Source organism: Podarcis melisellensis (genome assembly GCF_964234715.1).
Source record: "Podarcis melisellensis genome assembly, chromosome: 2".
In the NCBI taxonomy this organism is placed as follows: domain Eukaryota; kingdom Metazoa; phylum Chordata; class Lepidosauria; order Squamata; family Lacertidae; genus Podarcis; species Podarcis melisellensis.
In genome coordinates this window covers 41,909,319-42,051,956 of record NC_138529.1, presented here as the reverse complement: position 1 = coordinate 42,051,956, position 142,638 = coordinate 41,909,319, and the positions used below count along the sequence as shown (strand labels likewise).

At 45.1% G+C, this 142,638-nt stretch overlaps 4 protein-coding genes and 1 long non-coding RNA gene across 12 annotated transcripts in view; 2 read left to right on the top strand and 3 right to left on the bottom strand.

Moving 5' to 3' along the window:
• Positions 1 to 37,052, top strand: part of ADGRE5 (adhesion G protein-coupled receptor E5) — a 47,368-nt gene extending 10,316 nt beyond the window's left edge. The window contains exons 2-19 of one of the 2 annotated variants that reach the window (XM_081900868.1): positions 9,509 to 9,565; positions 11,915 to 11,971; positions 13,101 to 13,220; positions 14,098 to 14,232; positions 15,867 to 16,010; positions 19,023 to 19,069; positions 21,626 to 21,718; positions 24,567 to 24,735; positions 25,182 to 25,295; positions 27,765 to 27,994; positions 28,334 to 28,507; positions 30,107 to 30,298; positions 31,118 to 31,338; positions 32,343 to 32,409; positions 32,997 to 33,088; positions 33,407 to 33,575; positions 33,881 to 33,988; positions 34,735 to 37,052. In XM_081900868.1, the coding sequence (XP_081756994.1) occupies positions 9,509 to 9,565; positions 11,915 to 11,971; positions 13,101 to 13,220; positions 14,098 to 14,232; positions 15,867 to 16,010; positions 19,023 to 19,069; positions 21,626 to 21,718; positions 24,567 to 24,735; positions 25,182 to 25,295; positions 27,765 to 27,994; positions 28,334 to 28,507; positions 30,107 to 30,298; positions 31,118 to 31,338; positions 32,343 to 32,409; positions 32,997 to 33,088; positions 33,407 to 33,575; positions 33,881 to 33,988; positions 34,735 to 34,767 (2,222 nt within the window). In that variant the 3' untranslated portion in view covers positions 34,768 to 37,052. The remainder of the gene's footprint in view (positions 1 to 9,508; positions 9,566 to 11,914; positions 11,972 to 13,100; positions 13,221 to 14,097; positions 14,233 to 15,866; positions 16,011 to 19,022; positions 19,070 to 21,625; positions 21,719 to 24,566; positions 24,736 to 25,181; positions 25,296 to 27,764; positions 27,995 to 28,333; positions 28,508 to 30,106; positions 30,299 to 31,117; positions 31,339 to 32,342; positions 32,410 to 32,996; positions 33,089 to 33,406; positions 33,576 to 33,880; positions 33,989 to 34,734) is intronic. The other variant, XM_081900869.1, reaches the window with a different exon arrangement.
• A 542-nt stretch (positions 37,053 to 37,594) lies between these two features.
• On the bottom strand, positions 37,595 to 50,189 carry DDX39A (DExD-box helicase 39A). The gene is made up of 11 exons (XM_081900870.1): positions 50,036 to 50,189; positions 46,364 to 46,574; positions 45,596 to 45,723; positions 45,091 to 45,183; positions 42,192 to 42,375; positions 41,665 to 41,783; positions 40,074 to 40,205; positions 39,874 to 39,983; positions 39,525 to 39,669; positions 39,027 to 39,174; positions 37,595 to 37,885 (listed from the first exon to the last, which is right to left on the bottom strand). The coding sequence occupies exons 2-11, from the start codon at positions 46,569 to 46,571 to the stop codon at positions 37,869 to 37,871; spliced, it is 1,284 nt and encodes a 427-aa protein (XP_081756996.1). The 5' UTR covers positions 46,572 to 46,574; positions 50,036 to 50,189; the 3' UTR covers positions 37,595 to 37,868.
• A 7,051-nt stretch (positions 50,190 to 57,240) lies between these two features.
• Positions 57,241 to 69,640, bottom strand: LOC309364123 (UPF0575 protein C19orf67 homolog). Of its 5 annotated transcripts, XR_014165743.1 has the most exons (8): positions 67,848 to 68,083; positions 64,837 to 65,138; positions 63,671 to 63,815; positions 61,401 to 61,501; positions 60,211 to 60,396; positions 59,851 to 59,973; positions 57,466 to 57,979; positions 57,241 to 57,411 (listed from the first exon to the last, which is right to left on the bottom strand). XR_014165743.1 is itself a non-coding variant. In XM_081900875.1 (7 exons), the coding sequence occupies exons 2-7, from the start codon at positions 65,112 to 65,114 to the stop codon at positions 57,805 to 57,807; spliced, it is 1,008 nt and encodes a 335-aa protein (XP_081757001.1). In that variant the 5' UTR covers positions 65,115 to 65,138; positions 68,098 to 69,640; the 3' UTR covers positions 57,241 to 57,804. The 5 variants fall into 5 exon arrangements, 4 of the variants coding, with proteins under 4 accessions (XP_081757001.1, XP_081757002.1, XP_081756999.1 ...); XM_081900875.1 differs by lacking the exon at positions 67,848 to 68,083 and adding an exon at positions 68,098 to 69,640 and having other exon boundaries at positions 57,241 to 57,979; XM_081900876.1 differs by having other exon boundaries at positions 57,241 to 57,979; positions 63,671 to 63,812; positions 67,848 to 68,087.
• LOC309364127 lies at positions 66,599 to 80,503 on the top strand. Its single transcript, XR_014165746.1, has 2 exons — positions 66,599 to 66,993; positions 80,289 to 80,503. It is a non-coding gene; the product is annotated as an uncharacterized lncRNA (long non-coding RNA).
• PKN1 (protein kinase N1) lies at positions 73,580 to 133,812 on the bottom strand. Of its 3 annotated transcripts, none has more exons than XM_081900867.1 (22): positions 133,235 to 133,812; positions 100,510 to 100,810; positions 96,459 to 96,604; positions 95,039 to 95,168; positions 94,177 to 94,322; positions 93,326 to 93,539; positions 92,830 to 93,030; positions 92,187 to 92,296; positions 91,535 to 91,678; positions 89,032 to 89,107; positions 86,674 to 86,836; positions 85,892 to 85,988; positions 85,662 to 85,747; positions 85,022 to 85,100; positions 84,668 to 84,759; positions 83,800 to 83,976; positions 83,448 to 83,510; positions 83,057 to 83,133; positions 81,841 to 81,983; positions 81,175 to 81,282; positions 80,750 to 80,830; positions 73,580 to 79,051 (listed from the first exon to the last, which is right to left on the bottom strand). In XM_081900867.1, the coding sequence occupies exons 1-22, from the start codon at positions 133,253 to 133,255 to the stop codon at positions 78,848 to 78,850; spliced, it is 2,859 nt and encodes a 952-aa protein (XP_081756993.1). In that variant the 5' UTR covers positions 133,256 to 133,812; the 3' UTR covers positions 73,580 to 78,847. The 3 variants fall into 3 exon arrangements, with proteins under 3 accessions (XP_081756993.1, XP_081756992.1, XP_081756991.1); XM_081900866.1 differs by lacking the exon at positions 133,235 to 133,812 and adding an exon at positions 105,088 to 105,306 and having other exon boundaries at positions 85,022 to 85,097; XM_081900865.1 differs by lacking the exon at positions 133,235 to 133,812 and adding an exon at positions 105,088 to 105,303.
• Positions 133,813 to 142,638: the final 8,826 nt, after the last annotated feature.

The window sequence follows — 142,638 nt, the reverse complement described above, 5'->3', positions numbered from 1 at the left end:
TGCTTTACATGCCCCACCTATGGATTTTCACTCCTGACTTGCTCACTGTACAGTGGTACCTCGGGTTACATACGCTTCAGGTAACATACGTTTCAGGTTACAGACTCCGCTAACCCAGAAATAGTGCTTCAGGTTAAGAACTTTGCTTCAGGATAAGAACAGAAATCGTGCGGCGGCAGCAGGAGGCCCCATTAGCTAAAGTGGTGCTTCAGGTTAAGAACAGTTTCAGGTTAAGAATGGAGCTCCAGAACGAATTAAGTACTTAAACCGAGGTACCACTGTATTTGCCCTGACAATAGGAAGGAGAGCTTGGTTGCCTAGCAATGAAAACTATACTGATTCTTCTTCTACAGCCTTATGGGGAAAAAATACTCTGATCACATCTGTACATTCCCTCAAAGAATCCTGGGAACTGTTGTTTGTTAGGGGTGCTGGGAATTGTAGGCTCTGTGAGGGGTCTCCTGGCAACTTTTAGCACCCTTAACTCGCTTGCTGAATTGTACTAGTGTTTCAAAAGCGACCTCTTCTCAAAGTAAAACTGGAAGCTGCATTGCAGCAGCAGCCGCCGTTCTGTTATCATCTGGTACCAGAACCTCAGTTGATGCAGGTCTACACACTAATCCCAGGGTCTTATTGGCAGGGCCTTCCTCTCAGACGTGGGCGGAAGAATGTGTGCGGAAGCTCCTTGCAGAGTTCCCAGGGCCCTCCACATCATGTCACAACTTCTGCTGCAGCTGTGATATTTTCTTTTTCTTTGTTGACATTACTTGCATCATGCAGTTTTGAGAACTTCCGAGAAGATAAGATCACTTACTACCCAGAACCCTTGTGACTCTCTTTGTGACAAACTAGTTGTTTTCACACAAAGCACTGAGTCTTTTCTGCAGTTTAGGATCCCCTCCCCTACATGTGATTATAGATAACTGGTACTACAGAGCATCATCTTGCACATATTGAGTACATTTAAAGCACATTGCCCCCCCCCCCAAATGTGGGAACTGCAGTTTGTTAGGGGTGCTGGGAATGGGAGCTCTTTGAGGGGTGAGCTACATTTCCCAGGATTCTTCTGAGGATGCTCTTTTAATGTACAGTATGGCGTGCACAAGGACACAGGTGGCACTGTGGGTTAAAGCCTCAGCGCCTAGGACTTGCCGATCGAAAGGTCGGCGGTTCGAATCCCTGCTGCGGGGTGCGCTCCCGCTGCTCGGTCCCAGCGCCTGCCAACCTAGCAGTTCGAAAGCACCTCCGGGTGCAAGTAGATAAATAGGGACCGCTTACCAGCGGGAAGGTAAACGGCGTTTCCGTGTGCAGCTCTGGCTCGCCAGAGCAGCGATGTCACGCTGGCCATGTGACCCGGAAGTGTCTCCAGACAACGCTGGCCCCTGGCCTCTTAAGTGAGATGGGCGCACAACCCCAGAGTCTGTCAAGACTGGCCCGTACGGGCAGGGGTACCTTTACCTTTACCTATGGCGTGCACAAAGTCCAGGTCAATGGACATTTTGAAAAATGCATCACTAATTCAGGCCAGGCAAAGTCTTTTGACATTTCCAATGTCTCTTTCATATGTCTGCTTCCTTGGACCATTCCAGCTGCCTGCCAAATTTGTCCTGCATCTAGTGTTAACCAGCTCTTTAGCACCTGCTACTTTTAATTTCCCACAGGTCTGTTTAGGACTACTCTTACTGAGCCTGTTCCCACTTCATTGGTTAGATAGCAGTGCAGGAAGCTGGCCAGTCGTGACTTCCCACTTTTGCAGAGCTTAGCAAAGCGGATATAAGACCAGTGTACGACCTTTGATGCTCCCAGCCCTAGTAGAGAGAGCTCTGTGCTTGTGCAGTGCACAAGATTTGCTGGTCAGCTAGCTGCTTTGTGGCCTCGAGGGGTGTTGCTTTCCTTGTGATGTGCTTCTCTTCCCCCTTTCCTTAGATTTATTATGGCAGTTCAAACCTATCTATATACCTGTTGCTGAAATGTGGAGGAAGCAAAAGACCTCCTTAAGAGCTTCAGGATGTTACAATTGGGCCCCAAGGCGCTGGACTGGGCTGCGTGAGGCTTGTCAGTATATTTTCACTCCCCCTCCTGCCAGTTTGCAGTGGGATAGAGGGAGGGGGAATTGTTGAGGAAAGCACAGCAAGTCTCCCTGAAAGTTCAGAAATGAAACCCAGCTGAACAAAACTAGCCTTGGGGGACTTCCAAGGAGGGACAGAGACATGCAAGTCATTTTTAACCTCTTGTGGGGACAGACTTGGTCTTCGTTGATGGGGGAAAAGGACATGGTGTTGCTATTTCCAGAGCAGATCTGCTTCCAGGCACTCTGTGGCGCTGGGGGTTCAAGTTGCCTTCCCCTCTGACTACTCTGGTGGAATCTCCAAAGAAGGCCGGCCTAGTCCATTTTCCCAGCTGTCCCCTTGATCAAGTCCCACTGACTTCTTCCTCTTCCACACCCTAAAATCTTGACATATTTACAATTACAATAAATTTGTAGGTAGTGCTCCTCAGCTCTCTCTGTGTGGCCTTGCCTCCCTGTTTCCCTAAGGCGGCTAGCCGCATTTCCCTTTCTGCAGAACTAGGAGGCGGAACCTTCTCTTTCCTGTCACCTCTGGGTTGCTTCAGAATTTCCCCATAAGAGCTGGAAGGGAAAGCCTTACTTCTTCAAGAGGTTGGGTATCTGGGTGGGGCTCTGTGTTTGTGTGCATCTCACACTTTCACATGAGGCCTAAAAGTGTGTGTGGGGGGGGAAGCATGAGTGACTCAGGCTTTCTCTGCCACCATTTCTGTAGTAGTGAGGTTTATCTTTCAAACTTACTGCCTCAATAAAGCTTACGGACTTTTGAAATGCGCATTCCTTTTCTTAGGCCCTAAGAGAGATTTTTGTTGTTGTTCCTTGGAGACCATTCCTGGCGCTGGGTGCTGGTCTAGGCACAAAGCATGCAGATGGCACCTCAGTGGAGGGGATCGTTTCCCCCTCAGCAAGGCCTTCAGATCCTAAAGAGATACCGGTAGCTGGAATGGGGGGGGGGCAGTTGTGTTGTGCTACCGAGGAAGCCAAAATGCCTGTATGCTTGAAGTGGGAGCTTTCCTGGGCCCTTGATTCCTTATCTTTATTTTTATTTTTGTGCACTGCTCAATTTTACCTATGGAATATAGTATGGATGGGGGACCTGTGCCTCTCCAGATGTTACTGAACTACAGCTCTCTTCATTCCTGTCTGTTGGTTGCGCTGGCTGGGGTTGATGGGTGTTGGAGTACAACATGTCCTGTCCCACCCCCACCCCCATGTATCATTTTACTTTCTTCTCCTTTTTTTAGCTTAAAAAAACTCTGTTTTGAATGTTGTTGTTGCATTCTTACATGAAATAATAGTGATTCTGACAGATTGCATTTCATACATCGTATGAAACTTTTGTCCTAGAGTTCAGTTTAATTCAGGTAGCCCAGCATATTATCTTACTTTTGGCATTCTTAATTTGTTAACCATTTTCAAGAACAATGATTGTGTTGCTTTGTTTAGAAAGTAATACATGCTAGATATTTGCATGAGCAGGGTAGAAAGGCAGGAGTGGTTTTCCATATTCCCAGGGTTGTTTGTGAGAGGCATAGAAATTTGATGTTGGAGAGGTGAGTTGCTAAGAAAGGTTACGATCATGGAAAATACAGCTGTGAGAGGTGATCTGTGTCCATAGGTGGCTGGTTCTACAACAGGGGCCAACACCAAACAGGAAGGAGTCCCTACAAGTTTTCTTACCTTGGCAAAAGCTTACTTCTAGGACAGACAAGTTTTGCCTCCATCTTCAAATTGCTTTCTCTGCATGCACATATGTGTAATGAGCTTGTTTGCTGCCATCTCTTCCTCATTCCTGTGGAATATCTCTTATTCTCTTGAATAAATGTATTGCATTTTTACCTTACATTGATATGCACTAGTGCAGTGTAATGAAAGAGATGCTCTCTTGTTGGTATGTTGACTCCGTCACAGCCTTAATGAATGCTAAGTACTTCAAATAGGTCCCCATGGTCCAAGATCTACTTGCTGCTTGACTGGGAAGACTGAGATGGAGGCAAGGGGTTGTGACCCAGAAGGGCTCTGCAAAGCACAATTCTCTTACCAGTGTCTCAGGAAACAGAGTGTCTGGGCAGCATTTAGGTCCTGAGGATGTGCCACGCTTGCCAAATATAAGGTTGAGAAGGAAATAGGGTTAGCGCAGGGGCGGAGGAAGGGGTGTGTGGTAGGTGTGGGCCACCCCGGGTGTCACCACTGAGGGGGGAATGACAAAATGCCAGGCGGCACTCGCCGTGCCAAACAGTCCACCCGCTGCCTCCCCCCAGCAGTAGGGCGGCTGAGTGGGAGGAGTCAGGCAGACTCCGGAGGCCCGGTGGTGCACCCCGCCCCAGGTGCCCGAGCAGCTTCCTCCGCCGCTAGGTTAGTGTGCTAGTTTTGTTGATTTCTTGCCTCTGGTTCGTTTTCTTTTTGCAGGAAGCACTCCAAGGAATAGAGCAGCCATTTTGGTGAAAGCCTTGTTTGCTGCTCTTTTGGCTTTTTGTTCCGTGTGCAAGTTTGTTTACAGCTGTTGAAAGAATCAGCATCTCATTATTACTGTTAAGCCTGTTCCAGGCTCTGTCTGTCCTGCGGATAGCAGTTTCCTAGGGCCAATGCACTCAACTGTGATGGAGAGGCAAATTCAAAACCTGCCACTCCAGTCATGCAATTCATTGCCAGCCATTGTCACCTGTCAGCATGGTCTGATAAAATGCTATTTCTTATGTGTCGATGGGGATGCTCAACATGGAGGGCTTTAGAGGGACCAAAGCACCTTATTACATGTGGCACTTTTCACAATAAATGTTTTTCATGAGGTTGTTTCCACCATCACTCAGCATATTGCAAAAAGCTGCAATATGGACCAAACATTTGTGCATAAAGGGGGACAGACACATCTTTCCCTCTAGATCTTTCCTCCGTCTTTCTTGATTATATAAGAGCTCAGGTGTGATCCTAACCTTTCCTTAACAAGGCAAGAAGTAGCTAGGAGGGGGTGGTTTTGATAGGAAAACCAGCCTGCAGGGAAAGTGGTGAGTACAGTCGTACCTTGGAAGTCAAACGGAATCCGTTCTGGAAGTCCATTCAACTTCCAAAATGTTTGGAAACCAAATCGCAGCTTCAGAAGCCGCAGAAGCCCCGTCAGATGTTTGGATTCCAAAAGAACATTCACAAACTGGAACAGTCACTTCCGGGTTTATGGCATTGGGGAGCCAAAACAGCCGAGTTCCAGGGCATTTGGGATCCGAGGTACGACTGTATCCTAATGCACATGCACTTATGATCAAGGTTGCAGCTTCTTCCAACTGCTTGATTGTTGTAAACAGACAAACAGAAATAAAAATCATCCTTTTGGGGACAGTTATGCTGCTGAGCATCAACAATGCTTTGACCTTAATGAAATTGATCCTGCTCTGTATAGTAGATCTTGCAGTATGAAGATTGTGGAACCTGTGTGTGATTATTAATCACATCTAGAAACTGAGAGGATTTCCGTCAATTGACCTTGAAGACAGCCAAGGACAATCCTTCTGGGCAGGCAAGGAACATGAATATTGTGATACCTATTTGTTAGCTCAGGTCTGACTCAAAGCCCTGGCCTTCTCCCTCCCTTTATTGAGCATAGTAAGCCTGATCCTTGGCAGAATAAGCACAATTGCCAGTGTTAGCCAGCAAACCTCTGAGGTCAGTCCCGATGGCAGAGTTGAAGAGGATTATTTGAGACAGAAAAGGGTCCCTCTCTACCTTCATTTTTTCTGTTGCTTATGGAAAAATAACTGTAAAATGAAAAAATGAAGCTAAACCTCTCCGCATAGAGACGTTTACAAAAGAATTCTTTCTACAACACATAATGGGAGGTGTTTATAATTTTATTTCTTCTCTCCAGCAAGTAATAAGAGGGAGAAAGATATGGCTGTTTTGCAGTCTGCATACAACTGTGTGATAGCAATCAAGGGAAGTGAACTGGAGATTTCTGTTCAGTCAAAAGATATACCCTGACCAATAATTTTTGACATGTTATCTGAAACCTAGGAGAGATAAGTTTGTAAAGGAAACAAGAGGGGCAAGAGATTAGAGGAGTAAACAAGAGGGGCAAGGGGGGCAAAAGTTAGAACAGGAACAGAGCAAGATATGAACTAGAAGAAAGAGCAAGATAAAAAGAAGATAAGGCTATTCTATTGGTCTCATTTCAAAATACGTTACAGAAACTTGATGATAGAATGAAGGAATGTGCAAGTAATGTGATGGATAAGACATTTGAGACATAATGTGGGCATGATGGAGTGAAAGATAAGCATGTGCTTAATCTCTTCAGTTGAAGTTGCTTGGACTTACAGCATATTGTAATTACTGTACAAGAAGTAGAAAAATAATGAATATAAATCAGAATTGATAAAAATGAGAGCAGAGGAGATCTATAATGAAGGCTGAAAAAAATAAGATCAGAATCAGATGAGTGCCTGAAAGATTTGACTGACTCTCCAGTAACATTTATTTCATTTTTAATTTGGAAGACCCAAATGTGAGATGCATAAAATACATGCTTGGAATAAATTCTGCTACTCCGAAGGAAGTGCCACTGAGTTCAGTGGGACTTACTAAGCAAATGTAGGCTTGCGGCCTAAATATACTGTATTTTTCTGTCTATAAGATACCCCCATGTATAAGACACCCCCTATTTGGGGGGGACCCTGATTTAAGAAAATGGGGGAAGATCTATCTGTTTATAAGACTTCCCCAAATTTTGGACATTATTTTTTAGGGGGGGAAATCTAGTCTTATACATGGAAAAATACATACTTAGCGACAATATAGTAAAATTATAAAGTACTAAAGCTAGTTTTCCTCTAGTACTTCAGGCAAGAAGTAATATCAGTTAATCTACCCAGATGATTCCTGGTTTTAATCCCACCATTTTAATTCTGTCTGAAGAATTTAACTTCCTAGTAAATTAGCTGAAAGAAATGACCGCACGCTATCATTGGGGAATAGGGACACAGGAAGCTGCCTTGTCCCATGGCAAACCATTAGTCCACCTACCACAGGCTGTCCAGAGCTTCAAAAAAGTGCCCATTTAGAATCAATTTTCAGCAGTCGTCTTCAGCTGCTGAATACAATTGTTAGAGGAAGGAAGAAAAGAAGCAAATGTGAACCTGGGATGGAGATCCTGTGGACCTCCAAATGTTGATGGACTACAATTCCCATCACCCCCAACCATTGACCACGCCTGATGAGAGTTGGAGTCCAACAACATCTAGAACGCTACGGCTTCCTCACCCTGTTGTAAAAGAAGATGATCATGGTCTCTTAGCTGTAAGTACAAGCTTGATTTTCTGTTTCAGCCATTCATCGGAAAGAGCTCAGAGAAAAGATGGCAGGCATCAAACGCTCTGGGTGGTATTCAGCTAAGTATTGTTCAGAGTAGACCTATTGGAATGAATGGACCTAGCCATGGGCATTAATTTCAGTGGATCTGCTCTGGGGAAAAACACCCGTAGTTGACTTCCACCTTCTGTTAATAATAGAGCTGCGTATTGGGTTGCAGAGGATGGGAAGGGTCTGTGCCTGCCAGTATTGTATGCTGTTGAGTCTTTCCATGCATCAAATGCCTGTCTTTCATCATCAACTAAGCTTCTAATATTGCTGAAGGATTTTGCCACTCTCTTTTGCAGCCCCAGGCTTGGCTAAGCAAGCTTCTGTAATTGTATATGCTTAAGTTATTTATTGACACATTTTCGGGACTTGTGTTTGAACCGGGGCTGAGTGCCAGAACTTGTGAAGTAACAGTAGAGAAGAAAGTAGCTAGGAGCTCTTGCAGGCAGCATTTCACATACCGCTGTGTAACCACAGCCTGCTCTGGTCTACCCTGTATGTTGACTTCTAGGTGACAAAGTGTAACTTACAGGCGGGTTGAAGACTAGAAACCACTTCTTGGAAATTAACCACTTGCTTGTGTTGGTTATTACCCTCCACAAACAATTGGCCCTCAATTTGCACATTGGTTCTAAGCAGAAGGAAAAAACGTTGTTGGATACGCACGAAACGAGAATCAGTTGTGCTTGCAGATGCCGTGTTGATTGAATTGCAATACAATGAATAAAAATACAACACATGCGAGGCAATAAAACAACATCTTAGCACAATGTTTGTAAATGTTAGGAAGTTTTTAAAAGGCGAAACAAGAAATGCAGCAGACATCTACCAAAATAAAATAAAATCACAACCATCTGTTTCTCTTTATTAATATAAATGAATATGCCTCATGCCCTTAAATTTCCATGCTTCTTTAACTATCTGTAGGGGAGAAACTGCCTCCTTGCCATAGAGGAAAGGACTAATTGGGTTTGTTTGTTTACATGGGGGCATGTTGCACTCCAACATCCATTAGCTCCAGCCAGCACAGCCAATGGACAGGAATGAAGGGAGCTGTAGTTCAGTAACATCTGGAGAGGCAGTATAGAATTTTTTAAATATAAATTTATGACTCGACAGTCAGTGAAATGGTCACAACACGATTTAATTAAATAAAAAATACTGGGGCCTCTTGCCACTGAACTCCTTTCCTTGAATCTATTGTCAATTCAGCCTTTTATTCTGGAGGGCCTTTGACTGGAGGGCTGTTCTGTCTCAGCTGCCAAGATGGGAGTCGCTGTAATCTGTTAGCAGTTGTGTAAGCCATCACTTGAATCTGGCTCTCCTCACGGAGCTGCCCTCCTTTGAGAAACCACTGCTTCCAAGAGAGCTGTGCAGTAAGGGGAAAGAAGGGCTGGAATAACCATGACTGGAAATTATCTTACTATTCATTCAGAGTCAGCCACAGAACCAGATCCAAGGATTGCATCCTGATGTAATAATATGAAGAGCTGAATTCCTAAAGAGGTCACCTGGTGAAATACAAATGTGTGCTTTCCCTTATGTTATCCCCCTATATCTGAGTGATGGACAGTCCTGGCTGATATTACAGATCCTGGCTTCCTTCCTTCCTTCCTTCCTTCCTTCCTTCCTTCCTTCCTTCCTTCCTTCCTTCCATAAATGTTCTGGATTTAGACAGGGTTTTTAACTGCTGTAGAGACCTTCAGAGGCACCCTGCCTCCAACTGTGAAGGTAGAACATAGCCATAGCCCTTGTGTCTAGTAGCCACTGATTGCCTTGCCACCCATTGAGGTGTTTGTGAGATCCACAAAGCTTTTACTTCCTGGTGGGACCGAATGACCTGTCCCATGAGTTCTGAGAAGGCTGGGACTTGCAGGTGAGTAGACCCAGTGTGGTGTAAGAGGGTTAGACTAGGACTGGGGAGATACAGGTTCCAATTCTCTCTTAGTCATGGACCTGCCTCACCTATCTCCTAAAGTAGTTATGTGGATAAAGAAAGGTGGGAAAGAGAACCATGTGTGTTGCCTTGAGCTCTCCAGAGGAATAGCAAGGTATATATTAATGGTAAGTCTGACACTGGGGCTCTCTGTCTTTCAGGGCTCTTCATAATCCTGATTCAGTCTAGATGTGCTGCCCAGCAAGAAGCACCAGAAGGTGAGTTCTCTCTGGATTAAAAAGCCTTCAGAGAAGCAATAGAGGGCCAGTTTAAAACCACCGCTTTGCCATGTTGTTTGTTTGCGGAGCAGTGCAGTGTGTGCTGAAGACACCAAAAGAGAGAGCTGCCGTATGGCTGGGTGCAGCAAGCAATCCACAAAGCGGTGATAGCCAAGACAGGGAGAACATCCTATGGGTCAGCTCATAGGGTTATGCATAGCACTGTGGCTGCATTTTGAAGAAATGTCTTTCCATCCATCCATCCATCCATCCTGTGGGTCGGTGGTTTCCATGTCCCAGAGATAAGCAAGTTATTCGTTCTGGATGGAATCACTTCCCCTTGAAGGAGCAAGTGCACATCTTGGGGGCACCCCTGGACACATCTCTTGTCACTAGAGGCCCATGTGTCCTCTGTGGCTAGGAGTACTTTTTACCAGCACCACCTGGTTTACCAAGCCACGGCTGTTCCTGGACAGGGATAGCCTGGCCATTGCAGTGCATGCACTGATAACCTTTAGGCTGGATTACTGCAGTGCACTCTGTGTGGGGCAGCCCTTGGGCCTGGTTTGAAAATTATTGCTGATGCAGAATGAGATGGCCAGACTGGGGGCACATGACTGACACATGCCATGGCTGCACATTTACTATGGAGCCAGGTTCAAGGTTCTTGTATTTCCAAAGCCCTGAACAACTTAGGTCCAAGGTACTTTACAGACTGCCTAAACCCTATAGCCCAGCTTGATCATGGAGATAATCTGCAGGAGCATTGTTGACAAGGCTCATCTGACAGCAACAAGAAACTGAACCTTTACTGTCATCTGCCCAATCATGTGGAATGTTCTGCAGGCACCTTCTGGTTTTTAAAATTATTATTATTATTATTATTGAATTATTAACCAAAAGAAGTGCAATCATAACAAAGAATAAAAAATGTAAACCATAAAGCATCACAACCTGGAAGGCCCAAACTACGAAGGTACAACCCACCTCCAAAGGGAAATAAAAAGGCACCTTCTGTTTTAATCTTTAATTGTCTGCTGGAAAAGTTTTTGCTATCAAGTTTTTGCAGGCAATTAAAAAATATATTCATGATAGTTAGTTGATCTCCAGTTTTAAATATTTTTTATTTATATTTCTAAGTTGGTTGTAAACCAGCTTGATAGTTTTAAAAATATAAATAGCAGTATACAAATATTTTATGACTATATAAATGTAAGGCAGCTTTCCGTGTTCCTATATCCTTTATATTATAGATAAACTTCCTTACAAGTGAAATAGCAAATGCTTAGGTACTAGTCTAATATATTTAAATATTCAATATTGTTGCACAAATTTGCTTAATGCAGTGTTGGCCAATGATTTCTCACCTAGGACCACTGTAGAAATCTTTGCTAATGTGCAAACATGAAGGCTAGAAATTTGCCTTTTAAAAACATGTTTGTATTTTACTAACTTTTACTTAGAGTAGACCCATTGAAATTAATTGACCTAAGTTAGTCATGGCTATTCATTTCAGTGGGTTTGCTCTGAATAATGGTTGGTTGAATGTAACTCATAAATTTATTAGGGGCTCTCATCCCTAAATGACTTTAGATCTGTCTCAACTCAGAATGAGAATTCCCTGGCCTTCCAAGCAGCCTTTTTTGCCTCAGGTTTTCCTGAAGCTACAGGCTCATCCTCCAGATATGTTAGGGATTACTGTATTTTTCTGTCTATAGGACACCCCATGTATAAGGAACCCCTCCCCCGCACCATTTTTGGGGACTCAATTTTAAGAAATGAGGGGAGATGGCCCAGAGTTGTTGAGCTTCCCCCACCCCCCACGCAGCTGTGGGCAGGAAACACTCACTGGATCGTTTCCCACTCACTGTGGCATCAGAGGAAGCCGCACTCCTGCCAGCAGTGTGCCACATCTCCCCCCTGCCCATGCCACTATCCGTATATTGGACGACCCCAGTTTTTTTACATGATTGTTGAGTCAAAAAACCTAATCTAATACACGGAAAAATACAGTATTGTTTCCTGGAAACAAAGATACTTAAGAATAACTAAATTGCAAACTCTGGCACACATGAAAGCTTGGGCTCTCAAAAAAAAATGAAAGAAATAAGAGTTCTGGAGTTGCTGCTCCTACCATAATGTATTCTGATTGCAGAATATTTAATTCCCCACTCTGCATGGATGGACAAGTTGTTTTGGAAGTATGTAGTAAGTAGGGAAAGGGGAGGTCGGATTTGGGGGAGGTGGGCTTAAGTGTTGTTTCTCTGGAAGGAAGTGAGAAGAATGGGAACTGACTGCATGGCATAGGCAGAGACTCACCAGTTGCTGTTCTCTTCTCTGTCCTAACAGACTGCTCACAGAAGGAAAAGGTTGGTGGCACCTGTAGCCCCTATGAAGACGAGGACGGTAAGTGTTATGGTAATTAGACTTGCCTCCCCGATCACAGTACAGTAGTACCTCTGGATGCGAACGGAATCCGTTCCGGAGCCCCGTTTGCATCCTGAGTAGAATGCAGCCCACGTCTGCGCGTGTGCAGGTCGCGATTCACTGCGTCTGCGTGTGACATCATTTTGAGCATCTGCGCATGTGTGCATTCCGTTACTTCCGGTTCGCCGCGGAGCGTAACCTGAAAACGCTCAACCTGAAACATATTTAACCCAAGGTATGACTGTAGTGATTTTAAAGTAAAATACATTAAAAAAAAACCCCAACCCCAACAACTTTGCTTTTTCTTTTCTGGCAGTTGCCCACAATGAAGAAACAAAAGCAATTACAGCAACCAGTTGGCCACCTTAAATGATCTGGTCTTAAATATTTATAGAATGTATATGTCATATATTTAATCTTCCCACGCTCAGAACACCTTCTTGGAGCAGCATCCAAAGCCAACAGGCTCCCCTACAGGGGGCTGCAGCTTTTGGCTTGAATAGCAGAGCTAGCCCCAAATTATAGACCCCTGTTTTAACAGGAAATGTTGAATATGATGTCCCATGCACACATACCAGAAACCTCCTGCCCCAGTGTTAAGAGAAACGTTGCCAACCCTTTATCCTACTAAGGGTGCTCGCTTCCAAGCTCTCAGCATGACTTGATTATTTGTGTGAGGATGTGAGAGGCTACAAAGGAGACACCTCTGCAATGGATGCTTTAGTTTAGTTTCCTGCATTGCAGAGAGTTGGATTAGCTGGCCCTCAGGTTCCCCTCCAACTCTACAATTCTAGGATAAAATATTGTGTTCAGCACTCTTGGGTTGGAGGAATCCCGTGACCCAGCTATGACACAGAATCAGATTCCTCAAACCCGGGTCAGAGAACTTTTGACCCTCCAGATGCTGTTGGATCCCAACTCATCCCATCCCGAGTCAGGGGGCCAACCATCAGGAATGATGGGAGGTGTAATCCAACAACATCCGGGGGGAGGGGCAACACAGGATCCATACCCTTCAAAGGAGTTCCCAGGCTTCAGCCATTTGATGCATGCAGGAAACGGTTAACAGCCAGATTGCAAAGTGTATCCTTGTTTGTTGCATTCGTAGATGTGGATCTATGCCTTGAGAAGAAATTAGATTGTGGATTCCATGCCAACTGCAAGAACAACTCCTGTATATGTGTAGATGGATTCGAGAAGGTCCCCGAGAAGGATAATGCCTGCGAGGGTAAGGGCTTTCTTGCTTGAGATGCAGCATGTTCGCTCCAGGCACGACACAGGCTTGACGTATAGAGCTGAGAGCTACAGCAAGGGCACAAGTCTGGCTGTACATGGGGCTGTGCACAAGTTTTACAACTAGCACCAAACCTAAGTGTACCATCTGGGAATAAAAGAAGGAGGGCTTCTTTCAAGCAAACGCAGCACTCCTCTCCTGGGAGTGGGGAGTCTGCACCCCTTAGCCTAAATGGGGAGCCGGTAACTGCTGAAATTTGCTTGTTGGGGAGATGTCACAATTTAGTCTTCTTAATTTACTTCTGGCAGCTGAGTCTGTAACAAGAGTGGGGAACCTCTGTGGGGGACGGCACAAAAAGCAGCAATAGCTGTTCCATAGTGAGGCAAGGAAGATGGCCAGGTTGTTTCGCAGCATCCGTATCACAACATCCTCTGGCTGTGCCTCCAGTTCATTACCTTCTCGCTTGTAGCTTCTGTGGCTGAAACTAACCTAAAAACTTGACTTGTTACTCTCTCACCCTCTAAGCTGGAGGTTCCTCGAGTTGTTCCAGATGGCAATTGCCGTTGAAATCTGGTGTACTCAGCAGACATCTATTAACGCTAACCATTTTTTTTACTTGAATGGGAAGCCTTCTTGTCCCTGCTAACAGCCTGGCATGCCAGCTACAATGCTCTTGCAACCCAACACTTGAGAATTGCTGCTCTAAGTGAATGCTAACAGCATGCTTCTTTGAATGGCTTCATCAAGGCGGATTTTCTAGAATGGCTTGCCTTTCTGCAGCCATAAGCAGTTTCCTGCTTATCATGATGTGATGGCTCAGGTTGGGGGCCAATTTGCCGTGTTTCACCTAGAAGCAGATTTCTCATTGCAGACATTGATGAGTGCCAGAAAAACACTTCCATCTGTGGACCTTATGGAAGTTGCATCAACACCAAAGGGGATTACCTTTGTAAATGCAAGCCGGGATTTGCGAAGAGCATACAAGATGACAAAAAGATATGTAGAGGTACAGCTCAGAGAGAATGCAACGTTTCTTTCTTACCCGGCCAAAGGAATGCATGGGCAATGGCACTTCTTCATTTACCGCAGAGTTGCAATTAGCTAGGGATGTTAAATATGTTGGGGCCAGAGGATGATCTGAGCACATCTGATGCTAAAGCAAAACAGACCTCAGCATGACCAGTGCTTGGAATAGAGATTGCTTGGAGGGCTGTCTAAGGCAATCTGAGCTCCTGGGATGAAGTTTGGTGTACAATTCACTGATAAAACATGTGAAGTTGAGCTTCTGTAATGGGCATGTTTGGATGTGGAGGATCAATGGGGCCAAATGACTGTTTGTAACATACCTGTGCACAAACGTACCATATGTAAGATTTCTGTGTTCTTATATCGGTTATGTGATGCCAGAACAATCATCTGCCTTCACTGTCATATGCACTGTTACACATTTTACAGGGATTAAAGCTTTTGTGCATGTAAACTGGATTTCTGCATGGCATAATTCACATGCAGTTGCCTCTTGTCAAGTCAACACAGTTTGTAGAGTCTTCCTGGGGCCATATTTCCCAGATGGATTGCCATGTCCTCCCTTTCTGTGAGCCTTTTGGAAGGAAACCTGGGAATAGATGGCTTTAATCTAGGACATTCCCCCCCCCTTCCTATCTTCTCCAGTATCCTCATTCCCATCTGTTCATGAGGTGCTGTAGGGATGGGAAACTTGCTTCTTTTGCCAACTGGGCCAAAACTCAAAGGAGAAGCTGCCATCAGGGTTGACTCCCGTGTACTCAAGAGACTTCCATTGTGTATGTGGAAGTTTGTGCCCACAGGGACTTTCCAATCCTATCAACAGGAGAGGATTTGGCATATTCAAATGGGAAGTCCTTGTGTGAAGCATCTTCCAGGCTCAAATAATAATGCGGACCCTTCCTTTGTCAGTATCATTCTCACCCACGTGACACTGGAAGACCGTCCCACAATAGTTTTGCAGTTCAGCATCAAGATGGAGAACTAGCACCCAAAGGAACAGTTCAAGGCATATACTTTAGCCTGGGTGCAATTCATGTGGCTGCACTACACTGCAGATTTTTTGGCACCCAAGTTGAAAACCTATCTTTTCCAGAAAGCCTTTGTAGATGCCTATTTAACTGCCCCGAGTCTTAACTCTATCTGTCAATGTTATTTTATTGTTTATTTGTTCTGGATCTGCTGTTGCTGTATTTTTATTTTAAGTCTGTGATTGTGCCCTGGTCTGACAGCATGCTCTGATGAAGGTCAGGTGAGAAATCTAAATAAATACACTGTTTTACAGAATCATCATAAAAATGTTATATGGGGTGATAGTCAACTAAGTTTAACTCAGAGTAGACCTATTGAAATTAATGGGCCTGACTTAGTTGTGTTCGTTAATAAAACTTAGTTGAATTTCAGCCACGGAATAATGCGGAATGCATTGCAGCAGAACTGAATTCACACAGTTGCAATTCTATCTAGTTGCCTTGTCCCCAAAGACACCCCCGGTTGGCTCAACAGATTGCTGAATGCTAGGAGACAACTTGGTTGTTTCTTACTTCTTCCTCTCGTTTCTCTTTTCTGATTTCTTATTCTCACGTTGTTGTTTCTCTCTCCCCCCCCCCTTTTCAGATATTGATGAATGTAAACAAAATATTTGTCATGAAAGTGCCCAATGTGAAAACGTCGAGGGGAGCTTTCTGTGTACATGCCCATCAGGATATTTCCAGTATATGGATGTTGGACCTTTGGGTAAAAACATCACAAAATGCAAAGGTAAATTCTGGTGGAAGAGGCTAGGAAATGGGGGAGAGGGCAGGGGGCTGTGTTCTAGAGGGGGGGAGGCTGGCATTGTCAAAGGCCACGATGTGTAATAACATAGACCTAGAGTCTAGATAATGCAGGATGGGGAGATGCATACATTTGCCTTCTGTTCTTACTTTAATGTAGCACTATTCCCAGTTAAATCCGCATGGGAAGAATTGCAGAAAAGGTCCATTGATTACTTCAATACACTGAAAACACTTACCTTGCCTTCCTTGCCTCAGTCACTGGCTCCCTGCATGCAAAGACAATTTGATTCCAGATGTGTTAACAGTGATCATTTTCTGCTCAGACAACATCTAACTAGGCTACCCAGGTGCATTATTTCCTTACAGCTTCCATCAACGGCTCATCTCCACAGGGGTGTCTAGTTTCCACTCCCCTGGAACTCTGCTTTGACAGATTCCCCTTCCAGCCTGAGTGATTGACTGACAACAATTAACCACCCTCTGCTCTCCACTTCTTCAGGCTCCTTCAGACCAGGCAGGGATGAGGAGCTTTGTTTCAGCAGCACTCCCGGGGCTTGTGGCTCCAGAATGGCCAATCCTTGCTGTGTAGGGCCTGTATGGCCAGGACAGCCAGGTGTATCCCAGGGGAAAGATGCCTTTTGCCAGCACTTTTCCCACATCCCCAGGTGTGTGCAGCAGCACTAAGCTGGGAACTCAGCAAACCACAATGAGAGGCCACACGCCGCCCTTGAAGAGGGGAGCCTGGTGGGAAGGATGCAGAGTGGGAGGGGTAGAATGGGGAGCCAATCTGGATGGGGAGCAGCGGAGGGGGAGGGGAGGCCTCTGCAAGTGGTTAGGCTGTCTGTCCTGTTCCCTGGCAGCCCAGTGAGTGAGGAGGAGGCCAGAAAGAAGAAGAGAAGGAAGGGGGTAGCAGAAACAGAGGGAAAGGGGTATGCCGGCATGTGGGCCCCAGCTAAAAGAAGGATCCCCATCTTTCCCTTAGTGTGCTGTTGCAGTTCCCAGCCCATCCTTAAAATGTTGGGGCTAACTGCTCCATAGCTATGGCCAGCATTTGAAAGCATGGAAACAAAGTTCCATGGCTGTGAGTTCTTGTAGTCTGAATTCGTCCACATGTGCTGGAACCTGTAGGTCATTTCTAAATGACGGACAGCATTCACCAGTGGATTTATTTTATCCTTTTCTTGCTCAAGGGTGGAGGATTCAGGAGAGAACAAGGGAAGTACTTCTTCACACGGCATCGTGGCTTTTGCTCCTGCAAGAGGCAGTTGTGGGTGGCTTAAAAGAGCATTAATAATAATAATAATACATTTTTATTTATACCCCGCCCTTCCCGGTTCAAAAACTGGGCTCAGGGCTGCTGACAACAAATTTAAAACACTTAATTGTAAAAGCAGCATAAAATACAGTATAAAAACATGAATAACAATAAAATTCAAAGTTCAGAAATCAATTTAGGGGAAATCCATCTAATAAGCATTAGATAATCACCACGGCTAGCTGGCTGAATTAGTCCTACTTGGCCCAGTGAGGAGGCCAGGGAAGAATTAGCTGTGGGGTCTCAGAGCTGGTAATCTTCATAAAAGGGGAGGGGGAGGGAAGAGAAGGGAAATAAAAGATCAGGCTGAATTCAAATTAAAGGCCAGGTGGAATAGCTCTGTCTTACAGTCCCGACGGAAGGAGGTTAAATCCTGAAGGGCCCTTGTCTCATGGGCCAGAGCATTCCACCAGGTCGGAGCCATCACTGAAAAGGCCCTGGCCCTGGTGGAGGATAGTCTGACTTCCTTAGCGCCCAGGACCTCTAAACTATGGTTATTCATGGACCTTAAGGTCCTCTGCGTGGCATTAGACAAATTCATGGAGGGGAGAGGGCTATGGGAGGCTCCTAGTTATGGCGGCTACATTCTCCCTCCACTGTTGGAGGCAGTATGTCTCTGAATGCCAGTGGCTGGGAATTGCAGGTAGGCAGAGCGCTGCTCAGCTGCTGCTTTGGGGCTTCCCATAGGCATCGTGTGAGAACAGGGTGTTGGACTAGATGGGCCATTGAGCAGGCTCTCTGTAGGTTCTTAATGTTCTCCCAATATGTTGTTTTACTCTTTACTGAGAAACAAAACCAACCTGGCTGGGGAAAGACCCAGAGCTGGGGAGGGGAGGGGAACAGAGGTGGGTGGGAAGGAGAGTCTTTCATTTTGAAAAACAGAAGTTGCTTTCAATCACAGTGAATTATTTTCCCAATGTTCTATAGTCACAGTGACTTGGGGGATAGCACCTCCTCCATGTCCCCATTTTTGCCCACAAAAAGGAGGGGAGAAAATGTCTCTTTTCCCACCCCCCAAAAGTAAAGTCTGCCGTTGCAGAAGAACCACCACATATATATTTCCGAGATTTGACAGGCTTCATCCCCACAGAAGGAGCAACTAAGCCTGCAATTTGCATCCAATTCTGGCAGAAAATAACAAAGTTAGGGACTTTTATTCTTTAATAAAAAAGCAACCTTTAAATGTTCCCTAAACAAAAAAGCTTTGGATGGATCTACCTGAAATTTGGCAGGCTTAACCCACTGTGTAGGGGTTCATTTTCCTGCAAATTTCATCTATGTGAAAAGGGAAAGAAATTATAGTTATTTTTATATTCCCCACTATAGTCAATGGGGACAAAGCAGAGCTTTGGATTTAACAGATCAGTTTCGGACCTAAAAATTGAATTAAATTGGAATGACACAGAGCAGATTTGAAGTAGACCAATCTGCTTCCAAGCACTACAGAAACAAGCTGAATCTTGTGGTCGCTGCATGGCCCTAATACATATCCGTTGTTTGGTGCAGACATATTTAGCTACTGCTACTCAAACAGGAGCTGCTGGAGCCATTATGGGTTACTCAGTAGAAGGAACAATGTATTGTGCCCCTGGCTCTCAAAAACAGCAAGCAGAATGTGAAAGGCTTTTTGGAAAGGGATGGAGAGCAATACGTTCTGATAATTTGTCCTTCTTTCCCCAGAATTCAGCTGCCCGGAACCTTCAAGTGATAACTGTTCAGATGAACAGGTGAGTCCCTAACATTGGACCTTGGAAATCAAGACCAAATTAATTACATGCATAGGCTTTCTATTGACTTGGGTAATTGGCTGCTGTGTCAAGAACTGCATATATCTGGTTATTTGAAAAAAGAACCAAATCCATCAAAATTCTCTAAGGAAAGCTGCATTACATTGCTTGTATACCGTATTTTTCGCTCTATTGGACGCACCGGACCACAGAACGCACCTAGTTTTTAGAGGGGGAAATCAAGGGGGGAAATATTATTCGCCCCCCCCCCAGCCCCAAAGAGCAACGGACAGGCTGTGCGCTTCCTCTTTAGCCTTGAGCAGCATCTTTAGCCTTGCACAACGGGATGGATCGTGTCCACCAGGGCTGGACTAGATGACTCCTGGGGTTCCCTTCCAACCCTGCAATTCTGTTACCTCGGAAGTTGTTGGGGGTCTCCACCACTGGAGGCTTTTAAGCAGCGGTTGGGGGACCATCTGTTCTTTAGCTGTGATTCCTACATTGTGAGGGGGCTGGGCTAGATGACCCTCGGGTGGACCTCCCAACTCTATACAGTCCTACACTTCTGCGGCAGGAGTTCCACAGGCACTTCACACAATGCCCACTCCCAATTTTCATTGGAGAGACATGTGGCTTCACTGTCTAGGTAGGTACCCCCCTACCTGCCACTCTTCCCCCACCCCACTTAAGCAGAGGGAATTCCTGCCCAGAGAAGCTCCCAGGTGAGGCAAGGGTTAAGATCTACCTCTGGTAAATGGCTTTGTATCCTCCCTCTTTCCCTTTTCTCTTCTTCTATGCTTGTTCCTTCTCTTGTGTTTTGTTTAATCTGTTTTTATTGTATACTAAAATAAAAGCTGCAAAGTTTCCTTTTTTATAATATTTACCCCCCCCCCGTTAATCTAGATAAAAACACTGATCCAGAGGAAAATAAGGGGGTGGAGAAAGGACGAAAAAAGAAAAAGAGGTAGAGATAGAGAGATTTTTTAAAAGTTGGCTTCTTTAGCCTTGTGCAGCTGGAGAGGCTGTTGGAGAGGTGCGCACGGCTAAAGAAGAAGCCCGGGCAGCGAGCGGGATGGATCACGCTCACTGCCCGGGCTTCCTCTTTAGCCTTGCACAGCCTCCCACGACTGGAGAGATTGCGCAAGGCTTTTCTAGAGGAGGAAGAAGGGACTGACTGGCCGCGTCAGTCCCTTCTCCCTCCTGGGGAAAAGCCCGCAAGAGCCGCGCGAAGCTTGTGTGTGGCTCTTGGGGGCTTTTCCCGCTTGCCTCCCCCCTGCATTCGCTCCATAGCACAGAGTTTTCCCTTAGTTTTTAAGACGGAAAAACTGCATCCTATGGTGCGAAAAATACGGTAAATGATACAAATTGTGAAGATTTGGATATAGTGTTTAATTGGCATACTTTACATTAGCTATGGGAAGAGGCAAAAAGTTGTTCATGGCACCCTGTAACCATTGGAAACTTGGTTGCTGTCATAGACTGATGGTGGAAATTCCCTCGAGGTACTTCCCACATACACTTAATCATGTTTGCACTGCCATCTTAAGGACTAGAAACTTTACAAAAAAAAAAAAACTTAGCTGAGATTCTCAGGATGCTACTTTTCTATAGACAGTCCTGTCCTGTTTGTCCATTGAGACAGGGCAGAGGGGGATATTCATGACTTTTAAAAGAAGAGCTTGTGGAATTTAGACCCCAGGAATTTCCTACAAAGATAATTAGGTAAAGGGACCCCTGACCATTAGGTCCAGTCATGACCGACTCTGGGGTTGCGACGCTCATCTTGCTTTATTGGCCGAGGGAGCCGGCGTACAGCTTCCGGGTCATGTGGCCAGTATGACTAAGCCGCTTCTGGCGAACCAGAGCAGCGCACAGAAATGCCGTTTACCTTCCCACCAGAGTGGTACCTGTTTATCTACTTGCACTTTGAAGTGCTTTCGAACTGCTAGGTTGGCAGGAGCAGGGACCGAGCAACGGGAGCTCACCCCGTGGCGGGGATTTGAACCGCCAACCTTCTGAATTAAAACATCTGTGATTTGCTTCCCTGAAAGCATCCTCATAGAGCCCCAGCTTACTGAAAGTGGGAACGTTTAAACTACTTTATAGGGAAATTTGAGCATTGCTGCTAAATGTCAGAACAAAATACTGGCTGTCACTTTGTGCCCACTTGTCCTAAATAGGTGCGCATGTAGCTGTGTGCTGGATTACAGCCGTTTGTCTTGAATCTCGCTCTCTGCATTTCCTAGGGCCTCTTTCCTCTTGCATTTGTGACGCAGCTGCTCAGTCCACAGCATTAGCCCTTTGCAGCTTCCCTCCCATTGCAAAGAGCTGTTGTGGGGGCCGTCTGTTAAGTGTGGGACTGAGGCCGGGGCAAAGGACTTAAAGTACGTCTCATGCCATGATCCTGGTCTGGATCAGAGTCTCCTGGCGCCAGCTGTTTGTTATTTTAAAAATCAAGTGTACCAGCACTAAAGAGATGTGAATGCTGCTTCCTTGCTTGGCCCGTAGGCTTAAACAGGCGCAGCAATGTAAAGTTTTGTGGGGATTGTTTTCCAGGCACTCCTCTGTGACTTCAGAGCAAAAAGGAAGCATCTCTGCAATTCATTGCTGGAAATGCAAGGGGCAACAGACGCAAAGAAGCAGCTGCAGGTATGTTTGAAGCTGGTTTCGCCTTTGCCTTCTTTAACACTTGCCTTTGCTCCAAAGGTCAGAGCTGCAGGGCTTAGCAGAATGTGCTGCTCTAAAAATAAGTGGAAACAGAGGCCAACAAGTAGTGCTTTCTAGCCAACCATCACTTCCCTGTAAGAAAAATGGTGCTTCGTACATTTTCCATGAGGAGAGGATATGTTTTCCCACTGAAGCAGTAATTGCAACAAATGGGGAGTCTCTGCAGGGTGTACCCATATTGCACAAGTCTGCACAGTGCAGGAATACGTGCAAATGTTGCACATGAAGCTGCCTTTAAGACCATTTTAGTAAGTGATTCTCAAATACACACACGCACACACATATGTATCTATATATATATGTGCGCATTTCCTGCCCCTGTAGAGCAAGCGAATGAGGGAAAGCATATTTGGTTTTTTTAAATGACCTGGTTCTACTTTCCATTTCACACTAACAATATTTGCAAGTGAAACATCCCAGACCAAAAGGTTGTCTAAACAAAATGGTTGTGGTCTAGTTCTGGGTGCAGGACAGGGGTGCAGGACCTGTGAGCCCTGCAGACATTGCTTTTGTCATCAGCTGCCACATCACAGACCACTGGCCATGTTGACTGGGACTGACGGGCATTGGGGTCCAACAACATCTGGAGGGCCAGAGACACTGGTGCTGGGAATGTTTAGCAATGGGTCAGACAGAATAATACCAAAATACAGCACTATCAGTGATTAAAGATTCTTCTTAAATTTTAAGGGCAAAATTTCATTCAGTTTTCGCACATGCACAGCTGTGCTTTTCTCCTCACACACGCTGGTTGTGACCTTCTCTTCACTGGCTGTTCTGCCTTAATGCCCTCTCCTCTCCAGCAGCAGTTTTTCCATTTATTTTACTTTATTTACTGCTGAACTATACACAGCCTTTTAGGACATGAGTGGTGTACAAAATTTTGGGCAGTCTCCAATGTTAGTCCTACTCAGAGCATACCAATTGAAATGATTGGATATGACTGACTGAGGTCCAGTCATTTCAAAGGATCTTCTCTTGAGTATAATTTAGCTGGAAACAACCCTTCACAAGTCGTCGTCGTCATCATCCAGTTAAAGCCATATTGTTCTGACTTAACCCTAAATAATAGCAGCTAAACACCAGCAGCAATTAACAAAAGCAGCAGCCTTTAAAGAAGTATACTGAAACAAAAACATTTTAAGTTTACATTCCCTACCACCGCACTGTGTACATGTTTATGGAGCCCTCCATCCTCCCCGTACTCATGCAAATGTTTGCACAATATTGGCAAGACCAGTTCGGTTTACAGGGCTGAATTAGATCAATCCCAGCTGCGTCAATTTTTGTTTATTTATGAACATTAAAAAAATGGTAGAGAGGGTTGGACAAACTTCAACTGGTAGTCAGTAGACAAAACTTCTATTCGCACAGCAAAATTTGGTGCATTTCCATTGGTAGCTAAGAGGATAACAATAAGCCGCCATTGGAACAATTAACTACCAGAAAGCTATTGCTGTTCACAACATGAGCCAAAATAAACATTGCTACTTTAGTCAATTGTATTTCTTCTGAAATGCAAAACATCAAGTGAGATAACACTCAGACCATATGCTGGAGGTGTAAATGACTATCAGACTTTGAAAAGCTGGTACAGTGGTACCTCGGGTTACATACGCTTCAGGCTACATACACTTCAGGTTACAGACTCCGCTAACCTAGAAATATTACCTTGGGTTAAGAACTTTGCTTCAGGATGAGAACAGAAATCGTGCTCCGGTGGCGCGGCAACAGCAGGAGGCCCCATTAGCTAAAGTGGTGCTTAAAGTGGTTAAGAACAGTTTCAGGTTAAGTACGGACCTCTGGAACGAATTAAGTACTTAACCCGAGGTACCACTGTATTAGTGGATCAAGTTCATTAATTTTGTTGAATTAATTAAACAAAATAATTCAAATTTAATTTTGAATAAATGTGCAAATAATTGTTCCTGTATTGAACTTTATTGTGTTATTATCTTTTTTTAGTGGGTTGTGTAAACCAGTGTTTCCCAAACTTGGGTCTCCAGGTATTTTTGGACTACAGTTCCCATCATCCCTGACCACTGCTCTTGCTAGCTAGGGATGATGGGAGTTGTAGTACAAAAAACAGCTGGAGACCCAAGTTTGGGAAACACTGGTGTAAACCGCTATTCTGAATAGTTTTTTTTGTAGGGTAGTGGGTACTGAGGATGTGTTTATGGAGCCAGGGAGGCAGTGGCCCAAAGAAGAGTGGGAAGCAATGACATAAATGATACAAAATTCTATCAAGAGCGTAAAGGAGGATGCAATGTATAAGGGTAGGAATGCACACACTTTCTGTACACACACACACACACACACACACACACACACACCCCTACCCCTCCTTTGCCAAGTGGTTCAGTGGCTTCAGACAGAACTCTGCTCAAGGATCCTGTAACTTGCAAATCCAAAATCTGTTGCAATCTGCTGTAATGACTTGGCAGCCAAAAGTGCCTATAACCCAGTGGTGTCATCCCCCCCCCCATCACTGAAAATTTCAATTTGAAATCTTGCTACATATGGAAGGATGGTTAGAACACTGTCTTACCTCCTATTAGTATTTAGTATTCACAGAACTACCTTCCCTTTTCCCACGTGCTGAACAAGCAACACACGGTCGAAATCTACCCTCTCAGTGCTTGCATGCACTTGCAGCTGATTAATCAGACTAGGGTTGACCATCTCTGCTCTGTGTGTTTTGAGTGTCTGGACCATAATGGTGGCAGCTTTTTCCCTTGAGAGCTGATGACATCCTATCTTCATTCTCAAGAGTCTGCTGGCACTGCTGGATGACCTCGTGGCTCTGATGCCAAGTGGGAACAAGGAGCAGGGGCACCGTTTCGTCACTGAGATGTTGGAAACTGTGGAGGTCCTGCTCAGAGTTCTAGCATTCGCTTTACCCAAAAACACTGTGAGCACCGGGAGCAGCAATGGAACAGGTTGGTGTGCAGAGCGTTTGCATGTGACCTGAGAGTTCCCTCGGTGGCAGAGGTTGGGATTTTCCTGTTCCCCCACTCATTGCAGGTGTACCTACCCTACCTCCCGGGGTAGCCTTCCAGATGATGTTGGGACTCCAACTCCCATCAGCCCCAGCATGCATGACCCAGTGACCAGGAATCATGGCTCTTGGAGTCCCTAAGGCATCTGAAGGGCACCATGTTGGCTCCCTTGGCTGTGCACCCTGTGACCCTTTCAGGGTGGCACTGGAATCATCAGGAACATTCTTCCCTCTTTTCCCAGTTCTTCTTTGTGGCATGCAAGATCTTTCCCATGGTGGGAGAGACTACAAGTGGAGCAGCTTTTGAGGAAAGTGACACATGTTCCTGGGGTGTTGCCTTTTCTGCTGGCTGTCAAACTCGGCCTGGGTTTTTTTCATTCACTCCAGAGTTGACCATGGACATCAGGACAGCTGGGAACCCAAGCCAGAGTCCAGCATGGCTGCTGCAGGATTCTGTCCAAATGGAGCTAAACTGGGAAGCAGCAAGCAAAGAAGGTGAAGGTAAGGGGACCCCATGTACACCACAAAGGGGCTGGAGTACAGATGCAGCTGTGCCCGCAGCAAGAGGCTTTCAGCTGACAGGAAAAGCTGGGAAGAGGCAATGTAGAAGAGCCAGCGTCCCTGAGGATGCAGCTTCAACGGCCAGGCTTTGTATTTTGTGGTTGCGTAGGGCAATAGAGATGGGGAATCCACATTTCAATGCACAGCTAATTTATGTGTGTGCACCATCTGCAGGTGATGTCCACATGCAAACAAGCCTGTGTATGTCTGTGGAGCTCCATAGCTAGATCAGGACAATGCCATTTCATTTTATTGTTACTGTTTTGAATGGTACTGTTTTGTATATTGAATTTCATCTTGTAAACTAACTTGAGGGCTGCCAGGTCATATGTTTGATATCTCCTCCTTATCTACTTGGGGTGATGGAATGCAGCACTTAGAAATCCCTATGCCAGAGAGTCAACCTGAGGCGACTGTATCTTGTTTTACAAAGAATGCAAAGTTTCCCCAGTGCCAGGGATGGGGAGCCTGTAACTCTCTCGAGGTTGTTTCCGCCCCCCACCAGCGCTAGTTAACATGATGGGTACCTTGTAGTCCAACAGCAATTGGAGAACCACAGGTTCTCCACAAATAGCTCTATTGCTGTCAAGGTGTGGGATGCAGGTGGTGAAAGCTTGAGAGCAGCTCCCTCAATAGCAGTCTAGGTATGTGTTGGGAGAAGCAGAAGTGCTTGGAGCATTTCAACATGAGACAAAAAAGAAAAAGACAACTGAGTGGAAAGGTCTGTTTAAAAACTTTAAGAAAAACAGGGTTACTAATAGGATTGGCAGAATATTTAGGGTGGGCAAAAGGGAGCATTCTTCACATAGCATGTACATAATTCAGGAACTTCCTACGTAATGGGTCCACCATTGATAGCAAAATGCAGCTTCCGCGTTCAGAAGCTCTGAATGCGTACCACGTCACAGACAAGAGTAGACTCTTAGCGCCCCAGAGGCATGGGCTTCTGAGGAGCCATCTTTTTGCAGCAGTGGCCAGGCAGGTGCTCTGAGGATCCCATAAACAGAGGAAGAAGGAATTAATCCTCTTCTCTTGCTCATACACACCATCTACAATTCCAAATGCTGGACTAGATGCACCTTCAGCCTGCATAGGAAACTGTTTTACACTGTTCAGGGCCATTGGTCCTTCCAGCTCAGCACTGTCTGCACCCAAAGTGGGGAATCAGGGCTTCTCTGTCTAGCCTTTGAAACTTTCCTACACTGGTCCTGTTTTGTACCCTGATTGTTTTTGCCTGGCCGGAATGTGTCCTTGAACTCTTGATAATGCCTCTTCCTTGGCTGGCTGGAGGGGGTGTGTGTATAGAAACTAGCTTACTATACAAAGGTGAAATTTGCATTCATTGCTCCACACACTTTTGCCTCTGGCCTCACCAGCTAGTCACACCAGTGAGTACTTAATTCTCCCTTAGGTTATCTAGGCAGAAATGCAGCCCTCAGGCTGTAAATGTTGAATGGTTTCTTTAAATGTAAAAGTTCATCATTGTTCCACCCGATGTGTATGTCTTTAAGGGGCCAGAGCAAGATAAGGAGACCCAGCTTTACAGCTGTGAAACATAGCAGGTGCTGCTGAGTTGTACTAAGGTGTGTCAGCAATTGGGTGTAGTATATAAGGAGCAGCACCTAGCTCTCCCATTACCCTGGGGGATGGGTTGGGTCTGGTTTGTTGATGTATTTAGTGTAAATGGAGTTTTTGTTTTTCTTATTAAAACCTTGTTTAAGTTATTTTGGAGTCCCTTTTTAATGCATGGTCTCCCCAGCAAGCTCTCTGCAGCGCTACCATACTGCAAATAGCCAACAGTAAAAGGCTCTCCATCCCTGGTTGACAACTAACTGGCAGTAGCTTTCCAGAGTTTTGTACCTGGAGATGCCAAGGATAGAATCTGAGACCTCCTGCATGCATAATAGGTTCTCTGCAACTGAGTTACAGCAAGCCTTCCTTAGCCACAGCTTGATCCAAGGCGGTTCGTACATTTTTAAAGGGAAGCAGAGGGAGCTTTCCCTGTGTTGATATTTCTTAGGCCTAGTCCACACATGCAGCACAATAGGGTGAAAGAACAGACCATACCACAAGATTGTAGGTGGGGATGTCTCCCCACCTCCCATAATGTTTTCCCCTGTAAAATATTCCCTGTAAAAAAAACATTGTTTAAGCATATGGAGCAAGTGGGAGGCTGCACCCAAACCCTATTCCTGCTGTTCTAGTTGCAGTGTTTTTTCCTCTATCTTCATAGAGAGCAACTCAAAATTCTGATATCCTTCTAGCTGCTAAATAAAACAGTAGAGTCTTTTCTCCCCTTTCAGGATTCTTGTTACCTCATTCTGCTGCGCATAAAGACCGGCCTTTAGTTTTCATCATACCAGCACCTGTTTAGTTCTTCAGTTCCGACTAACACTTTTCTCTTTTCAGCTTTGGGTCTGGCCGGCCTGCTCTCCTACCACAAGCTGGGGCCCATCCTGGCTGATGCTCACGTTGAAGGAAAAGAATGGGAGCGAGTGGGGAAGTCCCCACAATTTGCACAGGTGCCAGGCAAGCCCAACTATGAGGTCCTGTCCACGGTGGCCTCTGCTTTTGTGGGCCACAATGAAACCACAGCCTTGAGGGCCCCTGTCTTTTTCAACTTCAGTCACCGGACAGCAGTGAGTACATAATTCTCCATTTCCCCTTTGCCCTCCCTAGCACCAGCCATCGCCAATACTCTGTGCGGGCCATTTCCTTGTTCCAACCTCGCCCTTTTACACAAGGAAGCAGACGTGCCAGAAAAGAAGGGCCTCTTCTCAGTCCTCTTCTGTCCAGCTCCCATGAGCAGATGTTGACATCTCATTGATCCATATTATCAGCATTAAGTTCAGACTGTTTATGCTCCCTCCCATTCTGTGTACATGTACATATCTGTAGTATCAAGTTACCAAGAATACTACTCCACTGCTCCTAACCTCCAGGTACCTCAAGATGCTTCCCTCCCACTTTCTTCTCAGGAATCAAAGCCTGACCAGCAGGTGATTTGTGCCTTCTGGAAGCCTGTCAATGGCAGTGGACACTGGTCTCAAGAAGGCTGCACACGCCTGGACACCAGCACTGACACCAGCACACACTGCCGGTGCGACCACCTCACCAGCTTTGCTGTCCTCATGGCCTTCTATGATGTGGAGGTGAGTCCAAAAGCCCTTTCATTTTCCTGGCCACTGACACATCATTTTCCCATGTACTGCAGTCAGGAGGAGACATTAGAGTGGGTTGTATCCAACACTGCATGAGTGGACTTCACTTTCTCCCCCTGTATGCACTCAAAATATTTCCCAGAGTCCCCCAAACCTCTGGAGCAGCGTTTCGAGGATTACAGTGGGGAGAAGAGGAAGGGGAAGTCCTGTTGCCTAAGCAGAAGCCTGTTTCGCTCCTGCAATGGCAGTGTTGGATGCAAGCAGTGATTCAGAGACTTCATATACGCTTGAGAGAGGTGGAGTGACAGAGACATTACAAGAAGTGCCAAAGTGAACATGATTGATTCACTATTTGTGTTCCCAGAGGAAAAAATCTAAAGGGAAAACTTGCACACCTTCTCCTGTACTGGACTGCGTGCATCCCACACATACCGAGTGACCACAGCCGTATCACAGGGGAGATGTAGATCTTTCATTTTTGTATGTTACACCACAAATGTGTGGGAAGCAGAGAGTTGTCCTTGCTGTTTGAGGGCTGCATCTGAAGTCGCCCTGAAGGAGCTGACTTTGCAGGGATATGAGAGTTTCTTCTCTTGATGTCACACCAGCAGCACACATAATGAATGTGCATCAGATGGCTTTTTAGCAGACACAGAGTCAGCTGCTTGGCTCACACAAGCACCTGCTGGGGTCCGTGGGGTGAAGCGCTGGCTGGAGGCATGGCCTGCTCTCTTTCTTAGTGTTGTGCACATGTTCAAACCTGCACACAAGGCAGAAACCAACAACGAGAAATGGGGGGGGGGGAGGGTAGTGGCATTTTTTTAACGGTGGGAAGCAGAGGACACTTGCCTCAGCAAGCAACAGCTTTTGGAGCAATTGCCTCGCTGCTGCCCTTCCATTTCCCAGCCCAGAGATGGGACCCCTCTGGCCCTCCAGATGTTGCCGAACTCCCTCAGGCAGCACGACTAGTCATCAAGGGGGGGATATTTGAGGCACCACAGGCTCCCTACCTGTGCTCTAGGCTACTTACGTGGGGCCTAATCCTCCACTGTGAAGGCCGGGGAGTTCAAGATCAGCATGGCAACAGCAGGAGGAAGCAGAGATGCTAGCTGGGTACAGAGAGTAAGGACTGGGGGATGACCCAGAGGAGACACTCGTGCTCCTGGCTTTGGCTCAGCTCACTTGGCTGAGCATGAAGCTAAGGAGGGAGTGTATGCAGTGACTAGAGGGGAAAGAGAGAGGCTGCAGGTACTCTGGAGCCCAAGGACTCACAACTGCTTGAGGCTAGATCAGAACCAAGACTAGGAGTTATGGTCCCTGGTGTTTTGTGGAGATGATGTAGGAGCCAAAGCAGGCTGTCCAAAGAGCAAGGAGAGTAGATAACAGGACTTCTGACCCTTCTTCCCATGAAAGTTTCCAGTGGCTTCAAAACATTGCCTCCTAGATACTAGGAACTGAGAGTGCACTTCAGCTTGTTATTAGCAGTGTCTTTGGTGGGGAGGTCCTTTCTGGGTAATCAGCTGGTTATGCCAAATTTCCCCTAAGACTTGGCTTGTATTGCACGGGCTCAATCTTTTGTCATTGTGGCAGGACTGGGGCCTGGATATCATCACCAAGATTGGGCTGGTTGTGTCTCTGATCTGCCTGTTCCTGTCCATCCTCACCTTCTTGTTCTGCCGTGCCATCCGAGGTATCCGCACCACCATCCACCTCCACCTTTGCCTGGCCCTCTTCGTTGGCTACGTCATATTCCTCATGGGTGCTGGGAACACTGGCAACCAGGTAACTGGCCAGGATGGCCTGCTAGCATGCACACAGGGAGCTATTTGACCAGAGCTATTCCAAGGGAAACAATGGGGGTGGGGGTGAATGGGTAGCCCAGGGCCCTCTGATAGCACCTCTGTTGACAGGGGGAGCTCCTGGCTTCTTACTCAGGCTAGTGAGCATCCCTTGACTACAGCCCTTGCTGACAGCATTACAAAGACCCTGTGCTTGGGAGCAGGAAGCTAAGGAGACTAAGGAACTGATGGCCACAGCAGGCTGCAGGATATGGCAATGATGCGGTGGGAACAGGAAGCACCTTGCAATTCCTGTTTTGTCATATTTCCATTTTTGCATCTCCCTCTGTGTGTGGGGGTCTCCCGATGTGGGACAGCTTTATGGGATATGGACACCATGTTGAAGGAGAAGCAAAGAATGTTTTTGCAGTAGGTGAAGACGTGGGACAAAAGTGCAAGGCACTTGGCTCAACCTGTTCCCCTTGCATCGTCATCATGTCCAAAGCTGATGATAGAAACGAGCTGCATTGTGAAACCTCTATCAAAACGGCAGGGGCATTTGCCAGAAAGGCAGTTTGTGTCACAATGTCAAACTGCAGCTGCCATATCACTTAAGAGGCAAGGGAAGGATTGCTTGATACCGTGGTGTGGCAGCAGATCTCCAGTACAGACCATTTCAGTTTGCAAAGTACCAATTCAAGTTCTTCCCCAAACAAGTAGGCAGCTGGATTTTCCTCCCTTTGGATTTGGGGACCTTATGTATTCTCCCCCCAACAAGTAGCCCCTTTCACAACCTCCCCCTGGCTCTGTCTCCCCTCCCCAGACAACTTGTGCTGTAGTGGCTGGGCTGCTGCATTTCTTCTTCCTCTCGGTCTTCTGCTGGATGCTGCTGGAAGGCATGGAGCTCTACCTGATGGTCGTCAAGGTCTTCAATACTCACAGCCTGAGGCACTGGCACATCTTCCTTGTAGGATATGGAATCCCAGCCATCGTGGTGGGCATCTCAGCTGCTGTCAATAGCGAGGGCTATGGCAACCTAAGAAAGTAAGTCCTGGGGTTTTGGTGTGCACCCATGTGAACTAGAGAGTAATTGTCCAGTAGAACTCAGGATACCAGATCCAGTGGGGACAGCTGGGTAGCATGTTAGTAGTGTGTAATAAAAATGTTTGATTTTATACTGAGGTAAGAGGGCTCAGCATGGACAAGCAAAGCACAGCTGCTGTTCTGGAGCACCAAGCCTCTGTATGTGCATCTGAAATATCAGGTTCTCAGCTTTGGAGTACTCCTTGATCCAGCTTGAGGCACAGATTGCATGGAAGGCATTTCTAGCAGCATATACTACTTTGCCAACAGCAACCCCTGCAGGGCAGGGAGTGTTTTTGCACTAGGTATTCCAGAGCCTGGTACAATTTCATTTAAAGTACTCAATGGGGCCGCCCTTGAAAATGGTCGGGAAAAGATAAGTAGCTCAAAATGTAGCAGCCAACATTTTGATTAGGGACAAGGTATGAGATCACACCTTGCCAGATTTGAGAAATGTATGTACTTGCTTATTGGTTTACTTCCAAGCTCAACTCAAGATGCTGGTTTTGACATTTAAAGCCCTTCATAGTTTGGGACCTGTAAACCTTAAGGACAACCTTCTCCCACATCAAACTGTGTTAAAAATTCCATGAAGGACGTTCTCAGTGTACACTAGCAATAGGTGGCAACAAAGCAGAGGAGCTTCTCATCTGTAGCACTCCAGAAATACGGGGCAGCAACCATATTTCGATCATTTCATGCATTTTAATTGCTTGTATTTTTAAAAGTACTGGGAAGTTATATTTCCTACAGCTGTGTTTTAAAATACATTGTAAATTGCCACGGGATAGATAATTGTGAAGGGTAGTATACAAATAACTGAAATAAATAAATGATTAGATTAGCAGTGAGATCACATGTGAAGGAAAGTGCTTTTCTAAGGGGACAGGGGAAACAGATTCATAATACGCAGAAGGTAAGACAGTTCGATCCCAAACGATTCACCCTCTGCCTTTCCCCCACAGCTGCTGGCTTAAAATGGATAAAGGGTTCCTTTGGAGCTTCCTGGCCCCTGTTGCCCTCATTATCATGGTAAGCTTAATGCATCCCAGGAATAGCCATTTATTCTTCTTTCCTTGATGACAATCTTTACCCTTTCCTTGCATGTATTAGCACACTTCTATCCAATCCAATCCAACCCTTACAAAGGCATCAGTGAGTGGTGGTTGGTTTTTTTATTCTGCTTTGGATGCAATTCTCAGCTGTCTGCAGTTCATTTTCCCCACACAGACAACCAGAACTGCCTTGATTCTCAGCTCCATCCACTTACCAAAGGCATGGCTTACAGAGATTGGGGGTGGGGAGAGAGAGATGATTTTATGTATACCAGGGAACATTTTTTTCTGGCCAAGCTGTGTTTCATGACAGATAGTACTCACCAAAGTAGCTAAACCCCATTTCAATCATCCAGACAGCCCAACTATTCGATCCATGAGTTTTGGCTTACACAGATTTGTAGGGGGAAATTGTGTACATTGTGTGTGGGAAAACTGATCCCCCTCCCTTCTGCATGTACTTTTGGAAGGTAGAAAAAACTTGTGTGTGCAGCAGATGCAGCCCAAAGACCAGCTCTTATCTCTGCGTCTTGCTAACTTCCATCTCCCATCTTTTCCGCACAGCTGAATGCCATTGTCTTTGTGGTTACTGTCTGGAAGCTCTCTCAGAAGTTTGCCGATATCAATCCGGATATGAGTAAACTAAAAAAGCAGAGGTAAGCAGCCACAGAGTCCCCCTGGAGTCTAAGACGTCAGGCAGTAACTAGCAACTAGCAAATGACAGTAACAGCCCTTCCATGTAGCAGTAAGATTATGCTTAACAGTTTACTGAGCTGATTGGTGGAAAGGGATGTGATATATTTTTCAAAACTACACTAATTCTACCTTGGCTGTGAACAAGTGAAACACACGCTGTTATTCTAGGACTGTCTCAAGTTCCAGGCCCTCTCTAGCTCCTCTGCAGAGGCTAATCCTGACTGTGTCCTCCACAAGTCAGCTCATAAATTGTGTTCCCTTTCTTCTCATCCCTGCAGGGTACTCACAATCACAGCCATTGCCCAGCTCTGTATTCTGGGTACCACCTGGGTCTTTGGCCTGTTTCAATTCAGCAATCAAACCCTCGTCATGTCTTATATCTTCACTATCCTCAACAGCCTGCAAGGACTTTTTATCTTCCTCCTGCATTGTCTGCTCAAGAAACAGGTACCTGCACTAGGAGAAAGGCAAATGGGTGGGAAACAATCTCCAGTACTGCAGTGCTATACACAGTTACCCAAGAGTAAGCCCCATTAAACACAGTAGGACTTACTTATGGAAAAATGCACATAGGACTGGCACTGCAAGTTTGACAAAGGGTGGTTTGGGCAGGTTGGGGCTGGGACATGAAACCCAAAAGGCAAATTGCTTATGTTTGTCTGGCTGTAGAAGGGGTACCGTACAAACATTGAACACCATGAAGACAATTAACAACAGGAGCCTGTCAGCTGCAATTTTACTTTTGTGTCTAGGTGCGTGATGATTACTACCGCTGGTTCTGCAAGGACAAACATGGTAAGCCCCACAGCAGTGACAAGTATTCCAACTTCAGCTCCACAGTGGGTTCCAACACGTTACAGGTAAGCGAACACAGCAGGTGCTGTGGCATAACCCCCCCCTCTCCACAGATCATCACTCTTCCCGTCAAGCTTGCAGTTGCCCTGCAACAACAACATGGCTCTCAGCCTGGCGCTTGCAATTCTTCTAAAAACTACCCCCCATTTTCTCCACTGTTCTTCATTAATACTGCAGCTTTCCTGAAACAGCAATAGCTTTCTTTTGGACTTTACAGCTAAGCTCCACTTAGGGGGAGACAACCAATTCCCTTATAATCATAGAAGTGAAGAGTTGGAAGGACTCTATTCCAACTCCCTGCAATGCAGAAATCATAAATGACAGCTTAAAAACCTCCCAGGAAGGAGAGTCCACCACCTTTCATGGGAGTCTGTTCCACTGCAAGGAAGGATTTATGAGCAAACAAGCAGAAACAGTTGGTTGCATGTTATAAAGCAGCGCTTTCCAAACTGTATGTTGCAACACACTAGTGTGTTGGTTGCAGTATCTAGGTGTGTCATGCAAACGCTCCCCATGCTTCTCCCGGGGCTGCAAAGGGGTTTGTTTAACTTTGTTTTTCTAGTAAAACTGAATTGCTGTGTAAAAATGATGCGTGTGTAAAAAGTGTGTCACCAACATGAAAAGTTTGGCAAGCTCTGTTATAAACGATTAATGAAACAGAAGATGGGAAGATACATGGGCTATGCACACGATGCTGACAGTGATAAAGTGCTATTAAGACTCCTACCATTGCATCCTTTCTCTCTTACAGGCACCCAGTACTTTGAAAGAATCTGGAATTTAGCAACCAAACTTTGCAGAAGCAAGTTTCAAGAGTGCAGTTTGGAACATGAGAAATACATTTTGTTGTTCCAGTAATCTTTCTTCTGGAAGAGTCACCCACTTAAGATGCAGCAAGGACAATTGAACTGCCAGAAGGCTATATAGGGACCCACTGAGCAAACTCAATAACTGGACCAATGCTATTAAGCTGATGTTGGCACAGCCTTTTCTGATTGGACTCCTCCTTCCTCTACACCAAGACTCACCTCTCTCAAGAAGAGATGGAGCAAGTTAAAACGGTACTTTGCACACGTGACACTTTTAAAGAGGTCCTTGCAACAGACATTGGCTAACTCTAGTTCTAGAAAGTACACAGGCTGTGCACCTTGCTGTTCAGTCATCATTCACCAGCTGTAGGTGTTCATCACAAATCGGGTGAACTTTCACATTTGGTCCAAAAAACTCATTGAAACATTACGGTGGGGCAAATAATCCTTTCCTTCCACTCCTTGTTCTCTATGGAATGATCCAGACAGCCCTGATCACTGTGGTATTTTCCAGGACTCTTGTTGCTGGTTAGTTTGATAGCAGTCCTTCCTATCAGTAGCTCATCTTTTTCCACATACTCTAAGTAGCTGCCTCAAATAATGACTGCAACTCAAACTGGTCCAACAACCATAGATAAAAGAAGAGCCTCAACGAGGAGGGACAAGGCTGGTACTCGCTTCTCTTGCCATCACTTAACCTACGAAGACTTAAGAAGAGCCTGCTGGAACAGGCCAGGGGCCCATCTAGCCCAGCCAGATGCCTGTAATAAGCACTGAGTATTCAGAGGCAAGTTAGACCCATTTGTGCAAGGAATAGCAAAAACTGAAGCCTAGTATCACTGAGATGATACAGGTCAGCACATACTTCTTCAGGCGGCAGGTGACAGCTCACATGGCTGAAGATTCCCCCATAAAGAGAGCACCAACATAACATGAACGAGGAGGATGTGAGGGCAATGCCTAAAATCTGCCCCCTCCAAAGGCATCTAATTTTCTACATCCAATAATTTATTTATTTATAATAATAATAATAGAAATGTTCACGCAGTCTCCAGCTATAGCTTAGACACATTTTCTACAGGATTCAGATGCAGAGTCAATCTAGGCAAGGAGCAATAGTCAAAGTTGTGTTTGGGTTGCCCATAGTCTACTGTTCCCAGAATTCAACAGAAGTAAGTATCCACATCTATTGGTTACAAAAATGCAATAATGCTTCTTCATCAGTTGATGATTCAGGCACATGAGCTCATTGCTTTCGTCGTCACCACTTTCAGGGAAGCACATGTGCTCTTAACTCAACACCTCACTTTTGTGTTTGGTACACTGGAATCCATACTAGAGTTGGAAAACATCAAATGACTCTTCAGGTTGCCATCATCAACAACAGAAAACTGAAGCATGTACAAGTAGAATCATGACAGGAACCCCACTGCTATAAAGGTCCTCATATGCTATTTCCTTCTAGTTCCATATTCCTCAGCTTAACAAGGAGATGCACATTTCCATGCTTTGTTTCCCCCCCCCCCCCTGCACTGCTATCCCCCAGGATATCTGCGCAACGGCAGCAAAAAACAAGGGCACAGCAATAATCTCAATCAGAAAACCCACCAGTCAAGTAGCAGAGAGGCTCTTGTACAAAGACTAAATGATAGCAGCACATATAAAGCAGCAGGAAGGAGAGAAAGCAGACAGTTTTCTGGAAGCCGTTACTGAAGTTAATGGAGACCCATATTGGCAGTTCACATCAAACACTGGAGCTTTACAGAGCTTCCTGTTTAGACTAATTTATTTAGGACTGTTTCCAATTTTGCCAGATTCCTACTGTTCTTGCCAAAGAGATTGGCTATGTATACTGCAATTCCAGATGCTCTCTACTCCTAACGTGTGTGGATAGGCAACACACATTAGCGTTAACAAATCTTTATTTTATTTAGTTTAAAATCCTAGTTGAGAAAGAAAAGGTGTTGCACAGCAAGCTTTGCATGCACCTGAACACCAGGTTTTGCAGTATTCAAATCAGTGCAATGGATTCAAAATGTAGCGACGTTTCTAATGCTGTGTAACTGTTTCAGAACTTACTCTACTATGAAATATATTCACTCTAAGGATGTCCTTAGGTAAACTTACATGCAGTTTATCCAAGCATCTTTGCACAAATAAGCTTATGCTCCTCTAACTACCCACCCCATTATTTGAAGCAATTGTCTCTCAACCACTATTTTTTCCTAACATGTACATTTAATTAAAATATATTTTGGAATTCTGAGTTATACCATCTTTCTAAGCAAGTAACTTTTGGGGCGGGGGGGGGGGAGGGAGAAGAGTAATATGCAATGCGAAGGAAATGGGTAACTACTTTAACACACCAGTTCAAACATCCTACACTTCATAGGAAAGCAAGAGGAAATAAAAAGCCAGGACAGCTGACACTATCTGATTATATAAAAGAACAAATATCTCATACAAGGGTATGTAGAGCAAGGACATACATATCAATAGTGCCTGTCTTGTTTTCTCCAAAAGGAAGATCTGTTTTACCTTTCTGTTCTGTGAAACTGTTTGCAATGGAGACATGTCAAACAAGCACACTGCTCAAAGCCAGGACAAAGGTGAAAAGTGGTAGGTCTTGGTAAAAGGAAGATGTAGGACATAGGAGGCAGGCAGCAGAAGAGTATCTATGGCAAGTTTAAGAAAATGCAAAATCCTGATACACATAAAGTGGGAGACATAGCAAGGATGGAAGGCACCAAGAATGTAAATACCCACAACCTGGCTCACTTTGCCTCAAGAACAGCCAGAAAATGACATTTGAAAAATTCATTTATTACGAAACTTAGCCACAGGGGTTTACTATTCAAAAAATATAAAAGTCTAATTAAAAAAAAGCCCCCAGGCTACAGCAGAGGCAAAATACCACCTGGGCAATTTGAAGGACATTCATTTAACATCAAACACCTCTGTACGTTTAACAGTGTGTTTAAAAAAAAAATAACATTCATCTCACTTCACCAGAAGATAGAGGTATTGTGTTCCATCAGGTTCCATTCTGGACCAGGTGGGAAGGCTCCACAAACAGCTACCGACTCTGCTCAACTGCAGGAGACAAAACAGTCAGTCAATACTCCTTCCTAGCAAAGCCAAGGCAAAAAACTTAGAAGCTATCCCTGCTGTGGAGAGACATTTTGCTATACCCAGTTCTACAAAGGTGGAGTGGGTAACTCCACCACAACCAAACATGTCCCTCCCCAGTCCCCTGCATTTCAATGGGGCTTGAAAAAGCCTGCTGGCTCCCAAAGGCAGCTTTTTTCAATCCATAAACTTGCAAGGAACAATGAGAGGATCTTGTGGGGCAAATGGGGATGTCCCACAACTGCATCCGGCCCACATGCTCCTCAATCCTGTACTAGGGTTAAAGTTATTCAGGTAGCCTAATGGTAATTCAGAGTTGTCATCCCAAACACTTCCGCAGGCACTGCTCCCAGCATAGTGCCCTGCTTCCAAGAACCACTGCTGCAACATGTACCATGTACTTCACATTCCACCTCCTCACCCCAGCAGCCTCTCATTGGCACCGTAACAGTTACCTGTGTCCCAACAGCTGCAACACATCTGCCAGAGCAGGGTTTTTTCCCTATCATGTGCCACCGACTCATGGGGCGAGGAGGAAAGATAGAGAATCAATTGGGGGGCAACTGAACCACAACTTCAAAGGTCTTGCCCCCACCTCTCTGTTCCCTTTCAAACATTTGGGGGAGGAAAGACACAGAAATCTAGTGCTTATTAGAAGCCTCCCACTTTGAAGGTAACAACTGATCAGATGAAACTAAGCAGCAAGCCAGAGTCAGTCTAGAAGTGTCCCCAAATCCATGCCCTACAACACAAACAGGGCACAAAAATGGGAGCAACTTCCACAAGTGCAATAGAACGTCTCTCTTCCCCACACTCCTGATAGCCTGATATGCTCTGGACTTTCCCACAACCCTCTGGAGCCAATTTGTGGGTGGTGGGGGCAGAGAAGTGAAATTCCATTGCACTTTAAGACCCAGCAACATATACTATCTGTACAGACGAGGATCCACTCAATGGACCACTTTGTCTTCCTTCAGGTTCCCAGAAATAGTGTACAATGGCTACTCTGATCCCCCCCCCCCACACACCCACACACTTGGGCAGGGTTGACAAAGAACATGCCATCAGGAAGAAAAGCCTGTCCAAGTTAATTTCTAGTACATACTATATGTGGAGATGTCTATCTCTTCAGGGAGCTCAGCAACGTTGACCTCAAAACGATCCTGCACTTCATTGAGGATTTTGGCATCACCTTCATCTGACACAAAAGTAATAGCCAAGCCTTTTGTGCCAAAGCGCCCAGCTCGGGCCACCTGCAAAAAGAGAGGTTTATTTCAAGGACACACAGGAAAAACATCCTTGTAATCTCTGAATTCATCACCCCAGAGGTACTATCTCTGCCCTGCACCCTGTGACAAGCTCAGAATGCAGGCTGGTGCTCTTTTCCTCCACCCTGGAAACTATGTAGCCTGATTGCAGAAACATTTGCAACTAAACTACCAAAGTTAAATTATCAGAAGGGATTTGACTAGGAACTAGCCAGGACCTGCAACGGTTAGCAGCTCCCTTCCAGAAGTATGAATGGCAAGGTATTAGAACAAATACCTTCCAGAGAAACAAGTCTGACTGTGCAGTTCATTCCCCAACCTATAACCAGACTCACTCTGTGCAGGTAGGTATCTGAGTCCTCAGGCATGTCATAGTTGAAGACTATGTTGACCCGCTCTATGTCCATCCCACGGCCAAACAGATTAGTGGCTACCAGAATCCGACGTTGGAAGTCCTTGAACTGCTGGTACCTAGACAGTCTGCAAAGAACAAGAGAGACGTGGCTGACCTCCCCTGAGCCCATTATCTGTAGTGCATTAACTTTCTAGATCCCCTCTTCCCCTTAACACACACAACTGATGTCAACAAGCCACATTCCATGATAAAAAAGTGAACTCAGAATTCATGTTCTGCACTATATTTGCTGCTGCCCTCTCCTGACATAGCCATCTCGCTGTACTCACCTCTCCTCCTGAGACATGCCTCTGTGAATAGCAATGGCTGGGAAGTTCTGCTCAACCAAGAGCTGAGCTAATGCCATGCAGCGCTGCACCGACTTCACAAATATCACAACCTGCAAGGGGTGGGAAGAGGGAAGGGGCTTTAACATGGAAGCTCCAGGGACTCCCAGGAGCCCTGCTTGTCAACCCTCGCTAACACAGACCTGGTTGAACTCCAGCACATCCAAAAGGTCAAAGAGCTTGCGGTTTTTCTCAGTGTCCTTCAACTTCACGTAGTATTGCTGCAGGCCATGCAGAGTCAGCTTGGTCTCATCATCCACAAAGACCTCCATGGGCTGCGAACGGAGAAGAAAGCCAATGTGACCTTTTACCGGCAAAGACAGCAAAATCCTCCAAACATATCTAGACAAGTTTTTAAACACCACTTTTCATGTTTAATTGATAGATGTAGAAAATATCAAATTCCCACAGCGATAGGCATTACTTTGATCACTACAGGGAATGTTGGATGCTGAGAGCAGAAATAGAACTATTTCATCTGCAGAACTGCAGATGAATTCTCTACATGCTCAAAAGCTCCCTCTTCTGCCAAGCACTGAAGGGAGAATTCCCACTACTGTTAATTATCTACAAAATTGGTTTAAGTGCCTGGAAGGAGAGAAAGCTGACTTGGTAGGCATTTATCATGCATTTCATCAAGGTCCCAAGGTAAACATTCTCTAATCTACTGGGGAAACAATGAAGACAAAGAAACATTCAAAACTAGTAGGTCAACTAGATGAGATGCCCCAATGCAGTTCTCCTTTACAACCAAAAGCATGTAATGATAGCTCTCAGCAGCTGTTGGCATCTGCACAGCTTCAGACGGAATTTAACAGTGGTAATGAGAGACTGATGGTCACTTTCCACCCTGAGCTATATACCTGAATGTGCCTAGCTTTCTGTCTTCTCTGGCTGCCATGCCATGGGGGGGATCAAAGGGTGCATGGAGTGACATTCGCTTCTGCAATGAGACTATCCCCTCCCTCCTCTTTCCATATGCATCCTAAGTCTGTTCCATGGATTTTCCTAACCATCTAGAGCAAGACAATTCAGCTCTAAGGGAACTTCATTTTTTAAACTTTATATGCCAGAAAGTATCAGCCTCATTAAGCAGTGTCTGCATTTACAATGCTATTGATATGTATTCTACCAGGACTTACAAAAAGGGAGGAAAATGCCACTGTGGTCCTATTGAGAGATGAAACAGAAAACAATGTGTGTTTGGGTTTTCTAACAGCCACGCTAAGAAAGCATAGGGAACACAACAAAGTTGAATAGGGCTATGATTACTAACTTTCCTCCACCTACCGTCATCTAAGAATATGATATAATGAGCTGCAAACAAGCCAATGCCTCCATGGGCATAGCTGCCCCCCAAAAGCAAAACAAATTAATACAAATTTTAGGTTCGACCCCCACCCCCCAAAATCCTGGCTATACCCATGACTGCCTCATACTACCAAGCCTTCCTTCAACATAAGGGGTCCCTTTTGAAACAATGCAGTAGTGCAAAACTGCCTCAAAGGGGCCTCTTTAGCCTAATGTGGAAGGCCCTTTCCTGGATCTCCTACACTACTGCAACCATCTAGGACAGTTTCTTAAACTTGGGTCTCCAGCTGGTCTTAGACTACAACTCCCATCACTGGTCCTGGTAGCTAGGGGTAATAGGGTTTGTAGCCCAACAGCAGCTGGAAACCAAAGTTTGGGAAGCTAATCTAAGGGGAGGATGAAATCAAAGGTTTTAGGGCTTACATCCTGCATGAACTTTCTGCAGACAGGCCGGATCTCCTTGCTCAGAGTGGCACTAAACATCATGCATTGCTTCTCATGGGGTGTCAGTCGAAAAATCTCCTGCACATCACGACGCATATCTGAAAGAACAGTAGGAAGAATCAGGTTGCTGTAATTCACCAAATACTGGCTTCTGAAAAGGACATACCAGTCCGAGTTCCACCACCTTCCCCCACTCTTGGTATCCAACATGTCTCTGCTCTACCACATAATCTGAACAGGAACAGAACTTCAGGCTGTAGAAACCGTCCCTCGCTTCCCCATGTTCTTGAAAGAGATGGCTGACTTCCTGACATGCCTCAGGACAGATTTTTTAAGCAACAGTGCCCTTCCTCTAGCTGGCTGCTCCTCAGTTCCTTGACTTGGAACTCAAGCACCAGACTTTCTCCCAAGGACGGCAACTCCCATACCCAAATGGATGAATAATCCCAGACCATGAAAACGCAATACATTGTGTCTTTATTATGCCAGCCCCTCTTGTCCCTTACCCAACTGCTCCAACATCTTGTCACACTCATCCAAAACAAAATGCTTGACATTGCGCAAGTTGAGGGTCTTGTTGCGCACCAGTGCTAAAATGCGGCCCGGGGTCCCCACCACAATATGTGGGCAGTTTTTCTTCAGCACCTCTTCATCCTTTTTGATGGAAAGCCCCCCAAAAAAGACTGACACCTGCAGTACAAACAGAAACTACTGTCAGCCACATAGAAAAACCCAACCACCTAACCTTCAGAACTTCAATAACTCCCCACCAATTTACTTACGTCAGGGACAGTCAACATGGTACACTCTAAATGCTGCTGGCCTACAACTCCCATTATCCCTGACCACTAGGCCATGCTGGCTGGGGCTGATAATCATAGAATCATAGAATCACAGAGTTGGAAGAGACCACAAGGGCCATCGAGTCCAACCCCCTGCCAAGCAGGAAACACCATCAGAGAACTCCTGACATATGGTTGTCAAGCCTCATGTTTAAAGACCTCCAAAGAAGGAGACTCCACCACACTCCTTGGCAGCAAATTCCACTGTCGAACAGCTCTTACTGTCAGGAAGTTCTTCCTAATGTTTAGGTGGAATCTTCTTTCTTGTAGTTTGGATCCACTGCTCCCCGTCTGCTTCTCTGGAGCAGCAGAAAACAACCTTTCTCCCTCCTCTATGTGACATCCTTTTATATATATGAACATGGCTATCATATCACCCCTTAATCTCCTCTTCTCCAGGCTAAACATGCCCAGCTCCCTTAGCCGTTCCTCATAAGGCATCGTTTCCAGGCCTTTGACCATTTTGGTTGCCCTCCTCTGGACACGTTCCAGTTTGTCAGTGTCCTTCTTGAACTGTGGTGCCCAGAACTGGACACTGTACTCCAGGTGAGTACTGTGAGTTGGTCACAGCAACATGAGTTGGTCCACCAACATCTGGAGGGAACACCTAACTTGTGCAATAAAGTACTTGGAAGGAAGAGTACAATTAACTATGAGTGCGGCATATCTATGCTGCTTCTCACCTCTAATCATAGAATCACAGCTGGAAAGGACCATGAGGATTGTCTAGTGCAAGCCACTGCAATGCAGGAATCTTTCACCCAATGTGGAGTTTGAACCCGTGACCCTGAGATTAAGAGTCTCATGCGCTACCAACTCTCCACCATAATATAACACATCAGATCAACTATTGTTCCAAACCCAAGAAACAAGGCTTTCGGTCCCCATGAAGCAATCAGGTGGTGCAGGGAAGCAGAGGCAGGCTCTTTCAGAATATAGGGACATAGTAAACTACCTTATACCAAGTCAGACTATTGGCCTACCTAGTTCAGTATTGCCTACACTGCTGGCAACAGCTCTGAGGGTCTTGATGGTCTTAACTAGAAAAGCCAGGAAATGAGCCCAGTGCCTTTCGTATGAAAAGTGTGTGCTCTACCAATGAGCTAAAAGTGCTTCCCAAACTGGGTCTTAAACTGACAACATTAGCAAAAGCCCGGGTTCCAACAAAGCTTCCCACCCATGAGCTTTCGTTCTATCTGAAGGTAGGTTCGAGTTTTAGATGCAGAAACTGTCAGTTTCCATTTCTTAGTACAGAAAGTATTGATCTGATGTGTAGAGATCGTTCCTGCTCTACTTAATTCAAGAGGGTTCTGGAAAGTTTTCTTTCTATGTGAAAGAAACAGGCAGAAGGTTCTTGTTTGGGTTATTCCTTCAGAGAAGCTGAGTACAGCTGGTTTAAACTGGTTCTGTTATCTTTTGCTGACTATATTAGGGAGGCAAGGAGGAGCCTGGGTTCTCTCTTACTTTCTCTTTCTGTCCCTGTTCTGATGTGGTTTGGTGTTCTGTATGCTGTGGTGTTAAGGTTTAGACTTATTATAAGTTATTCTACGTTTTATTGTAAGTGCTGCAACTGGATTTTTTATGGACTGTGCCAATCCTGATTGTATTGGATTTGTGACCATTATGCTCATTTGCCTTCAGTAGCAGTAAAAGCTCTGCTGGATGAAGTACAATTGCCTCTGATCTATTTTTCCCCCCTTCACACACAATGTGTCAGAAACATCTAAAACCATTCCCACAATCAGGTCACTTCCTCTCTCTCAACCCTCTCTACAGGCTCTTTCCTAAATAAGTGCACATACTACAGTGGTGCCTCGCAAAACGAAATTAATTCGTTCCGCAAGTTTTTTCTTCTTGCGAGTTTTTCGTCTTGCGAAGCACGGTTTCCCATAGGAACGCATTAAAAATCAATTAATGCGTTCCTATGGAGACCGCTTGCCAGGCTGGCGGTGCGGAGAAGGGCTTTTCTCCCCACCGCAAGCCTTCAGCACAGGTACGGGAACAGAGGGGAAGGCGCGCAGCGCTTCTCCTTTTCCCGGGGCTTGTGGTGGGAGGAGGGTTTTTCCTCCCCACCGCCAACATTCAGAACAGCATTCTGAATGTTGGCGGTGGGAAGGAAAAACCCTCCTCCCACCGCAAGTCTTCAGGACAGCCATCCGAAGGCTGGTGCGGGGAGAAGGTCTCTCTGCCCCACTGCCAGCCTTCGGAGGAGCCTTCCGAAGCCTGGCGGGGAGAGGAGGTCTCTCCGCCCCACCGCCAGCCTTCGGAGGAGGTCCAAGGACAGTGGGGAAGACGCGCTGCGCTTGCCCGCTGTCCCGGAGATTTCCCTATGGGCTTTCGTCTTGCGAAGGAAGTCCATAGGGAAATTCGTTTTGCGACGTGCCTCCAAAATGGAAAACCCTTTTGTCTAGCGGGTTTTCCGTCTTGTGAGGCGTTCGTCTTGCAGGGCACCACTGTATTTCCATAAGCAAAGATAGTCTTCCACCTTTTCCTGTCATACAGAAATAGCCTATATTCTGTATTGTATATATTTCAGACCTAACTGCAAAAGATTTTCCCTTACCTTGACAGTGGACATATACTTTGAGAAGCGCTCATATTCTTTGCTGATCTGGAAGGCCAGCTCCCGGGTGTGACACATCACCAGCACAGACACCTGCCAGAAAGAAACAGACAAATTTGTACAATAGCCCCCCACTGCTACTTGAAACACCACATAACACTATACAATGGTTTAGTGCTACGTCCTTGAGATGCAGTGAGGATGAGGATGAGCAGAGCCGTGGGCTTGCACGATCCTCCCTTCTTCACAACCACAATGAGGACTTGTTGGAAATTAGTTTCATTGTCAAAGACCATTTTTTTCTTAAAAATTAAGAAAAAAACCACTGCCTCATCCTGGCTTCACAGGAAAGTTGTGTGAAACCAAGGCTTTTCTCCGGCTCACAGCAGTTCATGCAGATGATAATAAAACATCATTTAGTGTTACATGTAAATACAACCTATAGCTCCAAAACAGAGTTACGCTGGACCATAAGCACAGTACACTACTATTCCCCATTACATACCTGCCCATCCAGTGGCTCAATCTGCTGCAGTGTAGCCAATACAAAGACAGCAGTCTTGCCCATGCCTGACTTGGCTTGGCATAGGACATCCATGCCCAGGATTGCCTGTGGAATGCACTCATGCTGCACTGAGAGAGCAAGAATAAGTAATAGTTTAGACAAGCCCCAGGAAAACACAGGAAGCCAAAGCAAATGTACCCCCAGAGGACTTGATCCCACCTTTCTCCCAACCCTTTAAATCCAGAGATTCAACACCACACCCTTCCATGAGGTTAACTTTTCTGCACACATACTAGGGGAGGAAAAACTCTTCACATCCAATTGCAGCTGCTGCACAAGCACTGGGATTTTCCAGGTTCATCAGCCTGAATTACAAGTTAAAATGAAAGACATGGCTGTGGAATAGTCATCCTACAGAAGCGTCTTACTAGCACACCCTAAAATCCCTCCTTTCTCTTAAATGTTAGATCACACCCCATTCCATGCAGAGTCTAAACCCATTTCCCATGGCTAGTAGAGTCTCTGCTCAGCTGAACCGACAATTATGAAGTCCCTCCATCCAAAGTGAACTCCATTTCCAATAAAGTAGGGCTCTAGAGAGCTATGCTAGGCTCAACAAGGACATCCCATTCTAGCATAACCTTCCCACCCTGCTCCCTGCAGCCCCCAGCTCTCACCCTGCACCGCATGGCACCACTGGCAGTTGCTCCCCGGTGGGTGGGCTGGGCTGGCTGACGAGGGGGCCAGGGGCCTTGGCTCAGCTCCTACCTTCTGACGGGTGCTCAAAGCCGCAGTCCACAATGGCACGAAGGAGCTCTGGCTTCAGCAGGAAGTCTCGGAAGCCAGAACTGTGAATGGAGACATAGGAGCCCTTCACATCTTTTTTATTGGGGACAGGGGCAGCATCAGTCACTGCCTGAGGCTCTTCATCCTCCTCATAGTCCAGCAACTCATTCTCTACATCCTGTTCAGCCATGTCCTGTAGAAAAACCAAAAGAAGGAATAAAAGGCTTGAGGAAAGACCACTAAGCTCAGGAGTAAGAGCACCCAAAGAACAGGAAAAGTGAAATCTGGATGAGTTAGGAATTGCAACTGTAGCTGCATCAACTGAAGGATCATCAGCTCAAAGCACTCCATCCACACCCATTAGTTCCAACTAGCACTGCCAGCTAATGGTTGAAGCGGATTGTGCCATCTTTCCACAGTTCTCCAAACAGCTTTTAAGGCTTTCTAACATTTGAATCATACATTGCTTTTTATAGCCAAGTATTATTTCCTAACTTAGAATAACAGCTGAGAGGGAGGCGGCAGTGAGGCTCCGTGTAGCGCGCCCTGCCCCAGCTCACTCCGCCCAATGGGTGGCTTTTCTTGCCCCCCAGGTGCAGGGCACGCACCACCCCAGGCACCCGAGTGGCCAGATATGCCGCTGGATCCATCAGCCTCTGAGGGGCAACCATCCTAATAGGTCCCCTGCTACTGCGGAGGGGGAAAGGTGCTGAAAGCCTAAAGGTGATATGCAAAATGGCCCAGCAAAAGTGCAGTGTTTCTAGATAAGGTGTAGACTTTTTTCAAATCCCTTATCAAACTTTTTTCAAATCCCTTATCAAAAACTGATGCTGCCAGATTATTATTATTATTAATTGAAAATCTGCCCTGCCTTTCAAAAAGGGCCTTAAATTGGATTTAAACAATTATGTGTAACAGTTATTGTCAGAAACAGTACATTCGAATACCAATTACTGGTAATCCAAGTGGAGAGAGCACAGCTGCACTTCATATTCTGACCGCAGGCATCCCATTGGCCACTGTGAAAACAGAACGCTGGACTAGATGGGCCTCTGGCCGAATCCAGAAGGCTTTTCTTATGTTCTTAGGACAGCATATAAACAAATGTACCTTTTTCTAGAAAAAAGTTTATATACAAACAGGGGCCTGTCAATCTGTGTCTAAAGTTTATCGTACATCTATTAGAGGGTCTACCGCACAGAAACAACTAGAGCACATTATACTAAGCACTTGCAGGTAGTTCTTGTGAAAATCTGGTGATGTAGAAAGAAATAGACCAAATTGGCAAACAGCAGCCCCAACTGTCCAGTAACAAAGCCCTCCAGCCAAAGCAGAACCAATGTGATCTGAAGTCTTGCCAGTCTGAATAGGACATACTGCACCTTATAAAAGCCTTAGAGCAAAGGACTGACTACAACCTTTACTCCAATATTTTTATACCATGCAATACACCCTATTTTATTATGGCAGGTCTTCAAACAGTTTATGAAAAAACCTATGCCTCTCTTTTTGGTGTGGAATGTTTGTGAATGATTAAGAAGCGTCAGTTATTAAGCAGTACCGAAGAGGCTTATTGCCCCAGCTCTATTATTTTCATTGCCATGATCCTACACAATCTCAAAAGGGAACTCTCCACCAGAGTAGAAATCATATATTGAACAGATGGAAAGCTCTTTAATCTGAGTAGGCTGAAAACAAAGAGTAAGGTTATCATAACTTCCATCATAGAGCTTCAGTATTCTGATGACAAGGTAGTGTGTGCGCACTCAGAGGATGACCTCCAAACCATCCTAAATATCTTTGCAGTGGCCTATCATTCAACATCCAAAAAAGCAAAGTGCTGCACCAACAACCACAAAACAACCCCTCTGCAATGCCACAAAACCAACTCAATGGTGAAAAGTCAGAAAGTGTCAATCACTTCTCCTACCTTTCCACAAGGGCCAAAACTGATGCCAAAATCCAACATCGAATGAGCTCTGCGAGTGCAGCTTTCTCCCAATTAAGAGAGTGCAGAGTGGTTGAGGACCAGGACATTTGCAAGGAAACCAAAATGCTTGTTTACAAAGCTATTGTACTACCAACCACATTGTATGCTTGTGAAACATGGACCACTTATAAACGCCATCTCCAACTCCTCTAAATATTCCATCAACAGTGTCTCTGAAAAATTTTACATATTGCTTGGGAAGACAGGCAAACTAATGCCGGTGTACTGGAAGAAGCAAAGATCACCAGTGTCAAAGCAATGATCCTTCAACATCAACTTTGTTTGACTGGTCATGTTCAGACGCCTGATTATCATCTTCCAAAGCAACTACTCTATTCCCAACTCAAGAATGGAAAGTGTAATTCTGGTGTTCAACAAAAGAGGTTTAAAGACTCTCTCAAAGCAAATCTTAAATGTAGTATAAGCACTGATAACTGTGAAACACTGGCTTGTGAGCGCTCCAATTGGAAAGCAGCCTTTACCAAAGGTGTAATGGACTGTGAAGAAGCATGAACTCAGGATGGAAGGGAGATATGTGCTAAGAGGAAGGCACGCTTGGCAAAACCAAACCATGATCAACTCCCGCCCAGAAACCTAGGTCCCCACTGTGGAAGGATGTGTGGATCCAGAATTGGCCTTCACAGTCACTTACAGACTCACTGTTAAGACCATGTTTGTGGAAGACAATCTTACTCGCAGGGCCAGATTTAGGTTTGATGAGGCCCTAAGCTACTGAAGGTAATGGGGCCCTTTATATGTCCAACTGTCCTTTGTCAACAATTGTCACTGGTTTTTGTGTTGAATATATGCTATATGGTAATTTATGGGCCTAGTAGGTATCTAAATCCATTTGCACATGCAGAATGTGGGCACCCTATATATAGAAATGAGCAAACCAGTGATATTTGGGGAGCAGGCTAGCAGGAAGGGCCTATTATTTACATCATAGGAGCCTACACAACACAAAACACTGTTGTTGTATGTAGGTTTCATTTTATTTGTTTTTTATCTTATATTTTGGAAACGTACATCCAGGTTTTTTCCCCTTTAAATTTTATGGGGGCCCCCAAGAGAGTAGGGCCCTAACATCTAGCTTGTTTAGCTTATACGTAAATCCGGCAGTTTACTCGGCAACGAGTGATCGCCAGAGGAGGAGGAAGAAGAGAGAGAGGCGGGACGTCGGCGGGGCGAAAGAGAGCGCCTCCTTTTCAGGCACAGGACCCCCAAGGGAGCCTCGGAAGCACAGCCCAGGTAGGCCCGAGCGCTGCAGCCACGAGGCTGGCGCGGGCGGAGGGGAGGCGCCGCGACGGCGCCTTCAAGTTCCGCAAGCAGCCGAGCCGTCCCGGACTTCCGAGGCGCCTCCATGCAGGTCCTGCCCTCCCGAGCACCCCGCAAAGCGACGTATGTGAAGAGCAATTTCGCGCGTGGCCAAAACGGTCGTCTGAATGGGCCGGCGAGGAAGCAACCAAGAGGCGACCCAAGCAGAGGCGCCTCCTCTCCACGACCGACCGGCGCCCGCCCACCCCACCCGCCGCCGCCGCCGCCGCCGCCGCTGCCACGAGAAGGTCTGAGGGACCAGGCGCCAGGGCGGGAGGCTTGCGCCGCCATGGGAAGCCTCCCTCGCCCGCTCCTCGCCGCCGCCGCCCCACGCAGAGCCCCCTCACCTGCTCAGGTCCGAGTTGCCGAGTTGCTTCCCGCTTCGCCTTGTGCACACCGCGCTCCAACTCGGATAGGACGGCCCAGTACAGGAAGCACCTTCGATTCCTATTGGCCGCCGCCGCCGCCGAGCGCGGACCCGCCTCTATACGAAACCGGCGAAAGGAAGCTTCGACTCGTCTTCGCGCCCGCCAATCAAAAGACGTCAGCGCTGCGCCATTGGCTGGATTGAGACCCGGCGATTGAGAAAGAGAATACAGATGGGAGAAGGGGGCTGAGCAAAGCTTCCAGAAATCTATGGTGAAATTGTAGGAGGAGACTCCGCCATTTTGGATGCTGGCGGGAGTCGTCGCAAGCCCTTTACTGTGTAGGTTTATTTTTTAGGCGCCCTTTTTCTCCGCATACATTTTATTATAGATCAAGGTCTGTCCCCCTGAACTGTTCGGAGGATGAGTAGGATTATAGTGCCATAAAATAAACGCTGCTGATGCAATCTTGCCCCTGCCATTGAACTCAAGGGGACTTATTCCTGAGCAGGATTGTTTAAGGCTTACACTGAGTTTAGTGCTTCATGGGGCTACGAAAGCTCAAGTTGCAATAAAATCATGGCTTGTTCTCTGACCGCAGCAGGCTACTGCTAGCCCTCTATAGTATATCTAGGGGTGGTGAGCCGTATGTGGTCAGGAAAAATGGAACAAGTACTGCTGTCTTGAGTGCCGAGTACATTGTATATACCAAGGCACAGGTGTCAATGAACTAAGGCTGGATGCATAGACAGAGGGCCTTCTCAGTAGTGGCGCCCACTCTGTGGAACGCCCTCCCATCAGATGTCAAGGAAATAAGCAGGTATCCTATTTTTAAAAGACATCTGAAGGCAGCCCTATTTAGGGAAGTTTTAATATTTAATGCTGTATTGTTTTTAACACTGGACTGGAGGCCGCCCAGTGGCTTGGGAAACTCAGCCAGATGGGCAGGGGATAAATAAATTATTATTATTACCAGTTTAAAATGCAGCCAGGTTCTTTTTCTTAGTTTGGATCAAAGCTGGTTTGGGGTGGGGGGAACACATCAAAATGCAGTATTTCATGGCTTTACAGCAGAATTCTTCAAGCAATTCAAAGAAACCCTGATGCTCTACATGACCCACCTATTCAACGACATCATAAAAGGGACCCCCATCCCTAAAACCTGGACTTCTTCCAAAATAGTCTCTATCCCAAACCACTCAAAGATAGCCTCAGAGTAGAATCATACCACCGGATCGCTCACTGATAAACCAAGACTGCAAGACTAAAAAAAAAATTCCTACACAAATTAATTGCCCCAGTCCAGACTGGCTTTGTCCCTGGTCTCAATATAACAGACCCCATTAGGAAATTACTGAATTTGATCGAACACAGCAAAGCAACTAAACTCCCACTGACAATTATATTCCTTGACCATGGCCCCCTTTCCAACCTTCCTGTCCCCCCCCCATAGACATAGCCAAGGGGGGCAGCTGTGCCCCCATAAGTACAAATCAATACAAATCTGAGGTTCTACTCCTCCTAGCAAGCACCTGCCCCCTAACAAAAATCCTGGCTATGCCCATGCCCTCCCCATCCTACCAGTAGAAAGGTACGGTAACTATTTAAATATTTTGTTTGTAGATAGAACATTTTAAAAATAATTTTATAATTTATACAAAATACAATTACATAAAATGATATGAGCATAATGAAATGTTGTTGAAGCAGAAAAACATGATATCATAGAGCTGGAAGAGACCCCAAGGGTAATCTTTCTAGTGCAACCCCCTGCAATGTAGGAAACTCGGCTAAAGCATCCCTGACATACGGCCATCCAGCCTCTGCTTAGAAACCTCTAAGGACGGAGTCCACAACCTCTAGAGGGAGATCCATCTTGCATGTATTATAAAAAGTAATCAACACTTATGTGACCCCCGTTATTTGATTCAGTCCAAAAGGCGCACAGGGAGTTCTGTATATATGGGAGAATTTTAGAAAGCAAGTGATCCTCACTGACCTGGTGCAAAAAGATCTCGTCATCCGGAGAAGCCCTGGCTGCCTGGGAGTAAGGCCCACTGAACTCAGTGTGGCTTTCTTCTGATTAGACACTTGGTTATTTACTAGATACAAGTCAGCAGCACCAGATGACACCCCCCCCCAAGCTAGGCACTGGGGTGGATTGCACCCTGCACCTTGCAGAGTCAGGCCCAGGCTGCCACCAGACTCAGCACTGGTGGCAGCAACAAGCAGCTCTAGCTCGCCCAACCCTACCCTTTGCCACCCCACCACTGCACTGCACCACCTGGGTGTTCTGGATCGCAGACTTTACTAGACAAAATGAAAGCCTCAGTGATCGCCCTCTCCCATTGGAAGACTAGGACTGCACCAAGAAAATGCACATTGCAAAAAGGAGCATGAGATATATATATATATAAAATGAGATTTTTTCCCCCTTCTCACTTCCCTCTATGGTCCCCACACAGCATAAAACTTCCAGATAAAAACCTGGCAAGCCAAAGGCCTATATCACCTAGCAGATTTCTACAAAACAGCAAACCCATATCAACACAAGAAATACAAGACAAACTAGGGGACACCCAAATACCCTGGCTAACACACCACCAATTGCATGCCTTCTTAAACAATCCCTCTGCCTGGTTCCCTGTAACTTGGCTTCTCGCAGTGAGGGAACCGCCAGAAGGCCCTCAGCGCTGGACCTCAGTGTCCAGGTAGAATAATGGGGTTGGAGACGCTCCTTCAGATATACTGGACCGAGGCCGTTTAGGGCTTTAAAGGTCAGCACCAACACTTTGAATTGTGCTCGGAAACGTACTGGGAGCCAATGTAGGTCTTTCAAGACCGGTGTTATATGGTCTTGGTGGCTGCTCCCAGTCACCAGTCTAGCTACCGCATTCTGGATTAGTTGTAGTTTCTGGGACACCTTCAAAGGTAGCCCCACATAGAGCGCATTGCAGTAGTCCAAGCGGGAGATAACCAGAGCATGCACCACTCTGGTGAGTCAGTCCACGGGCAGGTAGGGTCTCAGCCTGCGGAGGATGGAGCTGATAAACAGCTGCCCTGGACACAGAATTGACCTGCGCCTCCATGGACAGCTGTGAGTCCAAAATGACTCCCAGGCTGAGCACCTGGTCCTTCAGGAGCACAGTTACCCCATTCAGGACCAGGATGTCCTCCACACCCGCCCGCCTCCTGTCCCCCAAAAACAGTACTTCTGTCTTGTTAGGATTCAGTCTCAACCTGTTAGCAGCCATCCATCTTCCAACCGCCTCCAGACACTCACACAGGACCTTCACTGCCTCCACTGGTTCTGATTTGAAAGAGAGGTAAATCTTTAATAAAAATTATTTTTTTATAAAAAAATGTAGTATTTCATAAGAAACCACAGGAAAGATGCAGGATAGATATGGATTGTGGCTATTGCGTACATGGCTTGCCAAACATTGGGGTGGGAGCATTGGGGTGGGAGCACACTGCATGGAGAGTATATAGGGGTGTGGACACAGCATCAGTGGGGCACCTCTAAGTTAAGCATGCTCCATTTTGCACCAAAGAAGCTCTTTAAAGGGCAAATTAGTTTGGGATCTCCAGGAAAGTCCCCTCAAGATCCACCAGGATGAGCAGCTTAGAGTACAGCAGATCTTCAGTTTAGCTGGCTGATGCTCAGCTCAAATTAAGTTCCCAACCCCAGCTCAGTTGGAGAGGCCAGCATAACTTGCTCAGCCAGGCCTAAGCCAAGGCTAGTGTAGGTTCCCCACCCCACCCCCAAAGGATGCAACAGGGATGGGACCAGAGGGGGAGGGGGACTTTGGCCAGATCTGAACCAGTTCAGATCATTCTGCCCGGACACTGAGGTCCAGCGCCGAGGGCCTTCTGGCAGTTCCCTCGCTACAAGAAGCCAAGTTACAGGGAACCAGGCAGAGGGCCTTCTCGGTAGTGGCACCTGCCCTGTGGAATGCCCTCCCACCGGATGTCAAAGAGAAAAATAACTACCAAACTTTTAGAAGACATCTGAAGGCAGCCCTGTTTAGGGAAGTTTTTAATGGTTTAATAGGTTATTGTATTTTAGTGTTCTGTTGGAAGCCACCCAGAGTAGCTGGGGAAACCCAGCCAGGTGGGCGGGGTATAAATAATAAATTATTATTATTATTATTATTCAGCTTGGCCATATGACCTGGCAACCCAGCACAGAAGGCTGTTTCAAAAGCTTGCTTTCCCTCTGCCAGGTTTAGGCAGAACAGCTGCAGCAGCCCTGCTGTGGAATGGGGTTAAGGATCTTGTGTAACTTTACGCCAGCTTACCTTACACCAGCTTGCTTCACACCAACATCTTGAGCATAGTATTGCTCCCTTAGTGATGACTCACAGACATCAGGGAATTCATGTGCTATTTCATTAAAAACATTAATCCTCCAAAAAGCCAATCCATCGTGCAGAACCGTCTGTGCTATTTTTTTCACTGGAATGCATCCAGCTCTAATTGAGCCATTATTCAGCCTTCATTCTTGTGCTAAATGAAATACTATTTCCTGTGCTAAATGCAGTGCTATTTCAGCCCACACTGGATTCTGGGCTGGAAAGTCTGCCAAGCATTTAGCAGAAATTTCTAACCTGGTCACATCCCCTTTAAACCAGTCCCTGCCCACTGCAGCAGAATTAGGTGGCCTCAGATTGAAAACACCTGTCTGCCCTGTAGAAGTAGCTTGACTACACTTGGAACTACTTGATGCTTGGTTTTGCTTTTATAGCTGAAGAGTTTTGGCTTTGCAGATACAGATCTATATTGCAGATTATGTCGGCTGAGGTTGCTGTTCTTCATTGTTCAAAAAAATAAATAAATCCTGAACTGAAGCGAAGATAAATTCTTCTCTTTCTTCTAGCAGGTCCTGGTCCACAGCTTGTCCATTCCTTCACAACTGGATGAGCAACCTCAGAATTCTCCCCTCAAAACATGGAGAATCTGCTCCCCGACAGGCATATCTTATAAAAGCTTAGCAAAGAGGATTAATCTCTTTGATCATTTCACAAACGGCGAACTTTTGATGCTATAATGAAGACATAAAAAGCATGTCTCTTATTTTGAGGCAGTGCAATATGGACAATGCCTGTGTACACACTCATAAAATCACTACAATTCCCAGAGCCTTAAGAAACTATGGTTCCCAATATACTTGGGACAGGGGGAGTCAAGTGCTTTAAATTGTGTTGAATCCACATGCAAAATCTGAACACATCTTAGAGTAAATGCATCTCTCTTGCTTTGCATTTCACTGTAAGCAGGGGTGTGTGGTTGTGGCAACTATATTGTCTTACTGTTCACTAAAGCATTTGATCTAATGTTTGTGTGTGTGTTTTCCTAAACTATTGTGCTAAGCAAAGATGTGCAGAAGTGGCATCCACAGGTGTTCTTTCTGTGTATCCCACTCTTGAAGCATCTTGGAGAAAGATGGAATTAGCTGTGTCTCTTTATACTACTGCTGGTTAAGGACACACTGAAGACACAAATGAAACTATGAATCATGGGTGCTGTCCTTAGGGGAATTGTTGTGATCAATCAGCAATTTGGTTATTTTTTTCCACATGGAATAACATATCTTTGCAACTCTGGATTTTTGAATTCTATTATCGATGTTTATTTTAGTGTTTATATTGGTGCATGTTTTGTATCCGAGCACCAGTATAACCTAACTTTGAGATATACACTTTGGGCGCTAGATGGCAGGGCTTCTCTACTCCTGTTTACCTCTGCCTTCTAACTGCATTCTTTCCCCTTTCTGCGAAGGGCCCTTCTGCAGGTTTCCCTAATGTTTAACCAGGAATGCTGCTGGAGCAGGGATGGCCCTCTCCACCAGCTCCTCTATCTTGGCTGGCCTTCCCTGTTCTACAGGACCTCTTATTCCTCATACAATGGTTGTTTTAGTTGTGGGGTTTCAGGTGTGAAATTTTAAAAATCCTTCTTACCAAATCCCATCCATTATTATGGCAGGTGAAGAAAATCCAGTTTTTCTGCAAACTGCCATGAGTTTCCAGGCATGGTTTGAAGGTGCTAGCACTGACTTATAAAATCTGCTGGTGACTTTTAGCATTGGCACAATTGTTTTCAATTATTGTTTTTCATGTTGATCTGGGTGGTTCTTTTAAAAAATGGATTAATGTATTTTATTGTTTTCTGTTAGAAGAAGAAGAGGAGGAGGAAGAAGAGTTTAGATTTGATATCCCACTTTATCACTACCTGGGAGGGAACCTTTGGGATGAAAGATGGGATATAACTGGAAATAAGAGTCTGGGAGCTGCGTCCCTAAGAGAACACTTCTGCTCTCATGAAACACCCAGCCTGCTTCCCCTGAGGTCTCCGGATTATATCCCATTCAAGCTTCCACCAAAGCAGGAAGTAAGAATAGGAGCAGGATACAAACACTGCTTTTGGCATTTGCTACAGAAGCTGACACAACCAGCAAAGCCTGTTTATGTTAATATTATTAACAGAAAATTCATATTTAGCGCTTGCATAAAAGTGATAGGATTTTTGAAGCTCTCAGATTTTTGAGTGGGGGCAGAGACATGCTGAAACTCAGACCACCCCCCCCCCCGGGACAGGCTGTTTCCATGACCACCTCAAAGCTCTGGAAGTTCATCCTCAGAAGGGTGCAAACGCCCAGCTTTATGGGCTCACTGGAACCACTGCAGGCATTTTTGTATTGTCAAGTGTTTGAACATACAGTGGTACCTCGGGTTAAGTACTTAATTCGTTCTGGAGGTCCGTTCTTAACCTGAAACTGTTCTTAACCTGAGGTACCACTTTAGCTAATGGGGCCTCCTGCTGCCGCCGTGCCGCTGGAGCACAATTTCTGTTCTCATCCTGAAGCAAAGTTCTTAACTTGAGGTAATATTTCTGGGTTAGCGGAGTCTATAACCAGAAGCGTATGTAACCTGAAGCGTATGTAACTCGAGGTACCACTGTATATTACTGCTGATTTTTTGGGGCCTATTTCTTGTTCTCTTATGTTAATTAGATCACATTCTAGATCTGTTCTAAATATTTATTTAGACAGCTTTCTAATTTTATGCACCACTCTAAACATTGTCAAAATGAATTGCCAAGACTGGAGCTGAAAGGTGAAAGGATATTGAACCTGATCGTCTCCAGCACCCTTCTACTTCTGAGAAAAGTTCCACACATCAGTAAAGTTGAGCCTGAAAATAGTCACCACTTCTTTATTAAGAAAGCTATACATAGACATTTTAAAAATAAAAAGCTTTCTAGATGTCCCCGTTTAGGTATTTCAGATACTTTGACCTGCCTTAAGCCACAGGTGCCTAGAGCTCAGAGGGAAACAGGGAATTCAAAGGCAAATGGGACTTCCAGCTCTATCCTGCTGAACCTTGTAAGGAGGCGTCCAAGAGCCTCAGTACTTTGGTGATGTGGCTTATCTCAAAGTGGGTTGTACCTTTTCAGTGGCCAGGCATAGGAAGCCAGCAGAAGGGCAGGCAAGTATATTCTTGTTCAAAAAATATCACTTACATCTCATTGCAAGCAGTGCAAACACAAGAGCATTAACATTAGGAAGGGGGGGACCTCAAAATTTTTCAACTTCAACACAAAAATCCTAAACTGGCATATCTGCATGCCAATATCTAGCATGACCTCACTGTGCCTAATGTGAGGGTAGCATCTTATGCCACATATGTGACATTGGTGGTGGCAGGAGGCAGTGGGCTGCCCCTTGGTGGCATACCATGAAGGTACGTTTTTCACTGCACCTGTTCCCCTGAGCTCACCCAGCAGGAGGACTCGCGGTTCAGCAGACCGGCGCTCTGAGCACTGAGCATCTGCACCAAGAGGTCCGTGGCGAGCGTGTGGGAGGGTTCCTCAAACCCGATTGTCAGGAGCTGCTGGTAATCCCCCATGGGTTGGCGGCACAAGACCCTGTGGGAAGAAAAGGCAAAGGGGGTGACGGCATTCCTGGCATCCGTGCTATTTTTAACGTCATTTGAAATTAGTTTGAACTCATCACTGCTTTTATTGTTTTGGGCTCCTATATACCACAGTTGTGATTCAGTGGTACATAAATGGTTGACTTAAAAACCTAAACATCCAGTTCAGCCCCCTGATTTTAATGAGCAGTCACTACAGCATGGCTACATAGGGTTGCCACTTTTGTTCTGACAAAATACAGGGTTGTGGGAGGGGGCGTTATTATTATTATTTCCATCTGGTGCTGAAGTGACTTCAAAGCAATCCATTACAATCTATTGCAGCCTAACAGGATGGCCTCTCTGGAATTTGTTACACACAAAAAGACAAATTTGTAAATCTGTCTGTTTTTGGCTACCCAGAGCTTAAATACATGACCTTTCAAACACCCTTTAAAGCACATGCACTTGGAGAGGATCCCTAACGAGAGAGAGAGGGAGAGAGAGAGAGAGAGAGAGAGAGAGAAGACTTGAAATACAGGACAAAACTGTATCTAAGCATTTTACATTGAAATACGGGACAACCGTGTATTATATAGGACAGGTGGCAATCCTACCGGCTACAGAAATACACAGGAAGGCATGTATAAAGACACAGGTGAAGCCAATGTGGTCTCCTTCAGATACTTCGGACTACAACTCCCATCATCGCTGACCATTGGCTATGCTGGCTGGGCTGAAGGGACTTATAGTCCAAAACATCTGAAGGGCACCTGGAATACCTTCACTCTGCATTTCAGCACACAGCTATGACTAAGCTACATTCCACATTTTCCACTTTCAGAATGTGCCCCTTACGAGTACATCTTTTCCCAGAAGCAAGAGGAAATTCAGTGTTTGAAGGTGGTTTGTGGTGTTGTTTTTATTTTCATGCTTGTTTCTTTGCATTCATTCTTACAGAAAGCACAAACCAGCATTCAGGCATCAGTCTTCAGTCATAATATTGAATCAAGTGCCAGGCGTCAGCTGCACTTGTATTTACCATAGTAGAAAATGTGTGGGAAGTTTCAACCCACTCATCAGATAAGAGAGAAGCTGCTTGCCATGCGCACATTTCAAGCTATATCCCACAATGCAGAAATGCCTTAAAATTACAACTGTGTTGGAATCTGGAACTGTTGTTATCCCTGGTTTAAAGTTCTTCCTGAATAACTTCCTGTTACATGTCTGGGAGGGTGCCAAAGATAGTGCAGACAGGAGCAAGTGTATTTTTCATAGTGTATGTGTCTGCTTCACTTTCAAAGCTTAAAATAGGGAAATGATGTTAGATGCTACAGCTGGGCATCTTTTCCAACAGTGTTTAAAAGAATCAAAGAATGAAGCCCATGATTTCTGAAAGAAAGGCACGTCCTGAAGTTAACTCGTGTTGCTTTAATAGATTAAATAGATTTTAATAGATTAATAGATTTAATAGATTAAATAGCTATTAGCTTTAATAGATTAAAGTGGTGTGCAGAAAGAAATAGTCTGGCAAGACTGCTGGTTGAAGGTAAGTGTAGGTTTTAAATGTGGCCAAGATAGCATGGGATAGTGTTAATCTATTGGCTCCGATTCATACTTGAAGAAGCAGGAAGTAAAACCTGAAAGGAAGCAATCTGCTTTACCAACAAGTACTAAAAAGAGAAGAACAGGTTGTCTTTCTGTCTGTTGCCCCCACTGGGTTCAGGTAGGTTATTGAAAGCTTTGGTGCACCCCCTGTCTTACTTGTTAGGAGATCTTGAGTATGCAATATTGCTTTGTAAACATAAAGCGCATTGGGAGACCACACAAGACTCAAGTCAGCCCACAGCTGTTCTAGACAGCACTTCCCTGCTGCATGCTTACCAGGAGAGCACATCGGAGCTGTGGTCACTGTCAGGATCCAAAGGCACCCAGCGCCCAATGGACCAGAGCTTCTGCATCTTCGCTGTTGTCTCATCTCCTGTATCCCTGAAGCACAGGAAGTAGCTACAACAGAAGGACAAGGTTGCAGTTAGGCAGGGAAGAATGGGGATGGCCAGTCAAGCAAGCCTCAGGAAAAGTGGCAGTGGAATAAAACCACACCAAGACCTGCATCAAGTAGCCTTGAAGTGATGGAGCAAAGGAATAAGGTGGGGAGAGAGGGGGGGGTCAGTGCCAGATATGGCTCTCCATTCAGGTCCCCTCCACCTACACCCCATATCTCCAGGGTGTCCTGCAACTCACTATTCTGTCCGGGGTGTTTGATTCCGGCAAGCAGAACCTTCCAAGATATCGAGGTTCCAGCGCATCTTCTTATAGAGGTTGCGGGGAATATGGGCAGCTGTGTAGGGTGCTGGGATGCAATATCGGAAGATGGAAACTTGTCGCAACTCATTTAGCCAGAACTTTCCACAGAAGAAGCATGAGACACTGGTAGTGATTGACAGACAGACAGACAGGTAAGAGCAGCTGTGCATGAGATTGGATATAGAGCACATAACTTACAAAACACATGCAAAAAGCTAATGATTACATTTTCCAGTTAAACCAGTTTCCCAGATGATTTGCAAATATAAAGCTAGATTGCTATAACTGAATGTTGGGTTTGAAATATATTTGCTGGAAACTGAAACCCAAAGCTAAACAATTGGGGAGAAATGTGGGAGGACAATGTAAAAAACTAATAATATTAAATATATTTTGAAAGAGACTTCATTTTTAAATCTGCTACTTTCTATCTTGGGGGGGGGGGGAAGAATCTAACTGGAAAACCTTATTGGTACAAAGACTCTCCTCCTGCCTTTGGACTGAATCTTGTGTGCTTCATGATATGCAGAGAGCTGATTTATTTCAATGTTGTGCATTCTATTATTTAAAAATTAATATTATTGTTTGGCATTTATAGACTGCAGGTTGGATCCAACGTAGACCTAAGTGAAAGCCACTTAGCAGTATAGTTGTTCCACTGGTGAAATGTTTACAGCAGTAGAGTATTGCTGTGTAACTGAATGCATAAGCAGGTTGCTGGCAACTTCGTTCTACAATAGATTGCACAATCTGTTGTGCAATGACTTTCCGCTAACGCAACTGCATTGGATTCCCCTGGTGCATAATATGAAAACTTACCCATTCCCTAATGCAAGAACCTTTGTGCTAGCAGACAGGGAACACCAAATACAGCCCTGTCCAATTAAGCATGTGCCTCTCGGCAGCTCACAAGATGAAATCAACAACAACCATCAAGCAGCACTAGCTCAAAAATTAACAAAAGCATCATGGAACTAAAAGCCAGCAAGGGGAGAAACAAATCGGTTGTAAGAGCTAAACTCTAGTGACTAGCAGGCACCAATTCCAGAGCAACCTGTTCCTGCTAGCATTCTGGGGCCACTTGTGCTACACTTGGGCACATGCAAGTCTTGGAGACTGTCTCCTACCTGAATGGGTCAGTGTCTTCTAAAGAGACAAAGCTGAAAGAAGCATACATCAGCACCAGTTGCTCAAGCTGGCAGGCCAACTGCTGGGAAATCTCCAGGAGCTGTGGGGGGAAGTGCAGAATTGCAAATTCAGGATGCACAATCTTAGCTGATTGGGAGTTTGGGCATAACACATCCACTTGCTCAAAAGTTTAGACTTTTTGAAGTAAGGAAAGTGACAGGCAAAATGCTCTGGAGCATGTGGGATTTGACACAACATCATCTAACCTCCTTGCAACCAAATTGGGATGGGTGCTCAATAAACAGGTTGTCTGGAAGTGCCCCAAAGGCTTGAAAGGGCAAGTTCTTGAGCAGTGGGAAGTGAGAGATGAGACCTCTGTCCTTCTGGTTGCATACCCGGACATGCCCCTAAGGGTGAAATGTTTTGTGCCAGCCAAGCTCTTCATACCTGGATTTGTTTATTTAATTATTATAAAGGTATACAGTGGTACCTCGGGTTACATACGCTTCAGGTTACATACGCTTCAGGTTACAGACTCCGCTAACCCAGAAATAGTACCTCGGGTTAAGAACTTTGCTTCAGGATGAGAACAGAAATTGTGCTGTGGCAGCAGTGGGAAGCCCCATTAGCTAAAGTGGTGCTTCAGGTTAAGAACAGTTTCAGGTTAAGAACGGACCTCCGGAACGAATTAAGTACTTAACCCAAGGTACCACTATATATCTATCTTTCTAATGTGTATATATTATTCAAGGCAGTGTATAGTAATTATAATCACAGCAGAAAAATACAATAATAATTATGAATGTAAAAATAAAATACAGTAACAGAGGCAGGCATGGCTGATCAAAGTCAGTCTTCAGTAAAAGGCACTTCGACCTTCAGCCTGCCCAAAGGAAAACAGAAGGCTGCCAGAGAGGAGGAGGAGGTCTTCTAGATTTCATGAGGCAAGCTGTTCCACAGGTGCGGCTACTGAGAAAGCCCTATCCCTTGTCCCAAGAGCCATCCTTACACAATGGATGGGTATCTGCCAGAAGCACAGAGGGTGGGAAACACAACTAAGTCCAGCAGAATTTCACCCTTGGTCAGCTATGAGTTTGTAAAGGAAAGTGGGTGAGAGTTCATCCCTTTAGTCTGCCTCAGATCTTTGACCAACCAAGTTGCTGACCTTTAATAATAATTAAAAATAAAAATAAAAATTATTGTTTTTACCCTGCCCATTTGACTGGGTTGCCCCAAACACTCTCGGCAGCTTTCAAAGGGATATACAAAAACACAGCAAAACAACAAACAAACAAACAAACAAACAAACAGAATATCACACATTAAAAGCCCTTATATTGAAGTGTATTCCTCCAGATTGTATTGGGGGTCTGAGCCATTCCTGCTCTTTGTGGATGTAGGAATCAAATCTCACATGCTAAGGTCATATTACCTTTTCCCATTTTACATATATTGTGTTTAGCAAAGAACCTGCTAGATTCCTTCCTTTCTAAAAGCCCAGCATAGAAATCAGAGTTATAGTTATACCAAAACTATGGCTGGCATTCTGTTAACAAGTCCAATCAGCCCAAGGATTTATGTTGCACAGCTGGGTTTCCTTCCCCCTCTCGTTCCCCTGCATGCAGCCTGTGCCCTCTCCAAATCTGCTCTGCAGGGTTGGTGAAACACGAGAAGAGAGAGAATGTCCCATGGCACAAGGAGAAATCTTTCTTCAAGGAACTACTTAGTGCTACATTGAATTCCATCCCAACGCTCTTCCGATTTCACTGATTGCCCACTTCATCCTGAAATAACTTGTTTCCATAGATTTCTTCTTCCCAAACTACACACACTTGTAATGGAAAAACAATCTATTTGAACAGTTGCTTCAATGAGTAATATGAGATTTATTATTATTTTAAGCAGAAAAGAAAAGACTCTACGACTGTGAAGAAGAAAGGGAAGGGATGGGCTGGATGCGGACTAGAAAATTCAGGTGCAGTTTTGGAATGCCATACAATAAAGTTTGATTGCGAAGGGGAGGAGGGAGCCCTGATTCAAAAGAGACTTTTAGTGTTAATTTCAATTCTTTTTCCAGAGCCAAAGATTGTAGCCTTTTGATTCCAAGCACTTCTTCCATAGAGCCTCCTCCCCCCACTTTTTTTTGGCCTTTTCAGATCACTTCTGCAAAGGTGCAAACAGAATGTCATGTAAGCTTTTTGAACCAGTTTAGATGAAGCAACTGCGCCTCCCAACTCTATGGAGATTTCCCTCCTTGGCCCAGACTCACGCGCCTCCTCACTGGTTCCTGTGGGGGTCTTAAATAAGGAGTGCAGCTTCGCGCTGTGGATTCCAGGTAGTGGAAGTAAGGCTGGCACATCTGCAGGAACGTGGGCATGGCTTTGGCAAATTGCTCCTTCTGCATTCTGTCTCTGCTGGAAATAGGAGGCCCACAATATGGTCATCACACTGGGAGGAAATGCAGTGACTCTCTTTGCTCTCCACTCCAAGCCCCTCTTCTTGCTGGGCACATGCTAGACCCACACTGCATATTCTGCTACTGGGGAAGTGCATCATGGCAACAACCCAGGGCTGTCTTGAGGATTCTGGCACCGTCCAGCTGCAAAACTAGACCAGACAGCCCCTTGGCTTGCTATCTCTCTGGCAATAATGTAGTATGGAAACTTTCCTCCCAAGCAGCCCATCAACTATAGAGTAGCCCAATAAGCCCTGTGAGTTTTCCAGGTCACTCCAGGTACAGTGGTACCTTGGGTTACAGACGCTTCAGGTTACATACGCTTCAGGTTACAGACTCCGCTAACCCAGAAATAGTACCTCGGGTTAAGAACTTTGCTTCAGGATGAGAACAGAAATTGTGCAGTGGCGGTGCAGTGGGAGGCCCCATTAGCTAAAGTGGTACCTCAGGTTAAGAACAGTTTCAGGTTAAGAATGGACCTCCAGAACGAATTAAGTACTTAACCCGAGGTACCACTGTATTTTCCCTGATCAATTTGGCCTAATTGGGGGGGGGTCCCAAGAAGAGGGCAAGCCCCTGGAGGAGGAAAACTGGGTGTGTCAGTTACACACACACACCCACCACTGTGGGAGATTAAGAGTTCTCCATTACATTTGCCACTTAGCAATAATCCAAAGGGTACATTGGTACTCACTCTAAATCAAGTCCCACTAAAGCGGAGATTCAGCAACCAGAAAATTTGAGGGGATCTCAAATTTTGGGTTTTGTAGTTAATGGAGCTACCTTAGACATCACTAGGACTAGCCCAGCCAGCCAGCCAGCCAGTCAGCCTCCCTCCTTCAAGTCCCTGCTCCTCCCTAATCTGCAGTGGCTTCATAATTACAGTCGCCTCAAAGTGCCTCCCCACCAAACATGTGGCCTGCCCAGATTGCCCAAAGACTGCCCACCTCCTCCCCAGCTTTGACTCAGCCCCCTGCCACCTGTACAGCAGGTACGTCTGGAAGTCCTCTGCTTTCTTCAGCAAATACTTGAGCTTTTCCGTAATGGGAGCCAGGAGTTTCTCCAAAGTTACATTCATTTCTCCAGGCGACTCTGGCTGGGGTGGGGCGCTGCTCAGCCAGTGGGTCTCTGCTGTGGGCGTGGAGATCAGGCAGAGCCCAGGGCTGTGAGGACTGAGGCTCAGGGTGCCTTCAGGGCTGGAAGAGGGAACATCCAGTGAGCCATCAGAGAGACAACTGTAGCCTTGCTTGCTGGCCATCTTCAGTGACCAGCTTCAGGGAAACTGCCAAGAGAAAGGAAGAAAGTTAAGCGTCAGGACAGCTTACCCATTCCCAAAAGGGCTTTAGGTTTCTGGACCGGTCCTTTGCCCAAGCCCCCCCCCCCCGTTAGAGCCAGTGAGGTGTAGGGGACAGAGTCCTGTGTTCAAACCCTGCTCTCCTCATGAAGTTCACTGGGTGACATGTGGCTATTTGTCTTATCTCAGTATGTAGAACCTGTGCATACTGTTCTGAACATCCAGTAGTGTTACAAATGGGTTAGACGTTTGACATTTTTATTACGTGTTTCTTACAAAAGATATGCGGGCAGACCTGCAACATGGCTTTAAATTGGGATCCTTTATATTTTATTTGTTAGAGATTTCTTACAATAAGGGCCAAGGACTGCTTACAACAATAAAGCACACTATTATTAAAACAAATAAAACAGTTAAGAGCATAAAACAATAAACGTGCAAAAACAAATAAAAACAGTTCCATATATTTTTTAAAAAGCCAACAATTAAAAACAGTTCAGTTTATAAAAAATTGAAAGGAGCTCCAGTACAGATGCAGACTGAGATAAAGATCAGACAAATTCAGGAAGGATCAGGCTGCCCATGGCTCTGAGCTTTGGTGGTTCCAGCACCAAAGGCAGAACACTTCCAAATACTAGTTCCTGGGGAACCAGGCTGCTCAGGTGATGCTTGTGAGCTTTCCATAGACATTTAGTGGACCACTGTGGGAAAGAGGGTGCAGATAGATAGGCCTTCAGTATGATCGAGCAGGGCTCCCCTTATGCTCTTAAAATTGCTTTACAAATGGCAACTGCAACAAAATGTTTCAGTGTATCTCTCCCCCCCCCTTCACCAGGAGTCCTTGTTTAGTCAGAATAAAACAAGGAGCTTTGTAGGCCTCTGATGGGGGTGACCTTCAGGAGTGGAAGTATACCCATTTCTGTTCCCACAGCCCAACTTCTAACACTTTACCTGTGTTGCTATATGACCCTAGAGGCCTGAAAGGCTCACACCTGGGCATTTTTTAGCTGAGGTTATAAGATTGGGGCTTGGTCATGAGAGGGTTAATAGACTGCTACAGAAACTGTTGGGAACTTTCTGATTGTTGGTGGACAAGCGGTGGAGCCCTTCATTTGTTAGGGAAATTACAGGTAAATGGCACACAATGAGGAGGTGCTAGCCGGGGAGATAGGCAAGAGTCATTTTGGCCAAAGGCATCCTTTTCTGTCTCCTCTAATCTAATCTGTGTCTGGGAAAGAGAACAAAGGAGGTGGACTGAGGTTAGACTGGGGTCAGGGGAGACACACAGGGAGAAGGCTGAGCTGAGGTTTTTGGGCTGCTTAAGCATCTCTGGGGATCTGACATGGGTACCTTGCCATTTGCTTTGTTGGCATCTTTGTGCGGTCTGCCTTTACCTATCAGTTTGTGAATAAACTCAAGTATTAGTCTCCACAGCAGAACCTACCTTTAAATGACAATTCTGGAACTTGGGAGGGAAGCTCTAGAATGAAAGTGCTCAACTGAAACTAATTAAAAAGTTGAATTTTATTCATTTGGGTCTGAATTGAGACAATGGTTTCCTGTCCCAGGGCAAGCGCTCATTTACTCAGATGATTCTGTCGTCACTGCTGCTATGATAGGCCATTTACATTATGCCTGAATTGTCACAGAGTGTACTTGTTACATTCTATTCTGCTGCCATTTAATGCCTGCCTTTACACATACACCCCTTTGAATTAGAAATAGTGAGCCAGGCCAAAATGGTGAGTGGGACAAAAGTTGATAGGGTATAGGGCCTCACACAGAGACTGCCATTTCTCCCTGCTGGCAGGCAGCAAAATAAAGCAATCAGAGCAGCAAACAGGTAGGAACTGCTTCCTATCATTGTATTTTCATACTAGTAAATGGTTAACCGGCTGAATTTCTGCCTTTCATACAGCTGTTAAAGGAACAATAATTAATAGATAAAGTTGTCAATGGCTGCCATCTATGATGGCTGTGCTCTGCCTTCATAATCCACCTCAGTACTTGATTACTGCAGTGCACTCAGTGTGGAGCTACCCTGGGACCTGGTCCAGAAGCTGCAGCTCTGGCTAGACTGTTGGTGGGGACAGACTACTACCACCAGCACATAATTCCAGTGCTGAAAAGCTTGTACTGGCTGCCTATACATTAATGGGCCAAGTATTAACTGACAAGGCCCCTAACAACTTGGGTTCAGGATATCCTTACTTAGGGGCAGACATCGGTAATCTTTGTAACATGGCACCCTGTGTGAGGCCAAATTTGGCCCCTCCAAATGGATCTTCTCAATTTTGTTTCCCCTTGGTTCGGGGGAACGACCTGTATTGTCCTAAATCTGGCACTGCCTTATTTCTTATATTCTGGAGATATCACTGTGATCTTTCGGGGGGGGTGTGTGTGTGTCTCCATTAGTAGTCCCCCATGGTTCAGAGGAACGGTTCGTCTCCAGCAGAAGCCATGTGAGGGTCCAATTCTGTGGAACTCACTCCTGACTGAAAATCAGACAATTTCCTTCCTTGTTAAACCTGCTTTCTGCTTCAGCAGGCATTTTAAGTTGTTTGTGCTATCTATGGTTTTCAGACTGATAGATTGTTTTAGTGCTTGTGGTGGGGGAAAGCAGGCTAGAAATATTGGAAATAAACAAAATATGCAAATCCCCCAATTTTAATGCCTACCCCCCTCTACAATACTCACTCCAAGGTGTCAGAAGCCTGAAGAGGCCAATGCCCTCCCTCCCTTTGAGATGGGTGTTTTTTTAACTGACTTCCTAACATTCTATGTTCAACTGCTCTCAACCATAGAGTTAAATCAATAGGCCTGCATAGGCTTCTGGTTTCTTTGCAGCCTCCTGCCCTCCCACCTGCCCGCTCCATCTCTGTAGGATTATGGAGCAGTAGATATCTTTGTGTCGGTTGGGAACCTGTTGAAGAAAATGGAGACATACCTGCCGCAGATACTGAGAGTAGTCTACACACTGCTAAGGTTATAACTGTGATGGCCCCACACTTGGCCAACTTGGACTTTTCTAGAAAGCTATCAGGGTTCACCTGGATGGGGTCCATCCCAGCCAATAGCCTTTTTGCCACCTCTGGTGGCAACATGTTCCACCCAGGCAGGGCTTCCTCCTCCTCATTTCAGAATCCAGAACAGGTGACACAATCATAGTGATGAGAAAGGCTAGACGTATGGCTGCATGTGGACCACTCTTCAAGAATGCAAGTGCACAGCTAAGAAACCCGTTTTCTCCTTTGAGTGTCAACATATTGTCCCTGCCGTGGCTGAACAGCACATATTATTGTATGGAAGGCGGCTGGGTAATCCTGAATCCTTCAGTCACACCTTTACATGCTCTGCACCCTACTGTTCCTGCACTAAAACAGAATAGCTTCACCCAGCACCACCTAATAACTGAATTATAAAAAAGGAAGTTCTCTCTGAACAATATGACAAATACCTTCATGGTCTGTTTGTATTCACTGCAGCTTCCCAAAGGTTCACAGCCGGGACTTGAGAGTTATCAGCTTCACCATAACTATAAAGCACTAATGGCCTAAGTAAACATTGCATAAAAATGTATGCAATAAAACTGTGGTGCATGGAGTTTTTAAAAGCAAGAAGTTGCTTTAGGGGGAGGCAGCTTAGAGCACCAGGGGAAGGAAGTGCTGAATTCCTTTTCCCCTCCCAGTCTTTCTCTGCTGCAATCAGCCACTACTGCCCCAATCAGCTGTAGCTCCTCCTAGAATCCAGGTGTGCTTGCAAGGATAAATACATGTTTGGAACTCCATGATGGGAGCCCCTCATTTGGAATCAAGAAGTGGCAACATTTCCTCCACCTGCTGAAAATCCTCTCTGAAGTTGCTTTCCCCTTTAAAAATCAGAACAGAGAGGCTTCGTTACTCCCACATCTTGGTGTGTGGCACCAAGATTGGCTCTAAGTAACGAGAGCTCAATTCCTCTGGCCACAGATTGAAATTTACAGCAAAGGGCCAACTCTATTGTCTCAATGATCTATCAACTTCATGTTTAGGTAACAGGTCTAAATAAGATCAACAGCAACTACCCTGGGATACATTTAGATCCAGCAGGAAGGCAGAAGTGGGAAAAGGCAGACATGGAGCTAAACTCATGACCAGGGCCATGCACCCCAGCAGGCATTGTTCATGTGCTTATGCTCTGCAGATGTGATGCATGCTGGTTGGCACCCTTGTAGTGTTTGTTTGCATAGGTAACATGCAGCCATCAGACAGCGTGGTGAGGGAGCTGCATTGAGAAACTGGAGGCTGGAGCTGTGTGTGCCCTGTATCTGTCTCAGCTAGACTGCTACCTCCAGGAGTGATGGAGAATTCTGCTTTTATCAGGTGTTGGCAGTTTAGTTCACTTGGTTTCTGGACATGGGGGGTGGACACATTTTCCTTTACTTTCAAAAGCAAAATGCTTTGGAGAAGTAGTGAGGATGTCAGAGGATTCAGACTGGAAAAAGGGGGGGCCGAATTGCTAATTGATGTTTGCTTATTTACCCAACTGGAAGTAAACAAGATTTGCATTCACTGTTGTTATAGTTATAAGCCTGCATATATAATTGATGATTCCTTCCCCGTTTTCATTCCATTTCCTTTGCCCTGAAGTGAATGGTGTGGAGTAACATAACTGAATATATAAAATTCTGCCACAGTGGTCAAGGAGCCAAACAACATAGTTTTTGTCAGAAGACGAACTACAACAAAACCCAAACCAGCACTGCATGCAGCCTACACAGGTTGGAACTGAAATCAATGTCTTCTTACATCCCGAGAACAAATTTTGTTCCAGTACCTCACTGAATTCGCAAGGGGAAGTGTAGCAGGGGAAAGTTGCATGGGTTCCACCCTGCTTATATCTTGAGCAAAATAGGAGCCAAGCATTCATTTCCCAACATCATCTTCCATAGAAGAGGAAGGCAGTGGAGGTTTAATTTGGGATCTAAGCCTCTGGTTATCTCCTTTCTTTCTTTGTATCATATACTAGCTGCTAAGGGCTGAGCTGAGCTATCACAATGACAGCGTGCACACACTGTCCCTTTAAAGCACATCCAAAACACATTAGTTAATGATAATTAAGAGTAACAAGAAATGCAGAATAAGTGATAAAGAATGAAAAATCATCAGAGGTGTTGATGGAAGTCTAAAATATTGTATAAGACAAGAAGTTATGTTATATGATTGCTGGAAATGATATGTTAAAAAATAATAATAAATGTATAAAAAACAACAATGAAGAGTTACAATTCCTAGCAACCCTTAACAATCTAGTGTTCAGAATTCTTTGAGGGAAAGAAGTTGTTTCGGATGTGCTTTAAAGGGATAGCATTTACAGGTTTTAGGAGCATGGGTCTAACTTACATCTCCCAGAATGCTTCCATGAACTTTTAAATTTGCATTTGAGCCCCTGCTATGCAATGTGATAATTTGTAATGCAAAGGAAAATGTGTGTGGATGGGAAGCAGTTATAATCTGAATAAGCATCCTGTGTATTTTTTCATTCACATTGCAAAGTGCAGCATAGTGTGATCCCAGGGATATTCAACTCGAAAGTAAGCCTTGTTGTATTCAGTGGGATGTACTCCTGGGATATGAGGGGACGCGGGTGGTGCTGTGGGTAAAACCTCAGTGCCTAGGATTTGCCTAGGATTTGCCGATCCCGTCTTTCGGTCCCAGCTCCTGCCAACCTAGCAGTTCGAAAGCACCCCTAAGTGCAAGTAGATAAATAGGTACCGCTTTATAGCGGGAAGGTAAACAGTGTTTCCGTGTGCTGTGCTGGTGCTGGCTCGCCAGAGCAGCTTCGTCACGCTGGCCACGTGACCCGGAAGTGTCTCCGGACAGTGCTAGCCCCCGGCCTCTTAAGTGAGATGGGCGCACAACCCTAGAGTCGGACACGACTGGCCCATACGGGCAGGGGTACCTTTACCTTACTCCTGGGATATAGCTCCTCCCACCCCTGATCATTGACTGAGTTAGCTGGAGCTGATGGGAGCTGGATTTCAGCGACACAAGGGAGTGACACATTTTCCATCCTTGTCTTTAACCTCCAAGTAATGAGTTTCCTTATGTGCTTTTGGTCTTTTCACACTCCGCTTTGGGATGTGGTGAACCAACATTTTCCAGTAAACCTATGAATACTGAAGCTTCTTTCCTTTTGGATGGCTGGGGTGAGGAGTGGGGTGGACGTCATGCTGCCCAATTGCAGAGAATTGAGCAGCTGTCCTTGCTCTAATGCCAATTTCTATGGCTTCAATGCTAATACTATTCAGGATGACTCATCTGAATGCAGAAGGAAGGTTGGTCTAGAACTAGTACTTCCTTACACTCGCTTGACGATGGGGGAACTCAACCTTCCTGGGATGTTGCCTCCAGAGCAGACGCAGGATTCCTATAAGTTAGCACATGGGTAGGCAAACTAAGGCCTGGGGGCCAGATGCAGCCCAATCGCCTTCTAAATCCGGCCCATGGATGGTCCGGGAATTAGCGTGTTTTTACATGAGTAGAATTTGTCGTTTTATTTAAAATGCATCTCTGGGTTATTTGTGGGGCACAGGAATTCATTCATTTCCCCCCTCAAAATATAGTCTGGCCCCCCACAAGGTCTGAGGAACAGTGAACCGGCCCCCTGCTGAAAAAGTTTGCTGACCCCTGAGTTAGCACTTGAAAGCAAATTGTCCTATGGGGTATGACGAGAGAGAAGCAAAATGTGATGGGGAATATCCGTAAAGGCACACAAAAAACTCCCCAAGCAACTGTTCTCGTGTGGAAATATATTGTGTATGACTGTGTTTGTATGTTTCCATACTTTTTAGCTGCTTGACCACTTTTTCTTTGTACTTCAAAATACTTGCAACTTTCTACTACATGTGCTGTTCCATATCTGTAAAGCCATGAGACTGCCATTGCCTCTGTGTCAGCAGTACCTGCTACAGTTGATTACCAGTAAAGAGCCCTTTTTGAGGGCGGGGGGAGGGGAGGACTAGGCATCATCCTGCTCCAGGATAAGGAGAAAAGGATCTGAAGGGTGGCACTGGCCATGGGTGGAGTTGTCAGAAAGCCCTTCATAACCATTCATTCCCCCTCCACATGAGGAGGCACTCTGGGGTTATCTGAAGAACCCCCAGTAAATAACAGGTTTCATGTTTTTTCATTCCCCTTACCAAAGCTCCAAGCTTTGTTCACGCCATGCGACGCTTGTTGAATTGCTCCAATCTTTACTCACATCTATACGCCCAACAAGTGCTTGCCTTTTCTCAATAAGCAGCCACAGTAGTAGTAGTGCAGTCTAGTTCTTCACTGCTTCAGCATTTTTTCCTCCCATCCAGCTTTAGTAAGAGTGTTGCCAGGTGGTGTTTACTGTGGAACTGATGCTGCTCATGCATTCAAGGGTTGAGTTTTTCTTTCTTTCCTTGCAACATCCACATGTCGTCAATGGCATCAAAATGCCAGCCTGCATTTTTATCCCTCACTTAATCAAGGTTTAAAAATTCCGTAGAAAATCTGATGCTAAAAATAACCTGTTAATGGTGGCCTGCGTGTGATATATGAATGACTCACTTTGCAGAATTAAACGCCTGTCTAGAAGCACCATCATCCCTTAAAGCATGCAGAGGCAGATCTGACTTTTTCACCTTTGCTGGATTCTGAAGAGGATAAAAGAAAAAGGAAAGAACAACCTCTTGCAATGGGCTCCATGTCAAAAGGTGGCTAGATCTCCACCTACCTCACACTAACAATGGACATAAAAAGTCAGTCATGTGGTCCCCAGAGCATAAATATAAAGGACAAGGTGGTCTAGCCATGCTACCGTCCCCTAAACCTTTTCACATTATGGATACTGGTTACTGAAGCTTTCATCTTCCAGCCTACTGGAAGTGTCCTGCAGAGTTTTAAGTAGGCAGGAAGATGAAAGCTTCACACACATAACTTGGCTTCACTTCAGTGGTGGGAAAGCAGGTAGCAGGGCTGCTGAAAAACAGGACTGTGGTCCAACATCCTTAATAGTTGCACAGAGGAAGAAATGCTAACAGGGATGTAGCACACCTGCTGAAATTCCCTCTATACAGCTCTTACAGGTGCAAAGTATTGCCCTCTCTTATAAGCCGCCATATCAGTAGCGACTATGTCATATTGACACAACCAGTTCAAGCCATTTATGACTCACTCCAAATGGTGGCCCAGCATGGATTAGCTGGTGAATTAAGCCATTGATAAATTCTGTGTTTTCCCTTTAGTAAGTCATATGCAAAAAGGAAGAGAGGACGCAAAGAAATTTCTTGACCCCCATTGCTGATAACTGCCAAAAAATGATGTGTGCCGTGCAACAGAGGTATCACAGCAGGAGGGCTTAATAATTTACAGACCTGCAACATGGACAAAGTCTTTAAAGATTAGGCATCAACCTCTTCATTGATTCAAATGAGTTTAATCTAACAGTGAATTTCCATCATCCTACAGCTCAAGCTGTATATAGAATACAGCACATTAGGAAGGAGACCAGAGTGAGCAGGTATGAAATTGGTCCGAAAACATTTTTTCAAAGTGGCAACTTCAGTATCACGCAGATGTACAACGGTGGACAGGGAAGGAGGTGCTTTAGCCAAGGCACATGGGAAGAAGGGGCTTTCTAACCACCTGTGACAGGAAATGGCTACGTGTGCTATTTTGCTTGATTGCTTTAGCTAATTCCCTACACTTTACAGAGAAATGTTCTGTACCAGCAAGAGGTTGCAGATGAAGCTGTCCACCTTGGGAGGAATGATATACAAGAGGAATGATGTCCACAGAGATGGCAATCCATGTTATCTTAGTGACACTTTGGAAAAAATAGCTTCAGCCATTAGAATAAGGTAGCATTGTCTAGTAGGGAAAAAGCAGACTCGTTTGATTTAGTTCTGTTAACTCCAATAGTAAAAGGACAGTTTACATGAAAGGAAATACAGGCCAATAGCATAAAGCAATTGTACACTAGCCTATCACCATAAAGTCACCTGCTACAAGACTCTAAGTCATCCCGGCTACCCCTTTGCATTATAAACCAGGTACACGGATCAAGCACATTTGTAGCCAGAGACGGGAAGGTGAACACAATCAACTTCAGCAAGATTCCCTTTCATTCAACTCTACTCCCAACATCCTGATAGCATGCTAGTGACTGTTCTGGTATCTGATTATGCTATTTGCGAGAATAATAGGGTGCCAAATGTCCAGTGAGGAATCAAAGGCTGCTGGGAGCATATCTTGCATGGTAGGATGACTGAAGATGGAAACAATCATGGGATGCAATCTTTTAATTTCTCCTCTATAGTGGAGTAAGCCAAACAAAGTGGACACAGAGTTGAGCCCAGCAGGGGGCAAGAGGGTTTAAAATCAGAAGGAAGTTGACCCTGAGGAATCAGCATTGAAGAACTGCACCCATTCTTTCAACTTCCCCACCATCACCCCCCAAAATGTCCCCACTAACGAGCAACAGAACGTGGAACATTCTGCCCCTGCTGCACTCTCGGTCTCCCTCCACGGTAAACTAAGACAGGGCTATGTGTGTGGAGCCTTTGCTCAAGATCAAGATTCTGCACCAAGGTAACCTGAATTCTGTGAGCTGTATAGATCATACAAAGTACACAGATTTGTATGTATTTACTTGCTTTGAACAGGCAAAGAGAGCTATGCAGAAAACCGAAGCCTGGGTTACTAGAAATCTTTCACTTCTCCTTTGGCTTCTGAGATTTCTGTAAGACATTACGGACATGCTTTCAAGAGCATAACTGTGACATTAAGAATTAGAAACTTGATTTTAGGAAAATGAAAGCTGAGGTTTTAGTGTGCTGGAGTCTGTGTCCAGAATCAAATCTGAAGCTTGCTAACACAGCCCCAAAATCCAGACTGCCCCAATGTTTCACTGCTTTACTGCAGAACACGCTATTTGTGCTTCCTGCAACACTCCCCCCCTTTCCAGCCTATAGTTTTAAGACTCGGGAATCATGGTGCTCCATATCCAAATATTGCACACTATCTATCAGAGCCTCCTCCACTCACCCCCCGCCACATTAGCTACCCCTCTTCTGCCAAAATTTACCCACAAAGTCAGTGTTAAAGTTAAGAACGGAACCCAAGAGACCTTGGATCCAATTCATGGAAGGGCTGGAAACAGAACTGAGTCCTGCCTTTTGCCCGAAGGAGAGCTCTGCTCACTTGCAAGGCTTTTGGTCAGATAGCCTCCAATATGTTAAGGACTAAGTCTACACTTTAAAACTCAGGCTTTATATAAGCAGAGAAGTGAAAGATCCAGACAGCATTTTGTGGCCACAGTGCGATTCTGGTCAGGCAACAGAGGTAGTTACAGTAAGGTAGGAGACTCAGTAGGCAAGACAGAGTTTCAAGTCCACAGCATGATGGTGTCTCCTAGCACAAAATCCATACAGCTACTAAAGTTTGGACGTAGCCCTGTGAAAGATATAAGAGGCAATGCAAGCAAAGAGGCACAGAGGAAGTTAACAGTGTATCTGGGAACAGAAGCTACTACTCTCTTTCCAGAGTACAGGCTGAAACACAGAAGCCTTAAAAGCAAGCCCTCCCAAATCTAGGACAGAACAAAAAGCCCTGACTTTAAAGCAGGTTGCACTGCAATTCAAGACAAGTAGGCTCAAATTTGTCGATTGTGTTAAAAGGAAAGGAGATCAACCAGCATGAATCCAATATACATATAAGGGCCAAAAAAGAATGAAGAAGAAAACAAACTCCAAGCTGCTTCAAGAAGCCACATATGCTTCAGTTCAGGAGAGAATAAGGGGCAGAGCAATTTCCTCCCCATACAAAACGCTATACAAAACCCTGGCCCTAGTTCTCCTGCGGCAGCAACTTTTACAAAACCCTTTGGTACCCCTTTAAGAGGCAAAGCTGGAATTCTCTCCCTCCAATCCCTGTGGGACGGGACCTTCAGTTCTTTCTTCAAATAGCCCCCAACTCCTGTGTTTTGGTCTCAAAACAGAATTGCATGAGCCTGGTAAAAGCTGAAGTTGAAATAGGGGAAGGCTGCAAATAAGAGGAACATCCCCTGAAAGTAAGTAGGAGGCTGCAAGTATGTTCAGGAAACTGCCCTGTTCTGAAGGCTTAAGGAGGCCCTGAGCCCTTGTGCTGATACACTAGAAGAGGAGATGTCTGCTATAACCTCCTGGCCAAAAAGACAGAAATAAATTTGCCTTTTTAAGAATGCATACTCAAAGAGTAACTAATCTGTGTTCAGTGATCTCAATAATCCTTTGATACATGAAACTGCTGAGAGTACTGTAGTAAAAAAGGTGTGTTTCCTCATTCTTTTCACATAGGTTTATGGGCAGAGTGAAACTTCTAAATCTGTCTTCCACAACCTGATGGCTTCCATGTTTTTTCCGACAACAACTCCCAACAGGCCAAGCCAACCTGTATTAGAGGAGGCCAATGTGAGTTGTGAGCCAGAACACCGGGAGAGCACCAGGTTGGGGAAGGGTTGCTAATCAACATTAGAAACCCAAGTAGAGAACCAGGTAATAGTAGCTATGCTAAACTGATCACACATAAAAAGGGTATCATAGTGGTTGTGTGATATGAGCCACAGAGCATTTATCTTGGATGCAGCTCACAGCACCAGGCAAGAGTTTGCCAGTATTTTTTTAAATATGTAATATCTATCTATATATAATGAATCCCAGGAACATTCGTAGGAAACGAACAAATAGTACTCAGGACAGATTTCTCCAAACAGCCTTGCAGAAAGGAGCAACGTAACTCTGCAGCATTTATGCCTGGGATATTTCCATCAAGGACCACTAATGGGGAGATGTTGCCTCCATCAAACTTCTTGTACTTGTAAGAAAATTTGCTTGGGGCCCAGGCAGAGCCACACTCACACCAGCAAGGGCTGTTCTCAAACTCTTCCCTAGTGGTGCACATTGCCCCTTTCTCAACAAATCTCTGAATTGCCAAAGCTCAAGCCCAGGCAGAACCCCTTACTCACCCTTCTGTGGGCTAATTTCTCCCTTACAGAGCAGGGCAAGGAGGATGTTGTCAGCACTGAAAAGGGGAGGGTTTTTTTGTTTTTTGTTTTAGAAAGCTACCCTCCAAAATAAAAAGCAAAACAGGAGAGGAATATGGGGATGGAGTTCCCAAGCCATCACCTATTCCTACGTGAGATGCACTCCCTTAGCATGGCAGCTAGCAGATGTCACTGCAAAAGCTGGGACACGCGATGGAAACAACAAAATATTAAGATGGTATGGTGATTTCCAAGTGGTAGATTTGAATTAATAAATGTTGCTGAAATTCATTATTACCTGGGCTCAGTGAACTATTCTTTCTAGCTTGCAATACTTGGCTGTATTATGAATCAAGTGTTGTTTCCTCCTGAGAAGTTCCTCTCCAGCTTTGTATGTTAAACAGGACTCTTGAGTGTGCATGGCCAGCAATCAGCAGAAGAAGTGCCAGAAGTCAGCTGCTGTTTAGTAGGCACAGAAGTTCTTTAATGTTAACTGCTACTTCATGATGAAACAAGCTCTCGTTGATTGCTGTAATCTATGTGACCAAGCCCACCCAACCAAGCAGCCTTTCGTTTGGCAAGTGTCACCTCTACCTGGATCAATCAATAATCCTGACTGTTTCTTGCAAGCACGTTGGAAGGCTCTCCCCCCCACCCTTCGTATCTTGACCTAAAACCCTCCCTTGGCCTCAGGTGAGTTTGTTCAGGGGATGTGTGTGTGCTTGAATTTCTGCCATGGCTGGCACTGGGGCAGGTGAAACCATTCTACGATTCCCAGCAAGGGCAATATAACAATGCACCTACGTGTTGCGCTGTCAGCACACATGTGCCAATGTTACGAACTGGAGAGAATCTGGGGGGCCAAAGCAGGCAAGCTTTCTCCCAAAAGCTTACACATTCAGAGCCGGTTCCATTATAGAGCCAAGGGGAATTTGTCCATCACTGAAGTTTGAACCACCAAACCTTTACAGTACATTTTTAGAGAAAAGATGCAAGACAGTGGTGCAAAATAGGACAAAGAAGGTTTCCCCTTCTGGGTTAGGAGTTCAAATCATTGGGTTTCAACAAAAACACCAGAAGGGCAAGCCATATCTTTGGAAGATTTTTTTTTTTTTAAAGGAAGGAAGGGAAAAAATCTCAGGCATTTGTTAGGTCGGGGAAAGGCCTTTGGGCTCCTGTGGCTCCAACACCTATGGATTTCTATTCGTGGGAAAGCCTATTTGCTCATTTTTGCAGGCAGTTTGGGAATCAGTGGATAAGCACATGCTATCGCAGAGACTCCGCTGCCCAAGTCTCGGGGCCAACAGTGTCTGTTCTATTGGACTTGGCCGTCTTACTTTCTATCTCTTTCTCTGCCCCTCCCCTAGAGCTAGCCAGTGTCCGAGTGTCTGCATGAATGATACTGTGTCCTGAAGGGTGCAGAAGTACTTCTGGGGCTTTCGCGGTCTAGGCTCAGAGCTGGCATATGTCGGTGAACATTAACTCTACACCCATGAAGTTGGCAGTGCTGCTGGGCTGTCCCAGCTCCACTCGCGGAGCTAACAGCAGGGCTAGCAAGCGTCTCGAGTCACTGGTGGAGCAGAGCCCTGCCCATACAGGGCTGGCAGTGGTGGTGTTTTTCTTCTTCTTTGGGGGTGGGAATCTCCTTGCCCCCCCAACTCCTAGAGCTAGCAGGCATTGGAAACATAGTCAAAGTCCTTGAAGGCATCCTGCTCCTTTTGGGTGAGGGGCCGTGATTCACGGGGCGGCGTCAGCATAGCCGCTTCAGCTGTGAACTCCTCGTCAAAGTTGCTGATGTCTTCACGGCCCTTGACTACTGGCACAAATGGTGGCTTGATCTTGCGGGCCAGCAGGGCTTCCCAGTCGATGCTCTGTGGAGATAAGAGAGGAGAGAGAGAGAAAACCATCAGGGACTTTTGATAAATATCCCATGGAGGGCTGTGAGAGAAGCTGTATGGTACTGGAATGATACAGCGGACAATGCAATAGGAGCAGCAATATAGACCAGCACACATTTAAAGCAGTACCATACTGCTTTGGTTATTCCCAAATAATCGTGGGAGCTATAGTTTGTTAAAGGTTCTGAGAGCTGTTAGGTGAGCCCTGTTCCCCTCAGAGAGCTATCAGAGTTCACTGGGAAGAGAGACTGATTGTTGGACTATTCTGGAAACTGTAGATCTTTTGAGGGTCTCCTAGCAACTCTAAGGACCCTTAAGAGACTCCACTTCCCTGAGGAGCCATGACTGTTTAAAGAGGTACAAAACCCAGTCATCAACATATATAAATCTTTGTTGCTAGCAAACCAATTTGATATACAGGGATTGAGGGAGGAATGAATATAGAATGAGAGATCTCAGTTTCAACCACACAGTGAAAAACTGTTTTAAGTGCTATAACAAGGGTGTCTCTGGACCTTAAATTGAGGCCCATACAACAAAAAAATATTATTTAGAATATACTGGACCCCATTATGTTTGTTAAAAAAGGGCTATCTAAGGTATCTAACTGTTGGAGATGTAATAGGGATAATGCTTCTCTAAAACATATTGTTTTCAAGTGTCCTATATTGAAATATTTTTGGCAGAAGGTAACTGAAACCATCAACAGAATTGTACAGAACAGCCTTACGTTTACAGAGCAAAATATTATTTTGAATTATATGATCAGCACATGGAACCTTAAAAAAGGACAATATGAATGGACTCCGTGTGCCCTTCCCATGGAAAAAAAAGACTGATACTAATGAACTGGAAAAATAAAAATGTGGCTCCCTTCTACGATTGGATTGAAGACTTATACTGTAATAGGTTAAGATCTGGTGAAGTACAATAACAACTTTGTAAAGAAAAAAAAGTGGTATGATACTGCTTTAAATGTACAGTGTGGATGTGGCCTGGGGCACTCTTTCCAAATGGTGCATGCTCCATGCTGCTCCATTGCACACCACTAGGGAATGCTGTTGTGCATGCAGAGAAAGGAGCAGCTTCTTCCCTGGTACAGGTTTGAGACAGCAAAACCACTAGCTAACAATGCTGGGGTTTTTCTTTTACACAGCATGTGTTTTGAGTGTTTCACATAATGGGATAATGTATCCGTAATCCTTTACAGCTCTAACATGACAAGAGCCAGACTTGAGTCTTGGGGACAAAGACAAGGTCACCACAAACGCATGAGAAAGAGAGATGGCTCTGCAGCACCTTTTGCAGACAAACATGTTTATCACAGCTTTTGAGGACCCGAGTGATCTTCATCAGATGCATGGAGACGAGACTCTGGGTCCATGAAAACTCCACAATAAATTTGCTCGAGCCTTTCAGAAAAGGTCCCACAAGTCTTGCTCTTTTTCTGGTTTTTTTTCTGTGACAGATTAACATGGTTGCTCCTCTGGAAGAAGTGGGGTAATCACAAAAGCACCATCCCGGCTGTAATATTAGGCTGCCGCATAGTCCCAAAGAAGGCCGGGCCCACAGTGGGTGCATTTTAGATGCCAAGAAACTGGGGCAGAGGCTCTCTCAGCATTACCCTGAAGGAAGAATCTGGGAGAAGCAGAAAGACAGACAGAAACTGACCCTGAAGAATGGCTGCTTCTTCACGTCCTCAGCATCTCGCTCACTAGAGCCCAAGCGACGTTCTGGGTTCCGCCGCAACAGCTGAGTGGAGAGAAAAAGAGAGAGAGAGATCATCAGCACCAGGCTTCCCTGTGAGCAAGCAAAGCTGTTGTTAACCTATTCCTACCCTCCACAGTCTCTCCCAAAGCCTGGGGTGACGGAGAAGAGTGTGCTCCATTGGACTCATGCTCGGCCCATACTCAGGCCTGGGGTGGTTTGAAAGAATTTGCAAAAGAGTGGTGCTCCACTGTGCTCAAGGCCCCCAAACCCGTCCCCTTGTTCTCCACAGCCTATGCTCCCTTAAGTAGGAACCACCCCCACCCCAACCCTATTTGACTCTGGCAAGCCTCCAGCCCAGACTGGGGGGGGGAAGCTCCTAGACTCACCCGGCGCATGATGCCGATGGCCTCCGAGGAAAGGAAACGGGGGTAGCGCACTTCATCATTGACGATGCTGTCAAATACTTCCTCTTCATCGTCTCCAGGGAATGGGGACTACAAAGTCAATCGAGGCAGGATTAGTAGATGAAGGGCGTCATTGATGATCTGTTCCTCTGGGCATCCCTAAGGATGAGCTCCAGGACACCCTTGCTTTCATCTGTGCTGGGCCACCACCCATGCCCCCTAAAACACCTAGGTGGCTCACATGGCCTTGTATAGGCAACTCTTCTCAAGTCAGTTCTAGCTCACAGAACTTCCAACCTTGCTCTTCCTAGGCTCTTGTGGAGAACGAGGCCTCTTTAATTTCCCTCCTTGGGAATGACTGCAGTTCAGTAGGAGAATATCTTGCTTTGCAATGGTTTAAATGCCTGACCTAGTCAGGTGGGACTTGGAGAGACTCCTGGGCAGCCATGGCAATTACTGAGCAAGATGAGCCAATGATCATTTGTCACCCAAAACATCCAAGTTCTTCTGCGTACACTGTGTGTGTGTGCGCAACCCCTCTGCCTCCAAACCTACACACACACAATCCTATGCTTCATTGCCAATAATAATACCCTGGTCTCTTGCTCTCAACTCACTGTTTTCCTCAGTCGAACAGGTGGGACTCACCTCCCCTACAAGCATCTCGTAGATAAGGACCCCCAAGCCCCACCAGTCGACGGCTCTTGTGTATGATGTGTCTGTCAACACCTCAGGAGCCAAGAACTCTGGAGTCCCACAGAAGGTGCTGGTGCGGTCAGCGTAGCCCATCCCTGGCAGAGCAAAAGAAAGTGGTTATTAGCACGTTCCCTCACCAATGTTCCTGCCAGGGAGGGACAAACATCTGGAAACATCTGAGGGGGACTTTTGAAATAAGGGATAGATGAAGCACATTCTCCTTCAGGATTTGGAGGATTTCACATGACAGTGGAGAACTGGGCTAAGAAAGCTTAAGCAAAACAGACCATTCCTCCCCTCTGCATGCTCCCCACCAACCAGGTCTTTTGGGGATCATTGTAGATTAGTTTAGTGCCTACCAGGGCAGTTGTTTTAGTCTGGCATCATTTCTACAAGGCTGTACTTCATTTGCATTTTGATTTAGAGCAGGAGCGGTCAACATTTTTCAGGTTGAGGGCCAAGGGCTGCAAGCCAGCATGAACACACATTCGGACGCATGTGCACACCCACGGAGCACATAGTGCATACAGTCCCGGGGGTGTGGAGAGAAGATGAAAAGCAGCCTGCACACACACACAGTTGGGGGGCACACGGGCACACACACACACACACACACACCAAAGCAGGCACGCACACACTCAGTTGAAGGGGGGACAGGCTGGCAGATACAAATGTCTCTCCCCCCCCCCCCGTATACTATAAAAAGAGGAATAAATGCAGGGGCGAGGGAAGAAGTGCTACTGCACTTCCTGCAGCTTGGCACCAATGAAAAGATATGCATTCTGCAGCTTCAAGCTTTGGCTGCTCTCGAGATCGATAGCAGAGATTATATCTCTTCATTAGGTGTCAGCGTGAAGCTACAGGAAGTGCCTGGGACAAAAGTTACCGAGAGCTGCAGAATCACTCTGTCTAAGGAGTTTTAGTGATGTTTAAGGACTGCAAAGGTTTAAAAAATAATTAAGTGCAATAACTATGCATCCAAGCAAGGCCACAAGGTAATTCTGGAAAATCCTGAAAATGTCAAATGTCGGGCAGGGGGGTGGGGGTGGAAAAAGGTCTCTGTGGCCATTAAAATATCTTACAGCCTGCAGGCTGTGGGGTTCACTACCCGCAGTTTAGAGGATCCTATGCCTACCGTGGAGGTATCCATCTCACCCCAGACAATCACCTTCTTTGCAGAGGCCGAAGTCTGCAATCTTCACAAAACCCTCTGTGTCCAGCAGTAAGTTATCCAGCTTCAGATCCCTGCAGGGCAAGAGAATTTTAGGCAGAGAGAACCACTGCATTCTGCAGAAACTATTAGCCAACCTCACCGAAGGGAGCTACAGGGTTAACTGAAGTTGCACTGTAACACAGGAATCCTGTATAGTATTCCACAGCTCTTTGTTTGGCAGGAGACACCACGATTATCCCACTGTGCATAGGCAGATGAACAACACCCTGCTACGCTATAAAGCATATCAAGAAGCACAGAGCAAAATGACAACACGGAAGAGTGTAGAAGAGACTCTGGGAGGGGAGGAATTTACCAGGATGGTGGCCCTCATGGCGTTACCTACCTGTATACAATTTTGTGGTCGTGAAGAAATTGCAGCCCCAACACAACGCAAGCAGCATAAAACCTACAGAGGGCAAGAGAGGGAGAGACCGTGACCAGCCCTTCTCTGGTTAGTCAGCAATGACTAACTAACTGCATGAAGGCTTCAATAAGAGAAGTGTGCAGTAACAGGCAAAGTAAATAGGGCTGGAAAGGCAGGCTCGCCACCCACTGCATCCCTGCCTAATCGGCTCTCAGTGTGCTGGCAAGAGAGCAAGTGACCCCAAAACAGCAATGGGCAAGATGCTTTTGGGCGCCTCTAGCCCCTTTCCATTGCCTGCTCTGTGGCTCCCTCTCCCTGACCCATAACTCACGTGGCACGTGGCTCTGTGAATACATCCGTGTGGATGTGCATCATGAGGTCTCCGCCTGCTGTGTACTCCATAACAAAGCAGACATGCTGGGGTGTCTGGAAGCAGGCGAAGAGGTTCACTAGGAAGGGGTGTCGTGCATGGGTCACGATCTCAAAGATCCTCTTCTCGCACATCAGGCTAGTAGGGAAGGGTGGGGGAGAGAAACCATGTCAGGAGGGCGACAACCACACATTGCCTGGCACTCTAAAAACAGGCTGTTGCCTTCACAGTTGCAATTTGTGCATTTGTCACTGCTCGTGTGTGTGTGCATCCACATGCATGCATGGCTGTCTCACTGAGAAGACACAGAGCTGTGAAGGCAGAGATCTACCACATCGGAACTGCCTCCCTCCCAGCTCCCACTCCCACACAATTCAATGCATACATGCATTTTACCCTTGTGTACAGTGGGGTGTGGGGAGCCTTGATGCTACTTGAGACAGGCACATGTGGGATAAAGTATTCCCATGGGAGTGATCAAAGAGACAGACACAGCATGGGAGGTTACAGCACCTTTGGACTAATGGCATTTAACTGGCTAGAACTGCTCCCTCCTCCCCTTTGGGGACCTTGGGAGTTGCATGAGCCCATGGCTCCTCATGAGAAGTAACGTGCTTTTTCAGCTCCTGCATACAAATATCATTTCTCTTGCATACACACATAATATTTCCGCCAAGGCAACAGGAACAGAGCCTAGTATGGGGATGGAGACTCAGGTCTTATCCCAAACTAGCACTATTATGACACCAAAATCATATTAAAAATGCCCAGAGACGCCCTCCAGCCCCCCTGGCACTATGCCTTTCCTTGGCTGCTGGAACAGACTCACCTCTCCACCTCATCCCTTGCAACGATGTCACCCTTCTTCAAGGCTTTAATAGCAAATAGCTCCCTTGTGCGGTGCAATTCAGACAGCAGCACCTACGCCCAAGGCGAACACAAGAAAGACAGAATAGATCAGTGACTAAACTAGCATCTAACATTTCTCTGACACTGAAGAGGCAAACTAGGACATCAGGAGAGGTTCAAGCAGAAGAAGTGAGGAGCCAGGGTTCCAGACCCTAGTCACCCACTAGCAGATGGCCTTATGCCTGTCAGGATGGGGGGGGGGGGGAGCAGATGCACCTCTTGGAGGAATATAAGATAGCTAGAAGCATTGAGGAGGAATTACTAGAATACTCACTTTGCCAAAGTGGCCACGCCCCAGCACAGCGACAAATCGGAAGTCATCCAACGCGAGAGGCATTTTTCTCAGGTGGCTGCTGTGAGATAAAAAGAACAAGTTGGAGAAAGCTGTCCCCCCCCACCTCTCTCCCCCACCCCCCAAAAAAAACACCACACACACACACACACACACACACAATGAGCTTCTCCACCCTTGGGCCTGTGAATGTCAGCTCATGTGAGAACCCCCTGTTTCTGCAACAGGGAACACCACAGTTTGGGCACTGTGAAAGGTGGTAGGGAAGCAAGACATGTGTTATCAATGGCGTTACACTTAAAACTTCAGTGGTTTGTGAAATCTGCATGTGCACATTCCAAGCAAGCACCCCAGAAAACAATATATTATGTTTGCTATCTCCCAAACCAAAGTAACTGCTGGAAATAAGAGGTCAAGAAATGTTGGAACCTGTGCAAGGGACGAGCCACAACTAAGCTTTCATTGCAGTATAGACTGAGGTTAGCCACTTTAGGAGGCAGGGTTAGAACATGGTAAGGAGGTGGGGTGCAATTGTAGTGTGTATATGACATAGAAGGTGAGCAAGGATCTGCATATAGGGGGTGCATGTGGAGTGGGAGGGGGAAGAATGATTGTCCCCTACCTGTGAAAAGTACCATCAGATCCTCTTGCCTCCCCTCCTGGGCCCAGCTCCACCTGAAATGGAATCTCCTCCCCAACTTGTGAGGTCTGAAGAGACAAGCACACAAACAAATTAGAAGCATCTGCAAATGGCAGATTAAGGCAACTCACTGCTGTTCATGACAGAGGAGCAGACAAGGGAGCAACTTCCAGGCAGACAGATGAAAGAAGGGGAAGAACACAACCACTTACCAACAAGACCTTCCCAGGAAGCTCACTGTCATCCTGGCCCACCTGCTCGATTTGAATTCTGTCCCCATCCAAGCTCAGCTTCTCAATGGCAATGTCCCTGGAGAAAAGGAGAAAATTCCATTCTGGAGAATCCCAGGCAATAACATCATGGGGTTGCAGTTGAGTAAGAAATGGAGGCAAGCAGCACCCAGATCACTGCCTCCAGGTCTCAGCATCACACTGACAGCACTCTAGGTAACCTAGGCAAGAGCTAGACCTGCAGGAGAACATCTTTGTGTCTTGGAGAAAGGCAAGTGCTTTGGGGGGGGGGGAAGCTCTGATTGCTTTGTGAACTGGGCCCTGGAAGGAAGTTGTCAACGGGTCTAGAAACCTGCATGGCTATGGCACAGCTACAAATGATAGCAAGTGCAATCGTGATATTCTTATAATGCTAGATAACACCCACCTGGTGGTACCCTAGTGCCCAACCGAGAATAGGGTATCTCAACATTGCCCCTTCAAACGTATCGTTCCCCTCAAATTCCCTTCTTTCCTTAACCCAGGAATAGGCAAACTCCGGCCCTCCAGGTGTTTTGTGACTACAATTCCCATCATCACTGGCAGCTGGTCCTGTTAGCTAGGGATGATGGGAATTGTAGTTCCAAAACATCTAGAGGGCCGGAGTTTACCTATGCCTGCTTTGACCCTAGCAACAAAAGGGAAAAAAAGGAGCCACAATATAAAAGATCTTGTGTTTCCCTGTTGCACAGGCTGCTTGCTCACCCAGTCTAGTGGGCACCTACCCAGAGTTGAGGCTATGCCTGCTTTCGGAGCCAGATGTTGGAGTCATCTGCGTCGAAGGGCTATAAGTGCCTGTGGTGTTGGCCGTGGGGATGATGCGCCGCAGGAGTCGCACCCATGTGGCAATGTCAATGTTCATCTGGCGGGCACGCAGGAAAGCTTTCCCTTGGGGAGAAATGTCAGACCATAAACCCTGAGAGTGCAGCTGGATCAAAGCAAGCATTCGGTTTCCAACACGGCCCAACCAGACAACCCCAGGGAAGCCCATATGCAGCACATGAGGACAATCGCCTTCTTCCACTGCTGTTTTCACAACTGACATTCTGGCTCTGGCTCTGAACCTGGGGGCAGCATATAAGGCATCATCTAGTAGCGGCTGGGGATGTGGGTGGCGCTGTGGGTTAAACCACAGAGCCTAGGACTTGCCGATCAGAAGGTTGGCGGTTCGAATCCCCGCAACGGGGTGAGCTCCCATTGCTCGGTCCCTGCTCCTGCCAACCTAGCAGTTCAAAAGCTCATCAAAGTGCAAGTAGATAAATAGGTACCGCTCTGGCAGGAAGGTAAACGGCGTTTCTGTGCGCTGCTCTGGTTCGCCAGAAGCGGTTTAGTCATGCAGGCCACATGACCTGGAAGCCGTATGCCGGCTCCCTTGGCCCATAAAGTGAGATGAGCGCCGCAACCCCAGAGTTGGCCACGACTGGACCTAATGGTCAGGGGTCCCTTACCTAGTAGCAGCTGACTGCCAAACAAACTGAGGACAAGGCTAATTCCCTTTCAAAGCAACCACCATATCCTAAGGAAGTGCATTCCACAGGTTAACAATGTGTAATGAAGAAATCTGTTCTCTTCTGAATCAATCAGATTCTCTGGGTGGCCCCAGGTTCTAGCCATTTGGAATGGCTTTACTTGTTTTATATGACCCCCAACAGTTTTATTTGTCTTTATAATTGTGTATCATCTTGTTGTAACCAGCTCTGGAATCACATGGTGAAAGGTGGGAAAAGAAATTTTTATAAATAAATAGCATTAAGCCAGCAAGTCAAGAATCATTAGTCACAAGCAATTAGTGACGATGACTGAAATGTACAAAATACTTCATTTTATAGTGAAGGTGGGTCCTCAGACCTGTCTTCATTAATGCAAGTACTTTAACAATGTAGTCCTGAAACGCTTCTCTCTCCCGAAATACCTGTGTTTAATACCTTCCAAATCTAAGCATATTTTGTATGTACATAAACACAGGTATTAATGCAGAGACCAAACCCTCCATGTGATAACACAGCTGTTTTGAGAGCTGGTGTAGCCTACAGCCTGAAAGTGAGCAGCAACATATCTGGTTCAAATCTCACGTTAGCTGCAAGCTTATTATGCGGCCTTAAGAAAGCCACTATCCTCTCATCTCCAGCCCTATGCCATACAAGAGTGCCACTGTCCTCTCTTATGCGTCTGTTGTAAGTAACACACACACACGAGAAGTGTTACCAGTATCATTCTCTTTCCCTGTAGTGCCTGTACCCATGAAGAAGGAAGACCACCCCTCATTGAGACCACATACATGTAAGTGGACATAATGCTACCAGGATGTTGTGATCAGCTTATGGAAAGAAACATTTACATGCAGTGCAGTATTAAATGATAGTTCCTAAGACTATAAGACGATGGGGGTTCCTGACCTAGTTGTGCAAGGGAGTTTTTTCCTGAAGTGTTGAAGGATTTCTGACTAGACTCATCCCCATTTCAAAGTGCCAGTAAGAGCAACTTGCACATTCCTTCTTAAATGTCATATCGAACTTCCACCCCTGACAATACCCCACAAGGAACTCTGATTGCACCTACCTGTCACTAAATTATGACACTGTGAGTGGAGTTCAATGTTGCACTATGGTGCACATCCTGTCAGGGCAAACACTGAAGCTTGCCAGTCAGAATGATCTCCCTTTCCTCCTTCCCCCATGCACTGGTTTTTTTTTGGGGGGGGGAGAAGAGAAACCCCACAAGTCAATTTCAGGGGGTGCCAGGGGAGGATAGGAGGGGAAGGCCACATTGTGGAAGCCCTCACACAAGGCTTGCGCTGATAGGACTCCTTAGGTGGATACCATTGTACATAGTCAGCAACACAGCTTATTTTCTTCTCCCAAACTAACCCAGGGTTATCCAATGTGTTGCTGCTGGACTACAACTCCCATCATTCACCTGGAGGGCACAACAATGGCTACCTGTGAGCTGAGCTGTTGGCAGAAGGATGCGTGATTCAAACAATCCTTCTACAATGTGTGTTAAGAAAGCACCTGAGAAAACCAGGCAAGGCTAGGGTGGCAAAGATGCTGCCTGCCCTTTTGGCATTTTCACCCAACCCTTACCTTGCTGCTTGGAGAAGATCTTCTTTTGCCGCTGGAGCTTGGGTATGCGCTCAATGACAGGGTTGAAAAAGGTAACCTGCAGCAGGGGAAAATGACATAAGCTAGTCAAGGGTGAGCTTGCACACTAGGCGATAATTTCTGCTATGAACACTACTGCAAAAAGAGCCTCAAGGCTGAGGCTGTTAGGGTAGGTTATAAAGCACACCCACATAGAATGGGATAGAAGACGTCTCCACCTTGGAGCAGGGGGGAGGGGCTTAGCCTTTCGCAGCCCCAGGATAACCACTCCAGGGGCTGCTAGGTCAGCGCTGGGTGTGGCCTTCCCACACTCCTGAACACCCATATGTACACCACATACATGCAGGCGGACAGAGGCGTGCACACTCCCATCAGGTGCTCTGTGCAAATCATCAACCCCATCATCATTTTATTTATATGCCACCTTTACATCGTAAAAACCATGCTCAAAGTGGCTTACAACATGAAAACATTTGCAGAATTACAAACATAACAAAAGTAGTCCTAAGCAATAAATAAAACTCATCAGAAAGTACACAACCAAACTGAACCACTTCCACATAAATCATAGTAAGATCTAAAAATATATGAAAAATTATTATCAATAACACAAAACCATCTAAACCAGACCTTTCCAAACTTTCCATGTCAGTGATGCACTCTTTAGACATGCATCATTTCGTGACACAGTAATTCAGTTTTGCTAGCAAACCAAAGGTTAAACAAACCCATTTCCAGCCCCAGGAGGGGCGTGGGGAGCATTCATGTGACACACCGACAGATTGCAGCCGAAATATTAACATGTTGCGATACACAGTTTGGAAAGCTCTGATCTAAATTATACCCCAGCCCAAGAGTCTCTTCACCAGCCTCAGCTTCTTTCCCATCACAATGTTGGATAGAGAAACTTAAACCTTTCCCCACTGCCCAGCCCTGTCATGAGGACGAAAACAGGGACAGCCAAGCACTGTCAGAAAAATCAGAGCTCCATAAGTACCAGTGTAAGAGTGTAAGGTCTTAGATCTCTACAACATTCATTTTACAGTGGTACCTCAGGTTACAGACTATGCTAACCCAGAAATACTACCTCGGATTAAGAACTTTGCTTCAGGATGAGAACAGAAATCATGCTCCAGCGGCGCAGCAGCAGCAGGAGGCCCCATTAGCTAAAGCAGTGCTTCAGGTTAAGAACAGTTTCAGGTTAAGAATGGACCTCCAGAACGTATTAAGTACTTAACCCGAGGTACCACTGTATTTAGAAATTTCTACCCTGATTTTCTTTACAAATAAATTCAAAGTGGCTCGCAAAGTTACTAATAACATATCAAAATAAATACAATGGAGACAATCTGATGATTATGAAGAACAGCACCATATAATTAAGAGCAGGTCAAAACAAGTTTAAAAGCAAGGAGCTAAAAGCATTAAACCACACTGACAGCTCACTGAAATAAAAAGGGTTTTTGGCAGTGCACCGAAAACCTATAGAGAGGCAACATCTATCTCCTCGCTAACCCTGTGCTAATTCAGGGTTCACCAACACTGTTTCCAGGCTGGAATAAATGGCTTGGAGATCATTCTTTCATCCTGTCAAAATGAGACAAAACAGAAGCTGGGGGTGTTTTGACTTCTTTTTCTCAACATGAAATCTTTGTGGGAGGAAACTATCCCACAGGAATTGAATTGGCACTGAAATAGATAGCAGTCTGTTGATTGTCCCTGTAACGAATATTCCATATTTTAGCATCCAAATGAGATGCAATGCTTCAGAAAAAGAACAAAGCTTTTCCAGGTGGATTTCTTTGCGCATGTTCACAGTAACCGTACACATGCTAAATGTATTTTCTCAAAGTGGTGCTTTTGTTGTAGGTAAACTGCATTTTCCTAATGATCATATCAAAGCACTTTATAGATGGGGAGGGGGACCAACATTAAAATCCACAGGCAATTTAAAAGAGTCTGCTTTGGAATTTTGTAGACAATTTTAAAAATTCAGCACAAGACTTGTGCTGGTTGCAATCCAGCAACGTGAAACAGTGACATCCATGTTCACTTGAGAAAAATATTCTGGAAGATATGATTAAATACCAAACAGGGTAAATTCCCAGAATATATATATATATCAACCCTAAATAAATAAAAAACAGATTAACAAAGCATGGGTCATTTCTGCCAATAAATGGAGAATGTATTGCTGCTTATTTGACACTTCCACTTTTACAAAGGGCTGCATGTTAACAGTACACTGGGCAAGTGCTTAGCCTCTATAGAAGGAATAATAATAATAGGAATTATTTTGAGGACTTTCTTAATATTCAGAAAAATGGTAGCGAAAATGGGGTTGTATTTCTTCTGCTATTATCAGATAACTCTTGTGTTTTGGCATTTCCTATCTTATCTAAGAGTATTCTGCTAAGAAATCTGACTAGCTGGATCTCTAGATGTTCAGATCCCTGTTCTGCCCAGTTTGGCTCTTTTTTATTACCTCTGCCAAGAGAATGCCCTGTGGCTCCAACTCCAGGTGGATTTCATGGCGCTGGTTGTCTAGGAAATCCTCCAGCTTCAGGTATTTCAGGGCACAGAGACTGCGGTAGTCACGCCAGTACACACCAATCTCGAGCTCTCGTGCCTAAGAGGAAGGGAAATAATACTTTTTTTTTCAAAAAAAGGCAGCAGCTTATTGGCTTTGACTCTACATTGTACCCACAACTGCTCAATCAAAACTGACACTGGGGGACAACACACCTTCACCACCTTTCTCTGTATGAAGCACAGTTTAGCAATACGACACAAAAGGTGCCAGAGCTATAGCTGCCCAGTCTACTGCTTGATGAGTACAAAGAGCAAAGAATCTTACTGACCCTTGCTATGTCCTTGAGATGCACAAATGAACAAAATTCCTCTTTTATATCAGTGTATGAGTCCTGATAAACTCTCTCATTCCTCCACAAAGTTATAATTTGACATTGGGAGTGTTATTTGAGAAGAGGGGGCCAACAGTGGGTATGAATGTGATTGCCACCCTCCATTCCTTTCCCAAAAGGATAGCAAACGCAGGGGTCTTTTTCCATTATAAAACTGCTGACCCCCTGTGTCCCAACCAGGAATATCATGGAAGGATGCATCTTTCCACATACCCTCTCCAGCTCCACTGCGAAAGTCTGGTTCCAGGCTTGTAGGCCGCTGGGTTTCCAGGCCGTCTGGCCAACAACTACATTATCCAGCTTCAGCACAGCACTCACCTCATCTGCAAGAGGAAGAGTACCAATAAAGCTGGAAAAGCGACGGACAGCAAGTAAGAAAGGGGAACAAGTTCAGAAGTGTTAACTCTTAAAAAGTGAAGCAGGAAACAGGGTGTGTGTCCCAACACTCAGCGTGTCAGGTACCAGGAAAAGGACCGCAGAGAAAAGAAATGCGTCTTCAGATACCCAACTTACTGTTGACATTCTTCAGCAGATGATGGCAAAGCAAACAAAATCTCTTATGAGTGTATCTGAAGAAGTGTGCATGCACACGAAAGCTTATATGAAGAACAAACTTAGTTGGTCTCTAAGGTGCTACCGGACAATTTAAAAAATAAAAATAAAATCTCTTAAATTAGAGATGAATGAGAAAAAACAGAATAGAAGGATTCCACCTGATGTTGACTGAACTGCTGAGAGAAAGACAGGGACCACAGACCCCCCCATGTAGAACTAGTTGTGCTAAAAGGTCTCCCTTCTTCCAGTTGACCCTTTGCCCAGTTTAGAGCCTGCCAAACCCCCGCCCCCCATTACTTACTGCTATTATCTTCTGATTTGATGGTGGTCCTGCCGCTTACGCTGCCACTTCGGCTGTACAGGCCTCGCCCGCTGCGGCTCATGAAAGATGGCCGCGCTTCACCAGGGCTATTGCACGGCAGGGAGACGGTGGAGCCACGGGTGCGTCCTGGGACATATTCCAACAGCTCGCTGCAGCCCAACAGCTGCACTTCCAACATCCCTATCAACAAGAGAGACAACAGCTCAAAGGGGACGGTCCAGCTCAGGAGCATTCAAAGCAGAGCAACTCCCTGGAGTCTTCTTAAGGGTTTGAGAGAGCAAGGGTTCTCCCACTACTAAGGTATGGGAAAGGAGAGAGGCAAGGAAGGAGTCTTGAGCAAATTAGAGAGGTGCTAACTATGGACAGCCCTGGGGCATTTAAGGAGTGGACAGCGCTGAAAACCCCGCCAAAAAGTAGCAACGGTGAGCTGCGAGGGCTTCAAAGGCACCCCAAACAAAGCTAAGTCCATAGTTACCTGTGAGTGGAGATGGCTTTGAGAGGGTGTTGTATTGGTTGTGCTGGTAGGAGGTGGTATTACGGGCACTGAAGGCCGGGGAGGATGCCAGGATGAGCTCTTCCTTGATGAGGCAGCCCTTTGGGTGATCTTGAGGCAGCTCAGCTAGACGCTGCTCCAGGGAGTGCCGCAAAAGGTCCAGCTTCTGGCTCGACTCGTTCAGCTTGGTCTGTGCCTAAAACGGCCAGGCACAAATATGGCTACATCCTACACATGGCACTGATGGGTGTTCCATCCACCACCCCATTTCCCAACCTTGTACTAACACCACAGCCTTCTTGGGATATGAATGATGACACGGAGGCACAGTACTCATTAATTCACAAACATCCCAAGTCACATCTCAGTAGCAGAGCTTGCAGCTGGGCGACTCAATAACCCACCCACTCCTAATTTCAGCAGCAAGTAGAACTGGATGCAACAGGTCACAGGCTAGGGAACCATAGAACAGTCAAGAAGGACAAGTAGATGTCCCAGACCTTTTAACTTATCTCGGATTCCTGCCAGACTCTGCTTATGGAGACTCTGCAAATTATGATACGTGCCACAACCTCTGTGACAAACAGATGGTCTGCTTGTTTCCCCTAGACAGCTTCATTAATAGTGAATGCTGCAGGAGGAAACCTAAGCCAGGGTGGGGAGAGGAGTTTGGCTGATTTCAACCCTATTAGCTGCTTATAGTAGTCCTAGGGAAAGGACCCGTTTACAATTCCCAAACCATTTATAATTATGCGTACGTACGTGTGAGTGTATATAATCAGACCGTATGAGACCCGCCTCCCCCCCCCCCAGCTGAGCGATGCGCCCATTACCTCGGAGATGGCATGGCGGTCCTGAACTTTGGTGGAGCCCAGAAGGCGCAGCACATTCTTGGCCCCCTCAGAAACAGCATGCTCCACCCGGAAGTGATGCCGCAGCTCTTCGATCCTCAACTCGATGGTGCTCAGGTCAGTGTTACCTGCAAGTAACAGGATGGGCGTCAGGCATCTGCTATGTGCATCAGAGATGGCAGGATTAGTTGTGGAGGGAACCCAGAGCACATGCATCCCAGGCACAAGGAAATGGGGGGGGGGGGTCCTCAGCACCAGGTGGAGGTTTTTCAAATTGCTCCAGGGGACATTCTCTGTTAGAATTCCTGCTCTGTGACTGCAGCCATAGGATTGTTGTCTATCACATGATGGTGTATGTTTTGACTCCACAGAGTGGGAAGACAGGATGTTTGTGTTACTGTGTTCCGTGAAGTGGGACTATTGTCTTTTGTTCTTTTTCTCTTTGCTGTCTGATGCTAGAGAGAGAAGGAGCCATGTTGCAGTGCTCCGTGTGTGTTTATATGTAAATAAAGTAGATTAGCCAAAATGCTGAGTTGCTGTGGTCTGTTATGCAAGCTGCAAAGACTCTGCGGATCCCTAAGTGTGCCGATGTCTGTTGGCATCGGTCGCTGTGATGTTTGGGCTGAAGAAAGCTTTGAAGCTCCCGAGCGATCAACCAAGAGGGAGGGAATATGCCAGTCAGGCATGTGTCTCTGCCAGGGTCCTACTCGAGTGTAGGATGAGCTCCTGACATTCTCCAGCTCTCGAAAGCTCTTTAAAGGTTGAAAGGTGGGAGAAAGGGACGTTGGCTTTTGCAGAGCAGCCTGCTGGCCACAGGGACCTTCTTTTTTATCCTCCCCTTCACCTTGCCCATCTTCCATATTCAGCTGCACCTCGTCAGCCTGCATAGCCTTGCGGATCTGCATGCGGATTATATTGATCTTGGTCTTGCTGTCCTGTAGCATCTGCTGGGCTGTCTGCAGCAGCTTCCGATCCTAGAGGGCAGGCCAGGTGGGGGTGGGATTAGCAGGGGCGGCAGAAGAGAATTAGTCATTAGAATGCATCCCAATCCAAGGGCAAAGCCTGCCCATCTGGCTCTCAGTTCATCAGTTCCTAGCCATAACAGAAGAAAACACACACACACCCCGACAAACACCCATGCTTCCTAAACCTGGAGGTATCATGTTCTATTCTTCTGCATACTGAACCACATCCTAGGCATCCAATCTACGGGGTAAGCCTCAAAACAGAAGCAGCTACAGAATCCCTTTAAGTAACCAGTCTGCTTCCTCAACAAAAGTGGTTTCCAATGTGAATATTTAAAACTAGAAAACCCAATCACAGCAATTTTGAAAGTGGTATTTTAATAAATAACTGCATGAGCGGAATGTTCACCTGAGCAACTGGATTGTCCCTCATGTCCTTCTTCCAAGTGCACCTCACCCTGTCCCCAGATCTGCTCCAGAGGGTTGGGGGAATCCTTAGAACAGTTTTGAATTGCATGGGGGACGGGGACATTCTGTTCAGCAAGAGGAAACCCTTGTGCTGACAGAATGTTTGCCTTTCACTACATTGAATCCCACCCAACTTTTTATTTTTCTTTTCAATCCTGAGAACCTGATAACAAAGACACCAAAATCATCCACGGAAGCGCCTGCCTCCCCCAAAAGTTCAGATGCACAAAAATGTTATTTTCATATCAGTTCAGTCAACTGTTGCCATCTTGGTCCCAAGGACGAGATCATATGAAAATGTGTAACTGCATGTGATATCTGGACCAAAATTTTCCTGGTGCAACCGTATGTGGCACTTATTAACGGAGCAGCTATATTTAGATGTTTTTTGCAGCTAATGGTAAGACATACAACCATAGCATAGCAGAAGAGTTTACTCAGAAAGGTTTACTGGTCTAATAGGAAATATGTACACGGACCAGCAGGAATTACCTGCTGATATCATTATCTAGGAACTTTCCCTCTTTTGCAACTATACATGCCTGCCATTCCGGCTTTGCTGGAAGCAAGAGGCAGCTAGAGGCGAGAAGGCTAGCATACTTGCATAGTTCAAAGCACCTTGCGCAGCAGGTATGGCAAAGGCTTTCTGCCAAAGAACTTGGAGAGAACCTGCTGTCTGTCAGAAAGGACGACATTGAGCTAGGTTGACCAATGGTCTAGCTCTGCATCTGGCAGCTTTGCTGGTATATTTGCATTTTAGTGGATGAGCATGCAGGGACTAGCTAAGTTCAGGGCAGGAGAGGAGGCAGTCAGCCAGCGACATCCACATACCTTGGCAGCACCGTTGGCATACATCTGTATCATGTTCTCTGCTCCCTGCTTCACCTTCAGCTCAATATTGAGCTGCTTCTCCAGGCCAGCAATGCGGTTCTTGGTAGCTGTTGATCGGCTCAGGCTGCCTGGTGATTGTGGGGCATCTGGGAAGACAGTAAAGTGGTTAATGCCAAGAGGGCACAAATCCCAGACCACCACTATCAGGGGAACCATCCAAATGCATGAGCTAGCAGGTAGGGAACTGGCATCACGTAGCAGGGACCATCAAGAGCATGCAAAGGAATGCATACCGTACACATCTTTATGCCAATCCCGGCTCATTGGCATCTTGGAATCCGTAACCCCCCAGCAGGCACTGGGGAAAAGATTGAATCAAGCCAATGAGCACATTTAGATTGTGTTCTGGTTTAGAGGTTTCTGGACCTCAGCACAGAAGAAGACGTATCAGCCAGTCTACTTGTTTGGAGAAGGTATCTTGCCCGTTTTCAGGCTGCTGTACCTACTTGCTGCCCCTTTCTGGGCAGAATTCAAAGCACTGCTTCTTAACCATTAAAACCATGAGGTCCAGGTTACCTCAAGGAGGGAAAGGTCTTCTCAGAGGTGGTCTCTCAACTCTGGAATACTCCCCACCCCCAGAGCTACTTGCTTTGTGCTCAGTTTGGTGAGTTTTTAAGTATAGCCGTACCTCTGGTTACGTACTTAATTCGTTCCGGAGGTCCATTCTTAACCTGAAACTGTTCTTAACCTGAAGCACCACTTTAGAAGAAGAGTTTGGATTTGATATCCCGCTTTATCACTACCCTACGGAGTCTCAAAGCAGCTAACAATCTCCTTTCCCTTCCTCCCCCACAACAAATACTCTGTGAGGTGAGTGGGGCTGAGAGACTTCAAAGAAGTGTGACTAGCCCTAGGTCACCCAGCAGCTGCATGTGGAGGAGCAGAGACGCGAACCCGGTTCCCCAGATTACCAATCTACTGCTCTTAACCACTACACCACACTGGCTCCCCACTCTAACCACACTTTAGCTAATGGAGCCTACCGCTGCTGCTGCCGCACGATTTCTGTTCTCATCCTGAAGCAAAGTTCTTAACCCAAGGTACTATTTCTGGGTTAGCGGAGTCTGTAATTTGAAGCATATGTAACCTGAAGCGTATGTAACTCGAGGTACCACTGTACCAGGCTAAAATGTGAGTGTACTCAGGATTTTAGTGTCTATGAAAACCTAAAGCAGCAGCAGATAATATCTCTTTTTTGCTGCTTTAGTATTATTTTATGGATGCATTTTTTAAAAGATATTGCTTTAAATTGTGTCATTGCTTATTATTACTTTGATCAGTATGAGCACGTTGAAATCTTTCTGAATTCTATTCAAATTATATAAAAACACAAATTCACTTCTTTCAACCAAAGGGCCATTTGTTACAAAGAACTTGTCATTTAAATACTAAATATAAAGAGTTTTACAAAGGATGCTTTGTCAAGCCTAGTAAGAGGATTCCCTCATTATGTTTTCCATCCAAGAGCAGATTGCCAATGAGACAGACTGCAGAAAAAAGCTGAATTCAGTTAACTAGTATCTAGTATGTTCCTGGATCCAGAGAAACCTCTACAGGTCTGGTCTAGTGCATTTGAGTGTGACTTAATCTATGAAAGAGTCGTATACAATTAGATGCATAAACAATAATATATGTATTTTGTGCAACATCCATGTCAGGGCAGACAACTCTTCACTGAATACATAGGTCAAAGGCTTTTAAGAGAGGCCTTATTCAGACTTTGGCACTTTAAATTCTGGACCCTAGCTGACATCATGTGGAACTAGCATTAGGCAATGGTGTGGTCCCAATACTCCCGGTTTAGCACTTTTCTCTCTCTCCCAGAGACAAAGAATGGACTATAAGATTGGGGGCCTGTTCTTGAGAAATGCTGCCAGAACTGCTTGGTATTCACTGATGTGCAATATAGTTTAAAGCAAGCCAACTGGAATGAATCCTTTTTATAAAAAAAGAAGAAGAAAAGCGAGCAGCTCAGATCTTCTAAGCCAGTACACCACTGAGTAAATCCTAGATTTACAAAGCACTTGGTTCGAAAGAACACTTGCAGTGTTGTCAGCAACACCACATTACAGCCCACAGGCTGAATGAGGACAGGCTTAGACGGTGGCCCATCCAGAACTCTAATCCTTTCTGACCTCTGGTTTGCAGGGGGCTCTGAGCCTAGGTTCTCCAAGCAAAAAGGAAACAGCCACACCCAAGCCCTGCAGGCTTTCTAGCCCAGTTATATATATATGCAGGCTCTCCCCCCTCCTCCCCATTTTTGTGGCCTGTGCTTGACAGTGGAGTCAGGTACAACAGCAACCGCTTCCTCTTTTGCAAAGTCACAGGCCGCTGCCTCTCCATAAAGTGCAGCCCCATCGTTGTAACAAGCTATTTTGGAATGGAAGTGGCACCTTGACATTTTAAGGTTCTGCCTGTGTGCTCCATGGGCTCCACTGTGCCTTTTTTCGATTGCTTCATACGGAGGGGTTTGGGGATGTTCCTCTCCCTGCTGCTGCTTATTCCCCAATGCCTCCTTCCACACCCACAGGCCAGCTGCCAAGTTTCTGCTCTGTTAGTGACTGTCCACACCTGGAGACTGGCATAGCTGGTGCTTATTAGGAAAAAGGGGCTGGGAACAGCCAGGTAGGGAGGAGCGTACAAACAGGATTGGCAAAGTGTAAAGTTTCCTCTACCATACAAAGGTGCCAACAGGCTAGGGTGTGGATCTATACGGAACAGCTTTTAAACAAACAATGCCTGGCAGTTCAAATGAGTTCTTTCTTTTCTTTTCTTTCTTTCTTTCTTTCTTTCTTTCTTTCTTTCTTTCTTTCTTTTTATCTCTCTCTCTCTCTCTCTCTCTCTCTCACACACACACACACACACCCCACAAATACACAGTTTCACAGCTTTGTTGATGGTTTTATGAACATTCAAGAACTGTAGGTAGCAACCTATGGAAAGCTGTGTTTCTCCAATGACAAATATGAAGCTAACTGAATTATTAATACACACTTCTATATTCTGAACTTTCCCCCAAAACAAAATGCAGGTGAAATGTGCAAGTTTTCAAAAATAGTAGCTGAAGTAAGCCTAATCTGAAAGGTAATTATTACATAATAATAAATGGCAGGTTATAGCTTGCTATTCTATATCATACTCAAAGAGGCTAACAGTCATCTTCATCAAAACAAATTAAAATTGTCATATTATAATGATTCTTGCATAATAAAAGGAGAGAGATACAGCTCCTGACTCAGCAATACATGCCTCAATCTATACTGTTTGAAGGGACAGCCCATTTTTGCAGAATTTGATAGTGTCTTAAAACATTTGAAGAATAGTCAAAATAAGATGCTGCACACTCTGGAAGAATGTACCCTGGGATAAGAAAGACACTTTTCACACTTTAAAGCAGTTCCCACATTTTTATAAAAGCTTTTTTAAAATTGCTTTCCCATGTATTGATACCGAAATAATTCTAAGAATAAATGCCCTTATTCCCAGTACAGAAGCCTACTGGAAGATCTGTTCTTAATTTGCATTCAGGATGGGTTATCCTATTCTATATGCCACAAAATTATTCTTAAGTGCAGGCAGATGCCGCCAGTCTTGTTTTATATGAGTGACTTCTTTAACTTAGCTATGGACAGCTTTCGCTAAACCAGCCATTTCCTTTTAAATGCCTCTCACCAAACTAGGGGAAAGAGCACACACCACCCAGTAAAGTCGCGGATTTGCTCACCGTGAGAGGTGTTTAAAAGATTTGATATGTCTTGATCAAGGGAAGCTCACCAACACAATTTAACAACCCTCTCTGTAGTTCTTTAAACTCTTGCCAGCTGAAATCGTTAGGAAGCCAGAGAGAGACTTAAATCCACAAATACCTAAGAAAAGCTTGAGCACCTTGTTATCAGTTTCTACCCATTCTTGCCCTAAATCTCTGCTTGCTTTTTGGCTCCCCCATAGCACCTGACCCTTGACTTCCCACCCATCCATTGCACACACTTACCCCCCAGCTCTTCAGGGTCTTTGACGACAATATGTGCATTGAGATCCTGCAGTTGGTGGTGCAGGGCCTCCAGCTTGCGGTTGGAACTCTTGAGCAAGTTGTCCACATTGGAGAGGTTCTTACGGTCTGTGGTTGCCTTGCGCAAGTTTTCTGCTCCCTCCTTTATTTTCAGCTCTTTTCGAATCTCACGCTTAATCTTCTCCTTTTCTTCATCCAGCTTCTGCTGTACACTGGTGTCTGAGAAATCTGAGCTCTGGTCCAGGCCCAGCTGCTCCAGCACTGACCAGTTGCCTGGATCACTCTGCAAGGGAAAACATAGCAATGAGTTATTTACAGGCACTGGAATCAGGTTAGCACTATGATTCAATGGGTGCTATTCTGAATATCACTAGAATCATCCACAGAGCCTATATGGGTGATCTGTCTATCTATTTATTTATATTATTATTTTGTTTATGCATTTATACAACTTATATATACACCATACAATGCTCATCATTATCTCTTATCCTCAGACTTCCTAGGCCCTCTCTCCATGGCATTCTAGGTAGTCTTTTGTCGGCTGCATAAATTGGTGCTATTCCACCAATTTTCGTCTCAAATCTTCCTTTATTTAATGGAATCTCCCAGTATTCTCTAGCATATTTACACAACCACCACATATGGATCAGGGTTCCCTGTACCGTGGCACTTCCAGCATAGATGTGACCTTTTTCTGTACATTTTCACCACTTTGCTGGGTTTCAAGTTACCACCGTTACATCATCTTTTGTAAATGTTCTTTAATAAGGTAGCAGGCAGAGAAGTTCATAGTCATCCCCCATAGTTTTTCCCACACTGACATTTCTATATTATAACCAATATCTATAGCACATTTAATCATTGCCGCCTTTACCATTTTGCCTTTAGCAGTTCCCACTCCAATAACAGTTTATAAATCTTAGAAATCAGTTTCACATCCTTTCCTATTACAATTTTTTCAAATTCCGAATTCGTTTCCCCAAATCCCTTTTTTAAAACTTTTTTTAAATAACCCGTTCACCTGGAAGTACTGAAACCAATCTATAGTATAATCTGATACCTCTTCTCTTTTCAAACTTTAAACTCTAAACTTTAAACTCTCTTTAAACTTCAGAAAATCCTTATAAGTAGCCTATCTGTTATCCATATTGGGAATCTTATACCCCTACTTTATGCCTTCCAACTACCTAGATTCTGCAATCTGTTCAATTTAGTCACAAATGTTCATATAAATGAAGCAACATGCACAGTGACTTTCCCTTTAACAGGGAAACATAATTTTGTGCAATTGGAAGTACGCTTGCAGCCCAATCCCATGCTTGTTGCCTACTTCCTTGCATACATCCACAGAGCTAAGCAGAAGGTCTGGTTCTAAGCAGATATGATTTTGCTGTGCAGGTAGGACACACGATCAATGACAACAAAATGCAGATTATGCTACTAGGCTGTATAAAGGTTCTAATTAAAAGCAAACCATCATGTTTCATTGTTGCAGAGACTTATTAGTATGTAAGTGACATGTGAATGGTTCACTTTCTTGCGATGTAAAAAAGTCAATATTTTAAAACTGGTCTTTCTAGGTGGTTTAAAATCCATTATTTACGTTGGCACGATTTAAAGTCAATCCACCCTGCCGCCCCCTTCGTAGCCTTGGGCAAGTCACCCTTCTCTCTCTTAGTCACCAAACTGCAAATATAGATAAATAACATCAACCTACTTTGCAAGGTTGCTCAAGGAATTATTGCTAATGTTTCTGAGCACTAGGTAAGTGTTATTTTTATTATAATTATATTATTAATAAAAGTTTTACTTATATACTGCCCTTCCGCTCAACTGAGCCCAGGACGTTAACTAAAGCAGCATCCAGCTAGCACTAAAAATGTTCTCATGTTGCTAGACATTTCACGGAAATGCTACTATAAAGAGAGAAAAGAAACCATGCATAACTGGAGTGAGGAAGCAGGCAAAAGAGAGGGAGGGAAGCATTACAGCAATAGACAGTCTGCCACCGAAATAGGAATGATAAATGGTCCAAGAACCCAGCAGTCCTGGGTGCAACCTCTCCCATTCTGGATTGTGCTCTCTCCTTAGAACTACATAAGAGTCCATAATTTCAGATTCAGGCGAGCAGCTTCTCCCCCTGCCCCAACTAGAAAAAAGCAAAACAAAAACCCCTCTGACTCCTCTCACACACCCCTTGCTCAAACCACTCCATAACCAATGCTAGCCTGGATTATGTGGAGACCATTCAAGCAGACCATTACTGCCCTGTTCCTTTGCTTTCAGCACTATGAGGGCTGAATTCTCTTACGACGGTAGGTTCCTTTTACTAATAAGGACAATAGATATAGTTCTCAAACCTTCGGCTCTTAAAATTATTCCCAGAACTGTGCTTGCCATCAGTGGACTGCACCAATAAGCAGGACAGTAATGAAAACTTAGCTGTCCAGAATGGAGCCTCTCCTTGGATGGAACTGCAAAAGGATCTCCATGCTTCCACCATCTGTCCATCGGAGGAAAGAGAGCATCCATTTCTTTGCTGTGTAGAACCATTAAGCTCCTTAGGCAGCTCCAGTCCAATCCTAACGGCATCACTTTGATGTACTGTATGTGTGCTTAGAGTTGAAGTCTAAATGTGCCAAGTCCAAGTGTGGGCTTTTGTCCTGAGCTGAAAACCCTCAGTCATGTCCATGTGCAAGTGTGTCTGTAAAATGTGTATAAATCTGTGATAAGTCGTAAGGGTAAAAAAATAAAATGCGATAAGGATTGTGAGGCCTTTTGCAAATTATGATTATTCTATTGTGCCATCAACACACATGGTACTCCGGAGGAATAAGTAACATAAGCATAAGAAGGCAGGTCCATGCCCCGAGAACACTGCAATCTTAGCTATGACAGATTGGGAGTATAATTATAGAAGGGGAAAGGATAGATACATAGTCAACAGGTGAAGGATATGCACAAAAAATGAAGCTGTGTGCATTTAAAGCTTGGCTTCTGTAGGTGGGGGGTGGAGACTAAGAGGTTGAGCCAAATTAGAAGCACTTTCTCAGTAACAACAGTTTGAGTGGTGCCAACTTGGAATGCGCTGGCAAATTCTTTCTGGCACTACCTTCAATCTAGGCTGTCTGAGTCAGAGGCTGACCCTGCTGTGGTGCCCCAGCGACAGGATACATGCCCAGGTGGGAACTTGGCACACTGTAGTTAAATATTATCCACATAAGTCTTCTAGTAAGGAAAGAGACCTCACAGGCTTACTGGAAGGAATTAAACAAGTTGGCCTGGGGGACACCCTTGCTACCCTATGAACAATGCACAGAGCCTGTGGAGTCTGCACATAGGCAGAAGAACTGCTGGGGGTGGGTGGGGGCAATATGCCTCCAGTATGCTATCCGTCCGATCCAGCATAAGGATGTGGCTAGAATATTGGACTGAAATGGATATATTGGGGTAGGGAAGGTGGAGAATAAGGAATTCTGAGCAGGACACAAAGTAGGTAATCTCATTTCAAAGCACTGCAAGGAGCTGCATGTATCTACTCAATGAAGCCTGGCATTAAATGTGTTAGGCACATGATAGCCAGTATATGCAGTGATATCTCATCGGCCAAACCTATAGGTATATTATGGCCTCCCCTAACATTTACATGTCCCCTGCCCCCCCCCTTTTACACACAAAATATTATATACCTGTTGCTCTTCGTCTCAGACACCTTTCTCAGTAGAGTACAGTGGAGAACTCTTAATCTCCCACAGTTGTGTGTGTGTGTGTGTGTGTGTGTGTGTGTGTGTAACTTACACACCCAGTTTTCCTCCTCCAGGAGCTTGCCCTCTTCTTGGGACCCCCCCCCCATTAGGCCAAATTGATCAGGGAAAATACAGTGGTACCTCGGATGAAGAACTTAATTCGTTCTGGAGGACCGTTTTTAACCTGAAACTGTTCTTAACCTGAAGCACCACTTTAGCTAATGGGGCCTCCTGCTGCCGCTGCGCAATTTCTGTTCTCATCCTGAAGCAAAGTTCTTAACCTGAGGTACTATTTCTGGGTTAGCGGAGTCTGGAACCTGAAGCATCTGTAACCCGAGGTACCACTGTAAGTACTACAGTCCCTCCTTTCTCCAACACGTAAAAGATAACATTTATTCGTCAAACACATATACTGCTGCTCTCACATGTGTCTATGTGTTCCAGACTGAGGCGCATTGCCCACAGATGCCCCACAAATGTTAACACTTCCTGCTACTTGTACCCCACTGTGCTTTTTCGCCTTTCATGTCTGTTTCTCTGATGTGCAGAGCAGCAAATGCACACACAGATGAACATCAGGGTATATTGTAACATGCAGAGCCACTTGTAGATAAGGCAGTGCAGTTCCCAAGCCACTTTCACAACACACGCAGTACTCCCGCATCTTAAGGCTAGGATTCCTGCTCCCTCATACTGATCCTGGCCTACTGATTTCTACACATGCAATGCCCTTCCTCCCCAGTTGTTTGGTTATCATTAAAAAAAGGGGGGAGGAAGTATCCTGATACCACCCCCCTTCAAACGACTGTACCTCTTGGTCATGCTCAGAGTTTGTGTCCGGCTCCGAAAGAGACATCCCGGCCCCAGGAGAGGCGCACCAGGCCGGCCGTCTGCTTCGAACTGTGTGCTGGCTACACCCTCATTTCCTGCCTGTTGATTCAAACGGCTCTTCCAGCCTGTGAGCAAACAAACCACTTCCTAACAGAGTTCCTGTATTCGCTGGCAATACCGGAACACAGGCCAGGGCTGAAGGGAGCAATGGTGGGGCCTACATCTTCCCCTGCTGCTTTGCCACTTGCCTGCCCTTCTGAGTGAACTTTCTAGAGGGCCAGGAAATCCCCAGAACTGCAGTAGGGCGATGCTTTTATGAGGTAAAATACCACGAAACAGCAAGCAAGCTTTCAAGTCGTCCAGAACTCTGCTTCTGGCTGGATGTTCAAGCAAAAATGCAGAGCAGAGGGGGGGAGGGAGGGAGGGAGGGAAAGCTAGGCATGATTTTGGAGCCCAAAAGTTCACAGTGTGTAAGCCTTAATGCAGAATGGGGTGGGCAGACTTTATTAGACTCATCTGGGTGCAAAAAGAATTTAAGGATGCACCACAGGCTTATTAGGACAACCAGCCAAATGACCAACCAGTAGCAATTTCTCCTTATTTTGGCAATATAAAATCTAGGTAGTTATTTGGATCTGTGTCCAACACAGACTTGAAAACACAAGTCCCCTGTGTGGCAGAAAGCAGAAGTGAAGAGAAATGTGGTAGTCTTTCTATCAGCAATGTTACTGTAAGCTAGTAAACGCCATGCAACCATCCACAGTGACCAATGGCAGAAAAGCATCTCTCTCTCTCTCTCTCTCTCTCTCTCTCTCTCTCTCTCTCTCTCTCTCTCTCTCTCTCTCTGTTCTTAATTAGCACAAGACAAGACAAATACATTGCTAAAGGATCTACAGCAGTTGGATCCTTACACTGAGTAGGCAAATTGCGGAACAGTTTTCCAAGAGCAGCACAGATCCCGTTGTCAGAGCTATGCACTACAGAGTTTTTTGCCCTTGACATTACAAAAAATGAAAGAAAAAGGAAGACTTTCTCTGAAGTATTCCTTCTCTCCCAGGATCCAGCACAATCCTCCCTTTGTCATTTTATATTTTTTAAAAATGGGACATTTTGTGCCCTGATTATTTGTAGCCTTTTCATGCTGCCTCATTTTAGCAACAATGGACTAGAAAGCATATTCCCATTTTTCACTCTCTTTCTCAAGTTACATTAACTGCACATGTGCCTTTTTGTCATTTGAAGCTTTCAGCTTCCCAATTTCAACCTTCAACACGATGGTATCTAGCTCAGAATTTGCAAGAGTCCCATCCCCCCCCCCCCGCTGATTTTTTAAAAAAACTGTCAGCATGAAGGAATAGGAAAAACCAGAGTTTTTCTATCAGTGGTGAATCCCTTTTCAAAATTGCACGGTTACTGTAAGGCGCTTCAAATACCATCTAGTGGAAAAACAAGATACTAATCTAAATATATAAAAATGTCCTAACTTAGGTTCCTTAATTTCAATGGGTCTACTCTGCTTTGAACTTTGTTGCATACTGCCAACAATATAAAAATTGGTTAAAATAATTTTCAAACAGAAAAAACAGGGTGAAGTAAAAAGCAGTGTTTAAAATTACCCAGGCGCCAGGCATGTTTTGCTTATTTATTGCATTTATATCCCACCTTTCCCCCCAAGGAGTACATGATTCACTCCCATCTCAATTAATCCCTGTAATGACCCTGTGAGGTTGGCTAGGAGGTTGTGACTGGCCCAAGGTCACCCAGTGAGTTTCATGAATGAATTTAATCTGTAAGCTGTTGTTATACACTGCTTTACATGCATATTCTATTCTTGTGAAAGCTGTCCCAGTTGTGCTTTTCGAGCTGGTCTTTGACCGTAATAAATTATGATGATGATGAATGAATGAATGAATGAATGGGGATTTGAACCCTGATCTCCCAGATTCTCGTCTAACACTCAAACCACTACACCACATTGGCTTCCTAGAGTACTTCTGCTATGGGGCAGCTATATAAATTAAAAAGGTAAATAAATATGGGGAAAGCAAAATGTCACTTAGAGAAGGATCTGAAATATTTTCCTTAAAGCTTGAATTTGCTTTATTCTGGACTGTTTTATTTGATGTTTTAATGCGTTGAAAACTACTACTAAAGTTATGGATTGAAGACAGAGAAAGAAATTGGCATTTTTGATAACAGAAGACACTCAGTAGCAAAGACTAATGCCTTCTCCACAAAGCTGACCAGATCTGCTGTAAACTCATACATGCCAAAAAAGAAGTAGTAGTTATTTTTGCATCAGAGCAGCTATAATGCAAATTTACATTACTCACACTGGGCACTGTATCTTCAAAGGAAAAGGAGCTGTGTGATAGCCTGATGCATAAGATGTTCCCAATCCAGACTGGGGCTGCTGCACCAGGTGCCTGCTAAAAGTCTTCCCCCCTCCCAGCTATTATTTGTACAGTGTGCAGGCAAATAGCAGTTGGAACGGTGGGAGCAGATGCAGCAAGAAATTGGTGCAGGATCCTGATCTAGACCAGAAGGACATTCAGGATCAGGGACCCACATGGCCGCTTTAAGTAACAGTAGCATAATTAAAACACACATTTTAATTGAACATTACAGTGTTACCTCGGGTTACAGATGCTTCAGGTTACAGACACTTTAGGTTACAGACTCTGCTAACCCAGAAATAGTGCTTCAGGTTAAGAACTCTGCTTCAGGATGAGAACAGAAATTGTGCTCCGGCAGTGCGGCGGCAGTGGGAGGCCCCATTAGCTAAAGTGGTGCTTCAGGTTAAGAACAGTTTCAGGTTAAGAACGGACCTCCAAAACGAATTAAGTTCTTTACCTGAGGTACCACTGTACATGTAGTCTGGTTGTGAGTTTACAGCAGTCTTTGCTGTAGCAGCTAGAGAAGTCACTGCAATAATTTGCCCAGGAAATTTGCAGTGTGGACTATAAGTGAAGCAAGCAAGAAGCTCTAAGAAAAGGTCGCTTTGAGAGTCAAAGACTAGCCGAGAGTTCTTTCTCTGAGAGGCAGGTGTATAACAAAGTCCCTACAGAGTCAACTGTCTTGCAGAGCTGTGGGATTGAACCCAGCAGTCTGGCTTGACCAACGGGCCTCAGTGAGCCTACACTTGCAGCTCTGCCTTCTTGCAGCCTGGAGCACATGTGCAGAGCCAGTTCACTCAGCTGTGAGTTGGAATCAGGCCAGGTCACAGCCCAGAGAGCCTCAGTACTTGTTCTGGACACCTCCTGACGCAATGCAGGAAATGGAGCTGCTGACTCACCCACTTCCTTCACAGAAGTCAGCGCTGACCCTAACACAGTGCAGCAGCCCCAGCAATGCAAAGGTCAACACCAGGGGGAGGAGACTTCTCTAGCCAGCACTGGAGTAGTAGCATGACTGGGGCATGTATTATACTGTAAGGACAGAGGGCACAACACTCATCGCTATCCTACGTGCTCTTTCATATGCCTTGGATTGAGAGCAAGCAGCTCTGTACTGGAATACATCTCCCCAACATCTTGCACCCATTGCCCAAAAGACTGCTTTATGGATTTTGCACTGAATTCTGCAGAGGCTTAGTATAAATGTGTATAGACTGTAGTCCTCTCAACCAAATTAATGTATTACAGGAAAGCTATGGGGGGACAGAAATAATCTTTGGCACAGATTTGTGGGGGGGGGGGGAAATATTTCATGTATCAACTCTCGAGTCAATAACAGGACCCACAATCTCTATATAAAAACAGCCTTAAGAATAGATGACCCTCGGGGTCCCTTGCAACTCTACAATTCTATGAAATCACAATTGCTCCCAGATTTGCTCTACGCTAGGACTTTCCCCTCTGGGACCAGCACAACAGCTATAAAAGGAAAGCAACTATCTTCCACACAATAGCTCTAAGAATGCCCAAAGGCCGGAGACAAGCCAGCCAGCTGGCACACAAAAGAATCCTTCTCTAGCCTTCCTTTTTGAGGACACTAGATCAAAGAGGCTGCCTATAGCTTTCATATACCAGAACTGGAGGGTGAGGGGCAAATGTTCAGATAGCAATTTCTAATCTTTCCCTGCTTCCTTGCTCTAAAGCTTAGGCAGCGCTGCCTCCCCTATGTATTCCTTTTCTAAAAACAAAACCAAGATATCCTGGCTTGCAAGCCTCAGCTCTTTCCAAGCAACAGACTCACCACTGCACAATGGGAACAGGGCCAAGAACCCAAGCAGACATTGCTACAGGGCACAGGAATGTAGAATGGCGTGTGCTGCTGATACGAAGGGAGGGCAGCAAGCCCTTGTGCTCCAAGGTTAATTCTGCACCCTTGGTAGGCAAACCTTGGAGTTTTAGAACAAGTCTTTTCTCCCCAATGTAACTTGTTTTTTTCTCTCTGCAGGCCAGGCAGAAGATGGGATTCCTTCTGCATGTCTTTCCTAAGGCCAGACCACCCCCCAGTTGCTCCATCTCGCATCTGGCTCTTTGTAAACACTGAGTGCTGCCAGGGCCAGAAATCAAAACGGAACCTGAGTGACCCTGCCTGCCTGCTCCAGTGATTCTGAGCATGGCTAGAGTGAGAAGAAGCCTCATGTGACCCACAGAGTCCGAGCCAGTTCCTCCTTAAGCTTCACATGATGGAGTACCCTCAGAATATCACTAGCCCCTATGCTAGGACCACTATGCTTATGTTCTCATGGGCCCTCATGCCAGGCTTCCCACAATACCACAGGAAATGCAGGCACACACCACACACACACAGAGCTGATAATAAAGACCCATATTATTAGAGACAGGCTTCTATGTTGTTGCTTGAGGAACAGCCTGGATTTAAGTCCATGGTGCCAAGTTCAAAGTCCATGCTGAACGCTCAGTGGAGCACTCCTTAATGTAGCACAGCAGGGTTTTGCTGGACTTTCCGACTCCTCCAAGAGCACTGACCCCCCTCCTCCATCTGGCAGACACCGATCCCCCTTGGCCTGAGCAACACAACAGCTGAGAACCTGGACATCACAATGTAGCCATTCACTTCATCCCAAGTCAAGAAACACAATGGGAGCTCAGTAACACAGCCCAGATGGCTTCAGGCCGAAATGTGTGCACCAAGCTGCGCTGAGAACATGGAAGCAGCACAGGTGTTATGATGCTTTCCGGTCAAGAGGATCATGCTCATGAATTGGGCTGCTGTCTGGATCCCCATGCACGTGGATTGCATCTTCCCCATTGTTATCATCGAGGCATGGGACTACTTGCCCCCATGCTTTAAAATGTAACATGCGACTTGGACTCAACACAGTTAGTGGTGGGTGTTTTATGGTAGTGCTCAAAAGTAACCTGACAGAGGATTAGAGGGTGTTCTTAAACGCAGTACAATCTAAGCAAAACTTGTGTGTTATTTTTGGTCTCCTGAAAGCAGACTTCTGTGCTCTGGTCCGAGTGTGAGCAAGCCAAACATCCATGTCTGGAATTTAATCCAAGTCCATTTAAACTGCTGCTCTCTGGAGTTGATCAACTGATGACATAACTGGAACCTTCAATTTAAGCCATAATTATTTAGGGTTCTTTGACGAGTCATAGCAACTAGAATGTGCTAGTTTACATCAATTAATCACCCCCTTAAGCTATGCTGCACTCCAGAGTCTAATTCATTATTGAAACCGTGTCCCTCCCCATGAAAAAGGAGTGATATTCCATAGTGTCTGTCTGATGGCTTAGAACTAGGCAGAAACTTGGTTTTTCATTACGCAGCACAGCAAAAGAGTAGAAGCTGGAAAGGAAGGAAGGCCTCCTGAGTTCTAATCCAGTGCTCTACTTTCTCAGGAGCAACTCTGGAGGACTAAGGAGTCTTACAATTCTCTGCACATAAATTTGCTAGGACCTAAGTAAAACTGTGTGTGTGTCTGTGTGTGGACATGCAGACTCTCTCTCTCTCTCTCTCTTCTGCAAAGTAATTCAAAGTTCAGGCTCTACATGTGTCACCAGGTCTTTAGGGAGCCAAGAACTGCTGAACAATCTAAAGGCCCCATAGGAACTGACCAGGTGACCTTGACACAGCAAAAGTATCCAGCTCCCTGAAGTGCACACATTTTAAGTGACATCCAGCACCCTCCTAGACAAATCTCAGCGACTGAATGCGTAAGGAGCCTGTAACCAAGCAGTCACTGGGAACCTGCTCAGGTCTCATGCAGTATACAGAGAGAAGAGGCATTCCAAAGGATTACAGAAGTTATTCCTTAATTGGAGCAGGGACAAGAAGGAAAAAATGGTGTGTGTCAGCAGTTTCCCTCTGGAAACTGGCCATTTCTTAACCAGGATGCAACCAAAGTTCCCTCAGGCAAAAGCATCTGTTCCTAGTTTGTTACATTTTTGCTGATTATTCTCCAGCCACAAGGCTAGCCTCTCCCAGCTCTGCCCTCCATACAGTGGGGTCAGAAATAGACTACCACTAGCACCGGTTGGAACTAGCACGACTTTAGCAGATGCAATTCAGACACCTTTGCTGCTGCTATTGATCCGGAAAGGCAATGACAGGATATACTGGGCTTTTAATTTTTAAACACAATGAGGGTTGGGATTTCAGAACGCAAACAGCCAGTCTCTACCAACCTTGTGTTGTGAACTCCAAGACGAAGACAGGCCTGCACCACACTGAGACAACAACATCCTCACCAACAAAATAAAGTGTCAACAAGAAGCCTTCCTACAAACACTGGCTCTGGCTCCTTTTCTCCACCCCGCTCACAATTGTAGTCAGTTTCCTGAAAGCAGGGACTACAGAAACTCAAGCATGACCCAAGCTCGTGTATTCTGTTACATAAATGCCTCACAGCAAACACAATGCAAGAGTTCTCTGTAAAGGGGTAAGCCCAGCTAGGCCCCTCTCTAAATCTCTTGAATGCATGCCCAGATGCCTCCTGCAAGCCTTCTTGGTTTTCTCAATTTCTCGCCTCCTCTCTTTGCAGGTCATCTAAGATCAGAATCAGTTTTAAATTTGCAAGAGAATATCTGTACGGTGGGGGCAGGCAGGGGAGTTGCCTTTGATCTAGATTTATAGATTTAAAACTGCACCAGCACCATAGGCAATGTGACTGCAATGATTTGCATCTGCACCCGTGCAAAGGTCAATGTGCTAACTTATGTCATGCCAGCTCAAAATACCTGCCACCAACCACTTCAGTAACATAAATGGGAATGGCCACAACTGCTGCTAAGACTACAAAGAAATGAGATCCTAACATGCAAGAAGGGCACTTAAGTGAAGCTTAATCTGAGCACAAATACATCACATTCTCTCCAACCTAGCATCATAGGAATCTCATTTTGCCTCTACAGCATTTGCCAAAAACAATATAGTGAAGAAGCCAGACGCACATCTGTAATGAAGGAACCCCAAAACTTAGGGGCTGCCACAGTGAATGCCCTTTCCTGCCCCCACAAACCTCTGAGGGAGGTGGAACTATCAAGGTCACCTGGGAGGGTCTGTAGGGAAGAACACAGTCTTGCAGGTATTTGGGACCCAAGTTATTTAAGGTTTGAAAAACTACTATACTGAGCACGTTGGGCCTGGAAATGAACCCGAAGCCAATGCAACTGTTTTAGAACAGAGTTATGTTTATTCTAAAGGCAAACCCAGCCAGCACTGTATTGTGGACCAGTTGTATTGTGGCCACTGCATTGTGGACCAGTTGAAGGTTCTGAGTTGTCTTCAAGGGCAGCCCACATATTACAGCAATCCAATCTGGAAATTACCAGAGCAAGGAGTACTATGGCCAAGAGATCTGTACAAAAGGGGGGAAGAGGAAGGGGTGGTTCAAACACACCCCAACACAGCCTGCTGCTGCCCCTCAGTAAAAGCTCAATGACAGACAATGAGTACAAAAGGGATGCATAATTATACTTTGCTTCCGAGGCAAAACCTCAGTGACCACAATAGTTGGCTACTACACCATCTCAAACTTGTCCTGATTGAAGGCAAGGCCTTATCTTGCCAGACACCCAGCTAATTATCTAGGAGCAATTCCATTTCTGGTGCTCAACAATTTTCTTCCCAGAATTGATATTATCTAACATCACAAGTAGAGTTGTGGGGGGGGGGGGCGGGAATGGAAAGGGAAGGAAAGCGCACTTTCCCCCTTGACTGTTATTTTTTAATTGTCCAACAGAGGAAAAAATGAAATTTTGGGAAACACTGAAAAACATTCCTTTTTTAGAATGAATGAAATGCTGTTAAGATTTTTATTCTTTTGTAAGATAACCTACAGCACTAGAGAATGATAATTATGACATATAGAACACTCAAACCCAAGATGGATTTTTCACCTGGCGAGTGCTGCCATCTTCAGGAGAGGAACACACAGGATCTTCATTACAGTACTTGTGAATTGCTGCTTGCCTTCTTTTGGTGACCTTTAGTCTAATTTGGTGATGTGAGAAACAATATCCTATTTCTGCTGTCCTTTTGACCTGGCTCTACCCTTTGTGGCCAGACTTTCCATGTCTCCCCTCAAATATCTGTGAAAAGACATCCTGATGCAAGACTCTGAAAGGAGCAGCATGTTGTCCTGTCATGTTGGAGGGTGAGAGAAAGAGTCAGAAGATGGGGCTAAAACTGCAGGAGTTCTGGCATGAGTGCCAAAGCATCAGAGGGGAAAACTGAAATTTTGGGTGACAACTTAGCCAAGATCCAAAGAAGGAAATGAGCTACAATTGGGCATATTTGCAAATTTTTGCACATACAAAATCAATACATTCACTTTTAAATTTTATAAATATGCCAAAAAATACACTCTAACTCTTCCTGGCTTAGGTCATAAATGATACGCTTTACGTTCTTAAAGCAGTAAAATGAATTTAAGTTTGAAAAGGAAGAACTGTATTTCTTTTGCTTTTCTTAATTTTCTTAATCTTATTTTGTTTCCCTAGGGGGAAAAGATTGGGCCTTCAGAACTTCAACCTTTGTGGACATTTAAAATCTAATCACAAGCATCACTTGTCACAACAACGGTGCTTCAATTTGAGGTCACGGAAACCAGAAGATTTTGATCTTCGTTGTTTCATGGAGTGGAGCAGAGTTCGAAATGAGGGGAGCAGATTCTATCCTGCACTACCCACTATGCATATCTGAGATCCCCAGGCACTAAGGCACTGGCAGTTTTATAATATACCCCACCGGGCATTAACCAATTGCCGATGCAGCAGTGCAATAAATAATTCATGCAGCTTGGCAAAGAGCCCACACAAAGCCACGAACAACGGGCACAAAGATGTTAACTTTACTGCCAGGATTTCTGCACTCAGCATTAGGAAGCAGGGAGGGGGTGGTGGAGAAGCAGCAGCAGCAGGGGGACAAGGCAATGCTCTTGCTGCAGTTAGGAAAGCCTTAGATTTCCAAGGCTATCAAGCAGCAATTCTAAATGCTGCAAGCTCCCTGCTCCTACACAAATAATCCTCGATTCTCTCAACACGCCAAACCCCAATGCAAGACAAACGCTGGGGTTATTTGTACTGATTGCTGGAATTTATTTATTTTTTAAAAAAATCAACAGCAGCAATGAAACAGGCACAGGGGGCCAAACAAGATGCGAGGGTAAGTTTGTGGCTGTTGCTAACGAAACATCAACTGCACATTGAATACATCTTAACTTTTGCCATGGTGCCACGATGTCCTGGATTTCTCTCCAGTGTCCGTCCCCCACCCCCATGCCAAGCAGCAGCTGATTAGGTGAATCTAGAATGTTATGAGGTGGAACAAAGTTACATTTCCACATATTACGGAAGGGAAGACATTCATTGTGCCCAGCTGCCATTTTGGGCAGCAGCCTCACTTTCCCCCCATCATCCATCTTGTCCATAATTCTAGCTGTCGTATGACCTCATCTCCCCCAACTCTCATTGTCATGGTCACCATGGAACCTTTGAAAAGCATCCCTTGAAAGAGGCTCGGCAGCAGCGCCTAAAGCCTGTGGAGTGGGCATTTTCTATTATCTCCCACCCCCACCCTTCACAATTCACCACTGCCTTAAAGAATACCCTTTTAAGTTTCTCATGTATTGATTATCACACTGACAGCCACTTTAGAGTCCTGTCGCCAGGCAGAAAAGGTGGGATGCAAATTTCAATGCAGTAAGCAAGCTGCAGACAAACTCTCCATGAGCCACAATCTACACGCTAGACATACACACCAGGCATGAGCAAACCACCTGCCCGGGGGCCAAATCCAGTCTGGCAGGCCTCTGAATCCACTCCCTCCCAGCATTCCCAAGAATACATGCCCATCCCCAACCAGTCCCATTCCACTTCCTCCACAATCATAGTGTGCTTGTTACTGCGGTGTAGAAAGCTATTTCTTTACCCATGACCAGCTATATTGGAAGCTGACTGTGCTAAGGAAGCAATGTCAGAAACACCCTGTTTCATCAGTGTGATATAGCAGATATTGTGATATATCTAGCATGCTGCAACTGTGGAGAGTGGGATAGGATTGGGGCGCACACACACACACACTGATTCAACTGAGTGAATGAGGTGGGGGGGAGAATATAAGTGGGAGATACACACGCATGTGTGTGAGAAAGGGAAAATGAATAGTTTGTGTTGGCCCTGCTGACTTGCAGTGCTGGCCTCGCCTGAGAGCGCCCTCCTTGAATCTTCCTGCGCAGCAGCTACAGTGTGAACTTTCCTGCGGCTGCTGTCACATATGAAGTTAGGTACGAGAAAGGTGGGTGTAGCTGGTCAGAAATGGTTTGATGGGCCAACCTGCAAGATCTGGGAGGGGTGGTCTAATTATTTCCATGGGCTGGAATCCCTCACCTCTGTTACAAACCATTAGCAGGAAAGGGTGTGCAGGGAGAAAATGGGACCATGGAGCCCCAACCCCCAATAATTTTTATTTTAATAGCTGACCCCCACTTTCCTGGAAGAACAAAAAAAAAAAGGAACAAGGCAGATTTCCAGACCCTGTTTTCCCCTCTACACCAATCATTTATTCTGACAGATCTTCCTTTCATTCTAGCTTTTGTACAATCTGAAAAGCATCCTAGGAGAACCCTTGCTCAATTCATCCCCAACTGCAAAACGGATTAGAAGCAAAGACAAAATCCCTTCTCTCCTTCTGCTTGGATGATGAATTTGCATACTGCTTGTTCTGTTTTAATAAAAATTATTCTTTGGGACTTTGTTCTTGATATTTAATTTTTTGTTGTTGTTCCACTGATACTGTGCTCCTTTTCTTACAAGACCTGAACACCTAAGATAACCCTGTATATTAAAATTAATTATGCTTTTAGGAATTCTGTGTAAATACTGTATAGCCATTGATCTTGAATTTTATAATTCATACTTCTCACATGATTCCCCTTGATAATATGGTCAAGTGCGCGCGCACACACACATATATCCAATCTCTCAGACTTGTCAGGAATTGTGTATCTAGTGTGTGTTTGAGGGAGGGATGGGATGACAGCAAACAAGTCTCAAGTCACCACCTTGGTTTCCAGAATTCCATGCTTATTAAGAGAATGCAAATGCATTCTACACAAGTACTTTTATTGCAACAAAGAATGGAAAAAACTGCCCTTCCTTCCTCCCAAATGTTGGAAAACAGGCAGGACAGGAGCTCCCCCACCTTCTTCATCTTGCTCTGACTTTCCCCAGGAGAATTTTGGCTTGCTTATGGAAAGTTACACTTTCAGTTGAACCAGATTTTCCATCAGAAAAGATTCAAGTGAAACTAAGGAGTACCCATTTCCCTAGATCCGCCCCCCCCCCCAGTGCATCACCCAACATCTACAGGCCCTGTTAGTATATAGGCTGCCGAAGAGAGCAGCACATCAACAGGCACTATTCAGAGGCAGAAAGGATCCTTCTATTTCTAGAGAGACTCCTGATAAATATTGCTTTTTTCTTGCCTGGAAAGTCCAAGGTGCTCTCATGCACTTTGGGGTCAAGGAGGAGCTGCCGGGGGAATATTATTCCTGCAGTCCAGTTCCTTGCCACCGTGGTATTTAGCAGGGCTTGTTTGCGTTCTTTTTAAAGAATGCAGCAATCCAGCATGGAGGGCTTCACTGCTTATCTGTGCTTACACTGGATCTGGTCTAGCAACTGCTTGACATATTATGACCGAATAAGACATTAGCGCTCTTTTCCCTCTCTAGCAGAGATTGCTGTTTCAGCCATCTTTGTACCTAGCCTACCTTTGCAGATACTGTCAGAGCATTATAAAATCTGTTTATGCGACCCTGGAAGATGTGCCGCAAGGCAGCCTTTGCAGCCTTTATTCCCTTGGCTACTGCAGGGTAGGCTGCTTTTGCATCCATATTTGGCCCCTCTTTTCCCCAGCAAAGGGTTGCAATCTTGCAGAGAACAGGTCCTTGAGCACTTCAAAGCTGCTATGAGGAGGATCCGCGTCAGCTTGGCACATTTGCTATGTGTGGCTGACTGCTGGTGTCAGCCTCTGCAAATCTAGGCCAATTCCCACGTTGGCCATTCTCAGGGCCAAAGAAGCACAAGAGATCTCTCTGTTTGACCCAGCTGGCTTTGTCCTTCCCATAGAAGCTTCCTGTCCACTTACCCTCTGTGTGCTATCCAGGACATCCAACTATTGCACACAGAGGTCACAAGGAGGCCAAACTAGGTTGCGTTGAAGAGATACAGAACTGCAGATGAAGGCCCAAACCACCCTGAACAGAGGACAAGCAGCTAAGAGCGAATCCTGCACTACAAACATAGTGGGGACTTGGAGAAAAGCTGATGGCAGCCAAGCGACCTAAGATCCTGCCAGCAAGCTCTCCATACAAGGGTCACTACAGTTCAGAAGAGATTATAATAAATGTTCCTGGGGGGGTGGAGGGGGGAGGGAGTCATTCTTGCTATTAGTATCCATAAGCTGAAAGTACAGGAGAAAGCGCTTCTTCACTTTCCAAAGGGGTGGAGGAGGCTCTAAGCATTGCCAAATGGAATTCGTCTACAACCTGCAGCAGTTGTGGAGAGGAAATGTAAGGAGCATTATTTGCTGAGCAGCTCCATCTCTAAAAGCCACAAATTAATGAAGCAGGCTGTACTTTCTCCCACCCCTCTCCCCAACTCTGTCCTGGACGTGGGCCAAATCGGAGAAAGTGACTCAGATGCTGGGAACCAAGGGAAATTGTTGCCTTTTGTCCAGCACAGCCTTCAGGAAGATTTGCACTGCAAATTGGAGGAGAGCTAGCTGCGCAGCTGATTCATCTCTCAACAGGACACCGGGGTAAGGAACCAGCCACTAAACTTGCATGTTAAGGACTATGTCCACGTCATTTTATGGGAGCCACTCGAACCCACCCTTCCTGGTAGCACCAGGATGCATTGAGTGGAGTTAGAATTGCATCTGCCCTCGTCTGCCATGAGCACCAGTGCATTTAGAATAAGAGAAAGTTCATCTAGGTCCTAGGGCAAAAACACACTGGCTGGGAAGAAAGTGGCAGTGTACCTTGTCAGCTCACAACCTAGACTTTAGGCCAGCAATGGGGGGAACTGCAGTCTACAGATCCAACTATGCCTGTGAGGCTGCTTTCTTCAGATCACACCCACCTGCCCTACATATGTGATGTGAAGTAGGCAAAGATGTGGCTGCAATCAAGAACTCAAAATGTGCTCCTAGTTGTACCTTGGCAATCAGGTGTCACTACTGCAGCCAACAGGGCTTACTCTCAGCTCTGATCAGAGATGCACCCCTTTGAAATGATCACCTGATGCCATAAAGACAGAACTTGCCTCCTGGTAAAGGTAAAGCTTAAGCTCTGAAATGCAGGCTTTTTGGTTGCCTCCAGCAGCCATTCTGATAAGGGCCAAAGTCCTTATCTCCTCTAGGTCTCCCCCCCCCCCCGAAAGTGGTCATGATCAAAGACAGCAACACTTCCCTCCCCTTCTCTTGCACCTGATTTCCCCTCCCTGTGAAACATGCTGAGTGGTTCCAGTTGCTTGTGGAACAAGTGCTCTCACCTCCCAGAGACATGAGCATTTGTCTGTCTGCTAACCACATGACTCAAAAGAATGGGCAAACAAGGTTATGGAATTCAAGGCTCTTGGCTATCTCTGCAAGGGAGCTCGTACAGGCCTGCAAAGGATCCCACAATGAAATGCACAGCACCCCAGACATTTCCACCAAAGAACTCTGTAATCAGCAACATCTCAGCAAAGGAAAATCAGTGATGGGGCTTAAACTCAAAAAGATGCTGCTGCTCTTGGGAAGAAAAGGATTTGAGTTTTCTGTATCCAGGTGAGGCAGCCCTCACTGGGCCCTAATTACGGACAGCAAGGAGGGAGAGAATTAGAAAGCACCTCCTGACCACTGTAAAGGCAAAGCTCACCTTCTTCAAACAAGATTATACTCTTCTGAACCCTGTGTAGGGACAACTGACAACAGGGAATCCTTTCTGGAGCTCAAAGAGCAGGAAGTGGCAAAAGCCCTAAACAAAGGCAGTGTGTTAATCTCCTTCCAACAGAAAAACAGTCACTGTCTCCTACGGCTGACCCGTATTCCACAATGTGGTGAAAGATTAACATTTTCATGCGTGCGCTAATACAGAGACACTGCAGAAGAAAAGGAATGCATTAGCAACAGAACGAAAAATTCCAGCCACCGAAGCAACAGAAAATGAAGCAGCCATCAGTCTGGACCATGATGGGCAACATCAGAAGCAGTAAGGAGCATCTGCCTGGTGCTACAGGAGCCCATTTTACTATCCATGTTACACTGGAAAGCTGTGGCAATTAGGATAGGTCCTGTTCATAAACAAAAATTGGGTATTTAATGATTTTAAATTATAGCCTGCAAGTCACCGGTGCCATATGTTTGTGGAAAGTTTCAGAAATTCACAGGAAGAATTGCTATTGGAGTAGTGCTAGCCCTGGAAAGCTGAAAGCTTTTAGCTTTTTACTTGTTAAGGATATGGTTCTTCCTTACATGTGGAGGGAAAGCAGTTTGGAATCCAGCTTGTCACAGCAGCAAAGTGAATTCCCCTCTGACCAAAAGTAACTGTGACTACCAGCCAATGGAAAAGAACTCTCTCCTCTACTCTGGAGTCAGCCAAAGTGGAGTTACTCCCTAACCAAAGCACAGGTCTCAGTAAAATCACAGTACCCTAGCAGTACCCTGTTCTTGATGAAGAACAAATTAAAGCAGACATAAAGGAATCATGCCTCTGGGGACAGGTTAAAAGATGAGAGAACTAACCTCAACGCTAACCCTGGTTAAATTCATAGTCACTTTACATATGCTTGTATTCAGATCATCCAACATCAGCCAGGGGGTTATTAGCAAAATCAAGCTTAGTATTTATTATTTCCTCAGCTGCCTCATGCAAATTGTTGTATTTGGTTCAATAGGACAGTCCCCCTTCTCAAACTGGGAGGTTTATGCATTTCCTAGACTGACATAAGGAAAGCCTTTCAATGTATTCCTCTCAAAATAAGTCTTCAACAGGGTCTACAAATGTTAGCAGGTCTTGCAAGCAAGCCACCATTAATGGTCATCACACAAGCTGCCCTTTTTTCATTGCCCCTTCCCTGAGTTCCTTGGTATCACAGAAGGTCATAAAGTCCAACTTCATGCTGTGCTTCCGAGGTATTCTGAGAACTCCTGAAGGACAATATGGAAGTCAGAGATTAGGGAAGGAATTACTGCTTGGGGGAAAGTGAATGAATTTGTGAGCCCTTCTTCCAAGTATAGAATATAATGATCTCCTAAATTAGATGGTGAAATGTAGCATGCATGGATTATCTTTCGAAATAATTCCTAATAATCCTGATACCCAGAGTTGGAAACTCATGTGTTCTGGCACAATTTGGGGCTCTTGCTTAACTACAGATCATACCACATCATAGAAACACAGAGTATATCAAAGGTGTGCCTCACACAAGTTTCTCCACTGGTCTGCATTTCTTCAACATTATAGACGGGCTGGCGATACTGAATCTCTTCAGGTGGGGAACCCAAAACTGCCTCCTATTCCTCTTATCCAGCACACAACTGAATAAATCCAAATCCAGGGATTGAAGAATGTAATTACCTTGTTTTTCCATGTATAAGATGCCCCCATGTATAAGATGCCCCCTACTTTTAGGGACCCCAAATTTAGAAAATGTGCATATGCGCCAGCCGTGTATAAGGCACCCCCAGATTTAAAACCTTATTTTAAAGTTTTTTTAAAAAACCTAGTCTTATACATGGAAAAGTACTGTACTTTGATCAGAACCTCATTCATGAAATGTTGGGCAGGAAAAACTGCTCATGCTCACTGGGTTCTCAAAGTGCAAAGCACTTCAAAAGTGCACAGGCATAAAGACAACACTCAGCCTGACCACAGAGATCCTCAGGTAGAAGATATTCAGAACAACCAGGAATTGTCAGCCAGTATGAGACCAGGGTTATTGGAAGGGCTAGACACTCAAGAGAGAACCACCTGTCCACAAAACAGCAATCGCCTTGGAAAGTTTTAGCCTGGTTTTGCTACTGGGCCACCAAAATGGTTCCCTAAGAATAGAGGCAACCCTAGCAACAAGAAGTACTTTGTATTCAAGGAAGAGTCTCATCCCTTCCTACACACACACACACACACACACACACACACACCAAGACCCCAGCTACTTCTCTCTCCGCCTTATTGCGGGAAGCATTACAAAGCTTTGAGCATACTGTACACCATGTACACAGCTCTCTGCATACGCAGGCAAGGTTCTGCACTAAGCATGCATATTCAAAACATGCATACAGGCAAGGCCCTTTGTGGGCACATATGCTCCCTATTCTCCCTCTCTCTGAATTGCTTAAGCTCCCAGCATCAGTTTTTTCACAGCCCTGGTGTAGCATTACAAGATACCAGGTTTCTGGTTTCAGTTCCAATTAATGGAAGAGACTGAATCAGGTGCAAAGGGCTTAGTTACCCTGCTGGCAGTTTTTAAACTGCCCCAGACCCTTGAATTTCAAGCCAACATAGCAGGCTCAATCCAGCATTCATTCACTACCTGTCCTCCCCCACTCCACCTAAACCTTCCTTTTAACAATTGCTCCCCCAAACAGCTCTTCAGACTCCCTCAAACTTACAAAAAAAAAATAACTGGGAGATCTGGTGGCAGAGGTTTTAAGGGTCATACAGGAAAGGTTCTGCTAGTTCACATTATCTTCCTTCTCTTTTTGTGTACAAGAATTTGGTATGTTTTCTAATGTGAAAACAAATACGTGGGTGAACCTTTGTTAACAAGCAGGTTCTGGGAATGTGGCATGCACATGGAGACATGACACGGTCACACTTAAGTGATCTGTTTTTCCATTTTAGGAAAAATACTGACAACCTCATACACTGACACAGGTGGGAGTATGCAAAATATGTGACATGGGAATTTATTATTGGTGACTGAAAAAAGTTATTAACACTATGCAGATTTGCCCACACCTACATAAATTTTATACTTGTTCTATTTTCTCCTTTGTTAGACACTGAGGAAGTAGTAGCTTGGGGATCCTTGGACCTGAGGAGGAGCAACAACAGATAAACGAAAGGAAAGATGAACAGGGTGCTACACAGATGTATCAGTAGCGGTGCTGAAATCCCACTCCCCCCAAAAATTCAAGCCACTAGACTCCTAACCAAAGTCTAGTCCTCAAAGCTTTTAAGTGAAGACAGACCATCACTTGACATTTCTTCAGAAGTAGAATGGCAAATAACTATTTTGTTTCCATGAACATTGGCCTTCTGCATTATAGGCCATTATCTCGTGCAGATTCCAAGATCCCTCTGTACATAAGCAATGCTAAGCCTGACAATGTGCAGAGGACCTGAAATTCAGGTCCAATCAATTTCTCTATAAAGATGAAAAGAAACTAAGAAATAGTTCCACAAGATAAAAGGTCTAAACGCAGCTAAACAAGAACCAAAAGCTGCTTCTTTAAGAAGTGAAATTTCTTGATGGAAATCAGAGCCCACTGCTTAACAAGGAAGGTGACTAATAAGGTCACTTCCTGACTGATTAAAGTTGTCTTGAGACATGTCACCTGGCCTGCTTACTGGTTAAAAACAACCACATTCTTCTCTGTCCTGGGCAGCTTTCAGATGTTGTGCAGCACAATCCTATGCATATTTACTTGGAAACAAATCCTACCATCTTCAACGACATTGTCTTCAATGGTGCTCACTCCCCAGAACACTAGATCCCCAACCTTTTCCCCATGGCCTGCCTAAAAGGTGCCGGTGGTTTTGAAAGCTAATTAATTATTTTTCTGCCCATTGTAGAAACTGTAATGTGCTGCGCTAGGTGCTATATGATATTTTACAATTTGCATTATATGGAATGAAACTACAATACAGGGACATACTCTTTAGTCCCACATTCCAGGGGGGGGGGGGGAATTCCTGAAGGGATCTGGTAAAGGAATAGCAAAGCCAAGTTTATCCTGAATGGCCTGCTTCAGATCAAGAACCGCCTGAACGAAAAGACTGAAAATATTCTCATGTGGGACTTGCGAAAAGTTTCATGCAAGTACACAGTAGGAACTGTCGGGACTCACAGCTTCTTAGCATAAGTGCAACTCAGTTGGTCCTTACCAGGAACTCTACCCACACCCTGTGGATGCTGCCATAGAGATGTATAACCTTCAATGAGTCCCTTAAATGCATGGTTTCCTTTACGCTGTACACTTTAGAGGAGCACTTCCAAGCATTCGTTATTTGCATACATTACGTTCTCTTCCGCCCTTGCTTTGAAAAAGAAAATAATCCAGGTTAGTTTTAAAGATCCAGGAGTTAAGTTATGCCTCTGACCAAGGCCTAAATGAAGGACAGGTGGAATTACATGCCTCTTCCCCCCCCCACTTCCCCCCACCATTTCTTATTTGTTTTAAATCTCAGGAATGGTGCATCTGAGTTTCTTTTTAATATCCCCTTCCCAGCTGCTTTCACATCTATGCAGGGAAGGGGGCACTCTTCATGAAAGACAAACAAATGTTGGGAGGAGGCAGATGCATGTCACTGCCAAATAAAGTTTGGGCCTGAGATAAAAGGGACATTGTATACTGCACAGCCATGCAGTATTTTAACAGACTCAGAAGGGACCTGAATATTTTGTTTTTCCTCTTCAGGCAGGTAGTAGATGATCTATTGCTGCTGACAATTCAGTTTTTCACTGGTCAGCCTCAACAGTACATACATGTACTGATGTGAGGTGAGAATATTCTCTGCTAGAAAATTCTCCAGAGAATATTCTCCACAAACCGTAAATTCTGTGTCGTCTACACAGCTGCTTTAAATGTACAACACCTCATTAATCAGGAATATTCTTGAGAATATTCTCCAAAAGATTATTCTCAAGAATTTAACATCACTACATGCATGCTTTTCATTCAGCCACCTTTTAAAACTACTTAAAGAGTAGCAAATTTGAGAAAAGTACATGCTTAACCCCAATGGGAGGCACTAGTTAGGGAAATATCCAGAGGCCTTTCAAGTCCCAGGCTTCTAAGTAGTAACCCTAGAAAACAAAGGGAGAAAAACAGCACCAAACCTAATAAAGCTGAATGTGTTTTTTCAATTTAAAAAATTGCAAAGAAATTCAGTTAAATGTGGGCAACTGCTGAGGTAGGTATCTCCTTATTGCATGGTATTAGAAAAAAGGAGCACGTCTATCATGTTCCCTGTGGCCTTAAAAGATAAAGGATGCAAACCCTTTCCCACTTAGCTGACAGTAAGTCCCAATTATCTCCCTGGGAATTACTTCCAAGTAGATATGTGAAGAATTGCATTGCAAGGGTTACATGTAAGCCAATTTCAAGCAAAATTTAATCATAATGGCTTCCACCCAAAGGACCCTGAAAATGTACAGGCTAGTCTGTGCTGTAACAAATAAATCCTAGTACTTCCACAAAATTACAATTTCCGGGGTTCCATGGGAGACAACAATGAAAGCATTTTCAAACTGGTTTAAATGTATAGTATAGAAATATGTAAACTGATTTGTGCAAGGCTTATCCAGGAGCTTTCATCAGAACAGGAGCAGATTGAACACCATTTGCTGGACTTCTGCCAATGTTTGCACCACTAGGGCAGCCCCATTTGGACCTGCTTTTCAGTTTCTCTCTCTCACACACAGACACACACCCTGGGAACCATTGTCCCAAGTGTTTTCACACACCTCTTTCCTCCTAAGCCACAACACTGCATATTTTGAAGAAGAAATCTGGGAAAACAAAGGATTATGTAGCCCCACAGAAGAACGTTTCGATTCTCTCCATTATTTCAATCTGAATTATTCACATACAAACCTATTTTTCTCCCCTTGGTGAATTAATAAGATAGATTCAGTGCCATTCCCAGCAATTACACACACTGGTTCTGCTCAGCCTCCCCAGTGAGAGCTCCAGACAGAGTTCAGCCTCTATCCATGGCAGCAGTCACCACGCAACTGTGACACTAATAAGCACCTAGCAGCCACCACTTCCGAATGCACAACCAGCCATGGAAGGAAAGCAGTAATTTAACTTTCCCTCCAAATCAAGAGGAGGTTTGGCTCCAATAAACCAGACCAAACACATTCTTAGGTTTAGTTCACATGTCAGTCACCACAGAAGAGAAGGCTTCAAAGGATGCAATAGGTGAGACCCACGTGGCTCTCATAAAGACACTGCGTTCTGGCTGTATTAGTGAATTAATTAGCAACAACACTGGCAAAAGCATAAGCTTGGGAAGAACACAAAACTACTCCTCTGAAGCATACTGTAAATCCACCTGGCTGCCCAGCAGCTGCACTGGATAAGGTACAGCAGCTTAGAGGTCACATTTCCTACTTCTGTTGCAACATGAAGCTTAGGGACATGCTTGAACATTATGTAGCAACATGTACCTGCTGGACAGAGTAGCTTTTCCGTTTCCATCCACACCAGGAGGGAATCAAAAGAAGAGCAGTGCCATTAATGCAATTTGGCTGAGGGTGGAAGAAAAATACATACGCACAACTTTGTGTAAGTTTATTGATACAACAAACCAAACACGGAGTACACCAAAGAAAGGCCATACGTATGCACCTGACTGCACTTCCATTAAGCAAATGCACTCAAGCTTAGTAGCTCTACCTCTAGGAACATTCTGTACAGCATTGCATTCTGCAACACTGTATGGTTTTTCTAAAGCAATGCTTCTGTGGTCACTCGCAGTGCTTTCCTCTCTCCGACATCACAAACAACGCTCCAATAGCAAACAGTGCCTTTTGTTTTTAGAAGAACTCTTGACTGGGTTTTGTAAACAAGGATAATAAACTAGAATGATAATAGATACAAATAAATAGGCCACGTCTTCTCATGTCACTTGTATATGACAAAAACAGCAAGATAAATTTGCAGTAGCGTTTACAACATGTGGTGCATTATTAGATATCAGCGTAGAAGTTCTTGGTTTGTGAATTGGTTCACACGAAAACAATTGTGAAACAGGATAGAAAAGAGTTAACAGATAACATAGCAACATCACATAGCTAGCTAGACAGGAGCCCCTGTGGTTGCACTTAGATTTAGTATGAGTAATAGTCCTTTTCCTATTTTATGTTACCAATGAAATAATATAAAGTGTTGGTATACTGAATAATTTGGAGTGGAATTTGGGTGTGGGGTTCAAAGTGAAGATAATAATGTATGTTTAAATTTAAATTTAGATCATCCAAATAAGATAGGACTGCCAGCAAGTAGTCCCACTCTAGGCAGTCCAAGGCCTTCAGAATGCCAAAGGCCATGACTACTGGGAGGTTGAGAAGGTTGTCTATTTACTATGTATGATTATGTTTTAAAGTTTTCTGATAGGTTCAGTGGTGTTTCGATGGAGGACAAAACCAGCTTGGACTGGGGCTATTAGTTTGTGTAAAAATATCTGAATCCTGTTGACTAGCACTGACATATAACACTGATTAATAAGAGAGACTGGCCAAAAATATTCTACCTTTTGGTGGTCTTTAAATAGTTTTGGGATAATTACTTGGAGTGGTACCAAGATTGTAACTTGGGGAGGGATGCTACTCTCATTAGGTCATTAAATAGGCGGACCATATACCGAATGATAATAATGTTTCTTTGAATTGTTTATAAAACTCAGACAGCAAAGTCATCAGGTCCAGGGGCTTTATGCAGTTTCAATTTTTAAAGAACATTGTCAATTTCTTCTAGGGAGATAGGGCTATCTAAGAAGGTTTTCTCATCATGAGTTGGTGAAGGTAAAGGTATGTTTTCCAGAAATTGTGGGTATCAACAGTGCCTTTTATAATCAAGAGTCCCAAGTATCCTCCTCAAACAAGAATGAGAAGTCTAAGATTCATACAGAAAGTACTCCAATTTAGGGTGTAATCTCTAGCTAAGTTACTCTGATTTATGTCAGTTTTAAAGGAGAGATAATTTACCGTATGTCTGCACATGTATATGACAAAGGGAAGACTGACATACCCACACCCAAAGAAACAAAATCGTAGTTGGCTTAGCTATTGTAAATTGGCCTAAAGACACCAGCAGAAGGTACATCTGAGGGAAATTATCATCCTTCCACTCCCCGCTCATTCTGGTAGCTCATTTGTCAAATGATGTAAATACATATCTATTCAGACTACAGTTTTAGGGATGAAGAATGTGTGCCTGCACAGGTGTCCGTGTACTTTGAGTCAGGTTTGTCTCTGAAATAAACTGGGGACTTCCTAATGGAGGCACACTGGTACATAAGGCCTCCACACACAATGCTGCCCACTGACGCATGCTTTCCTGTTTTAGCACATATGCTGAAGCTAGAACACCGCAGAGAAGATTGGCATACCCATGCAGAAGAAGGACATACAAACCATGCAGTGTTTCATTATATCTGACAGCTGGCATAGCATAGTGGCTAGCAGTGCAAACTGCTCCTGTTCCAACCTTTCCTTAGCCATGAATTCAGCAGATAGGCTGTTCTGCACTGAGTCATAAGTTCTCCCATCCCCTGCTGCAAGCTAAGGATTATTGACAAAGCATGTGAAGCACTTTGAACACTTTTAAAGTACTGTATAAATGCTAAGCATTATGACACTCCCCAGACCCTATTAGATTAGGAATGCAGTCCCTCCCCACCCCCTGCTCTCACAACAGAGTGAAAAATGAACAGTTAATTCACCCTTTCCCAGGCTCCCAAGGACTCTACATCAAGCTTAAAATTTACATTGCAATCCAAACAATTAGTGTCACACTAACTTTTTTAAAAGGCAACATGGAAACAAGCTTGCATCAAAGATTCCTAGTTTGTTTCTGTAACTAATCTCCTCAACCTGTTCTGATAGGATTTGGGGGAGTTTCAAGGATAGTCAGCACAGCACAGATTCCTGTCTTATTAAATCGACTCGTACTTTTTATCTCCTCCACCACCCCGACCCTGCCTCTAACATATATAGCAATAGTTCAAGCCCGATATCTTAGAAGTCCCATGTGTATTTAGCCATGCCCCTCACTTCAACTCACATGATGGCCTCAGTCAGCAGAACTTCCTCAAATGGGCAAAATAAGAGAGTGCATAAGGACTTGCAGGCTCAAAATCCTGAAATAGCTTTTGAAGGCTCCCAGCTACTTTCTGCTTTTTGATTTTTACCTCTCTTCTTGAAAAATCAGTCAGTTTCAGTAAGATCAGTTATCATTCTGTTTCTCAGTTTTGCTTTCCGGTTTCTTAGAAACAAGGCCGTCTGTGTTCAGTGGGGCCATGCTCCTAGGTACAAAAGCTGAGGCTGCTGAACAGACTGTTGGGCTGGGATGTTGTTTGAGGGTTGTTGCGACTGGTTCTTTGTATCTTTATTATAGATCCTCTCGTGATTTATGTGGCAATTGTTCAGTTTAGTTGTGGGGGTGTGTTGTTGTTTTTTAATGTTTTATTTGTTGTTTATTATTATTTTTGTTATGTCGGAGTTATGTATTTTTTCATGTTGTAAGCCACCTTGATCATGGATTGAACTGTGGAAAGGTGTTATACAAATTACCGTATTTTTTGCTGTATAAGACTCACTTTTTCCTTCCTAAAAAGTAAGGGGAAATGTGTGTGCGTCTTATGGAGCGAATGCAGGCTGCGCAGCTATCCCAGAAGCCAGAACAGCAAGAGGGATTGCTGCTTTCACTGCGCGGTGATCCCTCTTGCTGTTCTGGCTTCTGAGATTCAGATTTTTTTTTTCTTGTTTTCCTCCTCCAAGAACGAGGTGCGTCTTGTGGTCTGGTGCGTCTTATAGAGCGAAAAATACGGTAAATTATGTAGGTAGGTAGGTAAAGTACACATGCACTGCAGCCTTAATCCTATGTATGCATAGCAATGTAGTCTGGTTATTAAACTATAGCCTGCCATCTCACCAACCAGCCTTCAAGCATCTGAAACACTGAATTCTATAAATAAAATTAAACAATTTCAAACTGTTGCCAAAAAACACACAAAAACCCTTTAAATCCCCTAAACTTTCATGTTTCACTCTAAGCCTGGGATTTGTTACTGAACAGTACATTATGGAAGACCAAAGAGCTAAGATTTGAATCTGCAGAAGAGCTGACATTTGACCCGGAATTTAAGCAACGTCTTATCCACAATGCTTCACAGTGTGCATAAATATACAGACGATATAGAAGGAAGTCAGGTTTTCTAGCTGAAAGATGCTATACATTATTTTTAGTTGCGAAAGTTAGATTCATAAGTGAAAATGTATTACATCCAAATCTGTACATCCAAACTGTAGCATGAGTTAAAACTTTTTGAAAAATCACAAATATGGAAGATACTTCCATCATGTTGTAAAGTGGAAATCTGGGATGCCTTCTACCTTAACTCATTTAAAGGCTGCAGGCAAAACTAGATGTACATATGAACAATTTTCCTGACACGGTAAAGTGAAAAGCAATCCAAGGGTACCACAACTGGGAGTGGATGGGAGAGGGGCAGAAAGGGAGGGAAGGTATTTAACTTTCACAGCTGACTCTTTTGCCCACAGACTAAAATGTTTAAGCAGCCCCTTCCCCTTTCTAGTCTCCTCCCATTCCCCAACCCCCAGTTACAGCACTTTGAAGCTGCTTTTCATTTTAAGAAACAGCAACTGTTACATGCATCCAGTTTTGCCATCAACTGAGTATATTCTCACATGTCCTTTTGCACGGATGCAACATTTTAAGGGACTGAAAATCACCTTATAACTCAACACTTTTATTGCTGTTTCCCTACCGTTTGTCACCTGCAAGAACTCACTCTGCCCTGTGACCTATTGAAATGTGCTACCTGAGAGGAAAAAATAATAATTGTTTGTTCTTCATTTCAAGCTGAACAAAATACAAAATGCAATGTCAGGGCAAAAGCTTAATCTGATCTTTTTATCCCTTTTAGCTCAATGGACTTTGTTGACAGTGCAAGGTAAGGCGGCTGACAGTAATGGATTTTATTATCAGCACTGTATCTTTAATAATTGAAAAGTTGTTAGCTGTACAGGCAAGGAGGAATGGTTTTAGTGCATTGATCTTTTAAGCTGGCAATGATCATTTAAACAAACAAGCAGCAAAATCATATATTGGCCAGAGTCCTCCTTATCTTGCAATTTACTTTAAAGAGAAAGGTTGCAAATGCCTTTATTTCCAAAACAACCTATTGCCAGACAATCTCTGCCAGGGAACAGGGTCTCCAGCTTGCAGTTCCAGAAAGCCCTTCAGCATACCAGTCAACAGGTAGCCTCACAGGCAGAGTCCCCTGGAACTCCTTGGCAGGCTCAATTCCATGGATTCAACACAGGATCGCAAAGCCCCGAAGGACGCTTGCTGGCAAGCAGGATTCCCTTTAAGCAAAGTGCTTCCTCCCACAGAGCTCTGCTGCATGCCTCCCTGATTAAAAGTCTCACTTCGGCATTTCTTTATGATTGTAAAACTCTCATCTGAAGAGGGCTCCCATGGGCACACAGACAGAAACAATAAATCCAAACAGACAAGTGAGGTAACAGGGAAAGAAGCTGGCACCAAGGCCAACAACCACAAAATGTGAGAGAGACAGACGTGTAAAGGTTCTTGGACACAACCTAGCTAGCACAGGCTAAGAATCAATGGCCCATCTAGTCTAGAATTCTGTTCTCACAGTGGCCAACCATATGCCTGTCAGAAACCCACAAGCAAGACCTGAGCATAAGAGCCCTGTGACTGTGCCCCCCCCCCTCCACAGGAGTTTCCAGCACCTGGTATTCAGAAGCATTATTGCAGCGGTTCTCAACCTGCGGGACTCCAGATGCTGTTGGACTGCAACTCCCATCATCCCTGAGCTCTGGCCTTGCTAGCTAGGGGTGATGGGAGTTGTAGTTCAACAACATCTGGGGACCCACAGGTTGAGAAAGGCTGCAGTATTGCGTCCGACCATGAAGGCAGAACCAAACCATGATAGGTAACAGCCACTGATAGTCTTCTCTTCAATGCACGTGTTCAATCCTTTTTAAAAGCCATCCAAGTTGGTGGCCTTCACTACATCTTATGGGAGAGAATTCCATAGTTTAATAATGTGCTGCACGAAAAAGTATTTTCTGTTATCTGTCCTGAATCTTCCAACATTCAGCTCCACTGGATGGCCATAAGTTCTAGTGTTAGGAGAGAGGGAGAAAAACTTTTCCCTAACCACTTTCTGCACAATAGGCATAATTGCATAAACTTCTATCATGTGACCTTTTCTCCAAACTAATAAGTCCCAAACACTACAACCTTTCCTAATAGGACAGGCATTCCATCCCCTTTATCATTTTGGTTCCCCTTTTTTGAACCATTTTCCCAACTCTAAAATATCTTTTTTGAGGCAACCAGAATTGTACACAGCATTCCAAATGTGGCCAAAGCACAAATTTCTATAATGACATTGGGACACCTGCAGGTTTATTTTCCATTCCTTTCCCTAATGATCCCTAACATGAAATTTGCCTTTTTCATAGCTGCCACACGTCAGGTGGACATGTACAATGAACTACAATACAACCCCAACATCGTGTTCCTGGTTAGTCACCATCAGTACATACCACATGAGCATATTTGTGAAATTAAGGATTTGTTTGTTTGTTTATTTTGCTCTGACATGTATTGCTTTACACTTATTTACACTGAATTACATTTGACATATTACTGCCTATTCTTTTTGTTTTGGAAAGGTCATTTTGGAGCTCTTCATAATCTCTTTTTGTTATGACAACACTGAATGATTTACTACCACCAGCAAACTTGGCCACCTCACTGCCAAGTTTAAACAACTTCTGAAAGACCTGGAAGGGTCCAAGATTTCTAGAATGACCTGGAAGAAAGGTCTTTTTGAAGGTTCACAACTAGGAGGCAATCCCTTTCACCACATTGGGATCACCAGCAAGAAGGGGCCATGGTTCCCAATTTTGAAGGCAGGCTCATAAGAGGGACTAGGTTAAATAAATGGAAAGACACAAACACACCCACTGCACCCAAGAAATAAAACCTATCTAACCCAGTGTTTTACACATCGGGCATCTGAGAGACTTAAATTGATGAGTGACAGGATGCAGAAGAAGAGCACATTAAAGTCCTGGATTGGTTTCCTCATCCACACCGAAAAGATTAATTGTTATTTAAATGTTTAGTAGTACTTCATGCGCAAGAGCTTCGCTGTCGGTGGCCAACACCACGTGATCATGAAGTATCCCAAGTTATTACTTTCTTTTTTAAAAAACAGATGAGAGAGATACGGCGACTTGCCCAAGTCCACCCTACAAGCTAGTGGCTAACCAGGAATCAGAAACCGGCTCTGTCGAGGTTCAAACCCATCCGGCCCATATCTAGGAAGCACGGCTCATCTAGGTCCGTCCCCACTCCGCCGCCCCGCTTTTGGTTAGCCAAAGCAGCGCCGGGATCCGGCCTCGGGAGCACAGGCGGCAGCTGCGACTCTCGCCACCATCTGGACCGCGAAGGGGGGAAAGAGAAGCGAGCAGGAGGTGGGGGAGCTCGCGCAGCCCCTCCTCAGCTGCACTCCCGAGGCGCGCAGAGACCGGCGGCTCTCTCTCTCTCTCTCTCTTTCCCCCCAGCATCCCAACCACCGAACCCTCCTCAAGCTTGCGCCGCACCCCGCGCAGGAAAAGCGGCTGGGGGTTTGTTTTCCTTTTTACCTGAAGCGACTCGTTGGCCATCTTCCCGCCAAGCCCCGGCTGGCTTCCTCCCCGCCTTCTCGCTGCTGCTGCTGCTCCTGGGGCAGCCGCTGCTGCTCCCCAGGGCTGCCCTTACGACAGCAGCAGAAGAAGCAGCAGCAAGAGCCGTCGTCGATCCGCCATCCTCTGGTTGGTGGGGCGTGTGTGGAGGGAGCCGTCGAGCCCCGAAAGGGGGCGGCCCACCCGCCCAGGAACAGACGAGCGGACGAAAAAGGAGGAGGAGTTGAGGTTTTTTCCCCCTCCCTGTCTCCTGCAGGCAGCTCGACGCGCTGCTTTGCCTTGCAGGCGGCCGATGCCGCCGCGCGCGCCACTTTTTGCCCGCCGAACGTTCTGTCCGCGCGCCGGCCTCCCCCCTTTTTTTTTTTGCCGCTCTTTATTGTTGTTGCAGCGTCGGCTCCGCGGGCTCGCTCGCTCTCTCCCTCCCGGTGCTCAACTGGCCGGGTTGCTGGTCACGTGAGCTTGGGGGGGTTGAGTTGGGGTGTGTGTGTGAGAGAGAGAGGAGGAGACGGAGACATCGCTGCAGCCGCCGCAGCAAGCTCCAGGGGCGGGGGGCGGGGAGGAGGCCGTTGGCCGAAGCCGGAGATTTGCGGGGGTAGCTTGCAGCTGCTGCTTCCAACCCTCCCTAGGTTTCCCCCTTTCCGGAGCAGATTAAAAGATTAGCAACAAAGGCCGGGCTTGGGGGATCGGGGTGGGGGTTGGAGGGCCAGCTCCCCTCCGCCGCTCCCAGAAGCCAGAACAGCGCCGGGTTTGTTGCAGCCGGGAGGAAGGACACAGAGAAGGCTCGTTTGGACGCTGCCATTATTTGAGAGGCCGGCTTGGCTTTCATTCAGAAGCCCCTCCGTCCGTCCCCTCGTTCAAGCGGCTGCTCTTCCTGCCCAGCAAGCGCTGCCTGTTCTCGCCTCGTCGCCTTCTCCCCACTCCCACCCCCATTACACTTCACAACTTCTGTGGGGTGCTTGTAGAATCCGTATTGTTGCCATACACGGCCACGAGAGGGTCGCCCGGGTCTTCGTGCAGACCCTGATGTTCTGGTGTATCGTGTCTACTCGTGGGCTTAAAAGGGGGGGGGGGAGAGAGAAATGTCGTCTGGAGTGGACGAGAGGTGACTGTGTGTCCTACTTTATTGGGGGTGGCAATAGAAGTCCAGAGTCTACTTAGAGGGCTGTCCCATTCAAATATGACATGATCTAAGACTCGCAGGCACACTTGGTCACACAAGCTCCCCACTACCGTGCGTGCATTTCTGTTTCGGTTATAGCAATTTTCTAAATTTGCATCTATGCATTTAAAATACGGTATGCAAATTTTATGCAGTTCTGTGTCATCTGTTTCCAGTGATACATTTCCTCTTTTGGCAATGCATACCTGATCAATCCAAATGTACATTTGAAGTTACTGGAAAATGAGTCTGAAGGCAGTTCAGGCAGGGCTTGAATAACGGAGAAGGGGCAGACTTCCTGAAATGTATAAGCCCTACACCCACCTGACTCCTCCCAGTTTTAGCTGAGTCATGCTGGGAGAAGATTTCTAAAAACAAAAACAGAACAGTAAAAACAAAAACACAGTAAAAACAAAAAAACGGGTAGCTGTTTTGAGTCCATCAGAAGAGGTTAAGGGGCAGACCTCTCTGCCCTTCCTGTAATTCAATATGGTTAATACATCTTGTTTTCAGCATTGGCCTGTGATAACAAGAACAGTCTTATGACTAATCACACCTGCTTGACCATCATTCTTTGGCTTAGTTCCAGCCCTATGTGGCAAGATCCCACTGTCCCCTCAAGCAGTCTCTCTGCACTCCAAAACAAGGGAAATTACCGGTATAGTGAAGGAAAGAGAAGCTACATTAATGGGGAAGTTTGTTTTGTCTATTTTTTACTCCCATGTAAGCACTGGCAGAGTTGCAATGCAGCTGTTAGCCATCACAGGACCCGGCACAAGTTTCTCCTGCAGCAGTGATCATACACATGGAACTACAAGTTCCTCTTGGAAGACAACAAAGGCGAAGGTAATTAAACTCAGTGCAACAACATCCCTATTACAGTAATAAACATTCATTTAGAAAGGGACGATCTGCAAGGAAAAAGAAGACCAGAATTGCTATTTTAAAAGGTAACGTGTAATTTCAATCTCAAATGCAAGCTTAGCCTACAGTTAACGTTTTATTGGTAAGATTACTAGTAAGAAATGTAAGATTTAACACCTTACAAATTGCACAAGACTCAAGTTTAGAATTCTCCCCCCTCACACAACCTGCTACAGCAGGTTGGTTTTGAGCCCTAAACCCAGTGTCTTGTACAAAGCACATTTCCTTCCCCAGTGATGATTCTTACTTTCTCCACAAGCCCAATGGGGAAAACTACAAAATGTACATCCTTCACACAGCCTGGCTTTGCCACCTGCAGGGTCATTTCTCTACAGAGAGCTATCAGTAAAACAGACTGAGATTCCAAACAGTCTTTATTACCAAGGGGGAGTTTGTGTGTTATTAATTCAACATCAGAGTACAGCACTGATCTGCTAAGTACTGAGGGAAATCCATCTGCTCAGTGGTAGAGCATTTGCTCTGCAAGCAGAAGGTCCTAGGTTCATTCCCCAGCATCTCCAGGTAGGATTGGGAATGTCCCCTAAGTTAGATGGGCCAATGGCTTGACTCAATGTAAGGCAGCTTCCTATGTACCTTGGGTGTTTGAGTTAGATTGCAAAACAATGTGATGTGTTTGGGCATACCTAACCCTGCACAGGACCAGCCTGTTGTTAAAGGTAAAGGGCCCTAACAGTTAAGTCCAGTCACAGACGACTCTGGGGTTGCGGCGCTCATCTTGCTTTACAGGCCGAGGGAGTCGGCATTTGTCCGCAGACAGTTTTTCCGGGTCATGTGGCCAGCATGACGAAGCCACTTCTGGCGCAATGGAACACCGAAACCAGAGCAGCGCACGGAAACACTGTTTACCTTCCCACTAAAGCAGTACCTATTTATCTACTTGCACTTTTTGGCGTGCTTTCGAACTGCTAGGTTGGCAGAAGCTAGGACCAAGCAACAGGAGTTCACCCTGTCACAGGGATTCGAACCACGACCTTCTGATCGGCAAGCCCAAGAGGCTCAGTGGTTTAGACCACAGCACCACCCACGTCCCTGTTGTTACAATACACCTGTTGATACAATACACATATAAGGCTCGGTCTGGGAATGGGTGAGCACTTATGAGGAAGATGGAACAGCGCAGAACTGAAACCTTTTTGTCGCAAGCACAAAACACGAAGTGTCAGGCAGCAAACTTAACTCTGCTGACCTGCACTATTTGCCACCAACAGACCAATTTGGCAACCAGTTCACCAGAAATGTGATCCTCTGGTGCACACAATAGTCATGCGACTTCAGTCCTTGGATGAGTCACACACTGGCCTCGTTCCATTTTGCTCTAGAGCAGTATCCAGTACAGCTATTCTACAGTAAATGGTTTGAAACACATAGTATGATTTCCCCAAACTAATTTAAAAATAAAAACACAATGCAGAATGAACTATGCAGTCAGGAGAAACGGGATCCAGACATGTGCACTCCTCAATACTGGACTGGCCTTCAAACACAAAGTATGTCCTCAACATACAATGCCTTGCTCCATGTTTCACCACATGTTCAGTATTTGGGGTGCATAAAAGAGGTAAGAAGGGGCTTGTGCTATGAAAGAACTGCAAGGTTAAAGATCTTCAGCCCCTTGAGATGAAGGACAGTACTTCATATATTTCTGAAAGGAAAGATTCCCCACCTTTCTATCTGTAAAGAAAGAAAAGAAGAGGGGTAGCTATCCATCTTTCCTAGTCAGAGGTATGGAAAGATTAAAGGGGATACCATATATCCAGCTTCTGAAAATATCTAGTTTATCAGAGACTGCAGATCTGATTTTATTTTATTTATTTATTTTTTCATCATGCTACCATTTCAAAACTATTGAGGTTAAAAGCTCCACCCAGGGGGGCAAAGAACAACTAGAATATTAGCCTACCTTCAGAATAAAAATAGCTTTGTTCAAAGTGTCCCTAGGCAAATATCCATTTTTGAAAGCAATTTGTCTCATTTTACCCTTGAAGAGCAGCCCTGATAAAAGGCAACAGTCTGCCAAGGACAGTTTCTTATTTGGAACTACCACTGCAGATGTTTGAGTAGTCGTCCTTTTTTAAATGCACTTTAAAAGCTTCTGCATACTCGTATATGTACAAGATATCTGTGTGCAGCAATCAGTGGCCCATTGCTTGTTCTAATCAGGAATCATCTGGGCAGAAGCTAATGTCATGCAGGCTGGCATCTTTGTAAGTCAACCTAATAAGCCCCAGACCAAATGCTTAGCTCTGGATTTCATCAGTGTACTAGAGGCATACAATCTATGCCTTCACACAATGCCTTATAAGTAACTTAAAGCATGTTAAACACCAGAAGTGGTCATAATCAAGCCGTCTTCCAACCAAATAAAATCAGGCACAGGGAGAATTGCAGGATACCCACCCAGCCAACAACATTACATTCAATTCCAAAGCCCCTTCTGCAATTACCCCTGAAGCTGCATATGCTGTAACCATTACATAAAAGGACACCACTGATATTATTTGATCACATAAAGACAGTAGGCCAGATTCAACTAACCAGTCTCCCTAGCAGAAACCTATCCAAGGACTTCAGCCAGCACAATGGGGCTTCCCCACCCCAGCCCTCCCAAATTGGCTGGTGGAGTTCAGGGGACCCCCATAACAGCATGTGGAGAGGGGAGATTGTTCCATCAAGCAAGCAGATAGCTCCTAAGCACTACATTACATTCCTCCTAATGGTCAGAGTTACTATCCAGTGAAAACAAGCTGCTGGTGTAATAGTAAATTTAGAACTTCAGGAGCGCAGAGGTGGCTGAAGTATTGTTGGTTAGGAAGTCAAGGGTTAGCGTCACCTTCCTTCACCTGCACTCTTGAGCTGCCAAAAAAGTTCCCACTGCACGAGGTTCTCTCTGTTTTTGTTGTAGGTATGCAAGAAGTTTTCCTTCTTTCCAAACCTATGGTTTACAAAGAGATACATTTCCCTCAGGCTCATTTCCATCATTGCCTACTTATCCTAAGCGTTAAAGAAGAGATTAATTTTGTGAGGTAGCATGGTGTGGGGAGCACAAAGATGATGGTTGACATAAAAATAACAAATAGGGGTTGGTAGAAGAAAGCTCTTCGTTTCAGTTTCTGAGCATGCCAACTATCTTTTCCATTCTGTAATAAAATCACCCCATCTATTCAGACCTATTGACGGTACAGGGAAGAATCACAGCACCTTCCCTTCTGGTAGGTTCAATCATAACCCTGCATCCCTTCACCGCAATGCTCACCTCTAGCTCTACATATTTTAGGAACAAGTTAAAAAGCACAAGTCCCAAACAAATCATTGGGGGACTTAACTATTGACATCTCTCCCTTCTGAGAACTATCCATTTATTCCTGCTCTCTGCTTGCTGCTACTTAAGCAATTTCTGATCCATAGAAGGACCCCTTATGATTCCTTTTAGCCAATCTGGGTCCTTTTGAAAACATGGAACATGTTAATATGATATCGTACTCATCGGGGTCTCCTTTCCTACTAGCAAAAGACACAAGGATTACAAACCCTGGTCCAAATAATCTGTAGCAAAGGCTTGTTATTGGCTTACTAGTTTTGGTTCAAACAAACCGTGGTTCCCAGTTTGAATGAACTAATATTAAGCCAGGGAGCATGGCTTCTTTCTTCAATATGCTAGCAGAGAACAGCAAAGTAGGTGCCATCAACACATTCATAGTAGGTTAGTAACAATGGCTTATACTGAGATCCAAATGTACCAATATGGGAAGGAGTCCTTAAGGAGGCTCATTGGGGCAGAGGCTAATAACCCTTGGAAAACAGCCAAGGAGATTGTTCCCAGCATCTCTTTGTGTGGTAGCGCCCCCTAATGGCCACATCCTACTGCTATGGTCTTGAAATGTGGTGTGAGCATTTCCCAAGTCAATTTCTTCTGTTACAATATGAATTTTTTAAAAGTAATAATAGTTAGAATGGATTAGATTCAAGTAGTCCTCAACTTCTTCACAACTTCAGTTACCAGAAATTGGAATTTATCCCTCAGAAACACTGAGTTCAGATTGTGAGCAAGTCTTGGGCTCGTGTACTGCCTCCTCCCTTTGACTGCTCCATTTCAATTAGTTACTACTTTTTTAGTTCAAACCTCAGTTTGTCATTACAGCTGAAGCAGAAAACTGGCTTGCACTTGCCTTCCAAGCTAATACTGCAAACTACCCTCGTTTGGTGCTGAAATCCTATTGGGGGGCTAAGCTCAAACTACAGCTTGCCAGTTCTAGCCCCAAAGTAACTATAGCCTAAGACTATAGGCTCAGGACTGCTAAACCTCAAGAACTGCTTCTCCCCATATGAACTGACCTGAATCCTGCCATCATCAACAGAGGCTCTTCTTTGTGTGCCTCTTCTGCAAGAAGTCCAGAGGGCAGTAGCATGAGAACAGGCCTTTTCTATGGTGGTTCCCTGTTTGTGGAATGCTCTCCCCAAGGGAGGCTCGCCTGGCACCTTCATTACATATCCTTAGGTACCAGTCAAAAACATTCCTCTTCTCCCTAGCCGATGGCTAATTAAACAAACCTATGGCCTTTTAAATTGGGGAGGGCTATTGTTTGTTTCTGTGGTATATTTTTGTAAAATGCCCTGTGATCCTCAGAAGGGCAGCACAGAAATTTTTATTATTATTATTATTATTAACAATAATTCCTAGCAACCAGGATGCGTCTTTCCTAAGATGAGTTGATCCGCTATCAAGTTCTCTCTAGAAGTTAATTTCTGCAAATACTACTACACAATAAACGTGACTTACTTTCAGCTAAGTGGATATAGGATTATTCTATAACATTTTAAAAGGCTGTTGGCTGTCTTAGTAGTTTTGTCACTGGGGCATAACATTGGAAAGGGAGAGCAGTTTTTATTTTTTTCACTGCTCAGTTAGGAAAAATAATGATGGTATGCTTTTCCTTACTATTTTACCTATTAAATGGGGTTGGTTTTTTTGAAATCACTTGTAAAATGAAATATTACTTTGTTATCTTAGGCTACAGGCCTAAGATAACTCCTCTTAGGAATCAATCACTTATGCACACTAAACTGGGAGTAGACTCAATGGAACTTAAGTGGAATTTATGCATCTAAAACACGCAATAATCAGGTCAAATGAAGATTGGTGGAAGCCTTGGAGCTGTGCTAATTTGCTGGGGAAATGCAGAAAAACATGGTCCTTTATAGTACAAAGATGCTTTATTCTGGTTAAAGGAACCACACTTTTATGCCTATGATACAAGCACTTAATCCCCTTTGGCAGCTATTGTATACAGTACTGCCTCCTATAGCCTCTGAACAGATATGTGAGCTAGTTTAGGCTGAGAGTTGGTGACTGGCACAAGGTAGAAACTGAGCAAAAGCAAGGATGAATTAAGCAAGTTTATAATGTGAAACTGCACATGCTCAGAACGTATTTATTTATTATTTTATTATCTATCAAAGCTGGCAATTTTTTATTTTATTTTGCAAACAAGAGTCATAAAACGACACATGCTCAAAACCTTTCTCATGCCATAACAGATTGCTTTATTTAGTGGTATCTTATTTGATCCTTTTGAGGGGAAGGTGGTTCCAATTTTGGGAACTGTACCAGGGGTCCTCAACCACCTTAATCTGGCCTTGAGTACTGGGTGGAAAGAAAACCAATCTAGGCTGTTGATGTCAGCTGACAAACAAGTATATAGCATCTTATGTAGCTGCACTGTCAAAAGGGGACTGCTATATACTGTGCTTTCTGCAACACTGCCTGGTACCAAAGCACTTCCTAGTTTCAGCAGCTACCATGTGCTCTGCTTCACACATTATAAGAGACCAATGTCTTGCAGCCATGGTACATGTATTTTACAACACTGTATAATTATAAAACAACTCATGCTTGTAACGTGCACAGACAAAACACTTACTACAAGCAGCAGCCCCGTGTTAGAATAGTACTCACTATCCCGTTTGCCAGCGAATAGTACTACAGTAGACCATAAGAGAAAGCAAAGTCATTTCCCCCAAATTGGCACACTTTAGAAACATTTCAGATGGCATATTACTTCCTGAAGCCACACCATTCCAAGGTAGCGAGTTCCCAGTTCACCTGTGCCGATTTTCATCCTGGGCTTCTGCAGCTTGTTTCTGCGAGCTACAAGGATCTTCAGCAGCCTTTGCTGGCTTGGCTGAAGCACAGCTTCTTTGGTGGGATTCCATCTGGCTGTGCTCAGTGCCAAGTGCCCAGATGCATTCCCCTGCCTCCTCCCCAAGCAGGCATCCTGGGCATATGGCAGAGAGTAAGCAGAAGGAATCAGTTATCAAACCACAAGATGATAACATAATGTCAGCAAACCTTTGGCTGGCCCCACAGGAGAAGAGGGAGGAAGGGTAGGCGGGAGAGAAAAGATCATTACTGAACCACAAAAAAGGCTGCTATTAAAAACATCACTGGAAACTAAGCAGAATGAATGAACAGAAATCCTGGCATCAGAACTGGCAATATTGGGAAAATCAGCAGAGAGCATTTCAGTTTCCTGGGACACTCCATAACCGACCTTAAGGTGGTACCTCGGGTTAAGTACTTAATTCGTTGCGGAGGTCCGTTCTTAACCTGAAACTGTTCTTAACCTGAAGCACCACTTTAACTATTGGGACCTCCTGCTGCTGCCGCACTGCCAGAGCACAATTTCTGTTCTCATCCTGAAGCAAAGTTCTTAACCCGAGGTACTATTTCTGGGTTAGCGGAGTCTGTAACCTGAAGCGTATGTAACCTGAAGCCTATGTAACCCGAGGTACCACTGTATTGGAACTTCAAAGGGAGAATGCTACATGAAACAGATAAATTATGCTTCATCAATAAGTTTGGTGCTATCACTTGTGGATAGAATGGACACAGTGGATTTTTATCACACAATATATGCTAATTGATTTACCAATGCCAGAGCTTCTGTTAGCAACACAACTGTTAATAAGGTAATTAACACCATCTCTACTTTTCACATTTCATTTCCTTCTGACCCCACTGTTTACAACCCACACCAACAGTCTCTGCAACTAAGAGCAACACTGAGTGCACCTGATTATGTGAACTGTAATCTACGAAAACTTATGCCACAATAAATCTGTTAGTTTTCAAGGTGCCACAAGAATTTGTTGTTTTTGGTAGAGATAGTAACCCAACAGAATCAGAGTTGATCCCACGAAGCATGAGGATTCTATGGCACAGGACAGGAGGGTTCTGTGCGATTTCTGCTTTCTGAAATCTATT

Bases quoted from the DNA above. Each gene is read 5' to 3' on its own strand.
- PKN1 (XM_081900865.1), bottom strand. From the start codon at position 105,132: ATGTCTCTTTCGGAGCCGGACACAAACTCTGAGCATGACCAAGAG. The intron at 92,297-92,829 runs GTAAGTAATGGG...TTCCTCTTGCAG, and splicing joins CAAATCAGAAGATAATAGCA to ATGAGGTGAGTGCTGTGCTG. The intron at 83,511-83,799 runs GTGAGTTATGGG...TGCCCTCTGTAG, and splicing joins TTCACAGAGCCACGTGCCAC to GTTTTATGCTGCTTGCGTTG.
- LOC309364123 (XM_081900875.1), bottom strand. From the start codon at position 65,114: ATGGCCAGCAAGCAAGGCTACAGTTGTCTCTCTGATGGCTCACTGGAT. The intron at 61,502-63,670 runs GTGAGTCTGGGC...TTCCCCCCACAG, and splicing joins AGGAACCAGTGAGGAGGCGC to CTCCTGGAGATTTCCCAGCA. The intron at 59,974-60,210 runs GTGAGTTGCAGG...CTTCTGTTGTAG, and splicing joins CAAACACCCCGGACAGAATA to CTACTTCCTGTGCTTCAGGG.
- DDX39A (XM_081900870.1), bottom strand. From the start codon at position 46,571: ATGGCTGAACAGGATGTAGAGAATGAGTTGCTGGACTATGAGGAGGAT. The intron at 40,206-41,664 runs GTAAGCCCTAAA...CTCCGTTCGCAG, and splicing joins GCAGAAAGTTCATGCAGGAT to CCCATGGAGGTCTTTGTGGA. The intron at 39,984-40,073 runs GTCTGTGTTAGC...CACCCCTTGCAG, and splicing joins ATGTGCTGGAGTTCAACCAG to GTTGTGATATTTGTGAAGTC.